At 44.3% G+C, this 144,179-nt stretch overlaps 2 long non-coding RNA genes and 1 pseudogene across 2 annotated transcripts in view; 2 read left to right on the plus strand and 1 right to left on the minus strand.

Annotated features, from left to right (window-relative positions):
* Positions 1–13,732: 13,732 nt before the first annotated feature.
* LOC122444432 lies at positions 13,733–13,963 on the plus strand (annotated as a pseudogene).
* Positions 13,964–46,637: 32,674 nt separating this feature from the next.
* Positions 46,638–110,904, plus strand: LOC122442977. The gene is made up of 5 exons (XR_006269861.1): positions 46,638–46,774; positions 75,842–75,886; positions 78,414–78,564; positions 107,674–107,767; positions 110,337–110,904. It is a non-coding gene; the product is annotated as an uncharacterized LOC122442977 (long non-coding RNA).
* Positions 110,905–138,373: 27,469 nt separating this feature from the next.
* Positions 138,374–144,179, minus strand: part of LOC122442978 — a 25,426-nt gene continuing 19,620 nt past the window's right edge. The window contains exons 2-3 of the long non-coding RNA XR_006269862.1: positions 139,176–139,249; positions 138,374–138,422 (exon numbers count right to left, since the gene is read on the minus strand). This is a non-coding gene — a long non-coding RNA (uncharacterized LOC122442978). The remainder of the gene's footprint in view (positions 138,423–139,175; positions 139,250–144,179) is intronic.

Raw genomic sequence — 144,179 nt, forward strand, 5'->3', positions numbered from 1 at the left:
GAATTGGAAGTCTCACTTTCTCCTTTTTTACTGGAGTATAGTTGGCTGCTTTGCACTGTTGTGTTAATTTCTGCCATACAACAAAGTGAATGGGCCCCACGTACACACACGTACCCTCTTGTTCGGGTCTCCTTCCCGTTTAAGTCCCCACAGCCCTGAGTAGTCTCCTGTTCTGTAGGTTCTCGTTAGTTTATCTACTTCCCACATCACAGCCTCGTCCTGGCGAAGGGGCTTGCATAACGGTGAAGCTATGAGGCATGCCGTGCAAAGGCCACCTAAGACACACAGGTCATAGTGAAGAGTCCTGACTAAACGTGGTCCGCTGGAGAAGAAAATGGCAACCCACTCCAGTATTCTGGCCCGGAAAAGCCCATGAACAGCATGAAAAGGCAGCAGTCCATGGGATCACCAAGAGTTGGACACAACTCAGCAACTGAACAAAAACAAAGTGAATATAAGATCCAGTTTTTAACTTTTATAGAAGTACAATGGAAATATCTAGATTACTGGAAGTTACTGTTTCTTAAACTGCTTCACTGAAGTACTGAAGTGTAACTGTCACACACGTGGGTACAGGCTTTAGTCGAGTCCTTCTCTTTGTGATCCCAAAGACAGTAGCTCGCCAGGCTCCTCTGTCCACGGGATTCTCCAGGCGAGATTTCTCGAGTGGGTAGCCATCTCCTCCTCCAGGGGATCTTCCCGACACAGGGATCAAACCTTTGTCCCCTGTGACTCCTGCATTGCAGGTGTATTCTTTTACCACTGAGCCACCAAGGAGGTCTGTAATTGGCTTATAAACAATGATGTGCTGTGCTGGGCTTAGTTGCTCAGTCGTGTCTGACTCTTTGCGACCCCATGGGCTGTAGTCCACCAGGCTCCTCTGTCCATGCGGATTCTCCAGGCAAGTATACAGGAGTGGGTTACGATGCCCTCCATCAGGGGATATTCCCAACCCAGGGATTGAACTCAGGTCTCCCTCATTGTAGGCAGATTCTTCACCAGCTGAGCCCCCAGGGAAGCCCATACACAATGACAGATTGGAGTAAAACAGTAAAGCTCTATGCCGGGAGCCGTTGTGGGAGATCCCACCCATGACGAGGTCATGAGAAGACATGACACGCAAGGCCGTTCAGGACACAAGGGACCCTCCAGGTTGGCCTCGGCCTCTACCCCACCCTGCATCCTCCCCCTTTTCTGCTGTTGGTCTTGTTCGCCCTGCTGCAGATTCTTGTGTTGCCTGCCAAGAGCTTTCCTGCTCCTCTTTCACTGACTGAGGAACAACTTAAAATCTTAACTAATAAATCTCCTGGACGCTGGTACCCTATGAAGGGGCCAGGGGTGAAAGAAATGCTTCAATTCAAACCCTTTTGCTGGCATTCTGGCTTGTTTGATAAATGTGTGCTCCCACTGCAAAAAATGCTCATGATTATTCTAGACATCCTAAGCACAGTACGCTAACAGAAGAAACCATTAAGCATAGGTCCCTCCACGGGGTGAGAAAGGCTCCACAAATAATAGTCACAAATGTGCCTAATAGAAAATACTTTAGACAGAGATTAGCTGGTGACTTCTTGCAGGTAGTTAACTTTTATACTAAGAGCCTGTTTTGTGCTCTATCTGCTGTTTTTGCAATCCTTTGCATTTCTGTTCGGTAGAAATGTAATCCTATCTAGTTCCCATGAAGATTACACCTAATAGAAAGAAAATAGATTAATCACAAGAAAGACAGGATTGGCTACTGAAGTTGCTTAAAGTTACACCAGGTGCAAGCCATAAAATGTCAACAGGCCTGAAAGCCAAAAGATATACATAGAGATTAACCATAAAAAAGGCCCTAGAAGGCACAGAGCCCTCCGGGGGGTGAGGAAGCCCTATTAGAGAACACAAAAATATTATTCTAAAAGTGGTTATAGTTAAGGATTTAGAAAAATAAGAGTTTAGCCCTAGTGTAAAAACAATAAGATAATTGTTGATTTTGACCAGGAGTGCTAAACAGGAGCTCCCTTCACCAGAGCCGCAGAATCTTTGTGTGCTAAACTTCTTAGATAAATTTCGCTGAGAACTTCTGCAAAAAGACTGACATTTGTGTTAACAAGATTGTATTTCTACTATGTTACAACCTGCTGTATCATGAGACTGCCACTTTTCTGTTTTCAGCTAAGCTCAAGGCCAGAAGATAATGTACAAAAAATCTATGGGAAAGACTCTCATAAACAAAAAGTATGCAGAGCACACCTGGTTTCGTGAAGGACAAGCTGATGTTGTTAAACTGAGTCTGTGTGTTTATCTGCCCTTAGAAATGTACCAACTTAGGGTATAAAAGTGATGGTGAAAAATAAAGCGGAGGCCAGACCCTGCTGCACACGCCCCAGTCTGGTCTCTCTCTCTCTCTCTTTCTCGCCAACGCCGTTCATCCTGAGGGTTCCCCTGGATCCTGCTGGGGCTGGACCCTGGCAGCTCTATTTCATCAGCTGTGCCAGGCGCGTCCCACAGAACAGAGTGACTCAGAGATGGAGGAGGGAAGATTATTTCTAAACTTGTGTTTGGGAAAACCGGGACTGATGGTACTATTAGCTCCACACACACCTCCTCACTCACTCTCATCTCCATGACCTAACGCAGGTGGAATCTAAGATACCATGTTGCAGTAGAGAAAAGTACATAAAAAACAGAACCATAGGAATTTGTTTCAAACAGTAAATGCGCAAGCACAAGACAAAATGTCTCACAAAAGGAAGGGCAGTGGCAATTAGAGGAAGCAAAAATACTGAGTCCAGGGACTTCCCTGGTGGCCCAGGGCTAAGACTCCATGCTCCCGGTGCAGGGGTGTGGGTTCCACCCCTGGTCGGGGAATTAGATCCCACATGCCACATGCTGCAAAGAAGATGAATCCCAAAAAAATAATCCACAACTTAACAGTAGGATCATTGAAGGGACAGAGGAGACAATCGAAAGAGCTCACGATGACCAGAGCTGGAACAATCTGAACGACATAATATGGGAGTTATTGTTGTTCAGTCGTTCAGTCTGGATCTGTATCCAACTCTTTGCAACCCCATGGACTGCAGCATGCCAGGTTTCCCTGTCCTTCACCATCTCGTGTCCATTGAGTCGGTGATGCCATCCAACCACCTTGTCCTATTGTCATTTCCCCTTCTCCTCCTGCCTTCAATCTTTCTCAACATCAGTCTTTTCAGTGAGTCCATTCTTTGCATCAGGTAGCCAAAGAATTGGAGTTTCAGCTTCAGCATCAGTCCTTCCAATGAACACTCAGGACTGATCTCCTTTAGGATGGACTGGTTGGATCTCCTTGCAGTCCAAGGGACTCTCAACAGTCTTCTCCAACACCATAGTTCAAAAGCATCAATTTTTTGTCATTCAGTTTACTTTGTAGTCCAAGTCTCACATCCATACATGACCACTGGAAAAACCATAGCTTTGACTAGACAGACCTTTGTTGGCAAAGTAATGTTTCTGCTTTTTAATATGCTGTCTAACTTGGTAATAGCTTTTCTTCCCAGGACAAAGCATCTTTTAATTTTCATGGCTGCAGTCACCATCTGCAGTGATTTTGGAGCCCAAAAATTAGTCTCTCACTGTTTCCACTGTCTCCCCATCTATTTGCCATGAAGTGATGGGACCAGATGGCATCTTAGTTTTCTGAATGTTGAGCTTTAAGCCAACTTTTTCACTCTCCTCCTTCACTTTCATCAAGAGGCTCTTTAGCTCTTCTTTGCTTTCTGCCATAAGGGTGGTGTCATCTGCATATCTGAGGTTATTGGTATTTCTTCCTGCAATCTTGATTCTAGTTTGTGCTTCTTCCAGCCCAGCATTTTGCATGATGTACTCTGCATAGAAGTTAAATAAGCAGGGTGACAACATACAGCCTTGACATACTCCTTTTCCTATTTGGAACCAGTCTGTTGTTCCATGTCCAGTTCTAACTGTTGCTTCCTGACCTGCATACAGATTTCTCAAGAGGCACGTCAGGTGGTCTGGTGTCCCCATCTCTTTAAGAATTTTCTACAGTTTGCTGTGATCCACACAGTCACAGGCTTTGGCGTAGTCAATAAAGCAGAAATAGATGTTTTTCTGGAACTCTCTTGCCTTTTTATGATCCAGTGGATGTTGGCAATTTGATCTCTGGTTCCTCTGCCTTTTCTAAATCCATCTTGAACATCTGGAAGTTCACAGTTCATGTACTGTTGAAGCCTGGCTTGGAGAATTTTGAGCATTACTTTACTAGCGTGTGAGATGACTGCAAATGTGTGATAGTTTGAACATTCCTTGGCATTGTGTTTCTTTGGGATTGGAATGAAAACTGACCTTTTCCAGTCCTGTGTCCACTGCTGAGTTTTTCCAATTTGCTGGCATATTGAGTGCAGCACTTTCACAGCATCATCTTTTAGGATTTGAAATAGCTCAACTGGAATTTCATCACCTCCACTAGCTTTGTTCATATAACAAAGTATTATACAAATATTACAGAACTATACGTATTAGAGAACCGTGAATCTATAAGTATTAGAGAACTATGAATCAGAAGTACAATGTTACATCACCTCACACATCAGAAAGGTCAGCATAGAAAATCTCAACAGTAAGTGCTGGAGAGGGGATGGAGGGAAAGGACCCTCCCTGCTGTTGGTGGGGATGAAAGTCAGGAAGCCCATGAAAGCGAAGAGGACGAAGCGTCATGAAAACTGAGTGGAGAAGCACCACAGGACCTGGCAACCCCGTTCCTGGGCACAGGTCCAGAGAAAAGACAGTGCGCCCCAGTGTTCCCGGCAGCACCGTGGGCAAGAGCCCAGACACGGGCGAAGCCTACGTGGTGGGGACAGACGGACAGGTAAGCAGGGTGGGGAATAGGCACAGAGCAGCATCGCTCCACGTCCGGCAGCAAGGGCGGAAGTAGAGACAATCACACTAACTGAAGTAAGACGAATGAAGACAAGTGTCATAGGGCGGATGCTAAAAATGGGGACAAATGAGCTTCCTGACCAAACAGAAACGGCCTTATAACATAGCAAAGCGCATTCTGGTTACCAAAAGTGAAAGGGGGCGGGCAAAGGAAATGAGAAGGCGGAGATGAACATACACACACGACTCTGTGTAAAATAATCAGCAAGAACCCACAATAGGATGAGGACCCCTAATCAACATTGCATAATAAACTACATGGGAAGAAAACCCAAAAAAGAGCATGTGCATGGCCATGCACGAGTGAGTCATGTCGCTCTACTCCTGAAACAAACACACACTCTCTACAACACTGTAAGTCAGCTCTACACCAACACAAAACACAAATTACAAGAAGAGAATGCTGACTCTCTTCCCTTCGGGCCTTAGTGACTTGGGCTGCTGCCACATCCCTGAAGCCTTGGGTCCCTTGGATGGACTGTCTTGGGGCTGAGGGAGGTGGGGAGGATGCGCCAGCCAATGAGCCCTGCCCCGTGGACCTGGTGGGCCTGTTCCCCTCTGCACCGGCCCACAGCCTCCAGATCCCGGCGGGTCCTCCTGCAGTGAAACCACACCTACTGCGCCCAAAGGACGTGGCGCCTCTGGGCTGGAGGAGCTTTGGAAAGCCCCCTGGGCTCCACGTCTCCAGGTGATGGGGCTCCCACCTCCAGCTTCCTTCCTTAGGGTCACCCCAACTACGATGAAAGCACCCTCCACAGCGTGGTGTTGCAGGAATCGGGATGTGTCCAGGGGGCAGGGGTAAGGAAGGAAGGAGGAATGGGACGGAAGCCTTGGGTGTTTCTTTTGGCGCATTCCACTCTAATTGACGATCAGGAACAGGACTTTCCCCAAGGCTCTGGTTCCCCCAGTGACCAGGGTAGGGGCACTAAAAACATGCTGCCACCTTGTGGCCATTTCCCATAACAACAACTTTGAAGCCTTTGCTCACGGGCACTTACTATTCACTAGGCCTGCGGGCTGGAAGTAAAAAACACCTGCCCTCAAGAAATGTCCCAGAGGAGGTCAACAGAAAAATATTAAAAACAGAGCAGGCATTCAAGAAGCCAATTTGAATGAGTAAGTTTAACTCACACTGTTTTAAAAAATCACATGTAAAGATGTCAACATCGTTAAATGTGAAAGAAATGCAAATCAAAACTTCAAGGAGGTATCACCTCACACCAGCCAGAATGGCCATAGACGGAAACTCTACAAGCAATAAATGCTGCAGAGAGTGTAGAGCAAAGAGAAGCCTCCTACACTGATGCTGGGAATGGAAATTGGGAGCAGCCACTGTGGAGGACCCCGGGCAGGTTCCTCAGCAATGAAAGTGAGAAGGAAATCCAGATGCTCCCTAACACCATGCACAAAAATAAACTCCAACTAGATTCAAGATCTAAATAAAAGGACAGATACTATGAAACTCTCGAGGAAAAGAGCACACGCCTTGACATCAAATGCAGCAAGTTCTTTTTTGATCCACCTCGTAGAATCATGAAAATAAAACAAAAATAAACAAATGGGACCTAATAAACATTAAAAGCATCTGCACAGCAAAGGAAACCATCAGTGAAAGAAAAAGACAACCCTCAGAACAGGAAAAAATTCTTGCAAACAAAGATACCTATAGGGAATTTCTCTTCAACACATACAAACCACTAGTACAGCTCAATTAAAAAAAAAAAAAAAAAAAAAAAAACCCAATAAAAAATCAGCCAAAGAATAAATGCACATTTCTCCAAAGAAGTTATAGAGATGGCCACAGAGCACATAAAACGATGCTCAGCACCACTAGTTCTTAGAGAAAGGCAAATCGAATGTACAATGAGGTGTCACCTCACACTGATCAGAATGGCCACATCGAAAACCCTACAACAATAAAGTCTGCAGAGGGTGTGGAGAAAAGGGGGAGTGTTGGGGGGAATGTCAGTCAGTACACCCACTAGGGAGAACATTACGGAGGTTCTCAAAAAACAAAACATAGACGTACCCAGTGATCCAGCAATCCCATAACTAGGCGGAGACGCAGAGGAAAGCAAAATTTAAAAAGACGCCTGCACCCAGCGATCAGGGCAGCCCTAGGTACAATAACCAAGACACGGAAGCAACTTAAGTGTACAAGGATCGATGAATGAGGCAGAAAATGGGGTGCATGCACACAACGCAATGTTACTCAAACGTAAAGAAGGATGAAATAATGCCATTTCCAGTTATCAGGAAGAAACTAGAGAGAATCATAGTAAGTGAAGTGAGATAGAGAATGCCGAATATAGGATATTACTGCCTGTGGAATCTAAACGTGGATACAAATAAACTTTACAAAACAGAAACAGCCTCCTAGACTTAGAAAAGAAACTCATGGTTACCAAAAAAGAAAGGCGGAGGGACAGGGAGTAATTAGCTGGTTCAGATCCATATATACACCTTAAAACAGATGCTAAAGGGCTCATAATAGTCACTAGTCCGAGAGGTCTGTAAATGACACCTGTCCTCAAGAAATGTCCTGGGGTAAATCATCGGAAAAAAATTCCAAACAGGGCCAACTTTCAAGAAGCCAGATTGAAGAGGCAAACTGTTCTCACAAGATGTAAAATAATAATATAAGCACATGGAAATATAGTCCACATCAGTAATTATTAAATCAATGCCAAACAAAACTATGAGGTATCACCTCACACTGGTCACCACTGCCATCATCGAAAAGATCTACAAAGAATAATTACTGCAGAGAATGTACAGCAAATAAAATCCTCCCACAGTCTTGGTGGGAATGTAAATGGTGAAGCCACGATGGAAAACAGCCTGGAGGTTCCTAGAAACACTAAAATTAGAGATATCATATGATTCTGCAATCCCATTCCTCGCTTAGGTCCAGAGAAAATCACCATTCAGAATGACACGTGCACCTTGATTTTCAGGGCAGCATATCACAACAGCCAAGACTCAGAATCCACCAACACGTCCACTGACAGAAAAATGAAGACTGTGGTACATCTATACACTGGAATGCTACCCAGCCATAAGACCAAACGAAATAATGATATTGGCAGCAGCTTGGATATACCGAGAAATTATCATACTATAAATACTTTTCAGAGAGAAAAGGACATCCTAAGATATCATGTACAGGTGGAATCTATCAGCTCAGACCAATGAACTAATTTACAAAGCAGATACAGACTCACAGACTGAGAAAATCAAATTATGATTATCAAAGGAAAGAAAGGAGAAAGAAAAGAAAGTGACGTCATGCAGTCGTGTCCGACTCTTTGCGACCCCATGGACTGTAGCTCACCAGGCTCCTCCATCCGTGGGACTTTCCAGGCAAGAGTACTGGAGTGGGCTGCCATTTCCTTCTCCAGGGGACCTTCCTGATCCAGGGGTCGAACCCGGGTATCCTGCATTGCAGACAGATGCTTTACTGTCTGAGCCACCAGGAAAGCCGTATCAAAGGAAAGCGACAGATAAAATAAGAGTTTGGAAAGAAAATACACACACTAATATATATCAAGTTGAAAAAGAAAAAGGACCCACTGAATAGAACTGGGGACTCTACTGAACAAACTGTACTAACCCATATGAGGGAAAAACAGAAAAAGAACAGATGTCCATCTATGTATAACTGAGTCAAGTTCATGTACACCCAAAACAAACAAAACATTGGAAATCAACTCTACCCCAATATAAAATAACAGCAAATTACAGATGAACTTACATGAGCTCTGTCTAGAGGAGACCAGCCAGCGGGGAGCCTATGAGTCAGACCCACGATCTGCCAGGAGAGTGATCTGACACCGCCAAAGGCTCTCCTTCCCTCAGCGGGGCACAGGGCAGCAGCTCACTCAAAGGCGCCGGACCCCGTGTGCGTGCGGCAACACAGAGAAGAAAGGACCGCGGGCCAGTCAGGGCTGCACCCTCAGTCAGACGCTGGAGATTCAGAAGCAACGAGAGGCTCTGAGGTGAAGAGCGCCTGTGGGGTCTGTGGGTACAGGATCGGACCCACGTGGAGGGGCTGAGACCCACACAACCCCAGACCCTGCACCCGGGGTCACACATCCACAGGGTGACCCCCCAGACCCTGCACCCGGGGTCACACGTCCGCAGTCTCCAGGGTGACCCCCTCCCAGACCCTGCACCCGGGGTCACACGTCCGCAGTCTCCAGGGTGGACCCCTCCCAGACCCTGCACCCGGGGTCACACGTCCGCAGTCTCCAGGGTGGACCCCTCCCAGACCCTGCACCCGGGGTCACACGTCCGCAGTCTCCAGGGTGGACCCCTCCCAGACCCTGCACCCGGGGTCACACGTCCGCAGTCTCCAGGGTGACCCCCTCCCAGACCCTGCACCCGGGGTCACACGTCCGCAGTCTCCAGGGTGGACCCCTCCCAGACCCTGCACCCGGGGTCACACGTCCGCAGTCTCCAGGGTGGACCCCTCCCAGACCCTGCACCCGGGGTCACACGTCCGCAGTCTCCAGGGTGACCCCCTCCCAGACCCTGCACCCGGGGTCACACGTCCGCAGTCTCCAGGGTGGACCCCTCCCAGACCCTGCACCCGGGGTCACACGTCCGCAGTCTCCAGGGTGGACCCCTCCCAGACCCTGCACCCGGGGTCACACGTCCGCAGTCTCCAGGGTGACCCCCTCCCAGACCCTGCACCCGGGGTCACACGTCCGCAGTCTCCAGGGTGGACCCCTCCCAGACCCTGCACCCGGGGTCACACGTCCACAGTCTCCAGGGTGGACCCCTCCCAGACCCTGCACCCGGGGTCACACGTCCACAGTCTCCAGGGTGACCCCCTCCCAGACCCTGCACCTGGGGTCACATGTCCACAGTCTCCAGGGTGACCCCTCCCAGATCCTGCACCTTTGGTGGGAAGACCCTTGGTGAGGACACCAGGTCCCTGCTGGTTGGGCCCCTACGGTGGAAAGGAGTGAGTTCCTGTAACCTCCTGGCTTGGCAGATAGAAGTGTCAGTCTCCTCCCCCACTTGTCCCAGAGAAGTCCTCCTCTTTCCCCTCGGTTCTCTGTGATATTAACTGTTCTCACAGCTGTCGTGGTAATGTTGAACACACTACCTCGGTGCTGGGGTCCCAGGCTCTTTTGTCCCGCTGAGGTGCTGTGAAAACACACCGGAAGCTGGGCTGGAGACGAGGGGCCGGTCTGGTCTCTGCTGAGCACGGACGCTCTGCTGGAAGGAGATCACAGCAGCTCCCTCACCTGCTGCCCATTGGCTTTTTGCCTGATCCATGTGCCCTGCAATCAACTGCCCAGATAAACCTGCTCCCTTCTTGCGAGGCTCGTGCTGGTAAATTGGAATAATTACCAGGTAGTTCACCTGAGGAGCCTCCAGGAGCCCCAGGCATGGGGAACTCGCAGGGGTAAAAAGGGGATAGACACAGGCCTGTATAAAATGATACTGTAAAGCATTAATTCTTAAACACAAGTGAAGCTCACATGTATCCTTCCTTTTTCTTAGTTTTGTGTTTATGGTCTCCCTCTGCACATGATTCTGACCCAGGCAGACGGGGTGAGACTTACACAGCCCCCAGATCCCCCCACCTGGGGCCACACGTCCCCTTGGTCAAGACACCATGGTTGTGTTCAGCAGGACCCCAATATGTAAACAAGCCAGGTCCATCTAGTCAAGGCTATGGTTTGTCCAGTAGTCATGTATGGAGGTGAGAGTTGGACCATATTGAACACGGAAGAACTGATGCTTTCAAACTGTGGTGCTGGAGAAGACTCTTGAGAGACCTTGGACAGCAAGGAGATCAAACCAGTCAATCCTAAAGAAAACCAACCCTAAATATTCATTGGAAGGACTGAGGCTGAAGCTGAAGCTCCAATACTTTGGCCACCTGATGGGAAAAGCTGACTCATTGGAAAAGCCCCTGATGCTGGGAAAGATTGAGGGCAGGAGAAGGGGATGGCAGAGGATGAGATGCTTGGATGGCATCACTGACTCAACAGATGTGAACTTGAGCAAACACTGGAGATAGAGGAGGACAGGGAAGCCTGGTGAGCTGCAGTCCATGGGGTCACAGAGAGTTGGTCACGACTGAGAGACTGAACAGCGCCAGGCAGCCTCCCTGAGGTGTCTCGATGAGTCCCAGCGGAGGTGAACTTGTCGAGGGAAAGCCTAAGAGCCCTACCTCAGCACTGACCCCCGGGAGGGCCGTGGAAGCCCACTCAGAGAAAAGCACGGTTACCCAGAGAAACGCACCTCAGCTCCAGACCCCAGACATCTGAGCGCTGACATTCAGACGCAGGCACAGAGTTTTCCGTGACAGAGGCCAGGCCGGGTCTCTACCCAGGTCTCCGCGTCCTGCCGCACAGAGAACCCGGTCAGGTGTAAATGTTCTCATCGTAGAAGCACGGGCCTCATCTAAACATAATCGGTGTAGACAGGACCTGGAGAGGTCTGAATCGACCATGTAGACAGAACGTGGTCAGGTTCAAAGCAGCTTAGGGCTGCGCTCCCAGGAGGCACAGGTCACACCCCCGGGTCTCATCGCTGGACGGGGGCTCACCCGCATGTGGGAACTAGGATCTACCCTTGTTGAAGAAGAGAGCACCCCTGGGCTCCACACTTCACCCACGTCAGGAAACGGAACAAAAGCTTCCTCACTAACATCTCAAGGGGCAGAACAGAGCAGTGAGCAGGTTCTGTGGCCACGTGGTTCTCGGGGCCAGGGAGAGCCAGGAACCTCGAGCGCAGCCCGGGGTCCCGCAGTGACAGACCGGAAGTGGCCTGGCTGCAGCGTCCCAGGCTTCCAGCAGGAGGCGCTGCCCCAGACGCCCGGGAGGGACCGTCCTGCGGGGTCCCGTGGAGACAGCGGGTCCGTCCATCCTGATGGTCAGTTAGGGGGTGGAGCACGCTCCTGCTTCCCCACAGGGTGTGGGGGTAGGGTGGCTGACACCTCCTAGGCTCCCGCTCAGGTGACTTCGTGCCAGGGCTGACGCCCGTATGCACGCCCCACACTGCATCCGAGCGGGAATGCGGGAAGAGGTGGGACATAGACGCCACCAGAGCAGAGAACCACCGGGAGCTCCCGCCTGCACCCGCCTGCCCGCCTCGGGCCCCAAGCCCCTCCGCCCCCGCACACCAGTGCGCTGCACACCTACGCACACCCTGCACCCTACCAGCACATGTCAGCAAACAGTCACACACACACACACGCATAGCCCACACACGGGCAATAAAATGAATATCCTAAAGCATCTGTTCGTAAATACAGGTGAAGCTCACAAACACTCTTCCCGTCTTCTGAGCTTTGATGGATTGCAAAATAAAAAAGTTTACAAAGTAGGTAATGGTGAATGACTCTTGGATCATGGGACTTTCTGAAGCTATTCCACAAATATGACAAGACATGAGAGATGAATGTAGATATTCCATGTGTCCTAGAAGAACAGACAAGCAGACCACGGTCCATCCACACAATGAATGTTGACCAGCCTGACAGTAAGGCAGTTCTGACACAGCCTAGAGCGTGGATGAAGCCTGAAGGCATTATGCTCAGTGACATAAGCCAGACACGGAAGAATAAAAGTTTGAGTCCACTCATACAAGGTCCCAGAGCAGTCGGCTCCAAAGACACAGAAAGCAGGATCGTAGGTGCCAGCGGCTGAGGGAGGGGAACGGGGACTGGGTGTCTCCCAGGGACTGTCGGTTTTGCAAGACAGAAGTAGCGACTGAGCAACAAGAATGCACACGAGCATGCACAGCAGCGGCATTTACAACAGCTGAGACATGGAAGTAACCAAAGTGTGCATGGACAGATGAATGAATAAAAAAGTCATCTATGCATCGAATGGAACGTGATTCAGCCATGAAAAAATAATGTCATTTACAGGGATAATCTACAACAATCAAAGATTAATCTAGAGCAATCATAGTGAGTGTAATATTTCAGAAACTGATATCAATGAGCTATTTTATAAAAGCGAAATACGCACACAGTCTTAGGAAACACACATGGTTTGAGAAGGGGAGCTCTGGGTGGAAGGGATAAATTAGGAGGTGGGGATTAATTCATACAAACAAATGCATGTAGGATATAGAGTCGAACGGACCTGCTTTAGAAAGGGTGGTGTACTCCACAACCTATAATAACGTGTCTGTGAAAAAAACAAAGATGAATCAGTATGCGTATGGGGACAACTGATGAAGGCTCTTCACACCTACAAACACAACATTGTGAGTCAGCTATCCTCCTAAAGAAGTAAACATTAAGTTTAAATTTAAAAAAACACAAGGATTAATGAGACACAGGTTGCTGGCATCTGCCAGAAGAAAGCACGTACTAGGGGTAAACTTAAGGCTCTGGTTATTCTAGTAACAGGAGGAGGGCAGGAAGGAATCCTGTCTCCTTGTGAGCACTCACGGTGCTGATGAGATGGAAATGCTAAGAATCCCTGTGGAGAGGAGTATGGAACTGCCTTTTAAAATTTTTGGTAAGACAAACCTTGATGCCAGCCCAGGTCACAGGAGGACTTACAGCAAGCCCTGCTCGGCGCTCCCTCATCGTCAACACCAACAAGGGCAGAGGGCGCCCAAACAGCAGCTCCGCCTGAGGCCGGCAGACAGCCGCGCTGAGGGACCCGGCAGTCACGGCTCTGCCTCGGCAGGCGGTTAACGAGGCTCCCCCGTAGAGCAAAGGGCCCCTTAACTCCAAATTCATTTGCACAGAGAAGAGGAAAGAATCAGACATAAACTATAAACTACATCAAGTATCTTTATTTTTAAATTTAAATATAAAAAGTGAAGGATAGTGCTCGCTTCGGCAGCACATATACTAAAATTAAAACGATACACAGAGGATTAACGTGGCCCTGAGCAAGCTGCTGCTGCTAAGTCTCTTCAGTCGTGTCTGAGTCTGTGCGACCCCATAGACGGCAGCCCACCAGGCTCCCCCATCCCTGGGGTTCTCCAGGCAAGAACATTGGAGTGGGTGGCCCTGAGCAAGAGTGACGCGAAAGTTTGTGAAGCATTCCACGTTTTTTTTAGAAAAAAAAGTGAAGGATAAAAGCAGTAAAAATGACACTTTAAGTGAATAAACTACAAACTAAATCAACTATATATTCTGACTTCTATATAAAAAAGAGGGGGAGGATGGAAGCAACACAAATTACTGTTAAGTGAGCAGCCCTTGGCTATGTGGGCCCCACCCAAATTCTCCAGTAAATTCCACGGCTAGAAGGCTGCAGACACCGTCTGGGAACCAGAGCTGCTCTTTCCATCACACCAGGAGGAGCCTTCTTTGTCACCGGGCCACGGAGAGAACCCAAGTCTGTGCCTTCAGGCACCACTTCTGCCAAGCTCCAAGCAGAAGGCTCAACCTAAGTTCTGGTCTTCATTTTCTCCTGCAGGTTAATGGTGGTAAAAATGAGACAAAGGAAGCGCCTAGAATTCGAGCACCTCCCCTTTCTGCAGCGGTTTTATTTTCCTCTCTTTCTGTGAGTGACTTTTGAATTGAAAGAGAAAGGGCGCATTTCCACAGTTCTCCTCACCGGGATTTGGGGCTTAAGAGGTACTGTCATGGGGCAGTTGTTGACCTCTTATCACTACTGGCTGCTCCTCATCCTCATCTTCTTGGGTGGGTTTGGGGTTCTCTTCCGAACAAAGGCAGGTGACCTGGGGACAGTGCCTGGAATTTCTTTCTTATTGGGAACACCCACAACACCTAACAAGATACGATAAGGGCAAGGCTTTGCATAAATTTAAAATGTTTATCCTCCAGTACCCTCTTTGCCTTTTGCTGCTTGATTCTTTTCTCCATTTCAAAATCAAAGCCAAAATCAAAGGCATTGGGGGTGGCTTCTCTGGCTAGTTTCTTAGGGAAAACGTGCCCACTGTAAAGAACTCCGGAATCCAGTTTCCGCGCTTTAAATTTGTAGAGCCCTGCTTCTACAGGATTACATTTCTTGGATTTTGCATTGGTTTCCAACACCTCCACCACCTCTTGCTACATTTTTATTCTCTTCTCTGACTCTTGCTTCTCAGTAATTTTTCGGATCTTCTGTATATGGGAAAAAGGACCTGAAAAATAGGTATGCATTTATACGTGACTGAATTAAGTTCCTGTGCATCTTATACAAACACAACATTGGAAATCAACTGTATTCCAGTATAAGATCAAAATGAAATTGCACAGAAAGAAAAAGAAAGGTGCATGAAGAAATGCTGCCACCTTGTGGCCACTTTCCATAACAACAGGTGGAAAGCTGTGCTGATGGGGACTTAATATTCAGAAGGCCCGTGGGGTTGAGTTAAATAACTCCTGCCTTCAAGGACTGTTCTAGGAGTGTTCATCAAAATACAGGGCAGACATTCAAAAGTAAATTGCTAGATGTTTCACTCATACCCTTAAAAAAAAACACAGGAAATGCTGTCAACCTTGCTAAATATTCAGTTCAGTTCAGTCGCTCAGTCGTGTCCGACTCTTTGTGACCCCATGAACTACAGCACGCCAGGCCTCCCTGTCCATCACCAACTCCCGGAGTTTACTCAAAGTCATGTCCATCAAGTCGGTGATGCCATCCAACCATCTCATCTTCTGTCGTCCCCTTCTCCTCCTGCCCCCTACCCCTCCCAGCATCAGGGTCTTTTCCACTGAGGTAACTCTTCGTGTGAGGTGTCCAAAGTACTGGAGTTTCAGCTTCAGCATCAGTCCTTCAATGAACACCCAGGACTGATCTCCCTTAGGATGGACTGGTTGGATCTCCTTGCAGTCCAAGGGACTCTCAAGAGTCTTCTCCAACACCACAATTCAAAAGCATCAATTCCTCACTGATCAGCTTTCTTCAGTCCAACTCTCACATCCATACATGACCACTGGAAAAACCATAGCCTTGACGAGATGGACCTTTGTTGGCAAATTAATGTCTCTGCTTTTTAATATGCCATCTAGGTTGGTCATAACTTTCCTTCCAAGGAGTAAGCGTCTTTTAATTGCATGGCTGCAATCACCATCTGCAGTGATTTTGGAACCCAGAAAAATAAAGTCTGACACTGTTTCCACTGTTTCCCCATCTATTTACCATGAAGTGATGGGACCAGATGCCATGATCTTAGTTTTCTGAATGTTGAGCTTTAAGCCAACTTTTTCACTCTCCTCTTTCACTTTCAACAAGAGGCTTTTTAGTTCCTCTTCACTCTCTGCCATAAGGGTGGTGTCATCTGCATATCTGAGGTTATTGATATTTCTCCCAGCAATCTTGATTCCAGCTTGTGCTTCTTCCAGCCCAGCGTTTCTCACGATGTACTCTGCATATAAGTTAAATAAGCAGGGTGACAATATACAGCCTTGAAGTACTCCTTTTCCTATTTGGAACCAGTCTGTTGTTCCATGTCCAGTTCTAACTGTTGCTTCCTGACCTGCATACAGGTTTCTCAAGAGGCAGGTCAGGTGGTCTGGTATTCCCATCTCCTTCACACTGGTCAGAATGGCCACTGTCAAACACTCTACAAAGAAGCAAGGCTGGAGAGCATGTGGAGAAACGAGAACCCTCCTCCATCGACGCTGGAATGCCAACTGGGAACAGCCACCATGGAGACAGTGTGTGTGCGTGCTAAGTCATTTCAGTCGCGTCCAACTCTTTTCGACCCCGTGAACTGTAGCCTGCCAGGCTCCTCTGTCCATGGGATTCTCCAGGCAAGAGTGCTGGAGTGGGTTGCCAAGCCCTCCTCCAGGGGATCTTGCCCATCAAGGGATCGAACCCACATCTCTTATGTTTCCTGCATTGGCAGGTGGGTTCTTTACCACTGGCACCACCTGGGAAGCCCATGGAGACAGCGTGGAAGTTGCTTAAACAATGGAAATGGGAACAAAATTACAATATTCCTGTCGACTTAAAAAATATTCACAACCTAAAAGTTGAGAGTTATGTTTTTTGTTTTTTTTTTTCATTTATTTTTATTAGTTGGAGGCTAATTACTTTACAATATTGTAGTGGTTTTTGCCATACACTGACATGAATCAGCCATGGATTTACACGTATTTCCCATCCCAATCCCCCCCTCCCACCTCCCTCTCCACCCGATCCCTCTGGGTCTTCCCAGTGCACCAGGCCCGAGCACTTGTCTCATGCATCCCACCTGGGCTGGTGATCTGTTTCACCCTAGATAATATACATGTTTCGATGTTGTTCTCTCGAAACATCCCACCCTCGCCTTCTCCCACAGAGTCCATTATGTTTTATTTGGTGGAAATCTTTAGGACTTCGAGCCCAGGAGATAGCATCTTAAGTAACCCTGAGAGAACTGCTTCCAGGAGGGGAGGGGAGGAGCCAGGTTACATAGAACTTTGTAACAGGGGGCAGGTAGTCTGAATATCAAAAGATTACTGTTAAAGAAACCAGATATCCTGAGCCAAGGAATTTCGTGCTCTTCTGTGTATGGGAAGATGCACGAGTCCTGGCTCACTGAAATCATTCCTTTCGTATGCACCTCCCCTGTATGGGCCAGCATCCTGTTTTCACATCCTCAGCTTCCTCTTCTCAGAGTTCACCTTAGGGTGTCTGCAGTCTGCTGGCTGCTAGAGAGCAGACTTTCTTCTCCTTCCTGAGTTCCCTGAGGGCTCACCGGCTCACACTGGAGAGTTGCAATTGCAGATGACTATGAGTTCTTGCCTGGAGAATCCCAGGGATGGGGGAGCCTGGTGGCCTGCCGTCTATGGGGTCACACAGAGTCGGACACGACTGAAGTGACTTAGCAGCAGCAGCAGCAGCATGACATCTGTGTCTGCTTTATTGACTATGCCAAAGTCTTTGACTGTGTGGATCAGAACAAACTGTGGAAAATTCTGAAAGAGACAGGAATACCAGACCACCTGACCTGCCTCTTGAGAAACCTATATGCACACCCTGTGGACCTCATTTAACCTTGACAGCGTTCTCGGGGACCCTCTGCGGATGCAGCTGCTCTAGGGGGTTGGGGTGTCAATATACACACACATTTCAGAGAGACATACTTTCAGTCCACAGCAGCTTTATACGTTTTAACACAAGGAGTGGCATGTGCTACTTTTCTGCACCAGCCTTTTTCACCTCCTGTGTATTTCCTGGAGGCCAGGGAACTTTAGAAAGAATACAACTTCATCATCAAAAAAGTCTACAGATAATAACTGCTGGAGAGGTGTGGAGAAAAGGCTAGCCTCCCACACTGATGGCGGGACCGTGAACTGGTGCAGCCACGGCGGAGAACAGTAAGGAGGGTCCTGAAAAACTAAAAGTGGACCTACCTAGGATCCTGCAGTCCCATTCCTGGGCATATACCTGGAAAAGAGGAAAACACTCATTTGAAAAGATGCATGGATCCCAATGTTCGTAGCAGTACTATTCACAACAGCCAAGAAATGGAAGCGACCTACATGTCCATCAACAGATGCATGGGTAATGAGGTATATACACAGTGGGATGTCACTCAGCCATAGAAGGGATGAAGTACTGCCAGATGAACGGGTAATGTGGTTTATATACACAGTGGGATGTCACTCAGCCATAGAAAGGATGAAGCATTGCCATTTGCAGCAACATGGATGGACCTAGAGATTTCCATACTAAGTAAAACCAGAGAGAGAAATACAAATAGCACATGGTATTGCTTATGTGTGGAGTCTCTAAGAGAGGATACAAATGAACTTATCACAGAAATAGGCTCACAGACATGGAGAAAAACACTTGTGGTTACCAAAAGGGAACAAGGAGGAGGGAGGAATAAACTAAGAGATTGGGACTGACATGCACACTATATATGAAATGGATAAACAAGGACCTGCTGTATAGCACAGGGAACTATATTCAGTACCTTACATTAAACCATTATGAGAAAGTATGAAAAAGAAAAATAAAATAAGCCAAAAGGACATAATTAACCTTAGTAGCATTTTCACAGCAAAGGAAACCCTAAATGAAAAAAAAAAAAAAAACACTCAGAATAGAAAAAAAGTTCCAAAACAAAGATCCCCACAAAGATTTCATCTCCAAAACATACAAACAACTCAAGCAGCTCAGTATCAAAAATAAAGCAAAAATATTCACTAGGAAATGGGCCAAAGATCTCAAGGAACATTTTTTCATGAAGAAGGTCATATACATGAAGACCATATACATGGTCATTAAGCACTTAAAAAGATGCTCGGCATCACTAGTTTTTAGAAAAAGGCAAATCAAAAGTCCGGTGCGCTCTCACCTCACCAGTCAGAAAGGCCGTCTCAGAGAATCTCCAACAATACATGTTGCAGGGGTTGCAGAGAGAAGGGAACTCCCCTGCCCTCTTGGTGGGAGTGTAAATCTGTGCATCCATTAGGCAAAGAGTTGGAAGTTTCTTTTAAAAAACTAATCCTAAAAGTACCACAGGATCCAGAAATCCCACCTTGGGTGTGGATATGGAGGAAACCAAAGTTGGAAAAGACGCGGGCAGCCCTGTGATCACAGCTGCACTAGGTATCGTAAACAAGACACGGTAGCAATCTAAGGGCAGAACACAGAGGAACAGATAAGGATGGGGTACCTGGACGTAATACAGTATTATTCAGCCAGTAAAAAGGGTCAGATGATGACACTTCCAGCCACAGAGTGGAAGGTAAAGGTGTCATTCTAAATGAAGTAAGGGAGACAGGGCAAGACAAGAATCATATGGTATCACTTCTAGGTGGAATCTAAAACTGGAGACAGATGCACTTCTTTACCAATGAGGAAAGGCCTCACAGACTTATGGTTCCCAAGGAGGGAAAGAGGAGGGAAGGGAGAAGCGAGCTGGTTCAGATTAACATACACACACTACTCTTTACAAAATCATCCACAAGGGACCCCGTGCATAGCACAAGGAACCCTCCTCAACGCTCCATGTAACTTATAGGGAACGAGAACCTGGAAAAGAACATGATGTGTCCAGCTATACATGAGTCAAGTGCTTGGAAAGACACCCCCCAAACTCATTACTGTGCTCAGTTGCTCAGTCATGTCTGACTCTTTGCACCCCTTGGACTGTATCCTCCCAGTCTCCTCTGTCCATGGGATTTTCTAGGAAAGAATACTGGAGTGGGTTGCCATTTCCTCCTTCAGGGATCTTCCTGACGCAGGGATCGGACCTACATCTCTCGTATGTTCTGCATTGCAGGCAGATTCTTTACTGCTGAGCCATACCAGGGAAGACCCACTCATCATTAAATCAATGCTGATCAAATCTACACTGAGGAATCCCCTCCCACCAGTCAGGATGGCCATCATCAGAAAGATCTCAAAGAAGAAATGCTGCAGAGGACGTAGGGAAAACGGAATCCTCCTGCACTCTGAGTGGGGTGCACAAGGGTGCAGCCAAGATGGAAAACAGCACGGAGGTTCCTGATGAAAGGAAACAGAGGAGCCAGGGGGTCCTGCAGCCCCACTTCTGGGCTCAGAGCTGGAGAACATCACAATTTGAAATGACATGTGCACCCCTGTTTTCAGGGAAGTGTCAGGAAGCATTTAAGAGGAGGCTTCCTGTGTGCTGTTTTGGATCTGTCATGAATCCTCTGTTCCTTATTAAGTCCTGAATATTCAGGAATTAAGAGGAGTGGCATGCTGCTCCCAGGGCTGAGGAATGCACGTATTTCCTTCGTTAGTTTCTCCATACAGTGATAAATAACTATTTACGACCCTCTTTCTTTTATGAACCATACGGTAAAAGTGATTGTTTACTACTCTCTCTCTCTTTGGTATGGATTGCCTTATGTTTCCTTGATAATTTGTAAGTATGGACTTTTGATTTTTATCTTTGCTGAAAAAAGCTACCTTGTAAGACAGTATATGTACCCACACTGTGTTGAATAAAACACCTTTGCTCCATCAGAGCTTGGGTCCCCATGTCTTTCTTTCCTTCTCTCTCTCTCTCTCAGGCTAATTCTTTGGAGCTCGGAGGCCGGCTGAGCTCACTTTCTTGCCCGGGCTTCTAAAACCGTCTGGAGAAGGCGCACTGTGCCTTCATCCCCTTGAGAGGGCGCCCGGTGCCTACATGAAGCAGTGGAAGGTCTGTGTCAAGAGCTTTATTGGTTTTCTGCGTAAACCAAGGACTATCAGCCTCTTTCTCTCTTTTACTTTCTTATCATTGACTCCAGACCACCAGGTTCCGGCCCATTAGAGGACCTCAACAGGGAAGCACTGTTTACAATAGCCAAGACATAGGGTCCACCAAAATGTCCAGCAACAGGAACATGAAGACTGAGTGGTCCATCTATACACTGGAATACTCCTCAGGCCCTGGGAATAAAATCAGGATTGGAGAATGTGGGCCTCTGACCAGTAGCTGGTTGGAAGAAGGGAGACCAGCCATGAGGGTGGGGTTCCCTGAAGTATGCAGACCCCAGATTCCTGATGGGCTTCATCCCCAGTGGGGACGTAGGCAGGGCCTGAGCCCCTGTGATGCAGCCACAGTGGCACTGGGTGGGCTCAGATGTCTCTGAGGGCGTCTCAAACTCTGACACCGTGTTTCACAAAGGAACAAAAGAATGAAGCTGAGCTCCTGAGCATCAATCCTTCCGGCTCCGAGTTGCTTCCAACAGTACCACCATCACCTGCGTGGAGTTGGCTGTGACCTGCCTGTCCAGCCCTCACCCCGACCCCAGCCTCTCCTCTTCCTCCTGGTGATGATTCCAGTGACATTTCCAGCCTGGACCCCTCTCCCAGGCCAGATGCGCCTGTCCATCCACTGCCTCCCCGTCTCACCCTGGGAGCTAACAGACCCTTGGAGGACTGTGGTCCTGCTGCTCCCCACGCCCAGGAGGCAGCCCCACCTTCCCCGGCTGCTGAGCCCAGACACCCGGTATAACCGAGCAGGAGCCCATGGGGCCTTCCCAGGACAGACTCCGTCCCGGATCCTCTGCTGCAGCTCCTCTCTGAAGTACGGAGGTAACGGCTTCTGATGCACACTCCCTGGGTTGTTTTACAGATGCCAAACCCCCCCGAATGGAAGATGTTAACTACTTGATGAGCATGAACACATAGTCCTCTGATGAGCATCTCTGGCGGGTATGGGGTTTGATTCTAAATGCTATTTTGCCCTCCTACAGTCTTGTTGGGGCTTCTCCTTTGCCTTTGGACATGGCGTATCTTTTTTTGGTGGGATCCAACTTTCTCCTGCTGGTGGCGGTTCGGTAGCGAGTTGCAATTTTGGAGTTCTCGCAAGAGAAGATGAGTGCACGTCCTACTTCACCATCTTGATGTTGTTGTTTGGCCTATTGTTTGCCAAAGAGACTTGTTCTATTCTTCCAAGACAATAAATTCTTTTTTTTTTTTTTTAATCTTTTGTTTGAAAAAAATCAGTGTTTCTGGTATAGTGAAGGACAGGGAAACCTGGCATGCTGCAGTCCACGGGGCTGTAAAGAGTCAGATGTGACTGAGTGACTGACAACAACAAAGGATTATCTGCTTCCTTCCTTTCTCCCTGCCTGCCTGCCATGTATGCATAGATATCTGTATCTCTGAGAGGTAATTCACAATGTTTATCTCCTTCTTTCCTCATTTACTGAGGCTCCAACACTTTGCCCACCTGATGAGAAAAACTGACTCATTGGGAAAGACCCTGATGCTGAGAAAGATGGAAGGCAGGAGGAGAAGGGGAGGACAGAGGATGAGATGGTTGGATGGCATCACCGACTCAATGGACATGAGTTTGAGTAAGTTTCAGGAGTTGGTGATGGACAGGGAGGCTCGGTGTGCTGCAGTCCATGGGGTCTCAAAGAGTCAGACACGGCTGAGCAATTGAACCGAACTGAACTTTCTCATATACACAGAAATCTCAGCACTCTGATTGAAAATCTATGGCAAAAACAAAAAAAGAGTAGAGATACTCCATAGATACGTAATAACCCAATTAGGGGGCTATACACAGACAACAATCCCTACACTGTATTTTGTCTCTACCGCATGATGTTAAAGAAAAGGAAAGAAAAGCAGTGCCTAGAAGCTGAGCAGGCTTGGGTCCTACTGCTGGGTTGGGGCGGGGCTGACACACCCTGGCCCCGGTGCCCTTCACTGACCTGTTTTTGTTTGTTTGTTTGTTTTAGTTCTACCAGTTTGTTGCTGCCACCCATCTCCCTCCACCCTCACACATGCATGCTCAGTCATGTAACCCCATGGACTGCAGCCCGCCAGGCTCCTCTGTCCATGGACTTTTCCAGGCAAGAATACCAGAGCGGGTTGCCATTTCCTTCTCCATTCACTGACCCTTTTTAAAGATCCACTGTCTGCTATGTTCTGGTTGCAACCAGAGTCCCATGTGGCATCAAAGCCTGGAGGAGACTGAAGGCAAGATTCAGCTAGCTTCAACCTCTCCTGGTGCTGGGGTTCCCAGCTCGAGCCTCTGACCTGAGAGAGCAGCCTCCTGGCCCCTCAGCACACTCAGCAGGGTGCAGTGGCTCTGGAAGGGACTAATCTGGACAGGGTGTTTCTATGATGCTTTGAGGGGGGAAAGTAGTGAGACTCAAGCCGTGAAGTGTTTGCTCAGGCACATTCCACTCTATTTCACAGTGGTAGAAAGCATAATTTCCCTAAGGCTTCCGCAGGAAACAGGTTATTTATTTATTTATTTATTTTTTAAGATTTTAAAGTCACTCACTCATGTCCGACTCTTTGCAACCCCATGAACTATACAGTCCATAGAATTCTCTAGGCCAGAATACTAGAGTGGGTAGCCTTTCCCTTACCCAGAAGAGCTTTCCAACTCAGGGATTGAAACCAGGTCTCCTGCATTGCAGGTGGATTCTTTACCAGCTGAGCCACAGGGGAAGCCCAAGAAGACTGGAGTGGGTAGCTTATCCCTTTTCCAGTGAATCTTCCCGACCCAGGAATCGAGCCAGGGTCTCTGCATTGCAGGTGGATTCTTTACCAACTGAGCTACCAGGGAACCGGAGGTGGGCATGAAAAAGTGCTGCCATCTCGTGGACATTCTCTGTAACTACAACATGACCACTTGTGCTCACTCAGTTCAGTTCAATTCAGTCGCTCAGTCGTGTCCAACTCTTTGCCACCCCATGGACTGCAGCACACCAGGCTTCCCTGTCCATCACCAACTCCCGGAGCTTACTCAAATTCATGTCCATCGCATCGGTGATGCCATCCAACCATCTCATCCTCTGTTTCCCCCTTCTGCCCTCAGTCTTTCCCAGCATCATGGTCTTTTCCAGTGAGTTGGTTCTTCACATCAGGTGGCCACAGTATTGGAGTTTCAGCTTTAGCAGCAGTCCTTCCCATGAATATTCAGGACTGGTTCTCTTTAGGATTGACTAGTTGGATGTCCTTGCAGTCCAAGGGACTATCAAGAGTCTTCTCCAACACCACAGCTCAAAAGCATCAATTCTTTGGCGCTCAGCTTTCTTTATAGTCCAACGCTCACTTCCATACATGACCACTGGAAAAACCACAGCCTTGACTAGATGGACCTTTGTTGACAAAGTAATGTCTCTGCTTTTTAATATGCTGTCTAGGTTGGTCATAGCTTTTCTTCCAAAGAGGAAGCCTCTTTTAATTTCATGGCTGCAGTCACCATCTGCAGTGATTTTGGAGCCCAAGGAAATAAAGTCTGTCACTGTTTCCATTGCTTCCCCATCTATTTTCCATGAAGTGATGGGACCAGATGCCATGATCTTAGTTTTCTGAATGTTGAGTTTCAAGCCAGTTTTTTCACTCTCCTCTTTCACTTTCATCAAGAGGCTCTTTAGTTCTTCTTCACTTTCTGCCATAAGGGTGGTGTCATCTGCATATCTGAGGTTATTGATATTTCTTCCAGCAAACTTGATTCCAGCTTGTGCTTCATCCAGCCTGGCATTTCACATCATGTACTCTGCATATAAGTTAAATAAGCAGGGTGACAATATACAGCCTTGACATATTCCTTTCCTAATTTAGAACCAGTCTGTTGTTCCATGTCCAGTTCTAACTGTTGCTTCCTGACCTGCATACAGATTTCTCAGGAGGCAGGTCACGTGGTCTGGTATTTCCATATCGTTAAGAATTTTCCACAATTTGCTGTGATCCACACAGTCAAAGGCTTTGATGTAGTCAATAAAGCAGAAGTAGATGTTTTTCTGGAACTCTCTTGCTTTTTCAGTGATCTGGCAGATGTTGGCAATCTGATCTCTGATTCCGCTGCCTTTTCTAAACCAGCTTGAACATCTGGAAGTTCATGGTCCATGTACTGTTGAAGCCTGGCTTGGAGAATTTTGAGCATTACTGTCAGCATCCCTAATTGCTGTAGGAATGTCACCAAATGACAGTGAGATATCAGAAGGCAGCAGTCACACGGACATTGTCACAAGCCTGCGAACAGTACGGGGAGAGGGGCCTGGAGACTAAAGAAGCCCCTCTGCTATCTGTGGCCGCAGCCAGTGTAATGGACAGTCCCCAAATGACTGAAAAAACTATGAAAGGGAACCAAGTCTACGGTGTGCATTCCCACACGGGGGCCTACATATATTCCAAGAAAACCATCGATGAAAGGCATGTGCACTCCAAGGAACACTACTACAACCCTACACCCCATAGCCAAGACACATAACCTGCACCATCTCCACCAATAATTTAAAGCTCAACAAGATGTGGCACCTTTATACAGCGGACTGTTTCTCACTCCCAGAAAGCGGCCACTGAAATGAGGGAATTATGACACTGGTAACCACAGGGATGGTCCTTGGAGAATCATACACTAAGAGTAGTCAGTCAGGCAGATGAAGACTATAGTATGTGATGTACCTTCCAGGCAAAGTAAAAATGACATAGAAGGCAACAAATTTACAATCCAAAAAGAGATTCTGAGAATTCAAAGTCAGACAAAGGATTCCAGAAGAAAAAAAAAAAAAGTGAAGGACCTAGAATGATTAGGATTTCCAGACTAACATAAACATAGAAACCTGTATCTGTAATAGATAACCCACAAGGATTATCCTCTTCCTTTCTTCCTTCCTTGCACATATACACAAAAATCTGTATCTCTCCCTATACATGGAAGTGTGTATCTCTAAGAGATAATCTACAACAATTATTGTTTCTCTGTTGTATATACCGAAAAGTGTATCGAAGATAAAGCATTTCCAAGGACCTGATGCTCAGCACTCTGTTCAACCTTCTGTGGCAAAAATTCCAAGAAAAGGATATCCCATGGATAGATAATAGCTGAATCGGGTGGCCGTACACTGAGCCCAACTTTGCAGATCCGCTGTACTCCAGCATGACGTCGGCATAATGTGAAGGACGGAAAAGCTGCCCCTACGCTGTTACCTCTGCTATCCCGTCCCTGGAGTCTGGGCAGGCTTGGGTGCCTTGGCTGCCCTGGGGTGGTGTCGACATGCCAGGCCGGTGCCCTTAGTTGAGCTCCCTCTTAAACCTGTACTGTCTGGTCACCTCTCGGGGACCAGAGTGCCTGACGCACCCAGAGGATGGTGCTCTGACCCTCTGGCCTCAAGGACCTTTGGGGGAAAGTCACCTCTCCTGAGCTCCCAGTTCAAGCCTCCTTCCTGCCAGTGCATCCTTCTAGGCACCTGAGCACCCTCAGGTGGGTGCTGTGGCCCGGGTTGGAATGTGCCTGCAAACAAGGTGTGAAACTTTAGGGGAGGAAATAGTGAGACAAAGCCCAGACACACTCCACTCCATTTCGCAGCCAGAAGCTGACTTTCCCTAAGGCTCTGGTTGCCGAGTAACCAAAGCTGGACGTGAAGAACTGCTGCTGACGTGTGGACATTTCCTGTAACTACAACGTTACCACCAAAGCTTCCTTCAGTTTAGGAGCTCGGTCGATTCTGTGACCCCATGGACTGCAGCATGCCAAGACATCCCCCTTGGGTGGCAGCTACCGGGGCACCCTGGGCTGCAGGCCTTTGGGACACACCAGAAAGTAACCCTGGCCAGAGTCCCTCAACTGTTCCCACAGCCACTAGCCTGTTCGCAGAGGGTTTGAGGAGAAAGAAATGAGAAAACCCTAGAGGAAGCCTTAGAGGAAGCAGTTAGTACCAGATATCTGTGCATTACCAAAGTAAGCCGAATGAACCAAAACCTAGCCAGCCGGAAAGTCACATTAGCATGACTTTCCAGTCCCATTAAACCAGTGACCTTTCTCCAAAGTGCCTGGTAGACAGAGTCTCCCTTCACAAGGAGAACACCCCTAATTGGAGTCAAAGGCCCCAGATGGAAGTCAAAGTTCCCCAGATTGGACAAGGTCACAAAGGCCCCTGTGGGACCCTGATGTCAAGCTGTTCTGGGGAAAAGGCTATTTGAGCATTTAATTTACAAAGGAAAGAAGTATCTATCACAAAGTTAATCAACTTCTTCCCCACCGTCAAGTTATCCAGGGCTTCTGTAGGGGAAATTAGAATTGGATGTCTCATGTTCAAGGGAGCCTGCGGGCCTGCTCATTATCAGAGTGTTCCTCACCTTCGTACAGTGCTTCTGACTGCCAGATTACTTAATTGTAAGCAATTGCTCTTCTGATCTTAACAAATCTAATATGCACCCCAAAGATCTTTCTTTCTGGATAGGTGAAATATTTCCCATGTTTATAAGCTTCATAACACCAAAACACACAAGACACAAAGTCCAACAAAAATAGCACAGATAGATTCATTACAGCATCAATGTATACAGATGAATTGATTTTCTCATCAGGTAAATAAGTTACCCTACAAAACAAATGAACTAATTCCAACTAGACTACCCACCCCCACAAGAACTAGCTCCCCAATGACCTGGTTCCAAGTTAGCCAATTCCCAAATCAGGTAAACAAATTTACCCTACAAAACAAATGAGCTAATTCCAACTAGGGTGGGCTTGCCCCAAAAGAACTAGTTCCCAAATGAGCCAGTTCAGGGTAGAGTCCAACAACACCTCGCCTCTCCAACAGGGTACCCCAAACAAATTGACTTCTCCCCTAAAGGAAAAGCATAAATTGATAAGAGAAAATGTTCCCAGTGTGCACACTGGAGTGACTTACCCTCCAAAACTCAGCCCATGTGCTCCTAACACAAAAGGGCACACAGAACAAGCAAACTAGTTGAATCAGCTATTGGATTGGGTAGACTTACTCTACAAATTAAATCGAGTCCATCAACTCTAGGAAGTTTGTCAGTTCCTTGTCTCAACTGCCAAGCACTGGGGGCAGCCAGTGCCACTACAGTGAATCTTGAAGAAAATACCCTCAGGACAAATGGTCCCAGTATTCCCTGATTAGGGCCAGCTAGCCACCAGCAGCAAGGCACCTGCCTGGCTGCACCAAATTGTTACTGAGTCCAGGCTTCCTCTTCTCATCACACAGCAGGCCAGTGAATCTGAGAGATGAGGGGATGAAGAAAGGAAGAGACTTTACTCAAAGCCAACTGACCAAGATGATGGCAGGCTAGTGTCTCAAAATAACCATCTTGTCAAGGCCTGGTTGCCAGGTTCTTTTATGGATCAGAGATGCATGGGGGGCAGGGGGGAGTAAGGAAACAAAGTAAAACTATTCAATCCTTGCAAATGTCCCCTAGACTGGGGGGTGGGGGGGCAAGCCTTAGGCAGAGGAATGTGTTAGTTTCACTTCCTTACAGCCTTCACAGGTGGGCAGCTCAGGCTACCTTCCTCAGGCAGACCATTATGTAAGTTTATAATAACAAAAAAGGGTTAAAGTCTCAGGGTTAAAGGTTAAAGGGTTAAAGAAGCAGGTCCAGTGTAAATTTAAAGTTAACCCTTCTCCATTATACTCTGTCCAGGTTGGTGATAGTGAAGTGAAGTTGCTCAGTTGTTTCTGACTCTTTGTGACCCTGCGGACTGTAGCCTACCAGGCTCCTCCATCCATGGGATTCTCCAGGCAAGAGTACTGGAGTGGGTTGCCATTTCCTTCTCCAGGGGATCTTCCCAACCCAGGGATCGAACCCAGGTCTCCCGCATTGGAGGCAGATGCTTTAACCTCTGAGCCACCAGGGAAGCATAGATTGGTGATAGTCCTTTGAATTATGTCTTTTTCACAATGTATAATTCTCTGGTTGCAGGGCAGGTGGCATCTGATCTTTATCCAAAGATAGATTAGTGAGATAAGTTTTAGAAACAAACTTAGAGTGTCCCTTGATAGCTCAAGTAAACTTTTTAACAATAAAACACAAGAGCAAGCGACTACCTGGGAAGTGAGTTTTGGCAAACACAAACCTTAATTAACAAAACTGTAATTTAATATTTAATGAAACAGAAAAAAATTTTTTCATTGTGGGTGCATTAATCTCGAAGCCTGAGAAGGCTTTATTCCATGAAATAAAAATGAGGTTTGTCAGGGGGCCAGGAAAGCCAAGTGTCCCTGACTGTTTGATTTCAACAATAGATATTCACTTAGCCGAATATCTGTTAGGGGAGGGAGGGAGGGAATAACTGTTAGGGGAGGCACAATGACGGAAATTGCCCACCCTGGCCAGGCACCATCTAACCATATAGCCATCTGCATGAATTGTTTTACGACAGGAGGTCCTGGTAAGGAACATGGAACTAATAAGCCACCACCAACCGGAAGAGCTCAGGAATGGTCAAAAGGTAACACCACGCATCTAACCACCTCCCAGAATCCTCCTCGCTGACATCCATCTTGGCTGAGTGATGACTGCACAGCCAAGAAGGACTCTGAGTCAGAATGTTTGGCCAAAGACAGTGAGGAAACTAATCCCATCACCATAAAACCCGCGACGGCAGGCCGCCTGGCAGAGCAGTCCTCCTGGGTTCCCTGACCCTGCTGCTCTCCTCCCAGATGCCCCTTGCCAATAAAGTCTCTTGCTTTGTCAGCACTTGTGTCTCCTGAGACAATTCACTTCCGAATGTTAGACAAGAGCCTCATTTGGGCCCTGGAAAGGGTCGGTTCACCTTCCTGCAACAAAACCATGGAAGATTTCAAAGGCAGACATCTTAATAAAACTTGTACCATGGATGAAATTCTTTTCTCGGATTCCACTTTCCACAAAACTTCTTTTTACTTTCTGTATCTTTTCCCATTCAGAAACAGTCACCTGTAAGCCAAGCTTACATCTCCTGTGCCTCACTTCCCCCATTTTTTGTTTTTTTGTTTTTTGCTCTAAATCCAAGGCAAGGAAGGCTGTGTATTTCAAGGACATGATAAGAGTTAACCTCAAGGGTTTTTTTTTTGCATGTGTGTGTGTGTGTGTGTGTTTGTTTTTAGGCAAGTTTTTAACAAGCTACCTGGTCTTACTTGCATACTCAAAAATAAGTGATTTTGTAATTTCAAAAGAAATTTTGTCTTAGCCAATTTTCTCCAGAGTCTAAAGAGTATTGTGGCCACACTCTTGTTTCTCTTTCAGCGTTCTTCATATTGATATTACCTTTTAGAAGTAGAGATACTTCATATATAATATGTACATAGACATGAAGAGGCAGACTAGAGTTCTCATTGTTGTTGTTCAGTCTCTCAGTCGTGTCCAGCTCTTTGCGACCCCATGGACTGCAGCACACCAGGCTTCCCTGTTCTTCACCATCTCCTGGAGCTTGTCCATTAGGTTGGTGATGTCATCCAACCATCTCATCCTCTATTGTCCCGTTCACCTCCTGCCTTCAATCTTTCCCAGCATCAGGGTCTTTTCAAATGAGTCAATTCTTCACATCAGGTGGCCAAAGTATTGGTTTCAGCTTCAACATCAGTCCTTCCAATGAATATTCAGAACTGATTCCCTTTAGGATTGACTAGTTGGATCTCATTGCAGTCCAAGGGTCTCTCAAGAGTCTTTTCCAACACCACAGTTCAAAAGCATCAATCCTTCAACACTCTTCACTTTCTTTATGGTCCAACTCTCACATCCATACATGACTAGACAGACCTTTGTTGGCAAAGTAATGGCTCTGCTTTTTAATATGCTGTCTAAGCTGGTCATAGATTTTCTTCCAAGAAGTAAGTGTCTTTTAATTTCATGGCTGTGATCACCAACTACAGTGATTTTGGAGCCTAAGAAAATAAAGTTTGTTGCTGTTTCCATTGTTTCCCTATCTATATGCCATGAAGTGATGGGATAAGATGCCATAATCTTCATTTCTTGAATGTTGAGTTTTAAGCCAGCTTTTTCACTCTCCTCTTTCACTTTCATCAAAATGCTCTTTAATCTTTGCTTTCTGCCATAAGGGTGTTGTCATCTGCATATCTAAGGTTATTGATATTTATCCCAACAATCTTGATTCCAGCTTGTGCTTCATCCAGCCCTGCATTTCGCATCATGTACTCTGCATATAAGGGCTTTCCTAATAGCTCAGTTGGTAAAGAATCTACCTGCAATGCAGGAGATCCCAGTTCAATTCCTGGGTGGAGAAGATCCCCTGGAAAACAGATAGGCTACCCACTCCAGTATTCTTGGGCTTTCCTTGTGGTTCAGCTGGTAAAGAATCCATCTGCAATATGGAAGACCAGGGTTACTCTGCATATAAGTTAAATAAGTAAGGTGACAATATACAGTCTTTGTTACCAAGTCCAAGCTCACCCTGTTTGCCACACAATAGGCCAATGAATCCAAGAGATGAAATATTGAGGCCAGAAACAGACTTTAATTGGGGAGCTGGCAGACCAAGAAGATGGCAGCCTAGCACCTCAAAATAACCATCTTATTGGGGCCTGGATGCCAGGTTCTTTTATAGGTCAGAGAGAAAGTAGCAATGAGGAGCTAAAGTCAAAAGCAGAATAGAGAGGGAGACACTGTGGGGAAGTAAAATAGAAGGGTCTTCAGTCTAGTAAAACATCTCCAAGGGAATGAATGTCCAGCCTTCAGAAGGGGTGTGTTAATCTCTTCTATTCATAGGTGGGCAGGGACAAACTATCTCTGCAAGAGCTGAACAAAGGCACTTTAGTTTACAGTCAAGTAGAGGGGCAGGATCCTCCAGGCAAGCCATTGAGTATGATTATAATAATAAAAGCAAGTCAAAGAAACAGTTTCCAACATGGAGTTAGAATTGACTTCCTCCCTGCAACACGCTGACATACTCCTTTCCCAATTTTGAACCATTCCGATGTTCCATGTTTGATTCTAACTGTTGCTTCTTGACCTGCATAAAGGTTTCCCAGGAGGCAGGTAAGGTGGTCTGGCACATTTCCTGCCTCCTTCAAGAGATCTCATGGCTTCACTTACAAGCTTAGTTATGAATTAGGAATCACTATATAAACTTACCAGTTTATAAGCAGCTGGTGTATATTAAAATTGCACATTCAGATGACCTAGGCCAGCTATCTGTAAGTTTGGCTGAGGAATATTTTAGTCATTTACATTAAAAGCGTCACTTTTCAAGATTTTGGATAATTTTTATTATCATTATTCTAAATTCTTTTTCAGGTAGATTCCCTATCTCCTCCTCTTTTGTTTGGCTTGGTGGGCATTTTTCATGTTCCTTTACCTGCTGGGTATTTCTCTGCCTTTTCATCTTGTTTAGATTGCTGTGTTTGGGGTGGCCTTTCTGTATTCTGGTGGTCTGTGGTTTCTTTTTATTGTGGAGGTTTCTTCCAGTGGGTGGGATTGGACGATTGGCTTGTCAAGGTTTCCTGGTTAGGGAAGCTTGTGTCGGTGTTCTGGTGCGTGGAACTGGATTTATTCTCTTTGGAGTGTAATGCAGTGTCCAGTAGTGAGTTTTGAGATGGGTCTCTGTGTTTGGTGTGATTTTGAGCAGCCTGTATGTTGACGCTAAGGGCTATGTTCCTGCGTTGCTAGAGAATTTGCATGGTATGTCTTGCTGTGGAACTTATTGGCTCTTGGGTGGTGGTTGGTTTCAGTGTAGGTATGGAGGCTTTTGGATGATCTCTTATCACTTAATGTTCCCTGTAGTCAGGAGTTCTCTGGTGTTCTCAGGTTTTGGACTTAAGTCTCCTGCCTCTGGATTTCAGTCTTATTCTTCCAGTAGCCTCAAGACTTCTCCAACTATACAGTAGAATAATGGAGGCAGAAGATAGGACAAGTGAGGTAGAAGATAAAATGGTGGAAATAAATGAAGCAGAGAGGAAAAAAGAAAAAAAGAATCAAAAGAAATGAGGACAACCTCAGGGACCTCTGGGACAATGTGAAACGCCCCAACATTCAAACATAGGAGTCCCAGAAGAAGAAAACAAAAAGAAAGGCCATGAGAAAATACTCGAGGAGATAATAGCTGAAAACTTCCCCCAAATGGGGAAGGAAATAGTTACACAAGCCCAAAAACTCAGAGAGTACCAAACAGGATAAACCCAAGGTGAAACACCCCAAGAAACATATTAATCAAATTAACAAAGATCAAACACAAAGAACAAATATTAAAAGCAGCAAGGGAGAAACAACAAAAAACACACAAAGGGATTCCCATAAGGATAACAGCTGATCTATCAATAGAAACTCTTCAGACCAGAAGGGAATGGCAGGACATACTTAAAGAAATGAAAGAGAATAACCTACAACTTAGATTACTGTACCCAGCAAGGATCTCATTCAGATATGAAGGAGAACTCAAAAGCTTTACAGACAAGCAAAAGCTGAGAGAATTCAGCATGGCCAAACGAGCTCTTCAACAAATGCTAAAGGATCTTCTCTAGACAGGAAACAGAAGGGTTGTATAAACGCAAACCCAAAACAACAAAATAAATGGCAATGCGACCATACCTATCAATAATTACCTTAAATGAAAATGGGTTGAATGCCCCAACCAAAAGACAAAGACTGGCTGAATGGATACAAAAACAAGACCCCTATATATGCTGTCTACAAGAGACCCACCTCAAAACAAGGGACGCATACAGACTGAAAGTGAAGGGCTGGAAAAAAATATTTCACGCAAATGGAGACCAAAAGAAAGCAGGAGTTGCAACACTCATATCAGATAAAATAGACTTTAAAATAAAGGCTGTGAAAAGAGACAAAGAAGGACACTACATAATGATCAAAGGATCTATCCAAGAAGAAGATATAACAATTATAAATATATATGCACCATACATAGGAGCACTGCAATATGTAAGGCAAATGCTAACGAGTATGAAGGGGAAATCAACAATAACACAATAATAGTGGGAGACTTTAATACCCCAGTCACACCTATGGATAGATCAACTAAACAGAAAATTAACAAGGAAACACAAGCTTTAAATGACAAAATGGACCAGCTAGACCTAATTGATAAATATAGGACATTTCACCCCAAAACAATCAATTTCACCTTTTTCTCAAGTACACACGGAACCTTCTCCAGAATAGATCACATCCTGAGCCATAAATCTAGCCTTGGGAAATTCAAAAAAATTGAAATCTTTCCAGTCATCTTTTCTGAACATAATGCAGTAAGATTAGATCTCAATCACAGGAAAAAAAAAAAACTATTAAAAATTCTAACATATGGAGGCTAAATAACACGCTTCTGAATAACCAACAAATCATAGAATAAATCAAAAAAGAAATCAAAATATGCATAGAAACAAATGAAAATGAAAACACAACAACCCAAAACCTATGGGACACTGTAAAAGCAGTGCTAAGGGGAAGGTTCATAGCATTATAGGCTTGCCTCAAGAAACAAGAAAAAAGTCAAATAAATAACCTAACTCTGCACCTAAAGCAACTATAGAAGGAAGAAATGAAGAACCCCAGGGTTAGTAGAAGGAAAGAAATCCTAAAAATTAGGGGAGAAATAAATGCAAAAGAAACAAAAGAGACCATAGCAAAAATCAACAAAGCTAATAGCTGATTTTTTGAAAAGATAAAATTGACAAACCGTTAGCAAGACTCATTAAGAAACAAAGGGAGAAGAACCAGATTAACAAAATTAGAAATGAAAATGGAGAGATCATAACAGACAACACTGAAATACAAAGGATCATAAGAGACTACTACCAGCAGCTCTATGCCAATAAAATGGACAACTTGGAAGAAATGGACAAATTCTTAGAAAAGTATAACCTTCCAAAACTGAACCAGGAAGAAATAGAAGATCTCAACAGACCCATCACAAGCAAGGAAATTGAAACTGTAGTCAGAAATCTTCCAGCAAACAAAAGCCCAGGACCAGATGGCTTCACAGCTGAATTCTACCAAAAATTTAGAGAAGAGCTAACACCTATCTTACTCAAACTCTTCCAGAAAATTGCAGAAGAAGATAAACTTCCAAATTCATTCTATGAGGCCACCATCACCCTAATTCCAAAACCAGACAAAGATGTCACACAAAAAAAGAAAATTACAGGCCAATGTCACTGATGAACATAGATGCAAAAATCCTTAATAAAATTCTAGCAAACAGAATCCAACAACATATTAAAAAGATCATACATCATGACCAAGTGGGCTTTATCCCAGGAATGCAAGGATTCTTTAATATCCACAAATCAATCAATGTAATACACCACGTTAACAAATTGAAAGATAAAAACCATATGATTATCTCAATAGATGCAGAAAAAGCCTTTGACAAAATTCAACATCCATTTAAGATGAAAACTCTCCAGAAAGCAGGAACAGAAGGAACATACCTCAACATAATAAAATCTATATATGACAAACCCACAGCAAACTTTATCCTCAATGGTGAAAAATTGAAAGTATTTCCCCTAAAATCAAGAACAAGCCAAGGGTGTCCACTCTCACCACTACTATTCAACATAGTTTTGGAAGTTTTGGCCACAGCAATCAGAGCAGAAAAAGAAATAAAAGGAATCCAGATAGGAAAAGAAGTGAAACACTCACTGTTTGCAGATGACATGATCCTCTACATAGAAAACCCTAAAGACTCTACCAGAAAATTACTAGAGCTAATCAATGAATATAGTAAAGTTGCAGGATATAAAATTAACACACAGAAATCCCTTGCATTCCTATACACTAACAATGAGAAAACAGAAAGAGAAATTAAGGAAACAATACCATTCACCATTGCAACAAAAAGGATAAAATACTTAGGAGTATATCTACATAAAGAAACAAAAGACCTATACATAGAAAACTATAAAACACTGATGAAAGAAATCAAAGAGGACACAAACAGATGGAGAAACATACCGTGTTCATGGATTGGAAGAATCAATATTGTCAAAATGACTATACTACCCAAAGCAATCTATAGATTCAGTGCAATCCCTATCAAGCTACCAACGGTATTCTTCACAGAACTAGAACAAATAATTTCACAATTTGTATGGAAATACAAAAAACCTTGAATAGCCAAAGCAATCTTGAGAAAGAAGAATGGAACTGGAGGAATCAACCTGCCTGACTTCAGGCTCTACTACAAAGCCACAGTCATCAAGACAGTATGGTACTGGCACAAAGACAGAAATATAGATCAATGGAACAGAATAGAAAGCCCAGAGATAAATCCACGTACCTATGCACACCTTATCTTCAACAAAGGAGGCAAGAATATACAAAGCAAAAAAGATAAACTCTTTAAAAAGTGGTGCTGGGGAAACTGGTTAACCACTTGTAAAAGAATGAAACTAGAACACTTTCTAACACCATACACAAAAATAAACTCAAAATGGATTAAAGATCTAAATGTAAGACCAGAAACTATAAAAACTCCTAGAGGAGAACATAGGCAAAACACTCTCCGACATGAATCACAGCAGGATCCTCTATAACCCACCTCCCAGAATATTGGAAATAAAAGCAAAAATAAACAAATGGGACCTAATGAAACTTAAAAGCTTTTGCACAACAAAGGAAACTATAAGCAAGGTGAAAAGACAGCCTTCAGAATGGGAGAAAATAATAGCAAATGAAGAAACGGACAAAGGATTAATCTCAAAAATATACAAGCAACTCCTGCAGCTCAATTCCAGAAAAATAAATGACCCAATCAAAAAATAGGCCAAAGATCTAAACAGACATTTCTCCAAAGAAGACATACAGATGACTAACAAACACATGAAAAGATGCTCAACATCACTCATCATCAGAGAAATGCAAATCAAAACCTCAATGAGGTACCATTACACGCCAGTCAGGATGGCTGCTATCCAAAAGTCTATAAGCAATAAATGCTGGAGAGGGTGTGAAGAAAAGGGAACCCTCTTACACTGTTGGTGGGGATGCAAACTAGTACAGCCACTATGGAGATCAGTGTGGAGATTCCTTTAAAAACTGGAAATAGAACTGTCATATGACCCAGCAATCCCACTCCTGGGCATACATACCAAGGAAACCAGATCTGAAAGAGACACGTGTACCCCAAAGTTCATTGCAGCACTATTTATAATAGCCAGGACATGGAAGCAACCTAGATGCCCATCAGCAGACGAATGGATAAGGAAGCTGTGGTACATATACACCATGGAATATTACTCAGCCATTAAAAAGAATACATTTGAATCAGTTCTAATGAGATGGATGAAACTGGAGCGCATTATACAGAGTGAAGTAAGCCAGAAAGATAAACAGCAATATAGTATACTAATGCATATATATGGAATTTAGAAAGGTGGTTAACGATAACCCTATATGCAAGACAGAAAAAGAGACACAGATGTATAGAACAGACTTTTGGACTCTATGGGAGAAGGCGAGGGTGGGATGATCTGAGAGAACAGCATCGAAACATGTATATTATCAAGTGTGAAACAGATCTCCAGTCCAGGTTGGATGCATGAGACAAGTGCTCGGGGCTGGTGCACTGGGATGACCCAGAGGGATGGGATGGGGAGGGAGGTGGTGGGGGGAGGTTCAGGATGGGGAACACATGTAAATCCATGGCTGATTCATGTCAATGTATGGCAAAAACCACTACAATATTGTAAAGTAATTAGCCTCCAACTAATAAAAATAATTTTTCCTTGGCTGCAGGTCCTTGAGGCCTGTATTTGTATTCTGGTTTAGACATTTGCAAGACAAAGACACTGTTTACTTGTTTAAAGAACAGTTCTGTTGCCTAAAGTTATTAAAACGAGGGACAAGATTTTTAATCAAACTGAAATTTACTTTAGGAAGTTCTATGTTCTTTAACTTCAGAGTTAAATTATTATTCCTTCAAAGCTTGTATAAGGTATTCAGCACAGACTTTTTTGAATTTATAAATTGAGCCAAAGAAAAACTCCTATTTTTATTATTGCTGAGCAGATATTTCTGTGTGAATTTTTCTGGCCCCTTAAATATATAACTTAAAACTAGGGAAACAAAACACACTTGCTTGGGTTTTACTGTTGGGGACCAGTAGGCAGCCTCTCTTGGCTCATTAACTTTAGGTAGTGTAGTAATGTCAAATCTTGTTTTAATCACATAAATGTCCATTCTATTTATCCCATACCAAATAAACATACAAAGATTTTTTTTTTATTTGCTGAGAATCTTTTTTTTTTTTTTACTTTACCTCCTTTCAATAATAGCTAGATTTTCCTTCCAAATTCTTCCTGTTGATATTTTTAACTGTCCTTATTAGCATCTGTAAGAGACATTGAGGGGAACAGCACAATGACACTTCCTTAAACCAGTTTCTCTCCTTCTCAGGTTAATTAGATTTTTGCCTTATCAGTCAGTTCAGTTCAGTCACACTCGCCTGTCTGACTTTTTGCAACCCCATGGACAGCAGCAGACCGGGTTTCCCTGTCCATCACCAACCTCCAGAGCTTGCTCAAACTCATTTCCATCAAGTCGGTGATGCCATCCAACCATCTCATCCTCTGTCGTCCCCTTCTCTGGCCTTCAATCCTTCCCAGCATCAGGGTCTTCTCTACTGAGTCAGCTCCTCACATCAGGTGGTCAAAGTATTGGAGCTTCAGCTTCAGCATCAGTCCTTCCAATGAATATTCAGGACTGATTTCCTTTAGAATGAACTGGTTTGATCTCCTTGCAGTCCAAGGGACTCTGAAGAGTCTTCTCCAACACCACAGTTCAAAAGCATTAATTCTTTGGTGTTCAGCTTTCTTTATGATCCAACTCTCACATCCATACATGACTATGGGAAAAATCATAGCTTTGACTATACAGACCTTTGACAGCAAACTATGTTTCTGCTTTTTAATATGCTGTCTAGGTTGGTCATAGCTTTTCTTCCATAGAGGAAGCCTCTTTTAATTTCATGGCTGCAGTCACCATCTGCAGTGATTTTGGAGCCCAAGGAAATAAAGTCTGTCACTGTTTCCATTGCTTCCCCATCTATTTTACATGAAGTGATGGGACTGGATGATCTTGGTTTTATGCATGTTGAGTTTTTTAAGTTACTTTTAATTAAAACTGTTATATATGTTAACATTCATGGGTGTTCCAGTCTTTTTTTTTTTTTTTTTTTTTTAAGTATTTATTATTATTTGCATCCAGTCTTTGTTGCAGCTTGTGGGATTTTCATTATGTCACGTGGAATCTTTTGTTGGGGTGCACGGACTCTTTACTTGTTACACACAGGCTCAGTTGCTCCGTGAAATGTGGGATCTTACTTCCCTGACCAGAGATCAAACCTGTGTCCCCTGCATTACAAGGCAGAGTCTTAACCACCAGGCTGCTAGGGAAGTCCCTGAATGTTGAATTTTAAGCCAGCTTTTTCACTCTCCTCTTTCACTTTCATCAAGAAGCTCTTTAGTAACTCTGCTTTCTGCCATAAGGGTGGTGTCATGTGTATATCTGAGGTTATTGATATTTCTCCCAGCAATCTTGATTCCAGCTTGTGCTTCATCCAGACCAGCATTTCGCATGATGTACTCTGCATGTAAGTTAAATAAGCAGGGTGATAATATACAGCCTTGACGTAGTCCTCTCCCAATTTTGCATCAGTCCGTTGTTCCATGTCTGGTTCTACCTGTTCCTTCTTGACCTGCAAACAGGTTTCTCAGGAGGCAGGGGAGGTGGTCTGGTATTCCCATCTCTTTAAGAATTTTCCTTAAAGAATTTGGGTTTCCCTGGTGACTCAGCTGGTAAAGAATCTGCCTGCAATATGGGAGACGTGGGTTCAGTCACTGGGTTTGGGAAGATCCCCTGAAGAAGGGAAAGGCTCTCCACTCCAGTATTCTAGCCTGGAGAATTCCATGGACTGTATAGTCCATGGGGTCAAAAAGAGATGGACACGACTAAATGACTTTCACTTTCACTTAAGTATTTTCCACAGTTTGTTGTGATCCACACAGTCAAAGGCTGTAGCATAGTCAATGAAGCAGAAGTAAAATGGAAATATATTGTTTTCTATGATCCAGATGATGTTGGCAATTTGATTTCTGGTTCCTCTGCCTTTTCTAAACCCACCTTGAACTTCTGGAAGTTCTTGGTTCAAGTACTGTTGAAGCTTAGCTTGGAAAATTTTGAGCATCACATTGCTAGCATGTGAGATGAATGCAACTGTGCCATAAATTGCACATTCTTTGGCATTGCCTTTCTTTGGGATTGGAGTGAAAATTGACCTTTTCCAGTTCTGTGGCTGTGAGGATCACAACAAACTGTGGACAATTTTTAAAGAGATGGGAATACCAGACCACCTCACCTGCCTTCTGAGAAACCTGTTTGCACATCATGAAGCAACAGTCAGAACCAGACATGGAACAACGAACTGGTTTAAAATTGGGAAAGGAGTACATCAAGGCTGTATATTGTCACCCTGCTTATTTAACTTAAATGCATAGTACATCAAGCGAAATGCCAAATGAAGCACAAGCTGGAATCAAGATTGCCAGGAGACATACCAATAACCTCAGATGCACAGATGACACCACACTTATGGCAGAAAGTGAAGAGGAACTGAAGAGCCTCTTGATGAAAGTGAAAGAGGAGAGTGAAAAAGCTGGCTTAAAACTCAGCATTAAAAAAATGAAGATCATGGCATCTGGTCCCATCACTTCATGTAAAATAGATGGGGAAACAATGGAAACAGTGGCAGACCTTAATTTCTTGGGCTCCAAAATCACTGCAGATGGTGAATGCAGCCATGGTATTAAAAGACACTTGCTCCTTGGAAGAAAATCTATGACCAACCCAGACAGCATATTAAAAGGCAGAGACATTTCTTTGTCAACAAAGGTCCATCTAGCAAAGCTATGGTTTTTCCAATAGTCATGTATGGATGTGAGAGTTGGACTGTGAAGAAAGCTGAGCACCAAAAAATTGATGCTTTGGAAATGTGGTGTTGGAGAAGACTCTTGAGAGTCCCTTGCACTACAAGGAGATCCAACCAGTCCATCCTAAAGGAAATCAGTCCTGAATATCCATTGGAAGGACTGATGCTGAAGCTGAAGCTCCAATACTGTGGCCACCTGATTTGAAGGGCTGACTCATTGGAAAAGACCCTGATGCTGGGGAAAATTGAAGGTGGGAGGAGAAGAAGACAAGAGAGGATGAGATGGTTGGATGGCATCACCCATTCAATAGATATGAGTTTGAGCAAACTCTGGGAGATAGTGAAGTACACTGAAGTCTGGCAGGCTGCAGTCCATGGGGTTGCAAAGAGTCATTCCTGACTGATCAACTGCACAGTAACAACAAATTTAACAAGCCATGAGTGACCTCCTACTGGTCTCTAACATTAACAGCTAAATTAATCTGTTCTATTTGCCCCAGTTTCATCTAGTTAAGAGTCTAGAAAACTTTACATTGAGATATCTGACCAACTATCTTGGGACAGTTAGGCCAAAGGGCGTGACTTCCTCAGCTTTTCCTGACTCTGGGGATAGGATATCCTTTTACATAAAAGTAGGTGAAATAGACAATGAACAACTGCACCAACAACAAAAGCCTTCTAAACTCTCTCCTAAGATCCTTATGAAACAAAAATTAAAGGTATAGAATCTGGTGGAATTTAAAGTATAAAAATTGGTATATTTAAATAGGCTTTATATAAGGTGATTACTGCTCTTATTTAATTATATAGTGGGAAAGACAAGGCATACAGATCACCCCTAAGGAAATATTAACTAAAGGTGCTGAGGATACTAATAGTTAACCTGAGTCATACAAAATAAGTAAACTAGGAATTAAAATGCAAGGGTTAATTAAAAAAAAAAATAGTGTTTTTGCTTTGGTTTCATTTATAAACTCAGAAAAGTCTTTGCGGGTCCACCTCAGCTTCTAAGACCCTTCATGGGAATTCTGCACCAGTTCTTGTCTGTGTCTGCAGAACTCCAGCTGAGATGAGCGGGCTTCCAGTTCCCAGTCTCCTGCCTGCTGCCCCTCTCCCGCCTGGCCATGGTCACACAGCTGTGACCCAGAGGACAGAAGTGTGTCTGCTCCAGGGCCCGCCCCAGAACCCCTCAATCCCGTGGGGTTTCATTGGTGCTGGGAGCTCATTTGTTCTAACGAGGTAGTCTTCAGGACTGGGGGGTTGGGGGGGGGCGGCCCAAAATTACTAAGCCGGGATTAAAGGCTTGAAACTTCCAGCCCCACCTGCCTCCCTGGGGGAGGAAAGAGGCTGGAGACTGAGTTCATGGTGGATCGTGGCTGTGCCTATGTGATGAAGCCTCCATTGAAACCCACAAAACTGTGAGGTTCAGAGAGCTTCCAGGAGTGTGGGCACAGCCCCAGATCCACAGGGTGGAAGCTCCCGAACACTCCCAGCCCTCGCCTCTGTGCCTCATCATCTGACTGCTGGTCTGTATCCTTTAACCTCATCCTTCTCTGTATTAGATAACAAACCAGCAAACCTAAGTTCCCTGAGTTCCATAGTCACAGAAACCGCTACTTGAGAAAACAAGCACTCACTCGCAGATTTGGAGAATCAGGTTCATTACGCAGGTGCCGGTGGGCCCAGAGGAGTTAACACTCCAAGCTCTGAGCCCCAAACAAAGGGGTTACAGAGTTTCTGTAGACAGACTGTAGTGGGCAGCACTAGCTGTTAATAGGCTGACTTAAACTAAGGGGTTTCGCTTGAGGGAACAGTGGTCAAGACGGGGAGGGGGATGCCTGGCCTGGACAGGCATGATTTGCAGGGGCTGGGTGATTGCAAAGAGCAGGACAAGGGTGAGTGATATAAACTCCAGTTCCTAGTATTGCAAGTCCCCACTTTCTGAGACTACGTGACCTACATGATCTAGACTTTGCAAGGGGCAAGCCGAGTTACAGAGGCAGAAGGAGAAGGAGGTTATGTAAAATTTTAACTTTTCCTCTTCACCGTGAGCAAATTGCTGAACCCAGGGAAGGGAGCCCAGGTTAGTCCGAAGCGGGAGAGGTGTGGGTTGGTGTGTGGAGTTGGGCATCTATGGGACCTAGCCCTTAACTGCAGTGTCCCTCTCTTCATCCTGATTGTAATCCTCCAAAAAAAAATGACCCTAGTCTTTATTTAAAAGGAGATGTTTGCTCATGAGGATGGTAAGGTGGAGAATTCCGACAACACCAAGTGCTGGCAAGTCTGGGGCCGAAGTGGGCTGGGGGCGGTGACTGGAATTCTCCTGTTGATTTTGGGAGTGCAGACAGAACAATTCATCAGGAACACCATCTGCAGTCTCATAAATTAAGCATGTAAGTACGATCTGATCCAGCAAATCCACGAGGTATTTATCCCTAGTACATGATAACTTGCATCTACAAGACTTGTACAACAAGTGTCCTTGGCAGCTTTATTCGAAACAGTGCCTGTGGAGAGACACCCCAACAGCAGGTAACTAGAGAAACAAACCTGTTACATCCACGCAGTGGAATGCAGTTGCTGCTGTACAGTCGCTCAGTCGTGTCAGACTCTTTGTGACCCCATTGACTGTAGCCTGCCAGGCTCCTCTGTCCATAGGATTTCCCAGGCAAGAATACTAGAGTGGGTTGCCATGCTTTCCTCTGCTCCTCAGCATTTTAAAAAGAACAATGTTGATAAATCTGAAAGAAACAAGATACCTAGACTCTCTATTCCCATGTATGTGAAGTTCTTGAACAGGCAAAAATAATCTTCAGTGAAGCCTAAAATGGGACGTGACGCCTGGGAGGAGCCCTGAGGTCATTTGGCTGATGGAGATATTGGCTGGGCTGCCAGTAACAGGAGCGTCTGTGTTTTTCTAAACTTATCTCACTACACATTTAAAATGAGCCCATTCCTTGATAGTATGCAAATTGTCCCTTAAGGGAGTTCTTTTTTTTTTTTTCCCCAAGGGAGTTGGCTATGAAAGTAAAGAGGAGGCAGAATCTGAAGTGAGTTTTAATGTGATCAAGAAACACTATGAATGTTGAAGTCCATCATTCCTTCGGGTTTTTTCAGAGTCTCAAGGCTCTTCCTCTATCTTCTTTAATTAAACTTACTTGTGGGGGGCAGCAATACTTAATATAAAATATAAATAATTTCATGTTTAGTTATACTATTTTCAATTTTTTTCACTTTGGTTTACTTGTGTGTATAGAAACAGTGTGTTTTGTATTATAGTTCCAAATGCATGGTATTGTAGCTTTGCTGGGTTTTGCGAGCTTGCCTGGGTAGAATGCAACAACCAGAGCCATACTGTCACAGGTATTAACGACATCTAAGGCTCCGGATGTGAAGTTCTGTGCCGGGAGCCACTCTCAGGCCCTCAGATTCTCCCCCATAAGGTGTCAGTCTTACTGGCAAGCCCTCAGTACAAATAAATTCAGCTTTCCTCCTACATCCAAAATCAAACCTTTAACTAGCTTTTATCACTTTTTACCTTTTTTGATTTCACTTCATTGTCCCCAAACTTAATCTGAATTATTCAACAAGCAGACAACAAAGAAGCTAGTCTCAAAAACAAAGAGCCCCGTTCTTTCTAGCTCCTGGTCCCTTATGGGTCAACTCCAGCCAAGATTTGAAAGCATTTGTGGAAAAGCTATGACTCGGTGTGTGCTCACTAGATTGTTGTTTTTCTATTTCCTCCCCAAATAAAACTTAAACAAGACCACTGTGTTGAAGAAGGTGAATAAAATGAACACACTGATTTGCAATGGGAGTATGGTACCACTTTCTAAAATTTCTGAAACATTTCTTTCCTTTATTTGTACTACTATTGATTACTTGTATCACATATTTATTGCTTGTAGCACTATGATTTGCAACCCAGGAGGTTCTGAGGGATTCTGGATTCCTATTTCACTTCTGCTGAAACTGGCCTCCTGTCAGTCCACTTCCCCAGTCTGCTCCCTTCTCCCTCCATGAAGCCTGATTCTAGAACGTGGCCCAGCCCTTCTCCCTAAACCCACACTAACGGAGTCTCTTCCCTATACAAGGTTCATCCCTGTCCTTCTTGCAGGCCACAAAGTGGAAGTACAGGGCTTGTGAGCTGAGCTCTTGGATTTCAGCTGCCACAAGTCCCTGTGTAGTCAACAACCAGCACATCCGTTCAGGCCAGACCTGTGCCCTCTACTCCCATCTAACGTGGGGACTTATGTCTTATCTCCTTTGTAGCCCCCTCAGTCTGGCAGTTTCTTCTTCCTCTGAACTCCTATGAGTCAGGTTGCTTACTTATGTGACACTCTAAATAGCATTTTAAACTTTGCTTGTATGATTTTTAAGGCCACTTTTGTCCCTGAGATTCTGATCCTCGAAAATGCTGTCACTTTAAAATAAGAGATTAAGTCCAGCTATCTTAGGTCATTCAGAACTCCTCAGAGGCCTTGCGCCAAGTTGCTAAAGAAGGCAGGCAGGAGACAGTCTGGTCCCTCCCGGAGCCTGTTAACAGTGAGGCTGGGTCTCAACCTCACAATGCAACATCTCCTGGTGGCTCTAGTCCCTTGATCACAGCCATGTCTAACACCTCCTTGGGGGCTCAGAGGCCTAGTTTGGGGTGAGACGGTTGAGCCTGGATAGGACCCTCAGCTGGGTCTGCACAGACCTGGAGACCTTGTGATGTTTGGAGGCCTGGAGCCTAGTTGTGGCAGCGCACAAGGACAGCTAGACACCTTTTTCCAGTCGGGATTCCGGTCCCCCTCCAGCTGCCTACTCTCCCAGGTTCCCCACACCCCCAGGTTACCCACACCTCACGTCCCCGCCACTACACCCGTCGTTCCCATGTACATTCCCCACACGCCTCAAATGCCCGGTGTCCAAGCCCTCCACGCCCCGCATCCGCTTGTCCACGCCCCCCACGCCCTGTGTCCCCACATACACGACCCCACACCCTGTGTCCCCTCGTCCACGCCCCTCACGCCCTGTGTCCCCACATAACACGACCCGACGCCCTGCTTTCCCTCGTCCATGTACCCCACGCCCTGATTCCCCAGGTACACGCCCCAAACGACCTGCGTCCCTTCGTCCACGCCCCCCACGCCCTCCATCCCCCGGGCCACATCCCCACGCCCTTGGTTCCCTCATCTACGCCCCCCACGCCCAATGTCCATGCCCCCCACGCCCTCAGACCCCTCGTCCACGCCCCCAACGCCCAGTGTCCCCACGTTCACGCCCTCCAAGCCCTATGTCCCCCACGTCCAAGCCCCCCACGCCCTTGGTCCCCTCATCCATGCCCCCCACGTCCTCCATCCCCCGGGCCACACCCCCACGCCCTTGGTTCTGTCATGCACGCCCCGCTCGCCCAATGTCCACGCCCCCAACGCCTGGTGTCCGCACGTTCACGCCCCCCACGCCCTGCGTCCCTGGGCCACACCCCCCACGCCCTTGGTCCCCTCGTCCATGCCCCCCACGCACGATGTCCACGCCCCCCACGCCCTCCATCCGCTGGGTCACACCCTCACGCCCTTGGTTCTCTCGTGTACACACACCCCCGCCCTGCGTTCTCACACCCACGCCCCCGTGGCCTGCATTCCCACGTCCACGCAGCGCAAGTCAGCAGTCTGCCTCCTCTTTCCAGCCAGTCTTTGGGCTTCGCTGAGGTGTTTTGGCCCTGGGGAAGGAAATGGCAACCCTCTCCAATATTCTTGCCTGGAAAATCCCAGGGACTGAGGAGCCTGGTGCGCTACAGTCCATGGGGTTGCAAAGAGTCGGACACAACTGAGAGACTGAGGTGATTTGGAAGCTTGTCGTCCTCTCTCGTCGTTCAGCTGTGAGTAACCCGTTTCCGTGCTTCGCCTGTTTGTTTTGCGCTGAACAGAACTAACTCGGTGATTAATTTGGTGATGGATTTGGAGGCAGGCTGGAAAGGAGGCGGTACAGGGGACTGGGACCGAGAGGCCCAGCCTGAGCCTCGGGTCCATCCGCTCGGGCCGCCGCCCAGGTCCCCACCAGGCACCCTGGCCTCCTGTGCTCCATCTCGTTTTGTGGCAGAAAAGCGGTTTGGGGGTTCGGGTAGGAGGACGTCTCTGGGTGTGTAGCCTCGTTAAAGAGACGCTCCAGTGCCAGGTTGCCGGGTGGTCCTGACCAGGGCCGGGCTGGAGGCAGGCTGGAGGGGTTTGGAGACAACTAGGGAAAGTCCGGCAGCTGCGGGGCTTCCTGGGTGGCTCATTTAAAAAAAGAAAAAAAAGCATCTGCCAATGCAGGAGAGACAAGAGACACAGGTTCCACCCCTGGGTCGTGAAGATCCCCTGGAGAAGAAACCGGGAACCCACCCCAGTATCCTTGCCTGGAGAACCCCCATGGACAGAAGAGCCTGGCGGGCTACAGTCCATGGGGTCGCAAAGAGCTGGACACGACTGAGAGGCCCTGGCACTGGCGTTTGGCCTCCTGTGTTCACGTCTGTGTCTGACTGTGTTAACTGCTGAGAATTGGCTGCTGGGTTATTGGTGATAAAAGAATGGCCCCAGATTTTGGTTCTGTGCAAGAAACAGTTATCCAAAATGGCAATAAACTGAATATGCCACTCCACTCTGAAAGACGTAAAGCTTAGGCAGGCAGTCCAGGGCCCTTTAAGGAGGAGGTGAACATTCTGGCTCCTGCTTTCCTTAAGCTCTACACACAATGCCTCCTGTCCCAGAACTGGCCTCTTTAGGAGCTAGTGATCACACAGCCTAATGTCTTACTCATGGAAATGGTTTTCTTAGGCTCCATATTAATAATTATAATTGTAACAAATCTTGCCTGGGAACCTGTTTCTCAAGACTTGTACCCATGATTACACAACAGTATATCTTGGCAAGATAAAATGCTGTGCCAAAGTTATCTCAGGATGTATGCCTTGGGAAAGGGTCTGGTGAAACTTACAACCTTGAGGTATTCTTCTTATCTATTCTCAGCATCCAGTTGAAAAGTATATAGTGCCCTGCCTAACTAGTGGGGGCAGATACTCTCCTACCCCCTTCTGATGTCTGTGTCAGAAACTTTCTGTCGCTTTCACTTTAAATAAAAATCTGCACAAAGCTCTGAGTGACTGAGACCCGACTTTGGTTCTGGAGTTAAATCATCTCCTTCGGAGATCCAGCGGCACCAAACACTTTAAGCCATCAACTCTAGGAAAATTATACAAATTAAGAAAATACACTTTAGCCTGTGTGAGGTTGTCTAGAGTACAGAAGTGTGTGGATGAAAGGGCTGATGTGGTGAACTTCTTTTGTAAATCTTTGTATTTGTGGATAACTGTTGAAATTGAACAGTTGAAGTAATACAGAGATCCTGTATGCCTTTTACCCAATTTCCCTCGTAATAACACCCATGAAAAACTGCAGTTAAGCATAGTAGCTAGCATATTGACCCTGATATAGTCACACGCTGTCGCTTTAGTTGTGTCTGATTCTTTGTGACCCCATGGACTGCGGCCCACCAGGCTCGTCTGTCTGTGGGGTTCTCCAGACAAGAATACTGGAGTGGGTTGCCACGCCCTTCTCCAGCGGATCTTCCTGACACAGGGATCACACCTGTGTCTCTCATGTCTCCTGCACTGGCAGGCAGGTTCCTTACCACTAGCGCCACCGTACAGTCACATACAGAACATTTCAGTGCCCACAAAGACCTTGTTCCTTGCCTGCCTTTTAATAGTTACACTTGCTTTCCTTCTGTCCCTCATGCTACCTCATTCATCCTTATCTCCATTTCTGTCATTTCCCCATTTCACAGATGCTGTTTAAAGGCAATCATACGGTATGTAACCTTTGGCTTTTTTCACTCAGAATAATTCTTTGAAGATTCATACGGATTGAGGGCTTCAGTAGTCTTTTTGTTTTCATTGCCAAGTACTGTATCATTGTATGGATGTATTACAGTTGATCTGCCTGATGAATGACATCTGTGGTGTTTCCTGTTTTGTGTTATAGTAAGTAAGCTTCTCTAAGAAAAACAAGATTTGGTATTGGGGTCTGAGCTTCTTGGTGACCACAGCAAGGACCCTTCCATTTCATTGCTATGAGCACTGGAAGCAAAGCTTTGCAAGGTTCCCCCTTGTGATTCCCTTACACACACACACACACACACACACACACACACTCCTTTAGACTCCAACACACACACCATCCTTTAGACTCCACACACAGGCACACACTCCTTTAGACTCCAACACACACCATCCTTTAGACTCCAACAGCCTGGAAGTGAATTCTTCAGTTACAATACAACTTTTCAACCAGATGTATGTTGTAAACAGGAAGGTGAAATGCTTTTTTACAGTCTCCTGTGTTATATCAGAATAAGCCTGTGCCAAGAAGATGTAAAGTCCCACAGGGAAGGATAGAAACCAAGCAAAATGCTTGGTCCTAGTGAAAAAGAGAATGACTTGCTGTCAGTTGAACCCACCTGGGCACCCAATTGGGCCAGAAAGTTACCCACACTCAGGTGGAGCATCATCTGTTAAAGCAAGTTCCTCTTGGGGGTGTGAATGTGAGGTGTGAGGGGATGAATCTGAGTCTACTCTTCTGCAACCTTGAATTTATTTGGAAGAACAGTATGCCAACTTACAGAGATGACCCCAAGGGAATAGAAAACATTTTTTTCAATCTTTTTTTTCCTCTTGTAACCTGCAACCTGACCTGGGCGGATGTTCAAAGTGTATGAAACAGCCTTCTCACTTCAGAAGAACGTAGAATAGGGCAGGATAAAGCTCAGCAGGAGGCAGATGGATTTCTTACAGAAACCCCTGGTGACCCAGCTCAAGCGTAGCTGTGTGAACAGCAGATGCCAGTGGTGGGATCTGAATGCTGGGATCTGAATGCTGGGAATAATCTGAACCGTGAATGTTCTTGAGATTGCCTCTTGCAGGGCTGTGAGGAGGGAGCAAAACAAAGACGCCTTAATGAAGTATAGACGGTAAGACAGACTGAATGAGGAGCCTTCAGAATTCTGGGCAGGGTCTGTCAAGCCTACTGGCAGTACAGACCATGAGGACCAGGGAATTGTTAAATGGTCCCTATGATGCACATTGGCCAGAACCACTCTGACAAACTGAAGAAGCTGCGAAAGATGGGAGGGGCTTTAAGGATGCCTGTGTGTCAACTTGTTGGAATGGCCTTAAGTTTGTAATCGCAAGGACCAGTTTCAGAAGAAAAGGAAACCATGGAGAATGAAACAGGCTGTTGGGCTGGTGGCTGCCTGAACCCAGGGAAGAGTGGACTAAATTGAGGCCCCCACAGGGGACTCGGTAAAAGGTAGGAGGCCTCAAACCACCACTCGAATAGGGCACCCGATAGTGGGACCACACTAATGTGCATGCTGCAAGCAGGAGGGACCCTGGAATAGTGTTCTGTGCTGAGACTCTTAAAGAAGGCAAGCAGGCAGCATGTCCGGTACCTGACATGACGTGTCAGTTACCTGACACCCGGTAACTGACAATGATCAGGTGACTGACGATGATCAGGTGACTGACGATGACCAGGTGACTGACGATGATCAGGTGACTGACAATGATCAGGTAACTGACGATGACCAGGTAACTGACAATGACCAGGTTACTGACGATGATCAGGTAACTGACGATGATCAGGTGACCAGGTTACTGATGATGACCAGGTAACTGACGATGATCAGGTAACTGACGATGACCAGGTTACTGACGATGATCAGGTAACTGACGATGATCAGGTTACTGACGATGACCAGGTAACTGACGATGACCAGGTAACTGACGATGACCAGGTTACTGACGATGACCAGGTAACTGACGATGATCAGGTAACTGACGATGATCAGGTAACTGACGATGATCAGGTAACTGACAATGACCAGGTTACTGACGATGATCAGGTGACTGACAATGATCAGGTGACTGACGATGATCAGGTGACTGATGATGATCAGGTAACTGACAATGACCAGGTTACTGACGATGATCAGGTAACTGATGATGATCAGGTAACTGACGATGATCAGGTAACTGACGATGACAGTGACCAAGGGTGATGCTGCTGAGTCATCGCTGCCTCCCACATGGAGCCCTGGGAAAGCACTACTTGGGAGTCAGGGAACTTGATTTTAAGTACCCGGCTTTCTAAACTCTCTTTTCAGGCTGTTAGTAGCAAGGGGTGTCAGAGGACCCTAGAGAAAAGCTTTTCTCCAGTAGGGGAAGAGCCGTTGATGGCTTTCTGCCTGTGCCTGACGGTCTCACTTCCCCTCTGAGATGAGACTGACTGAACTAAGTGCCAGGGTACCCTCCGCACCTGGACACTGGGCAGACCCAGCGTCTGCACCCCCAGAGTAGTCCTGCGAGTTGCAGGCTCTAGCGCAGCGGTTCTGGGAGAGAAACCCCAGAGGGTGAGTCTGTGGGGTGGGTGGATGGGGGTGCTGGGAAGAGGGGAGATGGCCACAGCTATACGGCCATAATCTGCCAGGGGCAGGCATCCAGACTTTATGCAGTATCTGTGAAAAGGAGGAAGCAAGGCTGGGGGTGGACTTTTAACAGCCTTCCTCCAGTATGACCCAGTAGGCTCCTGCTGGTCACTTTGTGATTGGCTGTGAACAGCTGAGTGTTTGTACCTGACTGAAGAGCACTTAGTAGGTTGTAGGAGTGCATTGCTGACTCCAACCAGTCCTCTGCTCAAGACTTTGCCCAGGGACTCTTGTTGGGTGACTGTTTTGGACTTGAAGGAGGCCTTTTCTGCACACCCTCGAGTTTTGGATCCCAAGTCGGCTTTTGAGTGGGAAGATGGAGATAAAGGAGTTAGACCATAGTACTGCTGGACAGCACTTCCTCGGGGACTTTCACGTTCACAATAACTTGGAGAAGCCCTGGCCAGACTTGGGGGACCTTGAACTAAACAGGGAGACTCTGCTTCAGGACGCGGACGATGCTCTGATCACCAGTGAGACAGAGGACACCTGAGACCAGGGTACAGGTTTGACTTCAGACTTCTTGACTGAACGAGGATGTAAGGTATCTAGGAAGAAGGCAGACTCTCAGCCCTCTATTAAATATTTGGGGTTTTGAACACAAGGACAGAGAGTTGCCCACTGACTGGAGCTGGAGGGTGGAGGTGGAGCTCTAACCAGGATTGCAGTTGCCACCAGAAGACACTGGGGGGTCCTAGGAGTGACCGGACTCTGCCACATCTGGACCTTTGGACTCACAGAAAACCCTTCTAGGGACGCTTTTAAAGGAGACAGGGGACCTCTAGGCTGGAATCTGGAAAATGAATATCTAGAAGACAGGCTCCATCCCTGCTGGACAGGCCCCCAGGAGAACTGGAATGGGAAATGGAAGCCACGTTGCAGGAGAACCTCGACCAACGTTGCCCAAACCCTGCTTCCAGCCCTGCCCCTGACACTGGCTGCTTCCAGAGCAGAACAGCCCTGACAGATCTCAGGTTGCTTTTCAGAAACTGCCGAGAGGGAAAAAAAAAAAAAAAAGCTGTGAGAAAGAAACCAAGGTGAGTGGGTGCGCTGCAGTGGTGGCTTTGTTCAAGTCAGACCCTTCAGAAGGCAATGCAATGACTTGCTAGGTTTTAAGGAGGATGTGTTCTTTTGGGAGTCCTTTGTTTCTAACCTCCTGGGCTTGGAAGGACTTCTGCTTTGGTATAAATAGAGAATGATGAGGATTTCTGCTACTTTGGTAAAGAGGGTAATCGCTCTGGCAATGGCTCTGTCTTATAAAACCTGTTTCTGTACCAGATCGTGGTGACCCCTTGAATGTGCTGGTCAACTTTCTGACCACAGCTAACTTCACTGACTTCAGATGTAACCTATCAACTGGTCTGATCACCTGTCCTTTCCTTTCCCTGGATAAAACCCCTAAACATCCTGAATGTTAGCCATGGCTGGCACTCTGGGTGCCCCTTGAGGGTGCGTCTTTGCAGTTTCAGTTCCCAGCCTTGGGTCTGCGGCTGCCTTGACAGTTAGTGCGCAGGAGGTGTGTGTTGTCGGGGTCAGTGTTAACGTAAGACCAGAACTACGAAAATACGCTCAGACAGGTGCTGAGCAGTTTGACTCTTCGAGCCCTTGTTGGGTCTACTCCCCTTACAGAGGGAAGTAGCCAGAGCTGTCCTCACCCCTCTCCCCCAGACTCAGGCATGATCACAAGATGGTGGGGGTACTGAACCCAGAGCCTGTGGGCTATACCCATTCTACCCGCTGTCCCTAATCAAGGCTGCACGGGCTTGCATGTCCTCCAAGCAGTTCAGAGCCTAATCAGTAAGCTGTTTATCTGAGTTGTCCTCAGTGTGGGCTGAGCTGGTTGAGATGGGATAGGACCACCAACCCCTCACCTGCATTTGCATATGCACTGGTGACCTTGTGAACACGCATCGGCCTGGAGCCCAGGCATGCCTGTGCACAAGGACGGTTAGGCACCTTTTTAATCCCAGTGCCCATGTGGCCCTGGTCACCACCCTGTCAGTTCCTCGGCCCTGTGCCTCCTGGGAGGCAGACCTGAGATGTGTTCTCCAGTCTCCTCGCATGGCTGCCTCAGCAGGAAGCCCCTTTGCTGGCCACCATCTTAGCGTCTTGGCTGGCTGTGCATCAGACAGAACAGACCTGGTCCACTAACAGGGATAGTAGTTCACTTGTAACATATTGTCTAGGAGGGGCCTGCATGCTCCACCCCCAGACAGCCACTTATGGGCAACCCAGTGCAGCTGGGCTCAGCATCCTCAGAGACCTGGCCTTGCCAGTCAGTCCTGAAGACCACGTAACTCGTTATCAGAAGTGGTCAATCTTCCAGTTCGGAACTTGGAGCCATCCCTCCTGGCTGGAGCGCTTCCTGAGTTGGGGCGGAAGGTCAGGGAGGCCCAGGGCAGCAGGAATTCTGTGTGACCAGGATCCAGGGGGTGTGGACAGACATCAGGAGTGCTTTTCCAGACTCAGCTGTCCAGAGACAGTGGGATCTGAACTTGAAGGATAAGGGCCGAGTCCCCCGACCGCTGTTGAGGGGCCAGGGGCTGAGGGGTGGCCCTGCACTGAGGGTGGGTGCTCCTCAGGGGACCCTGGGTCAGTGAGCAGACATCTCTCCCGGGCAGCTGCTGCCCACACAGGGGGCTTCCCATGGACGCAGGCGCCCTCTGCTCTGTGCTCTGCAGATGCTGTTTCTTACTGATCGCAGGTCCATGGCAAGCCTGCATTTGCTCACTCTGTCATATTTTAGTTACTCTTGGGGTGTTTCAGGCTTTCATTATTTGATTTGTAACCCGTGATCTTACTGTTCTGACTCGGAAAACCCAGGTGCTGCTTAGCATTTTTTTAGCAGTGAGGTATTACCGTGTGTGTACTGTTCAGACGTCAGTCTGTCCACATAACAGACCGAAGTGCGGTGTCAGCGAGCTTTATCTGCACTGGACTCCAGCCAGCTCACATGACTCATGTTGTGGGATCAAGTCCCGGTGACAGAAGTGAACCCCAGTCCTCTCCCAGGCCTGCCTGTCACTCACCTCGGGGGAGCCTGTGGAGTTCTGCAAGCAGCTCTGGGGAGTCCAGGGATACTGTGGGGCCCCCTGCACCGTGGAGAAGGGACAGTCTGGGCCAGTGTGACGGTGACAAGCGGGCTGGCGCAGAGGAGCGTCACAACCTCTCACGGACCAGACTCCAGTCAGGCTCCTCTGAGTGGCTCCTGGCGAGGTCCTGATTCCTCAGGCTTCAGGGTCTGTCTCTTTATTGTCCAATTTTAGCAAGATTCCCATTGAGTCAGATCAGCCAGAGCCCCCCAGGCTCAACATCTGACCAGACTGCTTGTGCCCCTCCTCCCGATGATGAGGGCTAATCCCCTCCCTGCCTGCCCTCAGCACAAATCCTGTATGGGGTTTAGTGGGGTCTTTCTGCTACAGTCTGAGTGTGTATCTCCCCAAAACTGAAGTCGAATCCAAACACCCAGGGTGGTGGTGTTGGCCATTGTGGGGTGACGAGGTCATGAGGGTGGAGCCCCCCATGAAGGGGAGCCAAGTGCCCCCAGCCCTTCGGCCACTTGCAGACACAGGAGGTGGCACGGTGTGTGAACTGGGAAGGGGCCTCACCAGACATCGAGTCTGCAGGGTACTGATCCTGAACATCTGTCCTCCAGACCCTGAGGACTCAGCTCGTGGTCCTGCTGTTACAGGAGCTCGACAGACACCCCCACCCCTGCTCTTTCCTCTCACCAACTTCCTGTCAGTGACCCCACCCTGCTCCTGGCTGTCGCCCCCAGAGTGGGAGATGAGCCTGACCTTGCCCCCACGTCAGAATCCACAGCAGGAAGGAACCCCTCTTACCTGGGTCTTGTACTTCCTGACAAGCATTGGGGGTGGACGACGGGACCCAAGGATGGCGGGGCAGCGTCTGCACGTGTCTGCTCTCAGACCCGTGGCCCCTGACTTCACAGAGGAGAGTGTGGAGCTGAGATTTGCTGCGCTGTGTCCATGCTCATCTCCCTTTTCACGTGTAATGACTGTTAAAATATAGTAAACCTGTTACATTTTGACATACCATTTCCTGTCTTATGAGAACTGCTTTCCAAAACCAATTGTTCACTGATCATTCCTCTGCTTCAATCTGTTGATGTCTTCTACTGTATTGATTTCAGTTACATTAACTTCACCTTTGGTGGGTTTTTAATATTTTCTAGCTGTTTAAAACTTCTGTCTTCTTACTCAGTTGATGCATTCTTCTCCTTAGTTCTTCAGTCAGCTTTATGATCGTCATCCTCAGGTAGATTCCCTGTCTTCAGGTTACTTCTAAGAAGAAGAACTGATTTCTTAATTTGCAACATGTTCTTCTGTCTCCTCCCGTTGCCTGAATTGCTGCACTTTGTGTCTGTGATGTTTGGTTCAGTTTCCCGAACCTGGACGAGTGGCCCCTGTAGGAGACACCGAACAGAAGCACACTCCCCTCTTGTGAGCTCTGTGGTTCCCCCTGAGGGCTGCACAGGCCCTGTGCAGGGCATTCACAGGCTCTGGGTGAATGCTCTGGGTGGGCTGGGAGGCGTGGCTGGCCTGCCCACCCGTTTGGTTGCCAGGCCCTGCCTTGCACAGAGGCTTCTGGATTCTGGCTGGAGGGGGCGGTCCTGAGAGGGTGGCTGCAGAATTACAGGGGCCCCCAGGGCTGCAGGCTAGTGTTGGCTCACAGGTGAGGCGAGTGGGGGTCCAGGTAACCCCGGGGCTGTTCCCCACCCACCAGGTCCTGGAGCGAGTGCAGACCCACTGGCAGGAAGAGCCCGTCCTGGGGTCCGGCTGAGGGCCTCAGTTCGGTGGCAGGTGTCAGACTGCTGATGGGTGAAGTACAGGCATCCCGGAGCTTCTGTTGGCCTGCTGGTGAGTGGGCAGGGTCCTGTCTCAGCTGGCCGTAGTTGTCCTGGGGCTGGTGTCTGCCCACTGCTAGGTTAGGATGGCTTCAAGGCTAGAGCAGGGCTTGGTCTGGGGTCTCTGGCTGCAGGGCTCTGGGTGTCTATGGGCTAGGGACTGTGCACTGCATGTGGATGAGGCCAGGTCCTGGGGCCTGTGGTGGGCAGGGCCATGTCCAAGGTCATCTGTGGGCTTGGGGGGAGGGGGGAGCTTAAAGCAGCCTGTCTGGTGGGTGGGGCTGGTCCCTGCCCAGTTGGTTGTGGAGCCTGAGGATACCTGTCATGGTGCCCACAGGCTGTTGGATAGGGGCAGGGCTGAGTCCTGAGGCTGACCTGCTAGAGGGAGGATCCCACAGGGGTGCTGGCCGGCATGTGTCCTTGTGGTACTGTGAGATCCCAGATGTCTGCTGCCAGTGGCTATGAGCCCAGGACAGCCAGCCTCCTGGAGGTAAGCCCCACTGGACTTCAGAACCAAATTGTCTAGGGTCTTATATTCTTGTTACAAGACCCCATTCTCAGGAGCCTGATAGGGGACCCAGAACTCTTGCTCCTTGGGGAGAACCTCTGCAGTTGTAACTATTCTCCCATATGGGGGCTACCCACTCTGGGTTCAGTTCAGTTCAACCTCTCAGTCCTATCTGACTCTTTGCGATGCCATAGGCCTCCCTGTCCAACACCACCTCCCAGAACTTGCTCAAACTCATGCCCATCGAGTCGGTGATGCCATCCAAACATCTCATCCACTATCGTCCCCTTCTCCTCCTGCCTTCAGTCTTTTCCAGCATCAGGGTCTTTTCCAGTGAGTCAGTTCTTCACATCAGGTGGCCAAAGTATTGAAGTTTCAGCTTCAGCATCAGTTCTTCCAATGAATATTCAGGACTGATCTCCTTTAGGATGGACTGGTTCGATCTTGCAGTCCAAGGGACTCTCAAGAGTCTTCTCCAGCACCACTGTTCAAAAACATCAATTCTTTGGCACTCAGCTTTCTTTATAGTCCAACTCTCACATCCATACATGACCACTGAAAAACCATAGCTTTGACTAGACCGACCTTTGTTGGCGAAGTAATGTCTCTGCTTTTTAATATGCTGTGTAGATTGGTCATAGCTTTTCTTCCAAGGAGCAAGTGTCTTTTAATTTTCATGGTTGCAGTCACCATCTGCAGTGATTTTGGAGCCCCCAAAAATAAAATCTGCCACTGTTTCCATTGTTTCCCTATCTGCCATGATCTTCGTTTTTTGAATGTTGAGTTTTAAGCCAGCTTTTCTACTCTCCTCTTTCACTTTCATCAAAAGGCTCTTTAGATCTTCTTTGCTTTCTGCCATAAGGGTGGTGTCATCTGCATATGTGAGGTTATTGATACTTCTCCCGGCAATCTTGATTCTAGCTTGTGCTTCCTCCAGCCTGGCATTTCGCATGATGTACTCTGAAGCAGAAGTAGATGCTTTTCTGGAATTTTCTTGCTTTTCCTATGATCCAGCAGATGTTGGTAATTTGATCTCTGGTTCCACTGCCTTTTCTAAAACCAGCTTGAACATCTGAAAGTTCTTGGTTTATGTACTGTTGAAGCCTGGCTTGGAAAATGTTGAGCATTACTTTGCTAACATGTGAGACGCATGCAGTTGTGTAGTAGTTTGAACATTCTTTGGCATTGCCTTTGTTTGGGATTGGAATGAAAACTGACCTTTTCCGGTCCTGTGGCCACTGCTGAGTTTTCCAAATTTGCTGGCATGTTGGGGGCAGCACTTTCACAGCATCATCTTTTAGGATTTGAAATAGCTCAACTAGAATTCCGTCACCTCCACTAACTTTGTTCATAGTGATGCTTCCTAAGGCCCACGTGACTTCACATTCCAGGATGTCTGGCTCTAGGTGAGTGATCACACCATCATGGTTATCTGGTTCATGAAGATCTTTTTTGTATATTTCTTCTGTGTATTCTTGCCACCTCCTCTTAATATCTTCTGCTTCTGTTAGGCCTATACCATTTCTATCCTTTATTGTGCCCATCTTTGCATGAAATATTCCCTTGGTATCTCTAATTTTCTGAAGAGATCTTCTATTGTTTTCCTCTGTTTCTTTGCATTGATCACTTAGGAAGGCTTTCTTCTCTCTCCTTGATGTTCTTTGGGTTAGTGATACCATATAGTATTTGTCTTTCTCTGACTTGTTTCTCTAAGCGTAATATTCTCTAGATCCATACATGTTGCTGCAGATGGCATTATTTCATTTTATTTTAGTCTTTTTTCCCACTGTGTGTATGTACCATATCTTCTTTATCCATTCTTCTGTTAATGGACACTTAGGTGCCCTCCACATCTTGGCTATATTGTAAATAGTGCAGCTATGGATGATATCATGGTGCACATATGTTTTCAGATTAGTGTTTGTATGTGTTTTTTGTTTTTTTTTGTTTGTTTGTTTGTTTTCCCAAATGAGCCCAGGAGTAGAAGTGCTGGATCATGTGGTAGTTGCATTTTTGGCTTTTTAAGGAACCTCCATGCTGGTTTACATAGTGGCTACACCATTTTACATTCTCATGAAAAGAGTACAAGAATTCCCTATTCTCTGCATCTTCCCTAACATTTATTATTTGTATGCTTTTTGATGGTGGCCATTCTGACTGATTTGGGATAATACCTCATTGTAGTTTTGATTTGCATTTCTCCGTTAATTACCAATGCTGAGCCTCTCTGCATGTGCCTCTTTGCCATCTGTGTGTCTTCTTTGGAAAAAAAGTCTATTGGAGTTTTCTGCTCATTTTTTTGACTGGATTTTTTTTTTTTTTTTGGTATGCAGTTGTACCAAAACTGTTGGTACATTTTAGATATTAACCTCTTGCTGATCATGCCATTTGCAAATAGTACTTTCCATTCAGCATTTTTTGTTGTTGTTGATGGCTTTTGCGCAAAAGCTTTTATGTGTAATTTAGTCTCATTTTTTAATTTGTCTTGTTTAATTTCTTTTGCATTAAGCGACTGAATCAAGAAATGGTGCCACCATTTATGTCAGAGGTTCCTATGTTCTTTATATGAGTTCTATGTTTTTATGTCTTACATTTAGATTTTAAAATAATTTTAATAATTTGAGTTTAGAATGTTCTGTTACTTCACATAGTAAAATAATCTTTTATAAGTGGCCTTCCAGCTTTCCCAGAACCACTTGTTGAAGAGATGGTCTTTTCTCCATTGTATAGTCTTGCTTCCTTTGTAGATTAATTGACTGTAAGTATGTCGGTTTATTCTTGGGCTCTATACTCTGTGGCATTGCTGTATGTCTATTTTCCTACCAGTAAAACACTGGTTTGATTACCCAGTTTCATAGTATAGACAGAAGTCTGGGAGTATCATACTTCCAGCTTTGCTCTCTTTTTTAAGATTGCTTTGGGAATTGGAGTGTTTTATAGCTCTCTGTCAGTTTTGGATTATTTCTAGTTCTGTGGATAATATTCTCATAGTTTGATAGGGATTGACTTAAATGTATAGATTGATTTAGGTATTAGGCCATTTTAATATTCTTCCAATCCAAGAGTGTGGGGTATCTTTCCATTTCTTTTAATCGTCTTCTATATCTTTTAACAATGCTTTATATTGTTCTTAGAATATAGTCTTTTCAGTGCCTTAGTTAAGTTTATTCATAGGGTTTTTTTCCTTAATGTGACTTTAAACGGGATTGGTGGTGGTGGTTTTCTTTTTAACTTTCTCATTCTGATATTTCATTATTAGTATATAGGAATGCAACCTATTTCTGAATATTAACAAGCTTGCTGAATTCATTAGTTCTCATAGTTTTTAGGTGGAGACTTTAGTGTTGCAGGAAGGGGGACCCCTTCCAGGGCCTGAAATTGGGCTCTTGTCTAACACTTGGAAATGAATGAGACACATATGCTGACAAAGCATGAGATTTTATTGGGAAAGGGTGCCTGGATGGAGAGCAGGAGGGTCAGGGAACCCAGGAGAACAGCTCTGTCACATGGCTCGCAGTCTCGGGGTTTTATGGTGATGGGATTAGTTTCTGGGTTGTCCTTAGCCAATCATTCTGACTCAGGGTCCTTCCTGGTGGTGCACGCCTTGTTCAGCCAAGATGGATGCCTGAGAGGATTCTGGGAAGTGGTCGGACATGTGGTGTCTCCTTTTGACCTTTCCCGAACTCTTCTGATTGGTGGTGGCTTATTAGTTCCCTGTTCCTTAGCAGGCCCTCCTGTCGTAAAACAACTCATGCAAATGGTTACTATGGTGCCTGGCCAGGGTGGACGGTTTCAGTCAGTGTGCTTCCCCTAACATTAGGATTCTTGATACAGTGTCATCTGGACATTTGCACCTCTGCTTCCAGCTGGATACCGTTTGTTTCTTACTGTATCTGATTTGCTCTATTATCCACAGGGCTTCTAATACTCTGTTGAATAGAGCTGGTGAGAGTAGGCATTCTTGTCTTGTTCCTGAATTTAGCAGAAAGGCTTTTAGCTTTTCATCATTGATTATTATGTTGGCTGTGGGTTTGCTTTAGTAACTTTTTATTTATGTTGAGACGTGTTCCCTCTATACCCACTTTGTTGAGAGGTTTTAGCCTAGATGGATGGTTAATTTTATCAAAAGCTATTCTGTTCTGCATCTATTGAAATGAAATTAGGTGTCAGTCTTTCTTTTTGTTAGTGTAGTTACCACACTGTGTTTTTGTTTTCGTTTTGCATATGTTGAACCATCCCTGCAACCCTGGAATGAATCCAGTTTGAGAGTGGTATTTGATCCTTTTTGTGGTGACGCAAGGGCTAAAGAGCAGATAAAACCAAGGAGGGTCTTGGAATACAGGAATGGAAAAACCAGACCCTTCTCGTCCTTCCCTCCCCCATGTTGTAACTATTAATGGATTCAGGTCCTCCTGAGCAGTATAACGTGTCTCCCCTCCTACCCCATGGAGAGAAGGTATTTGCCTTACTCTTCCCCATCCAGTACACATGCCTCATCCAATCAGCAAATGATCCGCAAGACCCCTATCCCATTCCTTGTACCCTGGGTATAAAAGTGTACTAAGGAGCCCTGATCAACGTCAGTTCTCCCTTGAGCTGGCCCGCTGTTCTAACAGCATCTCCCATTCTAACAAACTTTATTTCCCTCTCATTCTGTCTCATGTCTGGAAATTCTTTTCCAACCCACTCCCAGATCACGACATTTTTGGTGGCCCCTACGGGGAACTTGGGGTCTCTTCCCCCACTTCCTCGCCTCTCCTTTTTCATAGGGACCCTCTGCGAACAGGCAAGTGCTGTGGAAGCAACTGAGGAGCTCTGGCCAGGGTCACCCTCTGCTGTGTTTCAAAGGCCCCACTGCTCACTGAGCCCCAGTAGCTGCCGCCTGGTGGGGTCTCTCCTTTGTCTTCTCTCCACCCAAGGACTAGGCCAACCAATACTGTGTGGGCACGGGTCAGGCACTTAAAAGCCATCAGGGCACCTGCCACTGAAGACTCCCTTGTGAGGATGAGGGGGACACGGAATGGATCAGGCCACAAGGGCATCCGCCCCCAGCAAGACAGCTTCTGTGCATGTGTCAGGCACTTAGTGAAAGAAAGTGAAAGTGAAGGCGCTCAGTTGTGTCCGACTCTTTGCAACCCCATGGACTGTAGCCTACCAGGCTCCTCCGCCCATGGAATTTTCCAGGCAGGAGTACTGGAGTGGGTTGCCATTTCCTTCTCCAGGGGATCTTTCCAACCCAAGGATTTAACCCAGTCAGGTCTCCTGCGTTGTAGGCAGACACTCTTCCATCTGAGCCACCTGGGAAACCCAGGCACATAGTGGTTAAAGCAAAACAGAGACCATTGTCCCCTGGCCACCGCCTCCCCAATAGGATTTTAAGGCGGATTCCTCAGCCTTCTTCCCTGTCACTTTCACTTCTTTCCCTTTTGCTCCAGATTGATATACATGAGCCTAGGTGTTGCCTCTGAGCCATCCCAAGAGTGCCTTCCTTGTTTCAGGGAATCACCAAACAGTGAGTCACCCGGTTGCTCCCAGGAATCTCTGTCTTTCTCTGCCCAGGTAAGATGGTGCCTTAGCTGCACGGTTCTCGGGGGTCACCTCACTGTCCGGTGTGACTGTTGAGATGGTGGAGATTTTGTGCCTCAGTTGCAGGGAGATGTCACTGAGACAAATGGAATTCCTTTCTGCCAGTCGGTGACTCTCAGTACCCCATTCTACGGCATATAGGCTAAGGATGGGTTCTGATACATCTCGGGAGCCTCTCTCAGGCTCACCCCTTGGCTGCATTCTTAGGAACTGGAAAAATTTGACCCTGCAAAAGGCCTGGCCCCAGTTCAAACTAGGGACAAAAAAAAAAAAAAAAATCCTCTGAACAGCACACTAGCTTTTGCCAAAAGCAGGAAAAGGACTCAGAATTTCCTCACGTTCAGTCCTTATTATTATTTATAATAATATTAATTAGTTAAATATTATTATATATTAATGGGGTTCTCAAGGCAAGAATACTGAAGTGGTTTGCCATTCCCTTCTCCAGCATATTAAAAAGCAGAGACATTACTTTGCCAACAAAGGTCTGTCTAGTCAAAGCTATGGTTTTTCAGTAGTCATGTATGGATGTGAGAGTTGCACTGTAAAGAAAGCTGAGTGCCAAAGAATTGATGTTTTTGAACCATGGTGTTGGAGAAGACTCTTGAGAGTCCCTTGGACTGCAAGGAGATCCAACCAGTCCATCCTAAAGGAGATCAGTCCTGGGTGTTCATTGGAAGGACTGATGCTGAAGCTGAAACTTCAATACTTTGGCCACCTCATGCGAAGAGTTGACTCACTGGAAAAGACCCTGATGCTGGGAAAGATTGAAGGCAGGAGGAGAAGGGGATGACAGCAGATGAGATGGTTGGATGGCATCACCGACTCAATGGACATGAGTTTGAGTAAACTCCAGGAGTTGGTGATGGACAGGGAAGTCTGGCATGCTGCAGTCCACAGGGTCACAAAGAGTCAGACCTGACTGAGTGACTGAACTGAATTTAACTGAAATATTGTTATATTGTTATATCGTTACAAGTTTGTCAGCAAGGAAAGTACCTGGAGTGAAGAAACTCCAAAAAACAAACAAAAAAAAAGGTAAATGAGATATGAGCTTTTGGATAAACTCTATTACAAATAATTATACTTTAAAAATGTCTGTCTAAACAGTCTCTCTAGATTTTGGTAACCTGAATTTCTAGGGTTGTGCTAAACTAAGTGATGGAAGTTTATTGAATAGCTAGATCATTTCCAAATAAAATAAGATTCTGAAACATTCATTACTGAACACTAACTTCCTCTTACAGAGAAACTAGTGATTTTGGACTATTAACGAATAATGTTCGATGCCATGCTGAGATGCTCTCTAGAATTTTTTTTTTAGAAACTATCAGTGGTATTTATGTTCATCAATCTACAGAATGCTAATGTAAAGGTCAATTCTTAGTTGCTTAAAGAAAGTAGGATGTGTGTTTTCAGTAAAGAAGGTATAAGGAATGAAATTACATTTTATGAAGGGAAAAAGAAGTAGGTCTGACTTACAGGCGGCTGTTTCAGGATGGGAGAACAAAGGAATGGGTACAAAAAGTGATACGAATGTTTTAGGGAAAGTGGACCTCAAGGGAAGAGTTTTGTGCATAAATACAGGTTTTCTTGAGATGTTGAACTGCGTTTGATAATGGATTTTAAGTTTCTTTACCTCTGAAGTGATCTGTTCTATGTTTACCTTTGAAATCTTTTGTTAACTTTGGCTTAGTGAGTAACTGTTGTTTCACAGTGACTTATATGATCCTATCTGACTGTTATAAACCCTTTTGATATTTATTGAAAATACTTCCTAAATCATTTGACTTCTAGCTAACTTTGGGATGCTTCAGAGGGCCCCTGAAACATCCCAAAGAGAGATATCAGACTACCTGAGTTCATTTGACATGTTAAATTACATGGGAAGTATTGTTGGAGGAGTGATGAATCTTCTCAGGTTATATTGTATGGTTGATGTTACTAATATAGATTATCCTAGAAATTATGTGAATTCATGAAAATCTGATATGTCCTGGTAAAATGTCAGTTACAATCCTAGTTATCATGTTAAAGTGTTAAAAGTCACAGTGATGTCCAGGTTCCTTTGTCAATCACAATTTAATCAAATTTTAAACATGCCTTCTATGGTTTCACTCTGATGACTTTGCAAGAATACTGCTACTTCAAAATTTATGGAAAAGATTTTTCTAAGATTAACTGATAAACCAATTTTGTTTGTTATCTGGTAAACTGGTACCAGACTGGGATTTAGTCTGTCTCTATGTTAAGAGAACAAATGCAGAATGCAGCTTTCCATAACAGATTATTAATTTCTTTGCCTTATAAGTGATTTATATTTGTTTTTAAAATATTTTGTTACTTTGGTAAAGAAGCATTATTTAAGATTATGGTACATGTAGACAAAGCTCATTTTGCTTCTACAAAAAATAAGCCCTTGTGCTATCCTGATGTCCTTAAAACATGGCAACAGTCTACTCCTAAATTGAGGAATTAAAAAGGGGTGAACAATAGCTGCAAATAAAAAAGCCAGGGCTATGGGAAATCCAAGATGGCTGCTTGGATTTTCCCGGCTCCTTGACAAACCTCATTTTTATTTGATGGATTAAAGCCTTCCCTGGATACAAGATTAATTCCCTCACAATGACAAAAAATTATATTTCACTTAATATTAACTTCTGCTGCTACTACTGCTAAGTTGCTTCAGTCGTGTCCGACTCTGTGTGACCCCATAGACGGCAGCCCACCAGGCTCCACCGTCCCTGGGATTCTCCAGGCAAGAACACTGGAGTGGTTTGCCATTTCCTTCCCCAATGCATGAAAGTGAAAAGTGAAAGTAAAGTCGCTCAGTCGTGTCCGACTCTTCATGACCTCATGGACTTCAGCCTACCAGGCTCCTCCATCCATGGGATTTTCCAGGCAAGAGTGCTGGAGTGGGTTGCTATTGCTTTCTCTGATATTAAGTTCTAGTTTTGTTAATTAAGGTCTTTGTTTACTAAGACTCACTTCTGAGGCAGTTCCTTGTTGTTATGTTATATTGCTAAAAGATTTAATTAATAAGTTATTAAAAAGGACACTATAAGTTTGTTTCTAAAGCTTATCTCAATAACCAATCTTTGGATCAAGGTCAGATGTTCTATGAGGTACAACCAGGAGATTAATACCTGACTATAATCATTTAACTAAGTCAGATGACCTGGGGGTATACCGGACTATACCTAATGAAAGTCCTTGACTTAAATTCTTGCTTGTGACCTTACTAATAACTGCTGGTTATATTATTTGCTATGTCGCTTCTTTCAGAAGATTGCTTCTTACATTACTAAATGTGTGACTGAGCCTGTGATAAAACGCTGATATGCAGTTCTATATGACATCAGTGATTGTAATAATGTAACTCTAGATATGGGAAGAAGCAATAAGAGGGAACATTTTCCTGGACCAAAAGGCTGGTAAGACAGGTATGGTCCAGAGACTTTTGCTACAGGAAAGGTCAGGTCCAATAAACCACACTGAGTGGCCTATCAATGACCTCTTCCCTAGACCTGGGAATGAGCCTTCCCAGCACCGCGGGACAAAATGGCCATGAAATGCCCCCAAAGCGTGGTCAACTATGTGGCTATGAAGGGACCCTGCTGACTGGAAGTTGGCACTTGCCAGCTGCCTCTGCAAAGATTACATCATGACCACTGCAAGCTGCTGAACTTCAACACCCCCGGAAGGAGTTCAGGGTGGAGATCAGAAATAAGGCACTCTGTGCTCACTGGTCATAGCAAACACCCTCTTCCAACAGCACAAGAAAAGACTCTGCACGTGGACATCACCAGATGGTCAACACTGATTTCAGACTGATTATATTCTTTGCAGCCAAAGATGGAGAAGCTCTATAAAGCCAGCAAAAACAAGACCAGGAGCTGACTGTGGCTCGGATCATGAACTCCTTATTGCCAAATTCAGACTGAAATTGAAGAAAGTAGGGATAACCACTAGACCATTCAAGTATGACCTAAGTCAAATCCCTTATGATTATACAGTGGAAGTGAGAAATAGATTTAAAGGACTAGATCTGATAGACAGAGTGCCTGATGAACTATGGACAGAGGTTTGTGACACTGTATAGGAGACAGGGAACAAGACCATCCCCAAGAAAAAGAAATTCAAAAAAGCAAAATGGCTTTCTGAGGAGGCCTTACAAATACCTGTGAAAAGAAGAGAAGCCAAACGCACAGGAGAAAAAAATATATATACCCATTTGAATGCAGAGTTCCAAAGAATAGCAAGGAGAGATAAGAAAACCTTCCTCAGTGATCAATGCAAAGAAATAGAGGAAAACAATAAAATGGGAAAGACTAGAGATCTCTTCAAGAAAATCAGAGATATCAAGGGAACATTTCATGCAAAGATGGGCTCAATAAAGGACAGAAATGGTAGGGACCTAACAGAAGCAGAAGAGATTAAGAAGAGGTGGCAAGAATACACAGAAGAACTGTACAAAAAAGATCTTCACGACCCAGATAATCACGATGGTGTGATCACTTACCTAGAGCCAGACATCCTGGAATGTGAAGTCAAGTGGGCCTTAGGAAGCATCACTGTGAACAAAACTAGTGGAGGTGATGGAATTCCAGTTGAGCTATTTCAAATCCTAAAAGATGATGCTGTGAAAGTGCTGCCCCCAATATGCCAGCAAATTTGGAAACCTCAGCAGTTGCCACAGGACCGGAAAAGGTCAGTTTTCATTCCAATCCCAAACAAAGGCAATGCCAAAGAATGCTCAAACTACCGCACAATTGCACTCATCTCACATGCTAGCAAAGTAATGCTCAAAATTCTCCAAGCCGGGCTTCAACAATACATGAACCGTAAACTTGCAGATGTTCAAGCTGGTTTTAGAAAAGGCAGTGGAACAAGAGATCAAATTGCCAGCATTCATTGGATCATCGCAAAGGCAAGAGCATTCCAGAAAAACATCTATTTCTTCTTTATTGACTATGCCAAAGCCTTTGGCTATGCGGATCACAATAAACTGTGGAAAATTCTGAAAGAAATGGGAATACCAGACCACTTAACCTGCCTCTTGAGAAAACTGTATGCAGGTCAAGAAGCAACAGTTAGAATTGGATATGGAACAACAGACTGGTTCCACATTGGGAAAGGAGTACATCAAGGCTGTATATTGTCACCCTGCTTATTTAACTTATATGCAGAGTACATCATGAGAAATGCACAAGCACAAGCTAGAGTCAAGAGTACTGGGAGAAATATCAATAACCTCAGATATGCAGATGACACCACCCTTATGGCAGAAAGTGAAGAAGAACTAAAGAGCCTCTTGATGAAAGTGAAAAAGGAGAGTGAAAACGTTGGCTTAAAGCTCAACATTCAGAAAACAATGATCATGGCATCCATTCCCATCACTTCATGGCAAATAGATGGAGAAACAGTGGAAACAGTGGCAGACTTTATTTTGGGGGGCTTCAAAATCACTGCAGATGTTGATTGCAGTCATGAAGTTAAAAGATGCTTACTCCTTGGAAGAAAAGTTATGACCAACCTAGACAGCATATTAAAAAGCAGAGACATTACTTTGCCAACAAAGTTCCATCTAGTCAAAGTTATGGTTTTTCCAGTAGTCATGTATGGATGTCAGAGTTGAACTATAAAGAAAGCTGAGTGCTGAAGAATTGATGCTTTTGAACTGTGGTGTTGGAGAAGACTCTTGAGAGTCCCTTGGAATGCAGGGAGATCCAACTAGTCCATCCTAAAGGAAATCAGTCCTGAATACATTGGCAGGACTGATTTTGAAGCTGAAACTCTAATACTTTGGCCACCTGATTTGAAGGGCTGATTTGAAAAGACCCTGACTGCTGGAAAAGATTGAAGGCAGGAGGAGAAGGGGATGACAGAGGATGAGGTGGCTGGATGGCATCACCGACTCAATGGACATGAGTTTGAATAAACTCCGGGAGTTGGTGATGGACAGGGAGACCTGGCATGCTGCAGTCTGTGGGGTTGCAAAGAGTCAGACACGGCTGAGTGACTAAACTGAATTGAACTGTGCTCTGGGAAAAACCCAGAAGAACTGGTCTTCAGATAGTCAGATGTTTTCGGGTAAAGATTTTATGAGCCCCAATTCTTGCATCTTCTCATACCTAGAGAAACACTAACATCATGAACCAGTGTCTGATCCTGGTTCTCCTGGCTAGCCCCTGAGGAGCTTTTCTACTTCTATTAACCTCTGGGCCACGGACCTTTAACTTTCTTGTTAAGTTTGTTTCTTCTAGAATACAACAAATCTCCAAGTGGTAGTACAACAAGAATATTCCGACCGATACCAGACGATGCTGAAACAAGTCACCTTATCATTCCATGGACTCTCATCTCCCTCCGTAAATGCACTCTGACAGAAAGCAGGCAAAGGGAACCCAGGGCCCCACAATGCCCCTGTTATAGCCTGAAAAGTCAGAGTGGTCATCACCCCTTTTCCTTTGATACTGGGTCCCCAAATGCCTGAGACGGGAAATAAGTAGATAGTTAGACATGAGCAGGGTATCAACAAGGGCCAAAGAATTGGCCCTAAAGTTAAAGAGGGAGTATTGTGGTGACCCAAGGACAAAAACCAAGCAGATAAAACCAAGGAGGATCTTGGAATGCAGGAACAGAAAAACCAGACTCTTATCGTCCTTCCCTCCCCCATATTATAGCTATTAACGGATTTCAGGTCCTCCTGAGCAGTATAACCTGTCTCCCCTCCTACCCCACAAGGAGAAGGTCTTTGCTTTACTCTTCCCCACACAGTATACATACATGCCTCATCCAATCAGCAGATGACCTCAAGACCCCTATCCCATTCCTTGTACCCTGGGTATAAAAGTGTACTAAGGAGCCCTGTTCAACATCAGTTCTCATTTGAGCTGGCATCTCCCGTCATGCCAGATTCTAACAGCATCTCCCATTCTAATAAACTTTATTTCCCTCTCATGTCTGGAAATTCTTTTCCAACCTGCGCCTGGACCATGACACTATTTGTGTATTATTGGATTTGGTTTGCTAATATTTTGTTGAGGATTTTTGCATGTATGTTTGTCAGAGGTGTTGGCCTGTAATTTTCTTATTTTGTTGTGTATTTGTCTGGTTTTGGTGTCAGGATGATGGTGGCTTCATGAAATGACTTTGGGAGTATTCCCTCTTTAGTTACTTGGAAGAGTTTCAGAAGGATAGATAGAAATCCTTGTGTGCCTGGTAAAATTCCCCTGTGAACTAGACTGGGTTAGACTTTTCTTTGCTGAGAGTTTTTTGTTTTGTTTTTTTAATTACAGATTGAGATACTCTTCTGGTGGTCAGATCAATGTCTAATTCTGCTTGACTCAGTCTTTACAATCTGTAGGTTTCTAGAAATTTTTTCATTTTCTAAGTTGTCCAATTTGTTGACCTGTTCAAAGAATATGATTTTTTTTTTCCAGATTTTCATGGTACCTGTTACGTATCCTTTCATTTCTCATTTTATTTGGCTCCTTTCTCTTTTTTGTGAATCTGGGTAAAAACTGATAATTTTAACTTTTAAAATAGTGCGTGGTTTCTTTGATCTCTTATTTTCTCTGTGATCTTCATTTCCTTCTGTTCATGTTGTGCTGTTTTTTCTTTTGCTAATTCTTTTATTTGGTAGGTTAAGTTGTTCGAGTTTTTTTTTTTTTTTTTTTTTCATTTCTTGAAGGTCTATATTGCTATGAATTTCTGTCTTAGAACTAATTTGGCAGAGTCCAGTAAATTATACAGAGTTGTGTTTTCATTTTCATTTGTCTGAGGTATTACAGTTCTGTTTTGATCTCACTGTTGACACATTGATTCTGTTCGGAAGCATGTTTAGTCTCCAGATGTTTGTTGTTTTCCAGTGTGTTTCTTCAGTTGATGTAACAGTCAGAAAAATGCTTAACATAAGTTCATCTCCTTATATTTGTTGAGGCTTATTTCTTGACATAGTAGATGATCTGTCCTAGAAAATATTCCATGTGCACTTAAAAACACCTGAAATTCTGCTTTGTTAGATGGTATGACCTGTGGATATCAAGTAAGTCCAACTGATATATTGTATCATTTAAGACTATGATTGACTTAATTTTTTTTACTATCTTATCTGGTTTTTTTTAATGTCACTGGCCTGTTAGGCTCCTCCTGTTATCAATCTCTGTCTTCATGTCTATTAATATTTGCTTTATGTATGTTGTTGATGTTTAGTTTCTAAGTGTGCCTGACTCTTTGCAACCCCATGGACTGTAGCCTGCTGGGCTCCTCTGTCCATGGGATTTCCCAGGCAAGAATACTGGAATGGGTTGCCATTTCCTTCTCCAGGGGATCTTCTCAACTCAGGGATTGAACCGACATCTCCTGCATTGGCAGACAGATTCTTTAGCACCTAGCCACTAGGGAAGCCCTTTCATATATGTTAGGTGATCTTATATTAGATGTGTCTATGTTAACAAACGTTCTCTTCTTGCACTGATCCTTCAACCATTATATGATGCTCTTTTCCCCTTTTTTCCCTTTGATTTAAAGTCTGTTTTGTCTGATAGGAGTATTGCTACTCCTGCTTTCTTGCATGAAATCTTTTTCTATCTTCTAAGTTTCTGTCTCTGTGTATCTTTCACCATGAAATGAGTCTCTTATAGGCAGCCTATTGAAGGGTCTTGTTTTTTTAATTCAGTCAGACACCCTATGTCTTTTTGCTTTTCAAAACTATTTTTAGCCACTAAAGAGCATATACTTATTTACTGACAGTAATTCAGTGTACATAAAATGACTAAATTCCACAACTCTTGCTAGTTGTAAGTAACAGCAGAATGTGTTGAATAATGTTGATTCCAATTGTGAATGTGTTGATGCGTATTTTAAATAGGGTTGGCTTACCTGTAAATAAAATATTGCTACTGAAGGTAAAAGAACATTATTAACCCAGGCTTCCTGCATTTCAGGTGGATTCTTTACCATCTGAGTCACCAGGGAAGCCCAAAGAATATAAAACAGTATCAAAGTTTGGGCTTCCCAGGTGGTGCTAGTGGTAAGGAACCCACCTGCCAATTCAGGAGACCTAAGAGATATGGGTCTGATCCCTGGGTCGGGAAGATCCCCTGGAGAAGGGAATGGCAACCCATTTCAGTATTCTTGGCTGGAGAATCCCATGGACGGAGGAGCCTGGTGGGCTACAGTCCATAGGGTCACAAAGAGTTGGACATGACTGAAGCGATTTAACACACAATATCAAAGTTAAAACATATAATTATTTGGGTATTTGGGGGCAGTTTTTCTTTTTAATTTAATTTTTTTATATTCAGATATAGTTTATTATCAATGTTATATTAGTTTAGGTATACAGCAAAGCAGTTCAGGTATACATCTACATATATCCATCTTTTTCAGATTTGTTCCTCATATAGATAATTACAGAATATTGAGTTGAGTTCCCTGTGCTATACAGTAAGTCCTTGTTGATTATCTCTTTCATATACAGTAGTATATGTGTATGTTAATCTCAAACTCCTAATTTATCCCTCCCCTGCGTGCCTTGCCCATTTGGGAACCACTAGTTTGTTTCCAAAAATCTGTGGAAAATCCCATGGGCAGAGGAGCCTGACGGGTTACAGTCCATGGGGTTGCAAAGAGTCAGACACAACTTAGCAACTAAACAACAAAAACAATTACAACCTTATTTACTCCTAAATGATATTTTTAGAGGAAGTAAGAAGCTATATTTCAGTTAATTTTCTAAACATACAGTGGATTTTGACAACAATTAATTATTCATTTAAGTGGGCAGTAAGTTTTCTAGTTGCCATTGGACAAAAATCAAAGCATATTTCAAAATACACATTAATCTGTGTTTAAAGGACTGCCCTTTTAAGGAAATTTAACATTTTATTTATCTTAACAGTATGTCAGAAGTGTTTATTTTAAAGCTGTGATTTCTAAATATTTATACATAATTACATACACACATATATGCAGAGAAGGAGATTAGATAGTTAATAAATAGATGATAGATGATAAATAGAGACAGAGGCAGAGACAGAGGCATAGATAATAAAGATGATAGGTGATAAATAGATCAGAGACAGAGGCAGAGACAGAGGAGGAGGAGAGAGCGAGGGCGGGGTTGGGGGACAGGAAGAGAGGGAGCTGGCAGCCCCAAGGCTTGGCTGTGCTGTAAGCTGCAGAGGGCAGTACCTCAGTGATCTGTAAAGCTCCTGTATTCTCAATTTTAAGTAGTAAACTCACTTTATAGCTGTTTCCAACTCTTCTGCTGTATTTCCTTAGACACACATTTTTAGGCTACAATGGACTTACTAATGAACTAAATCACATTTCAGCTCACACCTGCCGCCAGCCTGAAACACGCTAGCCCATGCACACGTTGAGAGCCATCGACCTCCCCCCCACCCCCCCGCTTTGACTACACCCTTCTGTCAGTGGGGAATCCCCAGACACACCTTCTGTCCTCAGAATATCCCAGGAATGCTCTTATGTCAGTGGGAAATCCCCTGAAAACAGGCTTCTGACCACGGAAGGACCCGGGAATCCCCTATTGCCAGTGAGAATCCCCCAGACATGACTTACTGCCCTCATTAACCCTGAGAAATCCCCTTGTATCAGTGGGGTATCCCATGGACATCACTTTCTGTCCTCAGAATATCCCGGGAAATCCCATATTGTCAGTAGGGAATTTCCCAGACACCATATTCTGTCCTCAGACTATCCCAGGAAACCCACTTCTGTCATTGGGGAATCCCCTGCACACCAACTACTGTCCTCAGAATATCCCGGGAAACCCCCTTCTGTCAGTGGGAAATCCCCAGAAAACCACCTTCTGTCCTCAGAATATCCCGGGAAATCCCTGGAAAACCACCTTCTGTCCTCAGAATATCCCGGGAAACCCCCTTCTGTCAGTGGGAAATCCCTGGAAAACCACCTTCTGTCCTCAGAATAACCAGGGAAACCCCCTTCTGTCAGTGGCGAATCCCCTGAACACCACCTACTGTCCTCAGAATACCCCAGGAACTGCACTTCTGTCTCTGGGAAATCCCCCGGAAACCACATTCTATCCTCAGAATATGCCGGGAAACCCCCTTCTTATCAGTGCGAAATCCCCAGAAACCCCCTTCTGTCAGTGGGGATTCCCATGGACATCACCATCTGTCCTCAGAATATCCAGCAAAACCTCCTTCTGTCAAAGTGGAATCCTGCAGACATGAGCTTCTGTCCTCAGACTATCCCAGGAACACCCTTCTGTCAGTGGGAAATCCCCTAGACACCATCTTCTGACCACAGAATATCCTGGGAATCCCCTTCTGCCAGTGGGGATACCCAGACACGACATTCTGGAAACATTTCCAACATACCCCGGAAACCCCCTTCTGTCACTGGCCAATCCTCCGGAAACCATCTTCTGTCCTCAGAATATCCTGGGAAATCCCCGTCTGTCAGTGGGGGATCCCCCGGACACCACCTTCGGTCCGCAGAATATCCCAGGAAACCCCCTTCTCTCAGTGGGGAATCACCTGGACATCACCTTCTGTCCTGAAAATATCCAAGGAAACCCCTTCTGTTGATGGAGAATCCCGGGGAAACCACCTTCTGCCCTCAGAATGTCCCAGGAAACCCCTTCTATCAGTGGGGAGTCGTCTGGACACCATCTTCTCTGCTCAGATTCCCAAAGATATCCTTTCTGTCAGTGGGGAATCCCCCAGACACCACCTTCTGTCCTCAGAATATCCCCAGAAACCCCGTTCTGTCAGTGAGGAATCCCCTGGACAACACCTTCTGTCCTCAGAATATCACAGGAAATCAACCATTCTGTCAGTAGGGAATTCCCTGGACACCACATTCTGTCCTCAGAATATCCCGGGAAACCCCCTTCTGCCAGTGGGAAATCCCCTGGAAACCACCTTCTGCCCTCAGTAACCCTGGAAAATCCTTTCTGTCAGTGGGGAATCCCCTGCAAACCACCTTCTCTGCTCAGAATATTCCAGGAAACCCCCTTCTGTCAGTGGGGAACCCTCTGGACACCGCCATCTGCTGGTCGGGTATCCATCGGAAACCCCTTTGTCTGTAAGGAATCCCTGGAAACATTCTTTCATGGGGAATATCCCCAAAACCCCCTTGTACTCCTCAGGAATCCCCAGGAATCCTTATTCTGACCCTCAGGAATAGCCCGGAATAGCCCTTCTTACACTCAGAATCCTCTGTAAATCCCTTTCTATTGGTGAGCAATCTCCCAGAAACCACCTTATATCTGGTGGGAATCCCTGGTAACCCTCTTCTGCCTCTCAGGAGTCCCCGTAAACCCCTTTCTCTCTGTCAGGATTTCCTTGGAGTCCTCTGACTCTGTTAGAATTCCCCGGAAACAACCCTCTATGTGTCTGAATGCCCTCAGAAATCTCTCTGTCGAATTCACATTAGGAGTTAAGATACTTACGTTTCTCTTGGCCCTTTCTCACAGAAATAGTTGAACACATACTTTTAGAAAGTGATAATTTGTAGTTTGATACAGAACTATGAAAGCGAAGAGATTATGAGTTAAATCTAAGTTGATTTAAATGTTTTGCAGGGGAAATATTTTGATGTTGTTCACTATTACCTCATGAGTTCATTGATCGGGGTGGGGACTTGGAAAACTAAGAGGGATTATCGTTCTTTTATAGTATATTTGTAAATTACCTTTCCCTTACGGGCAGGAGATCCCACAAAGGATTAAGAAAGGATATATACACCCTCCTTAGAAGGCTCTCTGTTGTAACACATTGAATTCACAAGTTAAGTCCAAACTGATTTCCACTAAGAAACTCAGATTTCCCTCAAAAGCAAAGGATATTCTACTGTCAGGGAATGTTTGACGGGAGGATTCCTAAGTGCTGTCTCTCATGAGTCCTTTGTCCCTTTTCAAGTGGAACAGCACGCTGCTCCCAGGGACTGAGGTCATTGTGTGAGGCAGGCTTGGGTCTCCTTTAGTAAACATTCTCTTTAGGACAAAACTGCTTAGTCTCGTTCCCCTTTCTTGAGATATGGATTGTATCCTGACCTTGTGACTAACATTACCCCTTGTTCCCTTGGTAACGGTTTCTGTACTTTTGGTTTTCTGATCTCTATCATTCCCGAAAGAAGTTTCTTGTACCACAGCCTATATATACTCATAGAGAAATCATTAAAGCACCTTTGCTCCATCAGAGCTTAGGTCCCTGGGTCTTTTTTTTGTCTTTCTCTCTCTTTCTCTCTTTTACTTTCTTATCATCAACTCCGTACCACCAGGTTCCGGTCCATTAAAGGACCCCAACATTCTACTGTGAATGTATGGGTTTAAAGTGGGGATGTATAAGATATTCCTGTTTTGTGCATTCAAGAAATCTGGAGAAATAAACATTCCTTCAGTTTGACATTTTTTCAAACTTATTAAAAATGTTTTTTGAAAGTGGTAATTTGTGTCTTTTTACTTGTAGGTAAAGGAATGAGAGAAGTTTATGAAACAGTTGCTAAAACTCCAGGTTTGTATACCAGAACAGTTACAGATTTAAATCAAATAAGGTGATCTGTTCTCTACTATGCTCTGTGCAACCAAATAAACAAATTTCTGATTGCTTTACCCCATGAAAAAGTTAATGTTTCAGTTATTTAAAACACCAAGCCCACACATGTTCCTGTTTCTCTTATAACTGTGTTTTAGTAATGGAATAAGAATGCTTTACTTAAAATGAAAACCTCTATTGTTGTCCTACGCTGTTTTATTAAAAGGAGCCTTGGAAACTTTGCAGGCAGAAGTGGACATCAGATGTTGACCCAGAATGTGGTATACTGGAGAGCCTGTAATCAGGGTTGTGTGTCTTTTCCTCCACACGAGGAAGCTACAGTAAACAACATATCATGACAGCATCAGCTGTGCATTCCAGCCATTCAAATGTGGGGCTATAGCCTTCTCCAAATGTCTCAAGCATCAGACACCCTCTGCCTCAAATACATTAATTCTCATTTTCTGTTCTGTGTGATACCTTGCTTAATGCACGCTGTAGCAAATGGGAAAGGTGCAGGTTTATTTCCTAATGAAGATGCTCATTACTCCAAATCACCTGGCCTGTTGTATCTGTTATAAATTTACAGAATATTTAAACAGGACAGTGTGTCCCCAAATTATAATGTAAGCCAAACTTTAAAAAAATAGAATGGAAAACACTTAGATAAGTTGTGTTTTCTGGTGTTTTCTTTATTCACGTGTTCACACTGGTTTCTTAGACATAAACTTTGTTCCAGGATCAAATGCATAGAGAGTTTATGAAATGATATAGTTCAGTCACAGTTGCTGGGCTTTGCATTTAATTCTTAGATGAGGCAAAAAGTTCCAACATGGTTAAAGGAATTCATGAATTGTACATCATGAAGTACGTACTTTAAAATTTTTAAATTAAGACCTACCATAAACTTTTTTCTGGACTATTCTATGTAAATGTTATTTAAAAATCAAACACAGAAATCAGTGCTCTATCCAGGCAAGGCTTTCTTCAATGGAAGGAAATACAATGGGTGGTGGTGGTGGTGTGTTTGTTTTGTTTTCTTTGCTCCTTTTGTCGTGGGCAGTGCAAAGTCTGCAGGCTCTTTTTTTAAATTCATTTTTAACTGAAGGATAATTGCTTTACAATAATGCATTGGTTTCTACCAAATATCAATATGAATCAGCCGCAGAGCTGCAGACTCTGCCTCAGTGTGCCCATCCTCTCTGAAGGGAAGCACTGATGAAATGGGCTTCTGTGTTTAGGGGCAGTCTCGCACCTCCACTGTGGTGGTTACCTTACGCTGCAAACCACCAGCAACAGGTCAGAGAACAGGGACCCAAGAAGATCATCCGTGTCCCCAGTGGTCACAGCGGAGCACAGCTAAGCCACCCCGCAGACCTGCCGCTGCTCCCGCTGCCCAGCCCGGCTGGCCCACCTGACCCGCCAGTGATAGGACCTCGACAGGCAGACGTCCCCGAGGGCTGGAAAGAAAAGCACGACCAGGGACACTGTGCTTTGTCCTCGTCACGTTGTGGCCATAAGTGCATTTGCTAACAAACACACTTAAGGAGACAAGCAACTTTCTTTCTACCCAGGAAGTCCACAAATACATTCTGACCAGTTCCACTCACAGTGGATCTGGTCCAGTTAAACAATTTACACATATCATGAGACAATTTAAACCAGAGAGAAATTGAGTGCATTCACTGATGTAGATTTAACATCAATTTCCCTGTAAAATGTTATAGCAGTATTATAAAAATAGCAAGATTTTATGTATATTTGTTAGCAGAAATGTGAAAAGGTTTAATTTTTTTGTGACCAGTGAAAAGAGAAAATAGCTCAATAATATTTGTAAGAAATCCTGTCCCAGATGAATTGTAATGTTTCAAGAAGACTTTTTTGCCTTTTGTTTTTGACATCGTTTAGTCTGGCTTTCTTACCAGTTCTGGACTGTTTCTTATACGGGGGATTAGAGTAGAGCAGAAGAGCTAGAAGAAAGGTTGGCTTTACTTACAAAATAGAGGCCTTGGGAAATAAAGCAGCTTTGTTTCTATTAGCTGGGTCTGTGCAGACAGAGTGGTGCTGTGAAACGCAGGCTTTCTGAGGGCAGAAGAGCCCCGGCAGGCGTCGGTTCCTCTGAGCCTCCCAAGCCTTCCCCCATAAGTGGGCTTGGATATTGAGTGAAGTAGCTGCAGTGATTTTCCAGGTCAGCCTGACTGATGATCTTACCTCGTGTCCTCAGTCCCAGTTCACCATGCACACAGGCCCTGGTGGATCCGGTAACACAGGTGCACTGGGGTCCACCCCAGCGACAGAGGCGTGTCTGCATCTCACAGTAAGCTGCCTGCTCTGGGCTTGGCTCACCTCTTATAAACCTGCTTTGAGGGGACACGGAGACAGGTCATCTTTGTTGTCACTGTCGTGATGTCTTACCAAGCAATACTAAACCTTCTGTGTATTAAAATCTCTAGGTGTAATTGTTCAGTGTGTGCTAACATTTGTCTGTTTCCCCCCCACCCCACAGTTCCTTCAGATGCGTTTTTCATTCATTCAGTGTGGAAGGGATGTTACAAATATTTAAGGAAAAGACAGCCTGTGATCCTAAGTCTCTACTGGTTCAACAAGCAGCAAAGTGAGCTCGATCTTAATCAAGGCCTCCCGGGGGGGAGCTGAAGGTGAGCGGCGCCCAGGGGTCTCCCTCACCAGACCCTCCCTCCCTCAGTCTTCTGGCCAAGGGGGCGCCAACACTGGGCCAGGTGCTGACTGACTATAAAATATTCAGATTTCTTAGGTTCACCCAAGTCCTTTGGACAATATTTCTTTTCATGGAGTTTGGATTTTTTTCCCAAAGGAAATGTTCTCCAGTGTGACTTTGATGCAGTTAGGTTTGGATTTGGGGAAGAGGTTGGATCAAGGGTTATTCAGATTCAGTCCCAGTGGACAGAAGTCCCCCTTCCATGTACAATCTGACTGGGAAGGAGAATAGAGGAGGAAGGGGAAGTCCTGCTCCCAGAGGACCAGCCAGGACCTGGTGTCCTGTGGGGTGCTGTAATTTAATTATAAAAATCTCCTGAATATGCATCTCATCTCTACTGAGAGCTTGTACAAGCAGGGTGCAGAGTTTTACAGGTCAAACTGGATGCTAGGAACACAGAGTTGCTGATAGTGGAGAGGAAAAGCAGCCCAGTCAACTCGTTAGGTGGTCCTCCTTGTCCATGGGTCCTTCTCGTCTTCAGGGTCTTCCCATCCTTCGGTCCTTCCCATCCGTGGTTCCTCTCCATCCCCAGGTCCTATAAAGCCTGTGGGTTCCCTTCCATCCTGTGCAATTGGCCAGTGGACACTCTTCCTGCAGTGTTAGAGGTTTGCTTCTCTGATGGGAGGAAGTGGGAATTAACTGCTGGAGTTCCTGAAATGAACAGTGTGACTTTCCCTTGAGCCTGTCTCTGCACAGATGTTTGGGTTCATTATCGTTATTATTTAATATCTGCTCTCTTCTTTGTTTGTTTACTTATTTATTTGGTTCCTACCCTGGGTAGAGTGCTGATGGACATTGAGTATTCTCAAGGCCAAAGGGTCTGGGATTCAAAAACAGCTGATCTCAACAAACGCCCAAGGGGTGGTCATCCAAAAAGAATTTAAAACAGGGTCAAGTTACACGGAGCTGCATCAAGGGGTAACATGACTCCTGTTGCAGAGTCACGCAGAGTCTAACAAAACTCACCCTCGAAAAGAAATCACATGAAAAGAGGTCAGTTCCACTAAATATGAGAAATGCAAATCGAAACCACAGGAAGGAATCACCTCACAGCACTCAGAATGGCCACTGTCAGAAACTTGACAAACACAAACTGCTAGACAAGGCGTGGAGAAGAGGGAATATTCCTCCCCCGATGCTGGCAACAGACATTGATGAGAGACACTGTGAAGGATCCTGAGAGGCTTATTAAAACAAAGAAAATGGGAAGGTGGTTAGAACACTCTCCAACACCACACACGAAATGAACTCTAAATCATAGGTATCTAAAGGGCAGGTGGATTCTATCCCCTCTCTAACACCATACATGAAATGAACTCCAAATCATAAGTATCTAAAGGTCAAGAGGGATTCTATAAAAGTCTTAAGGAAAACATAGGCAGGAAATGTGAGGATATAAACTACAAGGTCTTTTTGGGTTTGGATGACTTCATCGTGAGGTCTTTTGGAATCCATCTCCTACACAATGAGAAATAAACCCAAACCAGGAAAACATTACCTACTTCAATTTCAAAGCAGGTGTCCAAAAAAGTAAACCTTCAGGATTGAAGAAGGCAACCTGGAATGTAAAGAAATATTTGCAAACCAAGATACACACAAGCAGCTCATCTGCAAAACCAACAGAAAGCTCACAATTCAGTAATATTTCAATAAAGTGGATTCCGTAAAAGTATTACATCCCTATGCTATATCACAACACACACCTAGTTGTGTTAATCAACTGTACCTCAATTACAAAAAAAAATATGGGATGTATAGCTACAAACACAAAACTAGAAGAAAAAAGGAACAAAAGGAAAATGGGAAATGTTATACAATACAAAAAGCAATTGTGAAATTACTTTGGATGAGATTATTAAAAATCACACAAAATAGATGGACCGTTTGAATCTTTGCTTCAGAAACAGCTAAGTAGTCCAGAGAAGACAATGAATCTACCAGCAAGATAAATAAGGACAAGAAAGCCTTATTTAATGGGAAAGTCACATTTTACCAAGCCCACGTTCTGATAATGAGTACCATCATAAGATACATAAAAATTTTGATGATATTTTCAAAAACAGTTCAAAGGTGTTAACTCTGAAGATGTATTTCCCATATTTTTATCTGTGCCCCAAGCTTCCAGGCTGCACTATAGAAAATCTGGGCCTCAAATGTCCATGCTGAAATAGGGAGAAGTTCCTATTTCTGGCTGGCAACTCTGTGCCCCAAGTTCCCAGGTTGACACAGGCAAAAGTTCCTATTTAAGGCTGGCAACTCTGAACCCGAAGTTCCTGTTCTGAAATAGCGAAAAGTTCTTATTTCAGGCCAGCAACACTGCGCCCCAAGTTCCTGGGCTGAAATGAGGAAAAGTTCCTGTCATTTCAGGTTGGCAACTGTGCACCCCAAGTTCCTGGGCTGAAATAGGGAAAAGTTCCTATCTCAGCCGGGAAATTCTGCACCACAGGTTCCCGGGCTGAAATAGGGAGAAGTTAGTATGTCAGGTCGGCAGCTCTGCGGGCTGAAAGGTGAACAAAAGTCCTTTTCACATTATACTATTCCTGAGAATTCTTTCAAGAGAATTTATTTACATATTCTCACCTAAGGCAAGGTTGTCAGAAACACAAAGAAAACTGCCAAAGGAAATCACACTTAATTTCCATCTAAAACAAGATAAATGGAGTTATCTATTAAACAGAAAGAGACTCACAAATCCAGAAACTAAGGATGCCTGTGCGGATTTGGTTGTGGGTGTTGCCAGATTGAAATAGAAATTAAGAAATAAAATTCACTATGTACAATGTAAGAAAAATAATAGGATATCGTATGCAGCAGAGAGAACTATAGCCGAGATTTTTGCAATATGTTTAAATGGTATATATTCCATGAAAATATTGACTCACTCTCTTGTATCCCAAAGCAAATAGAGTAATGTGAATCAACTGTACCTCAATTGAAAAAGAAAGAGTGGATGGATGGCTGCAAACACCAGAAATAATTAAGAATGAAGTTTCACAAAATAAAAATGGGAAAAGTTTAGGAATAGAAACTCCCATCAAGAAATTATTTTGGACGGGGGTACTAAAAGTCTCCGTTGGTTCTTCCACTAGAAAGAACAGTATGAAGGATCTTTAGAAAATGAAACGTGGACGTGTATGAGGAAACAGCAATCACGTGCCTGGACATACAGTCAGGGAAAAGAAGCATTTTCGAAGACAAGGGTACCCATGCCACCCGTGCCGGACCGGTTTCCAAAGAAGGTACGCTGCTGCAAAACTAAGGGTACAAGGACAAGGAAACGAATAAAGAAAATGGGTTCTATATACACAATGGTATATGAGTCAGCCACAAGGAAGAATGCACAGGCAAGAAGGTAGAGATGACCATAGCAAGTGCAGTAAGAGAGACATGGAGTGAAAAATGGAATATGATGTCACTTGTAGGTGGACTCTAAAAATGGATACATAGGAGCTCTTTGAGCCAAGATAAACAGCTCACAGACTTAGGAAAAGCTTGTCTCACTGTTAGCAGAGAAGAAAGGTTTGGGCACTTAGAAATAAGCTAATTCTTTAACGTGCACATTCCTATTTAGAAAATAAGCCACAAGGACCTACTGGATAACACTAGGAATGATACTCCAGTTTTTGTCATAATCTATACAGGAACAGTCCCTGAAATACAGCATATGTACATCAATGTGTGAGTGAATCAAGTGACTATGAATTAAAAAAATAAAAAAAAATCCACTGCCTTGTAATTCACCTATATACTCAAGTTCAAATAACTGGATAAACACAATAAATATAGAAACATATACTGATTCTATTCCCCTCATCCCATGGTTACCTTGACTAATCTCTTGGTAATTCTGGATTATCTTGGCAATCTCTGGAGACTGGGCAGGCTTGGGTCCCAAGGCTGGATTGTTTTGGGGCTCAGGGTCCTGGGAGGATGTGGTAGGTAGTGTGACCCCACGATGTTTGTGGAGTGCCTCTTGCCCTCTGCAGGAGCCCTCAATCTCTAGGTACTGGTGATGTAAATTAAGAGATTTGAATTAATGTAGACACACATATATGTATCCAATAGATGACCAAAATGAGCTACTGAATAGCAGGTGGAAGTTTACTGAACACGCTGTAATCACCCCGATGGGAACAGGAACTTGAAAGAGAATAGATAAACATATCAAGTTCCTATACACTTGAAACACACATTAAATCAGAAATCACTTCTATTCCAATAAATAATCACACAGAAATGACAGGGGGTGGGGGGAATCTTGTGGGATGAGTAATTCTGCCTTGTGGCCATTTTCTGTAACAACAGCTTGGAAAGCTGTACTGATGGGCATTGAATATTCTCAAGGCCAAAGGGTCTGAAAGTCAAAAACAGCTGATCTCAACAAACGTCCAAGGGGTGGTCATCAGAAAAGAACTTAAAACAGGGTCGAGTTACACGTAGCTGCATCACGGGGTAACATGACTCCTGTTGCAGAGTCATGCAGAGTCTAACATAACTCACCCTTGGAAAGAAATCACATGAAAAGAAGTCAGTTCCACTAAATATGAGAAATGCGAGTTGAAACCACAGGAAGGAATCACCTCACAGCACTCAGAATGGCCATTGTCAGAAACCTGACAAACACTAACTGATAGAGAAGGCATGGAGAAGAGGGAATACTCCTCCCCCGATGCTGGCAATAGACATTGATAAGAGACACTGTGAAGGATCCTGAGAGGCTTATTAAAACAAAGAAAATGGGAATGAGGTTAGAACACTCTCCAACACCACACGCGAAATGAACTCCAAATCATAGGTATCTAAAGGTCAGGAGGGTTTCTTAAGGGAAACATAGGCAGGAAATGTGAGGATATCAACTACAAGGTCTTTTTGGGTTTGGATGACTTCATTGAGAGGTCTTTTGGAATCCATCTCCTAGCTCGATGAGAATTAAACCCAAACCAGGAAAATGCAACCTACTTCAATTTCAAAGCAGGTGTCCAAAAAAGTAAACCTTCAGGAATGAAGAAGGCAACCTGTAATGCAAAGAAATATCTGCAAATCAAGATACACACAAGCAATTCATCTCTAAAACCAACAAAAGCTCACAATTCGTTAATATTTCAATAAAGTGGATTCCGTAAAAATATTGCAAAAAATCCCCTATGCTGTATCACAACACACATAGTTGTGTTAATCAACTGTACTTCAACTACAAAAAATATGGGGTATATAGCTATAAACACAAAAGAAAATAGAAGAAAAAAAGAACAAAATGAAAATGGGGAATGTTATACAATAGAAGAAACAATTGAGAAATTACTTTGGATGAGATTATTAAAAATCATACAAAGTAGATGGACCATTTCAAGCTCTGCTTCAAAAAGAATTAACTAGTCAAAAGAGGCCAATGAATCTACCAGCAAGATAAATAAGGACAAGAAAGCCACGGGAAAGTCACATTTTACCAAGCCCACACTCAGATAATGAGTGCCATCATAAGATACATAAAAATTTTGATGATTTTTTCAAAAGCAATTCAAAAGTTGTTAACTCTGAAGATGTATTTCCCTAATGTTTATCTGCATGCCAAGGTTCTGGGCTGAACTATGGAAATGCTGGGCCCCAAATTTCCAGGCAGAAATAGGGAAAATTTCCTATTTCAGGCAGAGAACTCTGCACCCCCGGTTCCCGGGCTGAAATAGGGGGATAAGTTCCTATTTCATGTGGAGAACTGGGCTCCCCTAGGTTCCTAGGCTGAAATAGGGGTGAAGTTCCTAATTGAGGCAGGGAACTGGGTACCCCAGCTTCCCGGGCTGAAATAGGGAGACAAGTTCCTATTTTAGGCAGGGAATGCAGCGCCCCAGGTTTCTGGGTTGAAATAGGGGGGTAAGTTCCTATTTCATGTGGAGAACTGGGCTCCCCTAGGTTCCTGGGCTGAAAGAGGGGGGAAAGTTCCTAACTGAGGCAGGGAACTCAGCGCCCAGCTTCCCGGGCTGAAATGGGGGGAAAGTTCCTATCTCAGGTGGGGAACTGGGCGCCCCAGTTTCCCGGGCTGAAATAGGGGTACACATTCCTATTTGAGGTGGGGAACACAGCACCCCAGGTTGGGGATAAGTTCCTATTTCATATGGGGAACTGGGCTTACCTGGGTTCCTAGGCTGAAATATGGGGGAAAGTTCCTAATTAAGGTGGGGAACTCAGCAACCCAGTTTCCCAGGCTGAAATAGGGAGGGAAGTTCCTACTTCAGGCAAGGAACTGAGCTCCACTAGGTTCCTGGGCTGAATTAGGGGGACAAGTTCCTATTTCAGGCAGGGAATGCAGCACCCCAGGTTTCTTGGCTGAAATACTAGAATAAGTTCCCATTTCATGGGGGGAACTGGGCTCCCCTAGGTTCCTGGGCTGAAATATGGTGGAAAGTTCCTATCTCAGGTGGGGAACTCAGTGCCCCAGGTTCCCAGGCTGAAATAGGAAAGATTGTACTTTCAGGCCAGCAACTCTGCACCCCATGTTCCCAGGCTGAAATAGGGAAATCAAATCCCACCTGTCAGACTGGCCATCCTCACAAATCTACAAACAATAAATGCAGGAGTCAGTCAGCAGGTGAGGTAACCCCACTACATGTTCAGTAGAAATGGACATATATTTCCTTTCTGTAGTGATGGAAATACAGATTAAAACCACAGTGCTATATTTGTTCACATTCACTAAACGGTTATAATCAAGATCAAAATATTAACAGCAATGTAGAAAATCAGAAACATTACACTTTGCTTGTGGATATGGAAAATAGTACAGGCTATATGTATAATAGTTTGGCATTTCCTAAGATAAAAATATACATACTGTTTACTTCACCAACTCTACTCTTGGATATACATGTCAATGAACTGAAAACAGCTGTTCAAATAACAAATGGCACACAAATATTCATAGCAACATTATACACAATAGCCCAAAGGTAGAACCCATTCAACTGTCCATCAGTGGTGAATGAATATGCAAAATAGGGTACACGCAAAAACTTCAGCAGTATTCTGCTGTACAAGAAATACAGTGAAATGGTGTAGCCACTCTGCAAGACATGACAGAAACTCCTCAAAAACTAGCAAATGGAATTAACATACAATATGTCAATTCCAATTCAGGTTATGTACCTAAAAGGTTTGAAAAAATGGGCTGAAAAAAACAAACTCATATTTCTACGCTCGTATTCTGGCTAACAAATGGAAGGAATCCAAGTGTCCATGGACAGACAATTCCATAAACAAACTGTGGTACACACACAATGGAATATGATTCAGCCTTTAAAAGTAAGTAATTCTGACAATGCTACAATCTGAAAGAACCTTATAGTCATTATGTTAAGTGAAACAAACAAGACCAAAAAAGGACAAACATTCTGTGATTCCACTAGCATGAGATAGTGGAATCATCTCAATAGTGGAATCACCTCAGAGCAAGTCAAATTCAAAGATAGAAAAAGCAGAAAGTGATTCCCAGCGGCTGAAAAGAGTTGATGTTTCATGGACGCAGTTTCACTTGGGGAAACCAACTTCCTATGACATCTCCAAAAATTGTTATATAAATAATTGGAAACCGTATGGAATCAAATGAAAGTAGAAAGAAACCTTACAACTTACACCAAATTCACTCAAACTTCTCAACAGATAAAATGCAAAGCTGTGTCTACAGTACCTCAGTTTTGCTTATGAATTTTAACAAAAAAAAACTAAAGTCTATCCAAAAAAGGATATAAAATTTATAACATGATCTTTAAAAAATTAAAAATGTAAACTCTATAAAAGACCTTATTCATAAAACCTGAACACAAGCCTCAAACAGATAAATACATTTACAAAATACATATCTGATAAAAAGGGTTGTACTCAAATAATACCAAAAATCTGGAACAAACAACCTCATTAAAGATGGATAAATCTGAACACCTAGCCAAACAAAGCATACAGATAGTAAATTATCAAAGATACTCAAAAATCATACATCATTAGAAATTTAGAAATTAAAACTACAGTGAAGTAGCACTGCATACCTATTAGAAACAGTAAGCTTAAAAAAAAAATAAAGAAACCTGGGGCTTTTCTGGTGGCTCAGTGGTAAAGAATGCATCTGACCATGCAAGAGACTCAAGTTCCATCCCTTATCCGGGAAGATCCCACGTGCCACAGAGTAACTGAGCTAAAAAGATAAATAAGGACAAGAAAGCCATGGGAAAGTCACATTTTATGAAACCCATGCTCTGATAATGAGTACCATCAAAAGACACATAAAAGGTTTGAAACACCTTCTGAAATGCCACCCAGCAAGAGAAAGGCAGCACCCCTGGCATCCCCCACAGCCCAGCAAGACGCCACCCTCCACTGCAGGGGGCACAAGTTCGATGCCTGCTCTGGGACCTAAGATCCTGCATGTCCTGAGGCCAAAAAAGAATAAGTAACTGATTTAGATTTGGAATTTGATTTAAGAGGTATAAGAGAATTTTTTTTTATAAATTCAAAAATTATTTTGAATCATTTAAAATATCTTAACATCCACCATACTCATGTAATTTATTACAAATATTAGGATTATTAAAGTACCTGAAAGGCTGACAGCCCAACTCCAAAGATAGCCAAATCCAATCCATGCCCTTCCTACATGTGTACTTTGCTCTCTGTAACAAGAAGAGGAGCTCATTTATCCTCCACTTCCATCCGGGCTGGTCATGTACCTAACTTTGATCAAGAGAATGTGGCAGAAGTGACATTCTGGGACTTAAGCCCAGGCTTTACAAGAACTGGCAGCTTCTAATTTCTTCCTCATTCAAGGCTCTTTCTTAGAACCTGGCTGCCATACTGTGAGAAAGCAAGTAACATACCCAATTGTAGAATATGTAAAGAACTCTTAAAACTCATTAATAAAAAGACAATGCAATTTTAAAATGGGTAAACTTTTAAAATAATTAAATACATAAAATGAGCAAACCTTTGAATAGATATGTCACCAAAGAAGATCAAGGAAAAGCCAATAGGCACATGAAGATAGGCTCAACATCGTCAGTTATTAGCAAATTAAAACTGCAATGAGATAACATGTCACCCCTGCTAAAATGTAAAGTGGTTATAATAAAAATAAGACAGGTCATCACTAGTGTTGGTGAAATTATGAAGTGGAACCTTTGAACCTACTACCTTGATGGTTTGTTGTATGCATGTAAGGAAAATGTGATGGTGATTGCAGCCATGAAATTAAAAGATGCTTACTCCTTGGAAGGAAAGTTATGACCAACCTAGACAGCATATTTAAAAAGCAGAGACATTACTTTGCCAACAAAGGTCCGTCTAGTCAAGGCTATGGTTTTTCCAGTGGTCATGTATGGATGTGAGAGCTGGACTGTGAAGAAAGCTGAGTGCTGAAAAATTGATGCTTTTGAACTGTGGTGTTGGAGAAGAATCTTGAGAGTCCCTTGGACTGCAAGGGGATCCAGCCAGTCCATCCTAAAGGAGATCATCCCTGGGTATTCACTGGAAGGACTGATGTTGAAGTTGAAACTCCAATACTTTGGCCACCTCATGCGAAGAGTTGACTCATTGGAAAAGACCCTGATTCTGGGAGGGATAGGGGGCAGGAGGAGAAGGGGACGACAGAGGATGAGATGGCTGGATGGCATCACCGACTCGATGGACATGGGTTTGGGTGGACTCCAGGAGTTGGTGATGGACAGGGAGGCCTGGCGTGCTGCGATTCATGGGGTCGCAAAGAGTGAGACATGACTGAGTGACTGAACTGAACTGAACTGAGGGGAAATGTGTGCCTCAAAGGCAAACAATAGCACGTCCTTCCATGGTCCAGATGCTAATTCTATGGAAACTATTTTACAGTGCTGTGTTCCTCATAGGTAACAGAAATGCAGATTGGTGTTGTAGGCATGCAAGTGTCTACAGGCAGGCAAATTCTATCCTGTCCAGCAGATATTCGAATGAATTCCCTCCCCCACTGAGGAAGAAGTTCATCTGCCTCCAGTTGCACATTCATCCCCATATTCCAGTTATTTAAGTGTTCTTCTTTGACTTTTCCTTTGAACCAGTTTTAACATCTGTCTGATCCCTCTAGTTCTGAGTAAAATGCAATCTTCAACATGCTCATTTTATTTCTGAATGAGAATCACGATTTTATCTTTTGGGGTAAGTTATCTTTAACATATTGTTTTTAATAGATTTTAGTTTTTGAGAGGAGTTTTAGGTTCACAGTAAAACTGAGCAGAAGGTACAGAAAGTTCTCATACATTCACCCAGGTCTCCCCCACCTGCAGCCTCCTCCACTATCAAGCCTCAGAGTGACACCTTTGTTACAATCAATGAACCCACACTGACACACCGTTATCTTCCAAAGTCTATATAACACATGGTCTGTAACTATCAGTAAGTTTTTGGTCACCTTCATGAAGTCTAAAGATAACCTAAAGATAACCAGCCTACTTGGATAGATCCCCTTGAAGGAGCAAAGTCAACTTTCCCTTTCATAATTTTGCCTTAACACAATTTATTTCTGCTTCAGTGTGCTGTGTGTGCATGTGTGCATGCTCAGTTGCTCAGTCATGTCCGACTCTGTGACCCCCTGGACTGTAGCCTGCCAGGCTCCTCTGTCCATGGGATTTTCCCAAGCAAGAATACTCGAGTGGGTTGCCATTTCCTTCTTCAGGAGATCTTCCTGACCCAGAGATGGAACTCTCATCTCTTTAGTCTCCTGCACTGGAGGCAAATTCTTTACCATGGAGCCATGGGGGAAGCCCCTGTAATAGGAGAGTGTTGGCTTAAAAAAAAAAAAAGCACAATTTAAAAGTTGGGAGTTGGTCTTCCCTGGTGACTCACTGGAAAGGATCTGCCTGCCAACACAGGAGACACAGGTTTGATCCCTGATCCAGGAAGATCCCACACACCATGGAGCAACTAAGCCCATGCTTCACAACTACTGCGCCTATACTCTAGGGCCTGGGACTGCAACTGTTGAGTCCATGTGCTACAGCTGCTAATGACTTTGCACTCTAGAGCCCATGCTCCACAAGGAGAGAAGCCACTGCAATGAGAAGCCCGCCCACTGCAGCTAAACAGTAGTCCCCGCTTGTTACAACTAAAGAAAAGCCCATGAAACAACGAATACCAAGCACGGCCAAAAATAAATTAAAAAGTAAATAAATACAAAAATTGTTTTAAGTTGAGTTATGTTTTCTTCAGTGGAAAAACTGAGGATTTCAGCCCAGGACACAGCATCTCAGGCAACTCTGAGAAACTGCTCCAAAGAGGCAAAATGGGGAGCCAGGAAATATATAGGAATTTTTGCAACAAAGACCAGGTAGTTGGAACATAAAAAGATTGTTGATAATTAAAGAAAACCAGATATCCCAAGTTAAGGAATTTAGCACTTTTCTGCGTATTGGAAGATGTAAGAGTCTGGCTGCTCAGCTATCTGGGGCCAGTATTCTGTGTTTTCTCGTCTTGAATCTTCTTAGGGTACACCATCGGGATGGCTGCAGTGTCTGATGATCTGATGGCAGGCATCCTGCCTCCATCCTGAGTTCCCTCAGGGCTCACTGTTGTGGCAGCTGTAACGTGATGGCTGAATGGCTGCAACATCCTTTGTTTACTAATCTTGTTATCCAGTCCAAGCTCATTCTGCTGACTGCACAATAGGCCAATAAATCCAGGAGATGAGTTGTTGAGGCAAGGAGTACAACTTTATTCGAGAAGTCAGCTGACTTAGAAGATAGCTGACTAATGTCTCAAAACAACTATTTTGTCAGGGATTGGATGCCAAGTTATTTTATGGATCACAGATGGAGGGAGGTGAGGAAACACAGTAAAAAGATTGTTTAATTCTTGCAAATATCTTCTAGATGGCAAACCTCAGGTGGGGGGATATGTTAATTTCTTCCTGCACCTTATAGGTGGACAGGGTTTATGAACGAAGGTACTTTAACAGTCAAAAAGTGGGGGGCAGGGTTCCCTGAAGTAGGCCATTGTTGCTATTCAATCAGGAAGTCTTGTCCAACTCTTTGTGACCCCATGGACTGCAACACTCCAGGCTTCCCTTTCCTTCACTATCTCCCGTAGTTTGCTCAAACTCATGTCCATTGACTCAGTGATGCTATCCAACCATCTCATTCTCTGCCACCCTCTTCTCCTTTTGCCTTCAATCTTTCCCAGCATCAGGATCTTTTCCAGTGAATTGGTTCTTCACATCAGGTGGCCAAAGTGTTGAAGTTTCAGCTTCAGCATCAGTTCTTCCAATGAATATTCAGGGTTGCTTTCCTTTAGGACTGACTGGATTGCTGTCCAAGGGACTCTCAAGAATCTTTTCTGGCACCACAGTTCAAAACATCAATTTTTCAGCACTCAGCCTTCTTTATGGTCCAGCTCTCACATCCATACATACATGACTACTGGAAAAACCATAGCTTTCACTATATGGACCTTTATCAGCAAAGTGATGTCTCAGCTTTTTCATAGGCTGTCTATGTTTATCATAGCTTTCCTTTCAAGGAGCAAGCATCTTTTAATTTCATGACTGTAGTCACTGTCTGCAGTGATGTTGGAGCCCAAGGAAATAAAATCTGTCACTGCTTCCACTTTTTCCTCTTCTATTTGCCATGAAGTGATGGGACTGGATGCCATGATCTTAGTTTTTTGAAGACTGAGTTTTAAGCCAGCTTTTTCACTCTTGTCTTTAACCCTCATCAGGAGACAGGCCAGTGTATATGCTTATAATAAGAAAAATGGCAAAACAAGGGTTAAAGTGAGAGGAACAAATTCAGCATGGAGTCAAAATTAACCCTTTCAGGTTACAATATGACAGCGATATTTTTATAAAACCAGGGGAGAATGTACTTCTTCCAGATCTCTTTAGCATGCTTGCACATATCCCCGTGCTTTATTTCATAAAAGAATTAAACTGAATTAAGCCAAATTGAATTTTGTAATTCACCTAGTTGCTTGTGTCAGAAGCCTATTATTTATTCTAAAATTACCTCTTTCCTTCATTTTGTTATTATTTTTTAGTATTCAACAAATAGCTGTCAAATGCCCACTCTGGGCAGGCACACTACTAGACCCTGGGGAGACAGTGAGGAGCACACAAATGTGTGGATTTGTAACAGCATCATAGATTCCCGGGTGTGCAAGAGTGGGTGGAACAGTGGGGTCTGCAGGAGAGAGAGGGAAGATGCCATGAGAGAGAGAGGTGGGGACCAAATCTGAGGGCCTTGTGTGCTAAGCCAGGAGTTGGAATTTTATCTTGAAAGCCATGGATTACCGCTGAAGTATTTTAAGCAAGAAAGTGATGCAATCTGATTTGAAAATGATACGTTTAGCAGTCACTGGGAGAAGGCTATGGCCAAAGGCACAGGATTAGCAACGTTGAAACCAGCTAATCATCTGTGGCAAATGCTATCCGTGACCTTGTCTTTGTCCGTTTTTATCCATTCCTTATTTTTAAAATTTACTTATTTTTGGTTGCACCAGGTCTTCATTGCTGTACATGGGCTTTCTCTAGTCACGGTGAACAGGGCCTACTTTTAGGCTGCAGTGTGTGGGTTTCTCATTGTGGCGGCTTCTCTTGTGCAGAGCGTGGGCTCTAGGCTCACGGCTCAGTGTATGGGCTCAGTTGCTCTGCAACATGTGGAATCTTCCCAGACCAGGGATCAAACCCCTGTGCCCTACATTGTCAGGCGGGTTCTTATCCATTGTACCACCAGGGGAGTAGGAATAGTGCTAAGTAGCTATGATTTCTATCTTCCCTTGAAACTGTTGTGACGACAGTTCTGGCAGAAGTAGAATTGTGCTGGGAATTCCTGGAGCTGTTTTCCTTTCCTGATAAGATGCTGCTCTCCCTTCTCACCACTTCTCTACCTGCAGTGCGGTTAGGGGGCTCTTGGTCAGTCCTTGCTAACTTCCTTGGGCTGTTGCACCAGCTCCACACTGTTCATTTCAGTTTGGTTAAGACTCTATGTTGGGTTTCTTTTACATGAAGCCAAACACAATCCTTATATGATTGTTACTATAGCAATTCAGGTAATGATGTAAGGAGAGCCTCATCACCACTCTGAACTAAGGCAGGGAAATGAAACTAGAGGTGACAGGATTAACTTAGAAGCTATTAAAGGAAGCAGGATCAATAGGATTTGTGATTAATTGGATGTGGCCTATTGGGAATTATCATCAGAGAGGTGACTTTTCTTCTGAGTTCCAGGACTATGTATCCCATGGTCCTCCTACTGATTTTTTTCCTACCTGGTATCTTTTTTTCTTCCAGTAATTTCTCTTCCCCAATTTAGAACTTTTATGTGTCTTTGTTCAGAGGCATTTGTGTAGTAGACCAAAAAGAGATGTTGCATAAGACAGTCCCCTCTCCTGGCTTTCATTTTGAAAAATCTAGTTTCATTTGGGGTTACACTGGTCACTTTCCAGGGTAAGGAGACTGACCACTCATGGCCTTTCATGCAAGGAACCAAACCCAGTGAGAGGAGATGGAGAGATTTTCTGAAACTAAAACAGGGCGTGTGGGGCTGTGGTCTCCTCAGATGTTCCCTGCTTTGGGGAAAGGTCCCATTTAGCAGTGCAAGCCACCAGCCTATGACTCACCCTCCATTAGAACCTCTCCTGTATTGCCTCTCATATTTAGCCCATCACCTAGACCTTTCTATTTGACCAAAATATCTCTTGCATCTCTTCATTTCTTTCCAATGTCATTGTCAGAATCCTACAACATTATTTCAACCCTGGCTGCTGCAAAATCCAATGTGTCATATGAACATACTCCATAAAATGATCTTTTAAAATTTGGAATATTTTAGGAAGGATATAGATATTGCAATGGCTTCCCTTTGCCCTTTAAACGAAAAAATATGTCCTCCAAAGACTGGCCTCTGTCTAGATCACCAGCCTCATCTCTCTGCTGTCACTCACTGCCCAAACTCCTGCCATGGTGACCTTGAAGGAACTAGAAAGTTCTTTTTTCCCTCAAAGACTTTATCCTAGCCTTTTTATCTCCTCAGTCAGGTCTGCTTAACTGCCAAACCCACCTGCAAACACACACATGTGCACATACACACATACACACACCCTAGCTAACTTATTTTCAACTTCAGATTTCAGCCGAAGTGTTATTTCTTCAGAGAAGCCTTACCTGATCCCACCACACTACCCAGCTAAATCAGGGGCCCTGATTCTAAGGCATGAGTTTCTTTCATAGCACATTTTATGTATATACTTGTGTGATTATCTATGTGTCAGAAGTTCCATGGAGAAGGGACCCTACTCATCACTGTCTCTCCAGGGTCTGATAGTGTGCCTGCCCAGAGTAGATGTTTGACAGCTATTTGTTTAGTACAAAAATAAAAAGAGGAAAAGGAGAAATAAGAGAAGAAACAAGAAAGAAAAGAAGAAATGAAAGAAGAAAAAAGGAGTCTAGAATGAATATCAGGCTTCTGGCAAAAGCTCCTAGGTGGATTGTGAAATTCATTTCAGCTCAATTCCATTTAATTATTTCACGAAGTAAAGCACAAAGATATGTATGTGCATATGTGACAAAGCGATCTGGAAGAGGTACGTTCTCCTCTGCCGCTCTGAGGATTCCCACAGGCCTCTCTGGGGATGAGATTTGCCATCTTAGCATAGCATGTTTTTTAATTAACTAATAAGGTTTTTTTGCCATCTTGATAAAATCTCAAGATAACCTGTTGAGGGGTCATGCTACCCAAAGACAGTCTAGATAGGTGCCCCGGCTGAACACATGCAACCTGCCCTTTCAGAGGTCTGCCTTAACACACAGTTCTTCTGTCCAGGTGGTCTCCATGTTTTAATAGCCTTGCCTGGATTGCTTTTTCCTTTCCTTTGAACGCACTCTTGATTTTATTCAGACTTCAGTGGGTTGTGTAATTTCATCCCAGAAGTCTTTCTGGGTCTCTTTTTCTCTTTTTCTAGAGTTCCTCGAGTTTACTATCTCTTTCTTAGATGGCACTTCTCACCCTTTCTTCTAGTCACTGGCTTACTGGGTCGTGAGTGCCTCGAGGGTAGAGAGACTGTGTTTCACTCGTTTCTCTGTTCTCAGCTCTATGTGTCAGCAGTCAGCGTGTTCTGAAGGAGTGAATCCAGCCCATTTGCAATCGTTGCTCCTCTGTAGCCTAGATGAATGTAGAGAGCTGTCCATGTCTTATATATTTAATAACCTCCTTTCCTCGAGGAGAGGCCAGAAAATGAGACCTGATGCTTCAGCGGGGATCTCTGGAACAGGTAAGAGCTTCAAACTTCCTTTCCCAGAGAGTGTTTTCCAACCCAAGAGGGAAAGAAAACTTTCTCAAATCTCTCTTCCTTTCCTTACCTCATTTATCCAGGCTTGGTGGGAATTCCAAAAGCTAATAATGTAAAGAAAGCACAAAGAGACAGAAACAGAGTTTGCACCATGAACTCCTACATTAGTGAGAAGTGGGCAAGCATTGTGCCTCCTTCATTTGTAGAGGCTTCACAGCCTGTTACAGGCTGCGTGTTTGGCTTTCCTCTCCCCAGTTTTTCAGTTGAGACCCTCACCCCCAGCATGACTGTATTTGGATGGAGTGAGGAAGTAACTAAGGTTAAATGAAGTCATAAGTGTGGGCCCTGATCAAATAGAATTAGTGTCCTCACAAGAAGGGACACCAGAGAGCTCCCTCCTCACCCCCGACTTGGGCAGAGGAAAGGCCATGTGAGGACTCAGCAAGAGGGGAGACCCTTGCAAGCCAGGAAGAGGCTTCTCCCAGATACCCACTGACGGGACTTGCCACCTCCAGAACGGAAGGGAAATAAATTCCTGTTGCTTAAACCACCCAGTCTATGATGCTCTGTCATGGCAGCCCAAGCAGACTAAGACACAGCCCTTGGAATATGCTTTCTCCATAGTGAGTAGTCAGTAAGTATTTGTCCAATGTGCACATGTATAATGATATGTCTATAAAGGAGTTTACAAATAGCTGTGAAGACTGTGGCTATGGGTGATTTTCATTTTTGTTCCTTACATGAGTATAATTTGAATTCTTTTGGGGGTAGGTATATTACACTCTAAAGTTTTTAAAAAGCAATTCAGACGTCAGAGCTAGATGGTTTGAAATGCAGAACAGACCAGGACATAATCGTGGGTCCTGGAGACAATGCTCTGGGCCTTGGAGCAGCAGATACTTCCTGTGTGGGCTGCACACAACGTCTCCTATCAGGGCAAAGGCACCTGTGGGGATGAACTTCCTGAGAGTCTGCTCCGAGGTGCTAGCTAGATGGCACCGATGTGAGCTCTGCAAGAGCGGGGTCAGTGTCTGGCTCTGCTCATCATTATATTCCCAGCACATAGGATAGTGGCACATCGTAGTGAATCTTCATTTGCTGAGTTTTAAAAAAGGCCCATCATTCTCTTGGTTAAATATGAAAAGAGGAATAAATATTTACGGGACAATCAAATGAATGATGCAAAGTCCTCTCAGGCTTAAAATGATTATATTTCTTTTGAAATTTGAGAGTGACTATATCTAACAAGAAGAGTCAAGTTATAAGAGATCTTCATAAACGAAGGAGGGAGGGAGGTGGAGTGTAGAGTCCAGTGTAGCTTTCTAAATGATGGAGCTCCTGCCCCTTGTCCTCTTCAGTAGTTTTTGTCACTGTTAGAAGGGCTGTTCTTATGAGGCCAGGACAGTTGTTTGGAGGTTCTAAGACGGGAATGAATGAACCTGTCTACTCCTGAAGATGCTGACTTGTTGGAACTTGAGCCCAACAGACTTCAAATTTTGATATAACTTGTATGCTAGGGACCTCTTGTGGTAACTCTGTGCACTTCATCTCTCAGTACCTAGAACACACACACATGGCTTTGCAGGTGGCACTAGTGGTAAAGAACCCATCAGCCAATGCAGGAGACATAAGAGACTTGGGTTGGATCCCTGGGTCTGGAAGATCCCCTGGAGGAGGGCATGGCAACCCATTCCAGTATTTTTGCCGCGAGAATCCCATGAACAGAGGAACCTGGTGGGCTGAGGTCCATAGTGTCGCAAGGAGTTGGACACAACTGAGTGACTTAGCACACACACACTAGGAAGTGAAGTCATTACTGTTATTTGGGGAATAAGCACAAACGTTAAGTGTTAAAAATGTAGAAATACAGGTGGTCAGTAGACATCTAATGTTTTTCAATAGTTCTAATAATTAAAGAAATTTAAAGTGTGTGTACATGTAGGTATGTGTATTTAGTACCAAATTTTGAAGAAAATGTTCACTGACAGATGAATGGATAAAGAAGATGTGATACGTATGTACAATGGAATATTACTCATTCATAAAAAAGAATGAAACAATGCCATTTGCTGCAACATGAATGGACCTAGAGATTATCATACTAAGTGAAATAAGTCAGAGAAAGACAAATATCATATGATATCACTTACATGTAAAATCTAAAAAGTTATGTGTGCTGTGCTTAGTCATGTCTGACTCTTTCCAACCCCATAGACTGTAGCCCACCAAGGCTCCTCGATCCATGGGATTCTTCAGGCAAGAATACTGGAGTGGGTTGCCATTCCCTCCTCCAGGGGATCTGCCTGACCCAGGGATTGAACCAGTGTCTCCTGCATTGGCAGGCAGTTTCTTTACCCACTGAGCCACCTAGGAAGCCCCCCAAAATGATACAAATGAAGTTATTTACAAAACAGAAATAGACTCACAGACATAGAAAAAAATTTATGGTTACTTACCAAAGGAGAAAGGAGGAGGGGGAGAGATAAATTAGGAGTTTGGGATTAGCAGCTGCAAACTATTGTATATAAAATAGATAAACAGCAAGGCCCTGCTGTATAGCACAGGGAACTGTATTCAATATCTTATAGTAAACTATAATGGAGGAGAATATGAAAAAATATATATATACACATATATGTAACTGAATCACTTTGCTGTATGCCAGAAACTAACACATTATCCATTTCTTTTACTTCAATAAAAAGTTCAGTGCTGAGAGAGTAAAGCAGAATTACAACTGTAATAGCTCTGTACATATGTATCAATATCCATACACACATATGACGCAGATGAGAGACTGAGGGAGAGATATAGAGAAGTCAATACGGTGTAGAAAGATGAGAGACAGAGGAATAGACAGTCATAGAGACATATTCTTATTACAAAACCTTAAGTTTGGGCTTTAATTTTTTAAACTTATAGTGGTTATATATATATATATTGTTCTAAAACTAGTTTTTTCATTGTATGTTTTGGAGCTACTTCTATAGTATTAATAGCTCAGATTCACTTCAATGAATATAAATGTTTATTTACAGAAAAAGATACCATTTAAAACTGAAAATGTATTATATTCATTGCTCTTAGTTCAGTTTTAGATATATTCTTTTGGGGGGAAATATCTAGTTCCACCAAAGAGGATGTGAGAGGTCTGATGAAGTCACTCATTTCCTCTTTAATGAGAATCTAAGATTATATCTTAGAGAGAGCCGCGCTGCATAATAAGCAGATAAAAAACTTACAAGTAGACTGCTTCTGCACCTCTCTGCTGCGACTTGGAGCCGCCCTCAGCACCTTTTTAGGCTCCTCCGTGAATCTCAAAGGTTAGAGTAGGAAGTTATTTAATACATGAGTTCTTTAAAGCAGAAGTTCGTGTGAATCTAAAGCAGTTTGGTTGCAACTTGCAACAAAAGTTATATCACTTATGCATTTTCAGTGGAAACTAGAGGTAAGAACTCCTCTCAGAAAATTTAGGTACATTTTAAAAATTAAACACATACAGAGTCAAAAACAAACACAGAGTCAAATATTCAAGCAATATAAAAATGTCCTCCTCCCTCAGATCCCCAGTCCTCTGTCCTCTGTCTCAGGAAGGAACTGTTGGCAGTTATTGATGCATTATTCTAGAAGTATTTTATTTATATCAAAATATTGAACACTTTGATACAAATAAAGTATACAAGACATGTACCTGTCCCCCTTAACTAAAACACAAGTGGAAGGGTACTATTTATCTACATACTCTTTGGCATCACGTGATTTAAAAAAAACTAACAGTTTATCTGCTAGATGTTTTATATGTGTGCGTGTGTGTGTGTGTGTGTGTGTGTGTGTGTGTGTTAAAAGGCATAATGGGACTTCAATAGGATTTTATTTGTCTTTTTCCATTTTAAAAATGTATCTATTTTTGGCTGCGCTGGGTCTTCATTGCTACCTGCGGGCTTTCTCTAGTCCTGGGTGCAGGCTTTTCCGCGCTGCTGTCTCCTGCGGCGCACAGGCTCTAGGGCACGTGGACTTCAGCAGTTGTGGTTTGCAGGCTCTAGAACAGCGTGGATTATCTTCCCAGGGACTGAACCATGTCCCCTCTGCATTGGCAGTGGGATTCTTAACCACTGGACCACCAGGGAAGGAACTTCAGTAGAATTTTAAAAGTTAACTGGGGAAATTTTACATTTCTGGCAATATAATATATATCCTGAAAAACACTTCTGCTATAGAATATCTATGAATGCTAAATAAAATGGAATATATATATATATATTTAATGCATTGGCTTAGCAGGTAAAAAGTGAGGGAAATGAAGCAAGCATAGGATTCAGATAGATGAGTGAGTTCTGAAGTTTCCTGACCAGAAACTGAACTACCACCCGCCCAGCAGTGGATGCTCAGAATCCTAACTCCTGGATCACCAGTGAAGTCCGTTGTCCTGTTTAGCTATGAAAACTATGTGCATAAATTACCCGAATGAAGTCACCACTCTATTCACTAAAGACCTAAACACTTTGTGTTTCGTGAGGAGTATTAATCTCACGTGCTAGGCTTTGCTGTGGTTCTCGCTGATGCATGCCTGTTACGAATTCTCTTCTTTTCGACTGTATTTGTTTGGTTTCGGCTGTGCTGGGTCTTCGCTGCTGCGTGGGCGTCTCTCTCGCTGAGGTGAGTGGGGATGCTCTGCTGCGGAGCGCTGGCTCTGGGCGCGCCGGCCTCAGTGGATGCAGCTCCGGGCTCTGCAGCACAGGCTCAATAGCTGCGGGGCGCAGGCTCAGCTGCTCCCCAGCATGTGGGGTCCTCCCAGATCGGGTCAAACCCACGGCTCCTGCGCCGGCAGGCAATTCTGTACCACTCAGCCACCGGGGAGTGCTGTGCTACCTATTCCCGATGTTTATTCTTGATATTAAAAGTCCTTACGGGCTGGGAGGGGTTGAGTGAGGTAGGTGAGGGGGAGGGGAAAGTGCAAACTTCTAGTTTTAAAGTCCGTGAGTCACCAGGAGGAAATGCATAGCACAGCGAACAACAATACTGTAATAACTCTGCATAGCGACAGATGGTAACTGTGCTCACTGTGGAGATCATTCTGTTATATATAGATTATCCTGAGTCACTGTGTCGTGCACCCGGAACTAACATAGTGTCGCAGGTCAATTGTACTTCAATTTTAAAAATAGAGAAAAGAAAAAACATGCAGTCACAGTATTCTAATAGGTTCTGTAGTGAACAATATTTACATTGTTATAATGATGCAAACATATACTGACATGACTATAAGTATGATAAAATTTGGGGAAAGGATGAGGAAAGAGAGGTACAGGTATTAAATCTTCATCTATTGCAACAATATTAATTTAGAAATTGCTTTTTTCTTTTCTTCTCATTATGTCTATATGAGATGATGTTAAGTAAACCTAGGGTGGTAATCCTTTCACAGTATATGTAAATCAAACCATTATGCTGTTTGTCTTAACATTATACAGTGAGGTATGTCAATTATTTCTCAATAAACCTGGGGAAAAACAAAGTACTTTTTTCCTGATATAAAAATAAAAGTACTTATAAAGTAAAAGTTTCTGTTATCCTAGTGCTTTTAAAAAGTTTGATTGTTTGGAAAAAAACAAAATAAGTTCGACTGTTTGGAGGCCAGTATTACCTTAGAGGGAAGTTTTTCTTTCCTCTCTTAATAAGAATATGTAAATCCATTGCACCAACCTGCAACTTCACTTTGTCTAGTCTTCACGTTACTCTCAGAAGTCAGAGACATTTGTGACTTTGAGAGGTTTACGTGGTACTGCATGGTCTCAAAAGCAAGCTTTTCTTAAAAAAGTAATTCTTCACTATATCTTAATAGAAACAGGAAAAACAGCAGTGGGCTTTTAATGAAACTCTTTGAAACTCAGATTGTTCAATGAAATGTAAGCATTTTCAAGAGTTCAAATATTTTCCTAGACTTTCCCAGGGCTATTACTAGAGCTGAGTTTTTTTCAAAAGGGTAAATACAGCCCCTAAAAAAGAGGGGTAGAATGGTTATGGTTAAGGAGGGGGAGGTGGGGGGGGATACCTAAAGAGTTAGGTGTTGGCTAGAATTGGGTCATAAATAACATGGGCGGTCAAAGTGGAATAAGACAACTCTTACGACATCTGTTTTGGGACCAAAAATATTTAAAAAAAAAAAAAAACTTTGCTTTTCAGTTGTATGACATAAGGAAATCAACCTAAAACAATAAAATTATGCTACACATTTTCAAAATTCTCTTTTGGTAGCCAAAAAAAAAAAAAAACTCACAGAGGGGTTGCAGCTAGTCTAACAAATGGGTGATCTATTTTCATTATACAAGTGATACCTTGTTTGGCAGAAACATAAATAGTAGGTAAACCAGAGGATTAGTAGCAAAAATAACTTTGGAGAATTCCCTCAGTCGTGTCCGACTCATTGCGACCCCATGAACTGTGCTACCAGGCTTCCTCTGTCATGGAAATTTTCCAGCAAGAGTACTGGGGTGGGTTGCCATTTCTTCTCCAGGGCGATTTCCCACCCAGGGTTGAACCCGGGTTCTCCCGCACTGACAGAGCAGATGTCCTTACCACTGAGCCACCAGGGAAGCCCTTGGAGATGATACATATGGATTATTATAAAAAATCCTACAAGAAGTCTTTACCTATTGATACAATGAAGGTACTTGTTAAGAAAGACAAAGATGTTTCAACACACATACACAAGGATGTCCAACTTACACCTTTCAGTTTTTTCACAGATGACCCAAAAGGCAGGCCTTCAGCAAAAGAAAAGTTTATTTTGACTGAATGTCACATAGAAAGTGACTATAATAACAGAAGGTTTAAAAATCTAAGCAGCATGACGTGTTGGCACCTAGAGGGCTAGGATGGTGTGGGAGGTGGAGGGAATGGGTATACCTGTGGCTGATTCATGTTGATGTTGCAGAAACCACACAATTGTTGTAAACAACTTCCTCCAATGTAAAATAAGATAAATTAAAAAGAAACATGTGGGCCCGAAATAAATACGGTCTAGCCATAAAGAAACAATATGTGTGTGTGTGTGTGTGTGTGATAGTTGCTCAGTCATGTCCAACTCTTTGTGGCCCCATGGACTGTAGCCCACCATGCTCCTCTGCCCATGGATTTCTCTAGCCGAGAATACTGGAGCAGGTTGCCATTTCTTGCCCCGAGGGATCTTCCCAACCCAGGGATGGAACCGGAGTCTCCTGCATTGGTAGACGTGTTCCTTACCCGCCTGGGAAGTCCTTATTCTGGTAAGGTATGGGGCGTCCCAAGTGGTGCTAGCGGTAAAGAACTTGCCTGCCAATGTAGGAGATGTAAGAAATGCGGGTTCCATCCCTGGGTCGAGAAGATCCCCTGGAAAAGGGAGTGGCTACCCACTCCGGGATTCTTGCCTGGAGAATTCTATGGACAGAGGAGCCTCGTGGGCTACAGTCCACGGGGTCGAAAAGAGTGGGACAGGACTGAAGCGACTTAGCAGGCACGGAGGCAATGGCAACCCACTCCAGTACTCTTGCCTGGAAAATCCCATGGACGGAGGAGCCTGGTAGGCTGCAGTCCATGGAGTTGTGAAGAGTCAGACACGACTGAGCAACTTCCCTTTCACTTTTCACTTTCATGCATTGGAGAAGGAAATGGCAGCCCACTCCAGTGTTCTTGCCTGGAGAATCCCAGGGAAGTTGCAGCCTGTTGAGCTGCCGTCTATGGGGTTGCACAGAGTCGGACACGACTGAAGCGACTTAGCAGCAGCAGGCAATGGTCCAAGATATAGCATGCAATTTTATTTTCCACCTCTAGATGGTGCAAGTGAAAAGTAATTTCTCTTTTTTCAAGATTTAGGTTTACTTTTGCTGCATAATCATAGAAAAGGCATTTCTGACATTTTTTGGTTTTCTTAGTCTGTTTCATATATATATACTCTTTTTTCATATTATTTTCATTATGGTTTATTACAGGATATTGAATAGAATTCCCTGTGCTATAAATAAGACCTTGCTGTTTATCTGCTTAGTTTTTCTTAACACACTTACCTATAATCTACAGAGATCAGTATTGAGAAGGAAACGGCAACCCACTCCAGTACTCTTGCCTGGAGAATCCCATGGACAAAGGAGCCTGGTAGGCTACAGTCCCTGGGGTCGCAAAGAGTCGGACACAACTGAGCGACTAACACAACACACAGAGGTCAGTAAATATGGAAAATAATTTTTACTAAATGTTCTTAACAGCCATATCCTATAAGATTCAATTGAGTTAAATTTTTAAAGCAAAACAGTTATATGGTCTAACCTATATTCCAGGAAAGAAATTTTTCTTGCTTAATTTGACATTAAAATTTAGTAGGATCCTCTTAAACCATAATCCAACATAACAGATTCAGATCTGCTACTGATCAAAATATGATGACAGTTGGCAAGCTTCTTCTGTAAAGGGCCAGAGAGTAAATATCTGAGACTCCATTTGCAGCACAAAGCAGCACTGACAAGATGCGAACAAGTGTGTGTGGCGGTGTTCCTATAAAGCCTTGTTTATAGAAAGGAGATAGGCTGGATTCCTCTGGGCTGTAATTTGCTAATTCCTATTATTTACGGTAAAAGGCTGATTTCATATAAGTCACTATCATTTTAAGACTCCCCACAGACCTGGATGCCTGAGTCTGTTACAGGTTACAGCCTTCTTGAGCTTTGGCCATGATATGAAAAACAGTTGAGTTCACATAAAAATCCAGATTTCCATCTCCTCTTAGAAAGAGAAGTGAGGACCTAGAAACCCCGAGCCCAGGTGATGAGCTGGGGTTGAACCTCCTGTCCCCTCCGTGGACGGATCAGGTGCTCTCCAGCTGCTGCCTGCTCCCACGGGCTGGCGCGTTCATTCACCTTCCATGATGCTGGGCATGGGGACCGAGACCTCCTAGAACTGGACAGTCTCCATCAGTTCTGTCCCCTAACGCTCTTCCCTATGCCCGTCTGCTGACTACCCATTTATCTCCTATTCTGGTCTACATTTTTCTATATTTCAACTCTCATCATTTTCATTTAAACACCTAATCCTAATAACATGATAGCAATGAGAGATTATTTATGACAATTTTGCTGCAAATATGAAAACAAGCGTTATTAGTTAAGAAATCTTCATTTTGATTAACTCTCTTCATATACATCATAAGAATGAAATAGTATTACTGTCTCAGATATAAATCAGGAAACATTCCAATTTTTTAAATCTTTATTTAAAAATGATCATTTTTTAACTTAAAAAGTAATATTTTTATAGTAGTCTCCATTTTTTCCCAAAAAGCTTTTATATACATTAATTAACTTTAATATCCATGGAATTGGAATTAAATAAGTCTGAATAATTTATTGAATTACTCAGATTGTATCATTATCCCATTCATAAATTTTGCTTTGTATTAATCAAGACATGTCTGAATCAATGTTGAGAAATGACTTCCAGATGAATGCCCTCATGAAAAAGACACTTAGCCCTGCAATGTGTGGACTTCTCACATTTTTACATTATTTACTCCTGTATTTTCCTCTTTCTCTTTTTCCCTCTTTCAACATTGAGGAGAAAATGCCAATCTTTTCCTTTCTTCATAGCATTTTCCTAAGTTTATGTTTAGGTTTAAGTTTCCTATGTGCTTGACATCATTAGTTCTTCCTTCTCCTTTCAAAATGAGATGCATGCAGTTTAAAAAAATCTTTTGGTTTTTTAAAGCCCTTTGGTTTTGAGGTAGGTGGATTATTCCTGAGTCTTCATTAGATGCAGCTGTCTTGTCTGGGTCAACATCAGTTGGCTTGTCAATGGTTCATCTCTGGAGTTCTGTGCTGTTCACTTCAGCTCTTGGGAAAAGTGGGTTAACTTTATTATATTTTAAATCTCAGTTTGAATAGGTAAGACATGCACATGAAATCAAAACATATATAAGGGTGTGCATACCTTGAGGAGCCTTGTTCCTTGCCTGTCCTGTCCACACAGTTCCCCCAGGTAACCACTTTTATTAGTCACCTTTGCTTCTTGGATGACCTTTCAATATTTATTTATGTGAACATATACATATTCTTATTATTCCTCTTTCTTGAATAAAAACTAACACAGTATATCCTGGAGATCTTATCAACCTTATCACAGAGCTGTTTCTATTTTACAGAGATTTTACACTGTCCAACTTTTATTTTCCATTCTCAACGCTTGTTTTTTACTCTTTACTTCATTTTTATTATGTATTTGGTTGTGCTGCATGGCTTGCGGGACCTTAGCTATCGCTCCGGGGCCTCAGCAGTGAAAGGGGTTCTAACCATTGGACGCCAGGAAATGCCCTCGGTGCCTGCCTTTCTAATTAGCATGCCCATTTCTTTAGAAGGCCGAAAGTTTTACACAGAGGAAATGATAAAATGCCTTGAGTCACAGATTTAATTGATGCCCTCAGAACCATTTCTCAGTTTAGACATGATCCAATTAAACCTGGGGTGGCAGAGGATGAGATGGTTGCATGGCATCACTGACTCAATGGACATGAATTTGAGCAAGCTCTGGGAGATGGTGACGGACAGGGAAGCCTGGTGTGTTACAGTCCACCAGGTCGCAGAGTCGGACATGACTGAGGGACTGAACAGCTGAACTTCGCTTTCCTGTTCTAAAGTTGTTAGGTTGCCTGATATGATTTTGCATCTTGGTTTTTGATGTTAAATGTATTGGGGTATTTGCACATTGCTGGGGATTCTGGAGGGGCAATGTTTTAATTCCAGAGAGTGGCTCTCTTTTGAATGACTTGTAGGAACTGCAGCAGATTCGAGGAATAAATCATTTTGGAAAGGGGGTCGTTCAAAAGCAGTCGAGACTTCTCTGGTTCCAAGTTATGAAAGCCCAGTTTGAACGTGCATGGTACAAGAAGAAATATTTTGGCTTGTAGATGTAAACTGGAGGCCTGGGGAAAACGAGCTTCAAGGACCAGAGCCTGGAATGCAGCTGGAACTCCCTCTAATATCTCATCCCCGCCTCCATCACTGATAAACCTCATTCTGTCACGTCAGCTTCTTCCATGTGACTGAAACCTAGCTGCCTGCAGCTCCCAGACTCTCATCTCTCATCTCTGACCCTAGACAAGGTATGCCTTACTTGTCTCAGTGCAAGTTCACAAAGATCTGAGGGAATGACTAGCCTTGACTCAGATCTTATATGCTAGCCTGGACCAATTACCCAGTGGCAGAAGGCAGGGTGCCTTGGTTGTGATGGCAGTTTGCAGCAGATGCTCTCAGTGCACATAAGCTTGCCCTGGAGACTCACTGGAGGATGGTTACTGAACTACCTACAGTTCCTCCCACCTCTCTGGTTCCCACCTCCTCCCTCTCTCTGGTTCAGGTGTGTGCTCAGCCTGCAAGTGCAGCAGACCACGGGTGCAGAGAGTGACTGTCCACAGAGCCTCCTTAGACAAACGAACGTTGGCCTTGGGAGTCCAAGTCCAGCACCTCACCTCTTAGTGAGACAGTTCTGAAGTCGGCTTTACCGTTCCTCGGTCCCAGTGGGACTGAGCCCCGTATTCCCACAGAGGTAACCCGTTTGACAATGTACTCTTTCTTTTTTTCCTTTGTCCGCACTGCACAGCATGCAGAACTTCTCTGCAGGGATCAAACCCTTGCCCCCTGCAGTGGAAGCATGCAGTCTTAACCCTGGACCCAGGAAGTCCTTGACAACGCACTCTTTTTTATTTATGTAGGGATATATTTTACTTTGGGCTGTACTGTGTCTCTGTTGCTTTGGGCTTTTCTCTCACTGAGGCAAGTGGAGGCTGCTCTCTAATCACAGTGCCCGGGCTTCTCTTTGGTGACCTCTTGTTGCAGAGCAGAGGCTCTAGGGCTCACAGGCTGCAGAGGCTGTGACACATGGGCTCAGTTGTTGTAGCTCCAGGGCTCTTCGGCACAGGCGAAATCGTTGTGACTCACAGGCTTAGTTGCTCCACAGCATAGTCAAAGATTCCTGCCCTTGCAGAATTTAGAATTTTCTACTTATCGATGTAATGTATGGTTTGGGGAAGAGAAGTAAAGAGAGGTTGTTTTGCTTTTGACTGTCGTAACCTGAGACACAGTCTTAAGTTGGTATTTAATATATGAACGTGAGTTTCAAGTGAAGAAATAATCAAAAAAGGAACACTAAGTAATTCAGGGAAAAGAAAATGCTAAAGAATCCAACTATGTAAATATGTAAATATTACTACTCTATGAAATGCGGGATATCTGAATGCTTGGAGAATATTCCTTCCTACCCACCAGATCCACTGTTTCTTTTTTTCCCTTTAGTTTTATTGAGATATAATAGATACACATCATTGTATAAGTTTAAGGAATACAATATCATGATTGGACCTAAATACATGAGGAAATGATTACCACAAGTTTAGTGAACATCGATCATCTAATATAAAAACAAAATTAGAGAAATAGAAAAAAGCTTTTTTTCCTTGTGATGAGAACTCAGGGTTTACTCTTAACAGCTTTTGTATATAACATACAACAGTGTTAATTGTCCTTATTATGTTGTACCTTATATCCCAATTCTTATAGGAAGTTTGTACCCTTTGACTGCTTTCATTCAATCGTACCTCACCCCATCTCTACCTCTGGTAACCACAGTTTGTTTGTTTGGTTTTGAAGTGTAACTTGACACTATGTTAGCTCTTTTACACAACACAGTGATTCAGTACACAAACAAAAGATGTTGCCTTCCATTCCAGTTCTGCAAGGATCAAGTCTTTACCTGTTGCCATCCCAGAACTGCAAGACATCCTGGATGGAATTCGGCGCTGTGGATATCCAGTCCCCTAGACGGTAAAGATGCATAGCTAAGGAAGAATTTCCGTGATTCCAGATTGTTGCATCTTTCCATCCAGAGATAAGCACTAAAATTATTAACTTATGTTATCTGTTTTTTGTGATTAGCTGTAATTTTTTTTTCCCCTTGAGGTTTGCAGGATCTTAGTTCCTGACCAGAGATCAAAAACCTGCATCCCTGCAGTGAGAACTCAGAGTTTAACCACTGGGCCGCCAGAGAATTCCCACCAGCTGTTATCTTTTAGCAAGACATGTGCTTGGCTATATGTGTTTCTGAACCAAAAAAATTCATCTGTACACTGGCTCCTCCCCTATCACTTTGGAGCAGTTCTTCAGAGCTATCTGAGAGGCTATCTCCTAGCCTGCAGTGAAGATATTCAGGGAATATAACTGAACTCAAAGCCCTCACATTGTGCATTTTTTCCAATCAACAAATACTTCTACACATTTCAAAACGAACCCCACAGGTCTAGTTACCATCCACCAGATGTTCTCTGAATCCAGTCATTCAGGGTTTTTGTGGGTTCTGCTGGTTAAATCCCCAGTCGTGGGTGGTTAGCTGGACCCGCAGCCTCTCCCCTCTCTCTGGTTGGGGAGCAGGGCTGAAGTCCAGCCCTTTACTGTGCTTGCTTCCTCTGGCAACCAGCCCGCATCCTCCCAGTCACCTCATGGGCACAAGCTCAGGTGCGCTTATTACGAATAAAGAAAGATGCATCTCTCAGACCTGCGCTCAGGGATTTATAAGGGTTTTAGAAGCTTTGTGTGAGGAACTGGTGTGAACACCAAATACATATTTCTTATGATATCACGTCATCACAGGATGTGTCTGTGTGTGTGTGTGTGTGTGTGTGTGCGTGCACATGCATATGTGGCAAGGAGGACATAAGGAGGAGAAAAAGAAAGAGGCAGCAATAGAGAAAGGGGGAAAAGGGAGAAAACTGTTCCCTTTCTCTTACTCCAAGTGAGTAGGTGGCATGGGGCCGGGGGAAAAGCAGGGTCTCCGCTGACCAGAGCCTGCGCTACTGAGGGCACTGGCCGAGGGGGTCAGGGGGGCCTGAGTCAGCTGTCCTGGAGGCGGTGCACGGACACCACCCAGGCGGGCTAGGGGGAAGAAGATTCATGTCCTCGAAGGCAGCCCTCGCCCTCCAACGTCCTTCCTTCCTCTCGTAACAAAGGACCCACCCAGTGCTCACAATTAACAGAGGGGCTCTGGAAGCCTGCTGGGCTCAGAGAGAGCTGTGAGTGGTGCATCTTGTTTTCATGAAGCCTCACCTGTGAACAGAGCTGCCCTGGACAGCCCCAAACTAGGAAAAGCAGCAGGAGCTCTGTTTTTCTCTTTTTTGAAGGGAGGAAACCATCAAGTCACTTATTAATGTGGGCACCAGTTCCGATCTGATGCAGAGGAGCCCGGGGAAATCCCCCAGTGTACATTAACACAAGCGGTATGACGATGGCAGTCACGGCATTCCCGCGTGCTCACACACGCCTGCACGTGGGAAACTCCTGACCCTTGGAAATGAGCATCCTGCCTGCAGTGCCTGACTGTGAGGCCTGGAGTCTTCATAGTCAGAACATGACAGCATCTCTCTGGGCCATAATAACTGCCTTACTTTGTGTACAGATTCGTGAGGAATTAGGTGAAACAGCATATAGGTACTGCTAGAGCATGCTTCTATTTAAGGAAAGAAAAAACTTCTCTGGGTTTCAAATAAGTAGACTAACAACATCCAAGGTAGATTGTTACCATTGGTTCTATAGCAATTGTCTTTTTTTCTTGGAATGAAAGTGTGGAAGATGGGAATGCACCTTTCAAGCCAATGGTTAAATGGTGGATGTTTTCTAGTCAAATAACACTTTTCCTTTTCTGACTTGATAGCATTGTTGGTGATGTATGAACTTCATCTGTAGTTATCAAAGATTTAGGACACCCTCCTCCCTCCAATCTTAAGGGAGATCAACCCTGAATATTCACTGGAAGGACTGATGCTAAAGCTGAAGCTCCAGTATTTTGGTCATCTGATGCCAACAGATGACTCATTGGAAAAGTCCCTGATGCTGGGAAAAATTGAGGACAGAAGGAGAAGAGGGCATCAGAGGATGAGATGGCTGGACAGCATCACCGATGCAATGAACATGAACTTGAGCAAACTCCAGGAGATGGTGAGGGACAGGGAGGCCTGGCGTGCTGCAGTCCATGGGGTCGTAAAGAGCCGGACACGACTGGGTGACTGAGCAATAACAATAACCTCCCACCCAAGTTCGTGGATCACGTTCCTGTGGGACAACAATGATGGCTGGTTCTCAGGATCAGGCGGTTTTCCAAAAGTGAGGCCAGGAACATTTGTCTGGCATGTGGCTTAGAGTCAAGCAGGAAATATTTCCTCACCCTTTTCTATGGTTGTTAGTTGTCTTTCTTTGCTATACATCGTTTTTCCCTTTGACCATTTCTCTGTTTTACACGGCATCACAGCATCTCTTCAGTTATGCTGTTAGGAGACCTCTAGAGTTGTAATGTCTTTTTGATGTTGAGTTTGTTGTTGTTTGCTTCTTTTTTATTTGTTTCCAGGTCTAGATGAGGAAGGAGACAGACGGGCCCCTGGGCTGGACAACTGGTGTTTGTCAAATGGAGTAAAACTGAAGTTTTCTTCTCACCCAGATACTCCAAGGATAAAGCTAGAGGCAGAAGCTGGACTCTGCTAAAGTAAAGAGATAAAAATGACCACTCCTGAGACCAAGGAAAACTTCCCTGTTTGCACATGCAGAGGAAGGCTCCTTGGGGGTCAAAAAGGGAGGGGTCACTACCGCTCCCCCATAACAAGTGTGGACATGCACCCACAGGCCTCTGAGGTGGGATCCATCTTAGCAAAAAGATGTGTACATGTACTGGGGGAGTGTCCCAGGGCTGGTCAGGTGTGAAAAAATACATAATTGTTCAAAGGCAAGGACCCAGAAGGACTGTCCTATTGAAATGATTTAAATCACCTCTTTATTACGCTCCTCCTCATCAGAGAGGACGCCACACCCTTTCTTTCCAGACCTATATTTCTGCTTTGCCTCTCACTTAAATAAACTGCTTCACTGTGTGCCCTCCCATACGCTGTGCTGTGTCTCTAATAATAAAACTTTGTACCTGTTTTCACCATTTTTTCTCCTTGAAACATTCTTGCTTTCTAACGGGGGACAGAGCCAAGGCCACTTTGCTTCTAGCCTCTAGCCGATGGTGGACTAATAGCCAGGATTCCTGATTTTCACCCAGGCTACTCAGGTTCAATTCTTGGTCAGGGAATTAAGTCTCTCTTCAGAACCGCTCACTGCTGTCTCACTGAGATCACATTCAATGTTATGTGACCCTTTTGTCTGTTTTGGTTGAGGATATTGAGTTCATTGCCCAAGAAACTGACATGCATAAACTTAAATCACAAGAAGCCCGTACAATTTATTCTTGTTTCTACTCTTCGAGTTTTCATTCTTGGGATTTAAGGCAGTGTGGTCCTACAGGAGTCAGACCTTATCTTAAATCCCTCAGTTTCTTTGTTAAAAATATGAAGAATAAAGATAAAGTTTGAACTAGCATGCCATTATGGAAAAAAGGTTTAACAAAAACAGCTTTCCTTCACCCCATGTCCATTTGATGCTAGTCAAAACACATCACTGGCCATTAAAAAAAAAAAAAATTTTAAAGCCCCAAACAAATGCAATATGCTTGTACACAGATACATAAAGGAATGGGAAAAGAGAAAATGAAAGATTAGAGAAAATGACACTAGCTGTTAGGAAGGGACGGGACCAAATTATAGCTTTCTAACCGAGACTGCATCCTTGCCTGTGGAACCGAGCTCTAGGATCACGTAGCAGGTATTCCTTTCAGTACACACCTTGTTTTTACTGCCCAACACATCAAATGTATCTTCTTCATCCACGCTCAGCTGTTCAGGTTATCTGTTTCATTGATTAGCTGCTCATCAAATGGAGATCTGATTTGCTTAACTGACAAAAGTTATCATTCGCAACAGGTACCAGCGTTTGAAGGCTTGACTAGGGCTAGGGTCTGCTTCCTAAGTGGCTCACACATAAGCCTGGCGAGTCAGTGTGGGCGGCTGGCGGGAGGCCTCAGTTCCCCACCCATGGGGCTGCTTGAGAGTTTTATGATCGGCAGCTGGCTTCCCCCAAAGCCAGTGATTCAGGCCTCAGGTTTGTTTGTTTAATTTGGCGGCTCCAGGTCTTAGTTGCAGCATGTGGGATCTTCGATCTTTGTTGGGGCATGTGGGATCTAGTTCCCTGATAAGGGATCAGACCAGGGCTGCCTGTGTTGGGAATGCAGAGTCTTAGCCATGGACCATGAGGGAAGTGCCAGCGCCTCAGGTTCTGATGCAAAGGAATTCCTGCTAGAGTAGTTCTCCTGACCTGTTTCATCACCTCTCACCCTTTCTTGCCCATGGGAGGAGGCGGGATTTCTGACTGGTGAATTTGGTGGAAGCAACTGAGCATGGTCCATCGTCTTCCTTGGGGTTATTGTTGAGTTCTGCCCCAAGGCCACAGAAGCGGAGTCCAGAACCAAGGTCACCTCTGAAGGTGACTGAGCCCCTTTGTAACCTTGCCCAAAGCCCCCTGATTATCACTAACAAGGTCACACATAAGCCTGGCTGACTCCCAGTTAGGAAAAGATGCCCCTTCCAGTAAACACCCTATCACACCCCAATCAACCAGCTAACACCAACCTTCCAGCTGGAATTGTCTTTGTCTTGAGGCTATAAAAACTGGCTATTAACCCACGAAAACTGTCAATTTTCCCAGGTCTGTCAGGAGGTTGGCCAACAGTGCTCGCAGGGCCCACTCTTTCTTTGATCTTTGTTCTTAATAAACTCACTCCCCTCCACTCCCACTGTGTCTGGAAATTCTTTTCCAACCTATGATTGAACTGCTTCAACAGTGGTTTTACTTTGGAACAAGCAAGTCTCCAGGACATAGGCATTCTGATATGTTTTTGGTCAGACCAGAGTCAAGGCCAGCACTCTGGGAGTCCCTGACTTGTCCTGCTAGGCTGGGACCTGGGTAAGTAAGTTCATCTCACTGGGGTAAATTGATGGCAAACCCACATGGCTGTAGGTCTAAAGTCATGGCTCCCCGTCAGCATTGCCAGTGACAATTTGAGCTCTCTTTGTATGACTCTTCATCTCAGCTAATTCTGAACACTGGAGGGAAAGGCAGAGCCTCTTCAAATCTCAAAATTTGTGGGGAGAGAATACAATTAGAGTAATTCAGCCCGTAATCTGAAGAACTAAATTGCTTCCTGCTGGCTTAATTTTGGCATCTTCAAAACTGAGGATGTTACTGCGTTCAAGTTGTTTTTTCTTTTATTTAGAGCCTAAGAAGGTACTCCCAAGACTTCTTCTAGAGGGGTGTCTGGGTAGGGAGGGCACAGGGCATGGGAAAGGGGGAGTCATTTTTCTTTATCATTCTTGCCTGCAAATTCTCTCCCCTGGTTCAGTCAAATGTCTAATGGCTGCAACAGTGTGAGAAATTTTCCTGGAAGACTTGATTCCAATTTCCATTTTCTGTTCTAATTATGATGATGATGATAATAGTCATGATGGCACTGACTATTTTGAGCACCCGCCATGAGCCAACCAGTATACTGGAAGCGCTACATACACTGTGTCTAATCAGTACATCAACCCTAAGAGGCAGACATTGTCATCTGACACAAAGATTACACAATACGGTCCAAGTTTCACAGAGCAGAGACTAGAGCCCCATTCTGGCAACTCCCAAGCCCAGGCTCTTTCGACTTTTGCACATTTCTCTGAGCTCCTGCTCCATCTCAGCTTTTCGGGACAGGGAGAGCAGTTAAGAAAGAGGACGTTCTTGTTTTTCAAGGCTGACTGACATCTCTAGAGTGGGTTTTTTTTCCCAAATAACCTAGAAACTCAGGAGACATGAAGACTGAGCATGCAGCTCCGAGGAGAGGCCCTTTTACCTTTCTAACACCCGCATCCTACACTGCACTCCCCAAATGCCCTCCCTCCCCACCTCCCCAGCCATGACACTGTTCCTGCACCTAGCTCAGAGCTGCGCTGAGAGGCCATCTGTTCAACCAGGGGTGCCATTATCTTTATGGTCCTTTAAAACGGCCATTTCCTGAAATTGCACTTGATAATGGAAAATGGGTTTCTGTGTCTCTGAGGGACCATATCCACATTGCTATTTTGTCCTCTCATGGCAAAGGGAATTTGAAACAACTCTAATATTGAGATAGAAAAGCAACAATTTCCTTAATAGGTGTGGTAAGCAGAATAATGCTTCCCAGAAGATGTCCATGTCCTTTTCCCTGGAACCTGCAAATATGTTACTTTACATAGCAAAGAGAACTTGCAGATGTATCTAAGGATCATGTAATGTGGGAGATTCCTGTGCGGTACCTGGTGAGTCTAATGTAACCACAAGGGTCCTTTTAAGGAAAAGAAGGCAGAAGAGTCAGAGAAGGAGACACAACATCAAAAGCAGCTGGACTGATGAGATTCATAACTGGAGGCAATGAGCCAAGGAATGCAGGAAGCCTCTAGAACCTAGAAAAACAAGGAGATAGGCACTTCTCTATAGCCCCGAGAAGCAACGAAACCCTGCCAACACCTTGAGTTTAGCCCTGTAAGACCCATTTCAGACTTCTGACCCCCCCGGAACTGTGAGATAATGTTACCGAACTGAACGTGGGTCCGCTCACCCGCCACATGGACACCAGCTCATGGAGGACGGAAGTGCAGTGGTTTCTGCAGGTTTCAAGCAAGGACAGGGAGCTCATGCTTGAGACTCAAACTCCTTAAAACCTTTCGGGGAAGGGTTTTTAAGGCAACATCTGGGATGCAGGTTGCAGCTTGTGGACTTTCTTCTGATGGGCTGGTGGTGTGGTCAGAGGGTAAAGTTTTGGGAATCTTAATCCTCAACCTGGGGGGAGAAGGGGATGACAGAGGATGAGATGGTTGGATGGCATCACCGACTCGATGGACATGAGTTTGAGTAAGCTCCCAGAGTTGGTGATAGGCAAAGAAGCCTGGCATGCTGCAGTCCGTGGGGTCGCAAAGAGTTAGACACGACTCAGCAACTGAACTGAACTGAGTCCTCAGCCCTCTGGTTCCAGCCAGTCTGGGGTCTAAAGCTTGTGGTCAGCATATAGTCGCTATAAGCTATCTGTGTAGGGATCTTCCTGTCTGCAGAACAACTCAAACATATGCCTCAGGTTGTTATATGTATCCCTTGGGGAGGAACTAGAGCGCCTATTCTACTGCTGAACTATTGTTTCTTGACAGCTTTTCCTTTGTTTCTGCATTCCCTCACTTTCCTAATTACTAACTGCTTGAGTCTGTTCTTTGGAATTCGGGAAAGGCCTAGGGGATTAAAGTCTTTTTTTCCCCTACAAACAACATGGGGAACTTCCCTGGAGGTCCGGTGGTTAAGACTCTGAACTTCCAATGCAGGGGGTCCAGGTTTGGTCCCTGGTCAGGGAACTAAAATCCCACATGTGTTGGAATGCAGTCAAAAGAAAAAAATAATTAAAAAAAAAAAAAAGAAAAGAAACTGGGTCACAGGGGCTTTTGAACCTGGGAATGCCCCAAACGGGCCTGCTTACTTTCAGTTCCCTCTTTTCTTTGATACTCCTCAATCCTGAGCGGGCAGGTGGCAAGAAAGAGTAAATAAAGTTTTGGATAGAGAAATTAATTGTAAACACAAGCAGGGGGACTCAGTTCCAATCATGTATGTGTTGCTTTGTGGTAATTTGTTGCAGTAGCAACAGGAAACTAAGACAATAGGATACTCTCCACCTTTCTCTGCTGAATCATTTATACCACTGGCCACTAAATATCCGGGTCAGAAACTCCAAGTCAGCTAGTGACCCTGCCCTTTGAACTCTTCTCAGGACATGGGAGACACCACGGCAAAATACGCCAGGTGTATGTTTTCATTACTGCCTTTTTTCATAACAGCCTTTTGGAAAAACAAGTTTATACAGTGCTTTTTCATGGCAATAAGATAAGAAATCTTTATAGATCAAGACCGTATTGCCAGAGACCACCACCAGCGGCTCCTGCACATCCCCTTACTGGGAGGGATAATAGACACAAATCAGCAACTGTGTAACTAACAACTGTCACGTGGCCAGCTGCTGCTTGTGCTCCTGGAAAACAAGACACACTTTATCACCACCGGGAACCGCCCATAAGCTTCCCAAGTCAGGTATTAAAATAGAGCTCTTACAGTGCTACGGGAACTGGGGTGAAAAGGCCAATGACGCCCAATCAGACTAGGAAGGAAGTTGTGCAGCTAATGCAAGATCCATGGAAGCTGATCCAGTCTGTCAGTGCGGAAGGTCGGTGCCCAGGACTGGGTCCCCATTAGAGAGCAGGACAAGGAGTGTCTTAACTCTGTTTTCAGCCGAACACTTTTGAAACTGCCTTGCTGATTCAAGGCTTCCACTGTTTCAATGCCAGCCAGCAGGATAATGGTTTAATTAACCTTGCTGTTGAAGCTGGTGGGAACCCTAAGCAGTCTTTCATCAGTGGCAACTTTCACCACAAAACAAATTCTATTGATTTCTGCCTGCTTTTCCCATTCTCTGTGGAGAGCTTAACGAGTAAACCACTTCTAGCTGGTTAAAGCAAAGATCCCTCCAGGAAGGCTTCACTGGCTAACACTTCTGGGGTCCAGAAGGCGCTTGGTCCAAATATCTTACATGATCACGGTGCCAGGTGTCAGGTCACTTTTGGAATCCTGTACCCTCTGTGCTCTGGGCAGTCTCCTCCATTCATACAAGGGGAGGCTCCCATTCATTGACTAAGTCTACATCTTTCCTTAATGGCTGTTTCTGCAACCCCGCATTGTAAGGAAGACCATATAGCATTAATAATTTGTATGTGGGAAGATAGCCATATCATATAAGACCAGGCATGGTACACTCCCATGGAATTTTATCCCTGCCACATCACACTAACAGCTCATGAGTGTGGTCAACTCAGATCCCAAGATCTTCTTCAGATAAGCTGAATACTGAGAGAATAGAAATGGGACAGATAATGCATGAGACAAGTGCTCGGGCCTGGTGCACTGGGAAGACCCAGAGGAATCGGGTGGAGAGGGAGGTGGGAGGGGGGATCGGGATGGGGAATACGTGTAAATCTGTGGCTGATTCATATCAATGTATGACAAAACCCACTGAAATGTTGTGAAGTAATTAACCTCCAACTAATAAAAAAATAATAATAATAATAAAAAAAGAAATGGGACAGATAAACATACATGAAAGAAGGAAGTAGCTCTGAAAGCTTGAGAACTAGAGGAAAGAAAAATACACAGAGAAAAGGCCTAGGAAACAGCATGATGATGAGTTCTAGGCCATAGTAAGGGACAGTGCCAAAGGGGAGAAGTTCTAATAAGAAAGTGGGTAATTCTATTTAAGAATTCTACACAGAGAGGACTCCCTGGTGGTCCAGTGGTTAAGAATCTACCTGCCAATGCAGGGAACATGGGTTCAATCCCTGGTCTGGGAAGATTCCTCATGCTGTACCAAGCCCATGAGCCATAACTACTGAGCCTGCAGGCCTGGAGCCCGTGCTCTGCAACATGAGAAGTCACTGCAGTGAGAAGCCTGCACACCACAACTAGAGAGTAGTCCCTGCTCTTTGCAACTAGAGAAAGCCTGCACACAGCAACAAAGACCCAGCATAGCCAAAAATAAATAAAATTGAAAAAGATATATCATCACTATAAAAAAATTCTACTTGGGAAGAACTTCATTTACACGCTTTCATCACTAAGTGTAACTACATTAATAAATGTGTTTTATTATTTAGTTTAATATTTCAATTGGTAAATTCTGAAATTGGCAAAGATGGAGCATAAGATGATTTGGACTGGCTGGCTCTCTGCAGGCTTAATGAACTGCTTTTGCAAACAGGACTTGGGTACAGAGAGCTCCAAAGTATTGAAAAGTAGCAAGCAGTACTCAGCAGGAAAAGGGAGTGAAAGAAGATGTGAAGCACCAGCTCTGAAAGTGACCACCCTATGCTACCTAGTCCTTCTTTCCTTGCTCCCTTAGGAGGTCTTGAAGGCTGGGTCAGAGGTGACATCAAGTGGCTATATTTGCAGGTTGGCAATTTAACTTGATGCAATAACACTCAGAGGTTGTAGTTCATTTTAACAGAGGCCCTGAGTGAGTGTAATTTTCTCAAACCATAAAGAAATACACATACAAAGGCCAACAGTTATCTATCAATTGAAAAGAGTTACAGTTAAGTGGGATATAGTTCACAGACTGTACCCAATTAAAAAATATTATGGCTAATGTCCCACTAATTATCAGCAAATTAGTCAGGATTTCACAAAGATTAGACACAAACATAATTTATTACTTTTGAGGTTTGACAACTTTGCTGAATTATGAATCATCAGAGAAGACAGAATGATCTGTTCCTTAACATAAGACAGAAGCAATAGCTTCCTACATTTTGTCAGCCAGCTGAAGAACTGATTCTTGAGGGCTGACACCAGCAAACTGATAAAAAAAAAATACTTATATATAAATATTTTAGGAGAATTGAAAGACAGATATGAAAATCAAAGAAAATGATGGCAAAAGAAACAAACACTATGAAACACTGATATCTTTCAAAGGCTGTTGATTAGCTTCTATGTGCAATTTTCTTTTCAAATGACTTAAGAAAGTAAAAAATTAATAAGACCATGAGAAGAATTTACCATTATTTTCAAAAGCTCTAGTAACTAAACTTTTAATTAAATATAGCAATGATCACTGCAAAAACATGCACGATTTCATACAAATAATATATAGGTATTAGAAATATTTAAAATAATGTATAATCTCACTATCCAGAAAGCATCTGTTAACTTTTTGGTGTGTGGGTTTTCAGACTGTTTCCTATATAGTAATGGCTTTGGGGCAGAGAAAAGAAATGAAGTATCAGAGAAGAAATCAAAGTTTAATATCTTTTGAGGATCTGTTGAGGAATTTTTAAAGGTATGTATAAATATTGACAATTATTTTCAAATAATTGACAAATGTGAACATTGGCACAATAAATAGTAAAAACTAGAAGACAATGAAAACAACCCAGAGAATGAGTAAAAGTAGACAGTCCAACGTGTGTATGTGATTAGTGCTTGTCAAGACATGAGTGGTAGGGTACTCTTTCTACTCCCTTCTGATGTCTATGTCAGAAGCTTTCTCTATCCCTTTTATACTTTAATAAACTCTGTTGCACAAAAGCTCTGAGCGATCAAGCCTTGTCTCTGGCCCTGGATTGAATTCTTCTCCTCTGGAAGCCAAGAATCTTGGCATCTTTTTGAGGTTCAGCAACAACCTTCCATCTTGGGGGCTCTTCCGGGATCCTTCAGGACAAGGTAAGGATGCTTGGAGGTCTAGTTCTTTGTTCTCCTAGCAAACACGTTTTCCGCTGTACATTACTAACTCTACCGTGTGTTGTATGAGTGAATGAAACGCCCTGCATGAAGCAAGCGAGGAGCCCTGCTCTGTGGTTCCGTGGTGACCTCATACGGCTTATGGCAGAAACCTGTCAGGGGTTTATACCGACCTGCCAATGCCAAGAAGCACCCGTCTCCTTTGGGGACCGACCAGAAATGGGCAAAGTGTATGGACCGAACTCTCCTTTCTCGGTCAAACTTTTCAGTCTCTTTGACCATTTCATAACTCCTTGGAAATTAGAAGCACTAACCTAATCCATCGCATCACAGACTTTCAAGGGACTTGTGATCTGTGCTGTCACTGTGTACTGTGACTTAGGTCCCCAACATGGATTGGCAGTCAGGAAGCACCTTGCCTCGCTAAGAATGAAAGCTCGAAAGTTAGATGGAGCTCTAGCTACAAGAGCATCTCTGAGGTTAAAGGTTACTCAGATTGGAACTACATTGGGTTTTTTCGTTCCACCTTTGGTAACGCTGGCTCTTAGTGGACCAGAGGAGGCTCTTATACTGGTGTGGTGACGCTTGGAAGAAACATCTCAGTTTCATGTTCATATCGGTCTTATTGCGGTCAGGAATAGACTCAGGGTTGTGCACAGGCACTCCGGTGACCAATGTTTCCCCCAGTGGTTTAGCCTGGGCGGCATTCTGGAAGGTTACTCTGATTGCACCCCGGGTGGCATCAGAGGCAAGCAAGGTTTTAATGGTGAGGAGCTGGACGTCAGTCAGGGATGCCATCAGGTCTACCCCTGGTGCATCTCCACCCCGTCCTCTCGGTGGTAGAACCGGGCAGGACAAGTAGGTCGCCTGCGTCAGTAAGGGACAGACTAAGTCCGACCAGGGAAGGAAAGCTTTGGTGTAAAGTCTGTCTACACCCCCATCTAGAGCAGGGAGGGTCGCCTCCGGTAGAAAGATGCCGCTGGTCGCTTTTTTTCTCTCTTACAGATGGGAGCTAACAATTCCAGCCTCACTCCTTTGAACTGTATCCTGAAAAACTGGGATAGATTTGATCCCCAGGGCTTAAAGAAGACACACCTGGTCTTCCTATGTGATACTGCATGGCCACAGTATCCATTGGAGGATAGCGAATGGTGGCAGGTTGGAGGGTCTCTTAAGTATAATAACTGTTTTACAATTAGACTGGTTCTATAGAAAACAAGGGAAATGGGTAGAAGTAGCATATGTGTTGCCCTTTTTCTCTCTGCAAAATATGCCAGACTTATGTCCTAAGGGTATAGATTTGGGTGTGAAACCTCCAGCTCCCTCCTGTCCTCCTACTTCGCTAGATGAGATGGAGGACAGGAGACAAAGAGATAAGGAAAAGCAGGTTTCTCCAATCTATCCCTGGGATCATACGCGCAGAGCAGCCAGAGAGACTGAGGAACAGCCACACAAGCTGTTGCCTCTTCATGAAGCATGTACTGGGAAAAATAATCAGTCTATGAGAGTTAATAAGCCTTTTTCTTATCAAGAAATACAAAGAATCAGGGAGGATCTGGGAGACTATTCACAGGACCAAGAAAAATATATTAGAGCTTTTAAAGGTGTTACTCTGCTTTATGACCTTACTTGGAAGGATGTGATGTATATCGTGGGACAAAGGCTGACTCCCAACTCAAAAACTCGAGTTCTGGGAAAAGAGGTTGCTTATGGAGATGAACGGCTTGGTAATGAATCAGTAGGGAAGAGGGAGGACAATATAACCGCCCTCCCCACTGGGAAACAGGTGGTCCCAATTACAGAACCAGACTGGGACTACAACACAGCTAAAGGAAGATGGGATCAGAGTCATTTTGTCAGATGTATTCTTCAAGGTGAGAGTGCCTTGGACTGCAAGGAGGTCCAAGCAGTGCATTTTAAAGGTGATCAGTCCTGGGTGTTCATTGGAAGGACTGATGCTCAAGCTGAAACTCCAGTACTTTGGCCACCTCATGCAAAGAGTTGACTCATTGGAAAAGACCCTGATGCTGGGAGGGACTGGGGGCAGGAGGAGAAGGGGACAACAGAAGATGAGATGGCTGGATGGCATCACCGACTCGATGGGTATGAGTTTCAGTAAACTCCAGGAGTTGGTGATGGACAAGGAAGCCTGGCATGCCGCGATTCATGGGGTCGCAAAGAGTCGGACACGACTGAGCAACTGAACTGAACTGAACTGATTCTTGAAGGACTCAGGCAGGCGCATGCTAAGCCTTTAAACTATGGCAAATTGGCAAACATAGAACAGGAGGAGAAGGAAGCTCCTGGTAAATTCCTAGCTAGACTGAGAGAAGCCCTTCACAGATTCACTGAGATTCATCCCAAAAGTGAAGAGGGAAAAGTGATCTTAAAAGATAGATTTCTCACTCAGTCAGCTCCAGATATCCACCGTAAGCTATTAAAATGGGCATATGGGCCAAATCAGTCTTTAGATAATCTGTTACAAGTGTCTCAGACAGTCTATTATGGTAGAGAATATGAGGAAAAGAAAGAAAGGCAGAAAAAGAAGGAACAGGAAGCCTGCACAATGGCTATGAGAACCTTCTTAAATAGCCTGAGAAAAAATGCCCTGAGGACCAGGTGAAAAGGGATGGGCTTGTTATTACTGTGGAAAGGAGGGGCACCTCAAGCGGGATTGCCCTCAGGCATCCAAGCCACCACCAGCTCCATGTCCAGTCTGCAAAGGACCACACTGGACGAGAGACTGCCCCCAGAGGCGTAGGTTTCAGGGGTCAGACTCTCAAGACAATCAGGACTAAAGGTGCCCGGGGGTCCCCACACAAGTTCCCATCCTAATTACACCTAAAGAACCCCGGGTATTAATAGCTGTGGGGGGCCAATCTATCGATTTCCTTTTAGATACTGGGGCAACTTACTCTGTGCTTACTGAAGCCCCTGGCCCACCTTCTTCCCGATCCGCTTCTATAATGGGACTGTCTGGATGAGCCAAAAGATGGGCCAGATAATCTATGTGAGCCTACTTCTGCTGACTCCAAAAATCCTGAGTCTGCCGTTTGATCCTCAAGACAATGCCTTCCTGTCCTGGGCTCATTCCTACACTGAATTCCACAATCAGTCTAACTGCTGGGTCTGTGGAGCACTCCCCTCTTCATCAGTGAAAGGCTTCCCATGGTAGACATCCCACTTCAAGGAAAAGACTTTCTTCAAATCTGCAAATACCTTCAACAACAATCACATGTGATGCCCCTTAAATTGACGACATCTAACAACCTTAAGGTGGACTGATGTAACTATGGACATAATGTGACTTTTCATTTTTATTTTAACTTGGTTTAATGACTATTTTGCCTTATGTCTGTAACTGGGTAATGGGGTTTTCTAACCATCTAAAAGCTCTTAAGTTAAAAATGGTTGTCCAAGCTGCTACAAGTGCCACAGCCTCCTCCTACTGTTACTTGGGGCCCCTGGATCAGAGACCCTCAAAATGAGGGTTAGGAGAATATGTTGCCTCAACAATTTTGGGACCACATGCCTAAACAGCGGGAAGTAGTTACGGAATGAAAACAACGCCCCTTTCCCTTGGCAACATAACTCTCCTAAAAGAGAAAGGGGAAATGAGAGAGTCATTTGCTAGGCAGGTTGATAAGAAGTCTAGGGGTCCCCAAGGAGAGAGGGGTCTGGAATTCTCAACAAGGAAGAAAAGACAAACTTTTCCCCCTCTACATTCCTCAGGATTATATAACAATAATGTATCCTGCCTGAGGACGGTCTCTGGATTAAACCTTCTGGTTAATCCCGTTATCTTCAAATGTAAATTATGGGAGTAGGTCTGGTGAGGTCTTTACAACCTCCAGACATTCTTTGGATTCATTGGAGGGTATAAAACTCCATTGCTAATACTAGCAAGTGAGTACTCTTTCTACCCTCTTCTGATGTCTATGTCACAAGCGTTCTCTATCCCTTTTATACTTTAATAAACTCTATTGCACAAAAGCTCTGAAAAAAAAAAAGACATGAGTGGTAATCAGTTTGTAAGTAACAAAATTAATATAGTAATCTTAACCAGTAGTAAAATGAAAAAGGAAGTGGAGGGAGAGAAATAGAATAAAATTGGAAGTATCTGTAATTGCAGTAATCTGTAATCTGTAAAAAAGTAATTCTGAAGCTTTTGTTTCAAGTGTGTCTGAGTGGGTATGTGTATGTACATGTGCTTAGTTATTGCAAATAATGCACTTTTGCTCTGAGGTGAGGTTTAAAAAAAAAATGTATGAATGCCACAGTAGTAGACTGAAATCTAATAGACTGTGTCCTCAGAAAGTAAAGTAAAGAATGCGTGGAGAAAGGATTCCCCTGCCAGGTGATAATATGGTCCAGTCCAAAGGGGAATAATAAAGGAGAAAATCATTGCACCCAATGAGAACCTTACGCTCCAATGCCACGTTTATTCTGCCTGGCTAATGGAGACAGATTAGCCTGCTGGATACACCATCAATACCTTAGAGGTCATCACTGTCCCCCTCATAAAAGAACGGCCTCCTTCAGAACGCTTCTGACTCGTCAGTGCCTTCTTCAGGAGCAGCTGAAATATTATGCTTCTTCTGCCTGGTTTGCCTACGCCTGGCAGCCCTGACTGAAAATCCCCTTAGCCTTAGGGGACTGGACAGGCCACCACCACCCACCCCCGGGCCAAACCTGGAACCGTGGTTCTCAATTAAATTAACTACACCGCAGCCAGCGGTCTGGAACATAACCCACTGCGATACCACAATGCCAAGGGAACAGCACGATGGGCTGTCCTGATGAACTGCAAAAATACTGCCATCAAACCCCACAACAGACTTGCTACAGGGCAGAGATCAGGGTGACTCCTGGAGACCTCAGGCCGTTACCTCTAGTCAAATGTCAGCCCTGCCAATTACTCCTGATTGATGACCCAGGACACTGTCTGGAGTCCTCTAGGGAGAGCTAGCCACGGGGCAGCTGTCGTCCTGACAGCACCGTGTGGGGACCACATTGAGAGGGCCGGTGTCGGGACTCACGTGAGATGTGAGAAGTACAAGACGGCAGAGCTCACACACACAACTGGGCAATTCATCACTGCGCTGCAGGGGCGCTCAGGCTTGGTCTAGAATTTAAGTCATTTTTTGAAAAAGAAATGGCAAATGCAGAATCACTGTCATTGTAAATTTTCCTCTTTCCATGAGATCACAGAGGGTAAAAACAAGCCTCAGCAAGAGTCCATGCTTGTTATTAGGCTTCAGGGGATACAAAAGGACAGAGAATGCATTCAGCTGGGGACATCATACATGAGTCCAAATATCTGCAGAACAAATCATGCAACATGGACTATATTTGCATGGTGATTTTCCACCCACATCTTCTTCCTATCACTTGATAGCTGCCACAAGAGAGGCCAGGGTGACTGCCTCTCACTCGACAAATGCTCTGTTTCTCCTCAACTTCTACCTGTCTCTCAGTCCTCCACGGCCCCTCCAACTCTGAGGAGTAATCTGGAGTCAGAGGCATCGGGTTCTTTTTTCCTTTTTTTTAATCAAAGGAGTTCAAGAGAATTTGAATGTAGAGAGGCAAACAAATTTTAAGCAAATATATTTCCATCAACACTGCTACACATTGTCTTTCCTTCCTTCAGTTCAGTTCAGTTGCTCAGTCATGTCCGATTCTTTGCGACTCCATGGACTGTAGCACACCAGGCCTCCCTGTCCATCACCAACTCCCAGAGCTTACTCAAACTCATGTCCATTGTGTAGGTGATGCTATCCAACCATCTTATCCTCTGTCATACCCTTCTCCTTCTGCCTTCATTCTTTCCCAGCATCAGGGTCTTTTCCAATGAGTCACTTCTTCACATCAATGGCCAAAGTATTGGAGTTTCAGCTTCAACATCAGTCCTTCCAATGAATATTCAGGCCTGATCTCCTTTAGGATGGACTGGTTGGATCTCCTTGCTGCCCAAGGGACTCTCAAGAGTCTTCTCCAACACCACAGTTCAAAAGCATCAGTTCTTCAGTGCTCAGCTTTCTTTGTGATCCAACTCTCACATCCATACATGAGCAATGGAAAAACCATAGATAGCTTTGACTAGACAGACCTTTGTTGGCAAAGTAATGTCTCTACTTTTTAATATGCTGTCTAGGTTAGTCATAACTTTTCTTCCAAGGAGCAAGCATCTTTTAATTTCATGGCTGCAGTCACCATCTGCAGTGATTTTAGAGCCCAAAAAAATAAGGTATCTCACTGTTTCCATTGTTTCCCCATCTATTTGCCATGAAGAAATGGGACAGGTTGCCATGCTCTTAGCTTTTTGAATGCTGAGTTTTAAGCTAGCTTTTCACTCTCCTCTTTCACTTTCATCAAGAGGCTCTTTAGTTCTTCTTCACTTTCTGCCATAAGGGTGGTGTCATCTGCGTATCTGAACTAATTGGTATTTCTCCTGGCAATCTTGATTCCAGCTTGTGCTTCATCCAGCCCAGCGTTTCTCATGATGTACTCTGCATATAAGTTAAATAAGCGGGGTGACAATATACAGCCTTGACATACTCCTTTCCAGATTAGGAACCAGTCTGTTGTTCCATGTCCAGTTCTAACTGTTGCTTCTTGACTTGCATACAGATTTCTCAGGAGGAAAGTCAGGTGGTCTGATATTCCCATCTCTTGAAGAATTTTCCAGTTTGTTATAATCCACATAGTCAAAGGCTTTGGCATAGTCAATGAAGCAGAAGTAGATATTTTTCTGGAACTTTCTTGCTTTTTTGATGATCCATCGGACGTTGGCAATTTGATCTCTGGTTCCTCTGCCTTTTCTAAATGCAGCTTGAACATCTGGAAGTTCACGGTTCATATACTGCTGAAGCCTGGCTTGGAGAATTTTGAGCCTTACTTTGTTAGCATGTGAGATGAGTGCAATTATGCAGTAGTTTGAACATTCTTTGGCATTGCCTTTCTTTGGTATTGGAATGAAAACTGACCTTTTCTAGTCAGGTGGCCACTGCTGAGTTTTCCAAATTTGCTGGCATATTGAGTGCAGCACTTTCACAGCATCATCTTTTAGGATTTGAAATAGCTCAACTGGAATTCCATCACCTCCACTAGCTTTGTCATAGTGATGCTTCCTAAGACTCACTTGACTTTGCATTCCAGGATGTCTGGCTATAGGTGAGTGATCACACCATCGTGATTATCTGGGTCATGAAGATCTTTTTTGTATAGTTCTTCTGTGTATTCTTGCCACCTCTTCTTAATGTCTTCTGCTTCTGTTAGGTCCATACCATTTCTGTCCTTTATTGTGCCCATCGTTGCATGAAATTCTCCCTTGGGATCTCTAATTTTCTTGAAGAGATCTCTAGTCTTTCCTATTCTACTGTTTTCCTCTCTCCTCCTGTCTCTCATCTCTTTACACATACTGAACTCCTTTCTTGGAAGCACTGTAAGAAAAAATCCAGAGATTTGCCACTGACTATGTTCTAATTCTGGCTGGATCTCTATCTGGTACTTTATGGTTTAGAGAATTTGAAAGGTCAGGGAAATTCCTAAACTGGACTGAAACCAGATGCTTAAGTACTTTGTTCTTAGGGTGACAAGAGCATTTGTCAATAAAGACTGATTGAATTCCTATGTACTGCAAGGCTTTGCATGTAGGGGACGTACAATTTTTCTATTTCAGTGACGATTTTAGTCAAGTGACAATCAAACCCTCATAACTTCTGAGACAATATTTCTTCTCTCACATCTGATGAAATGGTCTGTCCTCAGCTTCATGTGAGCCTCTTCTCCAAAGCAGGGTTGGCAAGCTTCAGAGACCACCACTGGCACACCTCTCACACATCATGCTAATATGAGAGCCCAGAATGGGAGCCCCAGGGCTCCCAGCCCCATGCAGGTGAACGCTGGGCCCTGAGAGCCTGCAGGCAGCTGAATTGCACACACAGCATCTTGTCTGCAAAAGCTTCTGAGTGCTCTGAAAACGCGTGGGTCTTATGAGCCTCTACATTGTAAAAGGATCATTGCTGAGGTCAAATGACTTCCCTGGTTATCACTCGGGCAACTCAGCAGCTACACCAGAAATAGAATCCTGCCCAGTGCTCCTGACTGCCTGGTGGGCGCTTAAAACACTTCCAACCCTTCGGGCAGGAGAAAGAAGTCACCCATGCAGTCCTTGCCCTGAAATACTACAGAAGCTCACCTGGCCTCTGAGGTTGCGATGGTTCTTGCAACTTGGGGTGTGCCAGCATCCCCCCAAAACCCAGCTCAGTTCTGAGAGCAACCTGAGAAAGTTGCGCCTTCTGAGTAGCTGGCAGTGCAGGCTGGAACATCTGTTCTGTTGGAGTGCAGAGCCGTGTTCCAGAGGTAATGGATACTCGTGGTAGGGGCGGGGCTCCCCAACCACGCACTCAGGCTGCAGGAAGATGAAGCGGGCTGCCCCACAGTTCTGCCCACTTGCTGAATGATTCATGGAACAGAGGCGCTGGCCTCAGAGGGTGGCCACCCTGTTGTTGGCTGGAGCAGAGGTACCAAGCAGCAGGTACAGTAAAGGCTAAGATGCTGCAGTAAGACTCCTATGTTCAAATCCCAGCTCTCAGGCTTGTTCCTGCTTCCTACCAGTGGGACTGCAGGCAATTTACTACTACTGTTTGCCTGAGTTTATTCATCTGCAAAATGTGGACGATAATTGCACCAACCTGATAGGTTCTGCCTGACCTGCCTCTTGAGAAACCTGTATGCAGGTCAGGAAGCAACAGTTAGAACTGGACATGGACCAACAGACTGGTTCCAACTAGGAAAAGGAGTACGTCAGGGCTGTATATTGTCACCCTGCTTATTTAACTTATATGCAGAGTACATCATGTGAAATGCTGGGCTGGAAGAAGCACAAGCTGGAATCAAGATTGCCAGGAGAAATATCAATAACCTCAGATATGCAGATGACATACCCTTATGGCAGAAAGTGAAGAGGAACTAAAAACCTCTTGAAAGTAAAAGAAGAGAGTGAAAAAGTTGGCTTAAAGCTTAATATTCAGAAAACTAAGATCATGGCATCTGGTCCATCACCTCATGGGAAATAGATGGGGAGACAGTGGAAACAGTGTCAGACTTTATTTTGGGGGGCTCCCAAATCACTGCAGATGGTGACTGCAGCCGTGCAATTAAAGACGCTTACTCCTTGGAAGGAAAGTTAGGACCAACCTAGATAGCATATTAAAAAGCAGAGACATTACTTTGCCAACAAAGGTCCATCTGGTCAAGGCTATGGTTTTTCCAGTGGTCATGTATGGCTGTGAGAGTTGGACTGTGAAGAAAGCTGAGTGCCGAAATATTGATGCTTTTGAACTATGGTGTTGGAGAAGACTCTTGAGAGTCCCTTGGACTGCAAGGAGATCCAACCAGTCCATCCTAAGGGAGATCAGTCTTGGGTGTTCATTGGAAGGACTGATGCTGAAGCTGAAACTCCAGTACTTTGGCCATTGATGTGAATAACTGACTCATTGGAAAAGACCCTGAAGCTGGGAGGGATTGAGGGCAGGAGGAGAAGGGGACGAAAGAGGGTGAGATGGCTGAATGGCATCACCGACTCGATGGGCATGAGTTTGAGTAAACTTCGGGAGTTGGTGATGGACAGGGAGGCCTGGTGTGCTGCGATTCATGGGTTTGCAAAGAGTCGGACATGACTGAGCAACTGAAATGAACTGAACTGAACTGATAGGTTCTGCTGCTAGAATTAAATGGCTAAATGAGTAAGGTACTGAGTACCTGGTATGTAATAAGTACAACTATTCACTATCATGTATTTACTCAAAAGGCTATTTGGTGGCCATTAAAAATGATAACAGGGACTCCCAGGTGGTGCCAGTGATAAAGAATCCACCTGCCAATGCAGGAGATGCAAGAGATGGGGGTTCCATCTCTGGGTCAGGGGTGATCTCCTGGAAGAGGAAATGGCTAACCACTCTGGTATTCTTGCCTGGAAAATTCCATGGACAGAGGAGCCTGGTGGGCTATAGTCCCTAGGGTCGCAGAGTCAGATATGACTGAGCACACACACACACACGAATGACAGTTATAAATTGTGATGTGCTGGTAAATCTTTGACTACCTGTTCTCTGGGGGAAAACTCTAATTTATAATGTGTGCTGATTTCCACGGTTTGGATATTTCCATCATGAATGATTTCAAGAACACAGAATTTGGAAGAAGTACTCTTGGTTAGTTTTCAAGACCTGGTATACCACTGGTTAGAAAGCCCAAGTAATAAAATGAAAGATGCTATGACATATTATGTGCAAAAATAAGAATAAATATGAAAGACAAAATCATTATCAACTATGTGAAAACTGAATGTGTTCAAAGAAAAAAAATGCAAAGAAATATACAGAACACTGACCAAGAATAAAAATGGCATATGTAGTTAACTCTTCTGTGCATCTATTTTTGTTTTCCTTAAAGTACCTATGTTAATTTAGAGTGGAAAAGCAACCAGAGTTCTAGGGAGATCAGCTAAGATAGTTATGTAGAAAGACCCTAAGCTCACCTCCTCTCAAGGGTACACCAAAATTACAATGATTTACTGAATATCTACCAATGAAAAAGACCAGAACCTATCAGAAAAGATCTTCTACAACTAAAGATATAAGGAAGAAACCATAATGAGACCAGTAGGAGGGCTGGAGTGGCAGTAGAGTCAAGACCCATATGGTGGGCCACCCACAAACAAGAGAATAATTACTATCGCAGAGGTTCTCCCCAAAGAACAAGGGGGCTAAGTCCCACATCACTCCCAGCCTGGGAGTCCTGTGCCAGGGAGATGAGCTCCCAGAGGGCCAGAGGGGCTTACTTTGCAGAGAGCCAGAGAGCTGTGGAAAACAGAGACTCCACTCTTAAACAGCACACACAAAACCTCACATGCTTTGGGACCCTGTACACAAGCAGTAACGTGAAAAGATCCTGCGCCCGACCCAGCCCTTGGTCCTGGAAGGCCTCCTAGAGAGGTGGAAGGCAACTGGAGCTTACCCCGGGGACACAGTTACATGGTGGCAGCCATTTGGGAGCTCTTTCCACCACACGGCAACATTCAATGCCAAAGAATGCTCAAACTACCTCACAACTGCACTCATCTCACACCCTAGCAAAGTAATGCTCACAATTCTCCAAACCAGGCTTCAACAATACATGAACCGAGAAATTCCAGACGTTCAAGCTGGATTTAGAAAAGGCAGAGGAACCAGAGATCAAATTGCCAACATCCATTGGATCATCAAAAAAGCAAGAAAGTTCCAGAAAAACATCTACTTCTGCTTTATTGACTACGCCAAAGCCTTTGACTATGTGGATCACAATAAACTGTGGAAAATTCTTCAAGAGATGGGAATACCAGACCACCTGACTTTCCTCCTGAGAAATCTGTATCCAGGTCAAGAAGCAACAGTTAGAAGTGGACATGGAGCAACAGACTGGTTCCAAATTGGGAAAGGAGTACGTTAAGGCTGTATATTGTCACCCTGCTTCTTTAGCTTATATGCAGAGTACATCATGAGAAACGCTGGGCTGGATAAAGCACAAGCTGGAATCAAGATTCCCAGGAGAAATATCAATAAGCTCAGATATGCAGATGACACTACCCTGATGGCAGAGAGTGAAGAGGAACTAAAAAGCCTCTTGATGAAAGTGAAAGAGGAGAGTGAAAAAGTTGACTTAAAACTCAACATTCAGAAAATAAGATTATGGCATCCAATCCCATCACTTCATGGTAAATAGATGGGGAAACAATGAAAACAGTGAGACTTTATTTTGGGGGGCTTCAAAATCACTGCAGATGGTAACTGCAGCCATGAAATTAAAAGATGCTTGCTCCTTGGAAGAAAAGCTATGACCAATCTAGACAGCATATTAAAAATCAGAGACATTATTTTCCCAATAAAGGTCCATCTAATCAAAGCTATGGTTTTTCCAGTAGTCATGTATGGATATGAGAGCTGGACTATAAAGAAAGCTGAGTGCCAAAGAATTGATGCTTTTGAACTGTGGTGTTGGAGAAGACTCTTGAGAGCCCCTTGGACTGCAAGGAGATCCAACCAGTCCATCCTAAAGGAGATCAGTCCTGGGTGTTCATTGGAATGACTGATGCTGAAGCTGAAACTCCAATACTTTGGCCACCTCAGGCAAGGAATTGACTCACTGGAAAAGACCCTGATGCTGGGAAAGATTGAGGGCAGGAGGAGAAGTGGATGACAGAGGATGAGATGGTTGGATGGCATCACCGACTTGATGGACATGAGTTTGAGTAAGCTCCAGGAGTTGGTGATGGACAGGGAGGCCTGGCGTGCTGCACTTCATGGAGTCACAAAGAGCCGGACATGACTGAGCGACTGAATTGAACTTCCGCCACGCTTACACCAGGAGTGGTAAGTGCCATTTCGGAATCCTCCATCTACCTTATCAGCCTCAGGACCCAGCTCCGCCTACCAGTCTGCTGGCCCCAATTCTGGGATGCAGCCAGAGTCCCCAGGACCCAGCTCCACTCAACAGTGGGAAGGCACCAGCCCAGGAGTCCCCATTCCCACCCACCAGCAAGCCTGGTCTAGCCTGGGGACCAGCCTCGCCTACCAGTGAGTAGATGCTAGACTCAGGAAAACCTCCACCCCACAGTCTGCAGACACAGTCTCTGTATCACAGGCCAGTCCCAGCCTGTGAGCTGCTGGGCCCTGGCTCCAGGCACCAGGGAGCCTGCTCCAGCCTCAGGACTGGTCTTACCCACCAGTGGGAGGACACTGCCCCAGGAGAACCTCAGCCCTGCCACCTATGGATCCAGCCCACCCACCAGCTGGGCCCTAGCAGGCCAACACAACCTTAGGACACCGCAGACCCCATAGCCAGCCGTGGCCCAACACCAGCTCTGGGCCCTGCAGCTACACCCTAGGACCTGCCTCTGCCTGCAGTGGGCTGGCAAGAGCCCCAGGACCTAGCTTTATCGGCCAGTAAGCCAGTAGCCCCAGGCTCTCCACAAAGCTACAATTATCAAATTGTAGTGGTATTGGCCCAAAAACAGACATACAGATAAATGGAACCGAAAAGAGAACTGAGGAATGAGCATATGCACTGTGGTCAATCTATGACCAAGGAGGCAAGAATACACAATGCAGGAAATATAGTCTCTTTAATAAGTGGTGCTGGAAAAACTGGACAGCCACATGTAAAAAAAAGAATTAGAACATTTCTTACACTATATCAAAAATCAACTTGAAATGGATTAAAAAAAAACTAAATTTGAGACCAGAAAGCATAAAACTCATAGAAAAAAACATAGGCAGAACACTCTTTGACACAAATCATAGCAATATTTTTGGCTCTATCTTCTAAGGCAAAGGAAACAAAAGCAAAAATAAATAAGTGAGACCTAATTAAACTGAAAAAGTTTTTTACAGCAAAGGAAACCACTTGCAAAAATATAACTGATAAGGGGCTAGTATCCAAAATATATAAACTGCTCATTCAACTCAATATCAAAAGGCACAAACAACCCACCTGAAAAGTGGGCAGACGATACAAAAGGGTAATTTTTCAGTGAGGACATACAGATGGTCATCAGGCAGATGAAAAGATGTTCAATACTGTCAATTGTCAGAGAAATACAAATCACAACCACAATAAGATATCACCTCATACCTGTCAGAGTGTCTATCATCAAAAAAAACACAAATAACAAATATCGGTGAGGATGTGAAAAAATGGGAACAGTTGTACGCTGTTGGGGCAATCTAAATTGGTGCAGCCACTGTGGAGAACAACATGGAGTTTCCTCAAGATATTAAAAATAGAACTACTATGTGATCTATGAGCAATTCCATAGCTGGGTATATATCTAAAGAAAACGACACTAGTTCAAAGAGATGCACATACCCCAGTGTTCACAATAGCATTATTTATAAGTGCCAAGATGTGGAAGCAACCTAAGTGTCCACCAGCAGATGAACAGATAAAGAAGTTGCGATATACATATACACAATGGAATACCACTCAGTCATAAAAAGGAAGGAAATTTTGTCATTTGTCCCAACATGGAGGGACCTGGAGGATATCATATTTAATGCAATATGTCAGAGAAAGATATACACTGTACGTTATGCATTCCACTTATAAGTGGAATCTAAAAAATAAACTAGTCAATACAACAAAAACAGACAGACTCATAGGTATAGAGAACAAATTAGTGTTTACAGTGGGGAGAGGGATGGCTGAAGGGGCAAGATGGGGTATGGGACTAAGAGGTATAAACTACTATATACAAAATAAATGAGCTACAATATCACCAATATTTTATAATAACTACAAATGTATATAATTTATTAAAATTTTGAATCACTATATGGTACACCCGAAATCAACATAATATTATAAATCAACTATGTTTCAATTTTTAAAATATCTAAAGAAAAGCAAGCAGAGTTAACTAAAACACACACACAGCCTTTATATAATGGAAAATTTCAAATATGCATAACAATAGTATAATTTACTCTACTCATTAACCAACAACTGTCAACATTTTGCCAATCTTCTTTCATTGTAATCAAGTGAAATTTCTTGCATTTCATTTATCTCAGAAGATCACGTTATTTTACTTGAAACACTCCAATGTAATACATAGGACATTTTAAAGAAACACCACTAATCATATCCAACCAAAGTAATAATTCCTCAAAATCATTCCCAGTTGGGAAAGATGTCTTTTACAGTTTGTTTCTTTGAATCATGGTTCAAACATGGCATTGGGTTGTTATTCTCCTAAGTCTCTTTAATTCCACAATAATTATCCTTTCTTTTTATCTCTTTTATGCCACCAATTTAATGAAGAAGCTGACAATTTGTCCTATAGAGTGTCTTACATTATAGATTTAGCCAAATATTTTCTTATGGTCACTTGTACCTCTGATCCCCATATTTTCCATAAGCTGGTAGTTACATCTAGAGAGGGAGTCAGATAAGAACCTTCCTGAGTGATGCTATGGACTTCCTACTATATCACATAATGTTTGCTTCTGCAACTTTTAGTGATGCTACGATTGAGTCATGGACTTAGAAATGTAACACATTTAAAAACTAAATGGGAGAAAACAATTGGAAGAATTCACTTAGGCAGATGATAAGTAAGTACAGGGTCTGGATCAGTCAAGAGAAGGTGTACTTGTGTGTCAAGATTTGCAGACAGAAGGACTTGACCCACGCTTTCTCAGCCTTCTACACTTCTATGATAGTACAACCCACATGAATGAGTTTTGTGACTCCTTTTGATGATACCACTCTCATAAAATTGGGGAGGATATGACAATGTTAATATTGGTTCAGTTAATTCTTTGCAAAACCCTAATGCATTCTCTGGTTTGAGTCCACTACAGAAATGTCAGACACAGATTAAACCAATCTTAGCCAAACATGAGTCAAGGTCCCTACACTCCTTCAGCCTATCGAGGGCTCCTTGCTCACTACAACAGTCAGAACGGCCTCCTACCCAGAATCCTGTCTCCAAGGCATCCTTCACACCCCACCTGCCAGATTCTCAAGTACAAATCAAACCATCTCCCTATCTGTGCTGGTTAGACTTTTCCAGTGGCTTTCCATGGTCTGCTGGAAAAACTTATATAACTCCTTAATTTGTCTCTCAAGGATGTTCCCCACCTTCCTTTTCTTCTGTCTTCTGTAGGCCATGCCTTCACCCAACACTCTAACCACATCCAACCCCACGTTGCTCTCCGGATGCTATGCTCCTTCACAGCTCGGGGTCTTGAGGCAGTTATCCCCCTGCGTAGAATGCCTTTCCTCTGGTCAGCCTGGCAGTTTCCCAACCATCCCTGAGACTCCTGGTGCCAAGCCACCTTGCCCTCCCTGGTCTGCCTTGAAAGCTCCTCTCCTGTCTCTGTTTCCTCACCAGTCACACCATCACTCTGCCCCAGCAGACTTTCCTGGGCCTGGCATGTTGCAGGCACTCAGGAAACACTTGTTGAATGGATTCATTTAAAATAAAGCCCAGGAGGAAGAATGAGGAAAGCACTGGGTGAATCCGCCATTGGCTGAATAGGCACCCTTGGGAGATGAGCTAAGTGCTAACTGACCACGTCTGCACTAGAACACCCCTAGCTTTGGCCTTATTTCTGTCTGCTCAATGGGTTTTATCCCTTTAAGAACTTGGCTTCAAATACAAATGACCCCTCTTTATAGCTGCGTGGTCTTAGGCACTTGCCCGTTTCTTTTCTCGTTGTTAGAGGCTGTGCTGGCTCTTCATTGCAGCTCCCAGCCTTTCTCTAGCTGTCACACACGAGCCCAGCTGCCCGCCCCACCCCCCACACGTGGGCTCTTAGTTCCCCGACCAGGGATCAAACCCACACACCCTGCGTTGGAAGGTGGGTTCTTAACAACTGGACCACCAGAGAAGTCCCTCTTACCAGTTTCATCCTTTATAAACTGGAGGCGACGACAGAATCCATGATAAAGCTTGTTTTGAGGAGTCAGTTAATACACATAATGTGCTTAGAGTGGTACCTGCAGCATAGTAGTAGGAAGTGTGATTGAAATGCTCGTTATTGGCATTTCTGCATAGGTCTTAACATCTCTACTTGACGGTTGGTTCTTCGAAACCATAATTTATATCTGATTGAGTTGTATTTACTCCATAGCATGTGGCATAAACTGCTGCAGGATGAATGAAAACAACCAGGGAGATTGTTCAGGGTGGTCATAAAGAGGATGGACTTTGAGGCCAGGCTTCCTGGGTTTCCATCCCAACTCCTCCACTGACCACTATATGCCCTTCAGCATACAGACTTAAGCCCTTTGTGCCTCTGTTCTCCTTGTCTGTAAAATGATAATAGTTGTGGTCTGTTGTGATGGTTGTGTGAGATCAGAGATCATTTGTGTAAAGCTCCTAGCACAGTGCCTTCACATGGGAACTGCTCAATAGACATAAGTAAATATTATTATTTACTTTCTTTCTTGAGCATATTTGCATTTTTGCATGAACTAAATAGGGAATCTATGCTGGGGCAAATTAGTATTTTGGACCTATCCCAATAATCCATCCTCTTTGGTTATTGTTTTCATTCCAAAGTCTTTGACTATCATGCCAATTCTGCTTATACTTACACAAATAAGGTAGCTGGAATTCTGTCTGTTCACCAGAATGAATGATGTGTATGTCTATCATTGGCTGTGTTCAGTGCAGCCCCTCCCACTAACTCAAAGTTAAAAAAAAAAAAAAGGAACAATGAGACCATTCAAGTCTAAAGATGGAACCAATCCAGGGAACTCAGGACAAATGTGGTTCTTCAGCAGTCTACCTATCAGTCAGGAGTGGGTGAGAATTCCCAAAGCTCTATGACCTAATGGCTAGGGCATCTTGGGCTAAAAACAGGCCCCAATGGAGATTAAACAGGAATTCAGGCATGGCTCCAATTCAGCACTAGGTTTGAGCTGAACTGACCATCCCTCTGGGAGTGCTCCTTAATGAAGAACAAGACCCACTTAGCGAGCAGGATGGCGGACAGTGGCTCGGCATCCTCACAGGCTAAGAGCCCAGGGAAATGGACCCTGGAAGAAACTGACTGGACGTCACCTCACAATGACTTTTGTATCCTACATATGCCATATTTTCCCCAAAAGTTTATCTGGGGATGTTGTGAACATAGCTTCTTTGCTTTATAACCCAAGTTCAAATGTCCTTATCTTGTAACTAAAGGTTAAAAATATTTCTTTATTCTTTGAAAAAAAAAAATTTATTGGATATGCATATTCAGTTGCTGAACTGTGTTTGACTCTTTGTGACTCCATGGACTGTAGCCCGCCAGGTTTCTCTGTCCATGGAGTTTTCCAGGTAAGAATACTGGAGTGGGTTGCAATTTCCTATCCCAGAGGATCTTCCTGACCCAGAGATCCAACCCACGTCTCTTGCATGTCTTGTATTGGCAGGGAGATTCTTTACCACTGTGCCACCTGGGAAGCCCAATTTTGACTGGAGTATAGTTAATTTACAACGTTGGTTAGTTTAAGATGTACAGCAAAGTGAATCAGTTATACATATACATGTATTCATTCTTTTTAAAAGATTATTTTCCCGTATGGGCCATTTCAGAGGAAAATAGCCTTCTTTCTTAAATCTCACTCCTTACTAATGCCCATAGATTACGGATACCAAAAAATTCTTATGATAAGCTATCAGACCATTCTAAAATATCTTCAGGTTGCCAAATGAAGTTCTATGTATCTATATAATTTGTAGTGATCAAGGAGGAAGATGATTTTGAGAACCTGGGGTCTTTCTTATAATAATAACAGCAGATAACATTTATTGAGCACTTCCTATGTGCCAAAAATGTTCCTTCATTATCTCATGCAGCCTCATAGGTGACAGGATTACGTACCAACATCCACCCCATGTTACATATCAGAAAACCAAAGAAGCAGAATTGAAGTAACTTTCCCAGGGTTGTACAGGTAGCAAGTGACCAAACTACATTTCAGAGTAGGAATGTCTGACCTGGGGCTGAACTTCTAAGTGTAGAGTATGTATGGTGGTCAAGTTCAGTAGCTTCAGTGGTGTCCAACCCTTTGTGACCCTATGGACTATAGCTCGCCAGGTTCCTCTGTCATGGGATTTTACAGGCAATAATACTGGAGCAGGTTGCCATTTCCTCCTACAGGGGATCTTCCTAACCCAGGGATCTAACTCACATCTCCTGCATTGCAGGTAGATTCTTTACTGCTGAGCACCAGAGAAGTCCCGATACCTCTCCTCTTTTCCCACCACTTCCATATAACTACAGATCTTCTTTGACTTAAGGTGGGATTATATCCGGTGAAAATATTGCAAGTCAAAAATGCTTTTAATACCCCAACCTATTGAACATCACAGCATTCTCAGAATTCTTAACATTAGCCTGCTGCTGCTGCTGCTGCTAAGTCACTTCAGTCGTGTCCGACTCTGTGCGACCCCATAGACGGCAGCCCACCAAGCTTCCCCGTCCCTGGGATTCTCCAGGCAAGAACACTGGAGTGGGTTGCCATTTCCTTCTCCAATGCATGAAAGTGAAAAGTGAAAGTGAAGTTGCTCAGTTGTGTCCGACTTGTAGCGACCCCATGGTCTGCAGCCTACCAGGCTCCTCCATCCATGGGATTTTCCAGGCAAGAGTACTGGAGTGGGGTGCCATCGCCTTCTCCGAACATTAGCCTACAGTTGGGCAAAATCATATATCATAAATTCTGTTTCATAATAAAGTACTGAATAACCCATATAATTTATTGAATACCATACTAAAGGGAAAAACAGAATGGTTGTATGCACACAGAATGGTTTTAAGTTTATCAATTGCTTACTAGTCATGAGACAGTATCATAACACATATCAGTAGCACAAGAAAAGATCAAAATTCAAAATCAAAGTACAGTTCCTACTTTGAAAGCGCTTCACCTTTACATGATCAAAAAGCTGAACAATCATAAGTCAAACCATCATAATTTGGAGACTGTCTGTATATGCTATGGTATTTATCTCCCTAAATTCATAGGATGAAATTCTAACTCCTAAGATGATGGAATTAGAAGGTTGGGCATTTGAGAGAAGTGATTAGACCATGCAGGTGGGGCCTGCATGACTGGAATTGTGGCTTTATAAAACAGAACCCCCAAAAGAGCTCCCTAGCTCCTTCCAGCACGTGAGGGCACAATGAGAAGTCGGCGGTCTCAGCCAAGAAGACAGCCTCGCTGGAACCTGACCGTGCTGTAACCCTGATCTCAGACCTCCAGCCTCCGGAACTGTGAGCAATATGTTTCTGCTGTTTGTAAACCATTCAGTTGATGGTATTTTGTTATAGCAGCCTGAATAGACCAAGACAGTCTATATGCACAGGGCAATATCACAGGGTTGGAAGCTCACGGTGATCATACCCTAGTTCCCTGGGGTCACAACCTTCTCCCCACTTACCATTCATCCTTTACGTATCATTCAATGAATATCTGAAACTGGGCGTTGACAACGTGTCACACCGAGAACAAGCCCTGGGGATACAGAGGTGATCAATAATTAATGCAGCCCTGCTCTTATGGAGCATACATTTTATATCTGATGTCAACATACATGAGGTAATTAAACACCCGTGTGAAGTTGCAGCTGGGATAAGCGCTCCAAGGCACAAGAATGAGATGCTGTGAAACTGGGTAAAGTGCACTAGTTTGGGAGGTCAGGGAAGCCTTCCCCAACTCAGTGACGGAAGAAGTGATAGCTGAAGAAAGAGGAGAGGGGAAAGTCCCCCAGTGGGAAGCGCAGCATGGGAGGAGGCCCTGCAACATGAAGAGGGTATGACACTCCTGGGACTGGGAACTGACCAGTGGCTGGAGGACGCCCTGCTATGCTAAGGACTTGGTCTTGATCACAAAGGCAGTGAGAGGCCTCTGAATCCCAATTTTGACTCCATTCTTAAAAAGCCAGTCAGAGCCAGCAGTGTCTCTAGCGTCAGCCCGTGTCTGCCTGGTACCTTGATGTCTGGAGCATCACGGAGGCACTCTGTGCAGCACCAGCATCCCTAGAGTTCAACTGAAGTCATGGCGATGGCCAGCTTGGAGCAGGGAGAGCTGGGCCCTGGCAGCCTCCTGCCCTGGCTGTAAACACCCATCCTTTGGCCTGGTAGCGAATGACAATTCCAAGAAAACAAAGGGTCACAAGATAGATAGTAACTATGGAATTTGCCCAGGACAAGGATTACCCACATTTCTTTGCAAGCAAATTGGCCTACAGTAAGGAGTAATTTTAGTGCACTGTGAACAGGATTTCACAGATTATATTCTCTATCTCTGCCTTTTCTGCCAAACAATGCTAAAAATTCTTTCCTTGAGAAATGTGATTATATGTTGTTTTCTGGCACAAAGCTCTCTGCTGGCATTCCATGAGCGTGAAAGAGTAGTGATCATGGTGACTCATTTATTACACTTGCTCTGCTATGCGTGTGCTAAGTCACTCAGTCGTGTCTGACTCTCCGACCCCGTGGACTGCAGCCCGCCAGGCTCCTCTGTCCATGAGGTTCTCCAGGCAAGAGTACTGGAGTGTGTTGCCATGCCCTCCTCCAGGGGATCTTCTTGACCCAGGGATCAAACTCGCATCTCTTGTGTCTCCTGCATGGGCAGGCCAGTTCTTTACCACTGGTGCCAACTGGGAAGCTTACTACTCCTGTTACTTAAACATTATTCACTAAGCTTTGTAAACAATAAAGAGCTACTGTAAAACGACTTCTCTGCCTCACCAGATCGAACCAGGAATTGAACTGGGGTCTCCTGCGTTGCAGGCAGATTCTTTACTTAGCTGGGCTACCAGGGAAGCCCATCTTTGGTCTAGGGAGTGTTATTTACTTATTTATTATCTCTCTTTCTCCGTGAGGGTTCATCATTTTCTGTATCTCAAAGGATGGCACAGGAGACAAAGTAAGAGAAACAGAGGTTTTGGCTTAGAAAGTTCAGACTCTTGCTTAGGGGGGAGGGAGGTGGAAGCCTGGAGGTCTTCTGATCCAACTCCTGCTCAAGGCAGAAGGGCTTTCCACAAGGTGCTGGGCATGCTCAAGCATGCAGTCCTCTGGTTTAGGCCTGAACACCCTCATAGAGACATTGCTGTGTGCTGGTTAATAGCAAAGCTCTGAAATCTGACGCCTTGAGTTCTTCTTGGCCTCCACCTCTTAGTAGCTGTTTGACCCGGGTACCCACAAGGCCTTACTTGGCTCATTTCTAAAATGTCTAATAATAACATACATAGATTGTTAGGATAATCCCTTGAACTGGTTTGAAACGCAGAGTTCAGGTCCCGGGCAAAGTGCACACACCCTAAGTTGTGGCTGAAGGCTCTGACCAAAATGATGACGTGCACAGGGCTAGTGCTAGAATTCTACAACAGGGCCCTAGAGGCCCCTTTGCAATTTAAGCCTGCTTAATGTTCAGCTCTGGCCAACATAGTAAAAGCCAGGTTTACAGGAGGGATTCTGAAGAATAGAAAGAGCAGAACCAGGGGGAGGCAGGACCCAGGCCGTAGCAGGGGCTCCTGGACTCTTCCACGGCACTGACCCTGGACGCCTCAACACCACGTGTCTGTGCCCGAGGCAGACTCTCTTCGACTGGCAGAGCCTGTGCCAGCGGCTTCTTCTCTTGGATCAGCTGGCCCTGCCCAGGTTGAGGGGGCAGCTGGGAAGGTGCTGAGCCAGGAGCCACCCCAGTTTGTCTCCACCACAGAGACCATCTTCCAGGAAGATAGATGAGTCCAGAGTTTGGCTCCAAGCAGCCTTCACAGATGTCCATTTAAATGAGCTATATGCATTGACAATTCTAGACAAAGTTAATGTAATGTGAGGCCTCTTAAACTTGCCTCAAGCAAGAAATCATGAGGGGAGCCTGATTCAGAAAAAATTATTTTCAGAGAATAGTTGTGTATTTCCCTGATCAAATCATTGAAAACTGCTAGCACGTTTGGTGTATGTTCTTTGTAGAGATTTTTTGGGGGGAGTTTAATCAGACAAAGGGTTCTTTGGGGATTGCAGCTTCCTCTGAAAGCACCATTGTCGCCACCAATGGCTGCTGAATCTGAAAAAATAGAGTCTGAATTTCCCAGAGAGCCGTACCTGGACACTAGAACAGGGCTATGGTAATCTGAGGGAGAAAATAAGAATTTCCACACCTTTATCTGAACTGCTGTTTTATCCCTGACAAAAATATGCACGTTGATAAAACCCCAACGATCTGGAACTCAGGTCAGGAAAAGGACAAGCACGTTCTTGGCTTCCAGCCAGCTTATGCATTAAAGAAGTATCATGGCAACATCTTCAAAAGGAATAACCCCACTGTTGTTTGAATTAGCTTGAGCTACACCTGGGGTGTGTTCAGGTATGTGGGCTACCTTCTGAGAAGGGCGTTGGAAGTCAGAGGATTCCAGGTAAAGAGCATCAGAAAAATGAAGAGAAGTTCTGTATGTCAGATTACACGAAGAACCATATGATGTCGAACTAGGAACTGGGAACCATGGAGTTTAGGCAGAAGCTGCCTCCTCAGCCAGGGAGGTCAAGTGGACCAGGCAGACACAGACATGTTTCTCCTGCTCCTGAGGGGCAAGCTGAGCTCCCCAAGTGGTGGTGATGATGGAGAAAGGGACTCTCAATGAATACAAATATATTTATTTCTGACACAGAATCTCTATCATGGAGAAGATTGTCTGTGATTGGAGGAGATGCTGTGATGCATCTAATTTGTGTTGGAGAGATTTCTGAAGCAGAAATGTCAGATTTTAAAGAATTAGAGGAGGTGAGGGAAACTCCTATCAAAAAGCAAGGAGATTCATGTTGATGTATGGCAGAAACCAAGACAATATTATAAAGTAATTATCCCCCAATTTAAAAAAATTTTTTTAAATACATTTAAAAAAAAGTCAAGGAGTGGGGGTGTTGATAACGGGCAAGACTACCCATGTTGGGGTAGGGAGTGGAGGGGGAATCTCTGAAACTTCAGCTCAATTTTGCTGTGAGGCTAAAACCACTGTAAGGAATAAAGTCTACTTTAAAAAACAGAGAGAAGCAAGAAGAGGAACCTGTTTGTTCCTGAGAGGGAGGAGTGTGTAGAAAAGGGAGATGGGGAGAGAGTAAAGCCAGCAAGAAGTAAGAAGGTAGGAGAATGGCACAGAAGCAGACCCGGGGAGGACAGAATGGATTTGAGAGTCAGAACATCTCTTTGTTCCTTCCTTCCATCATCCATCTATACCTATATCTATAAATATTTTAAATGTTTAATTGAAGTATAGTTGATTTACTGTGGCTTCCCTTGTGACTCAGATGGTAAAGAGTCTGCCTGCAGTGCGGGAGACCCAGGTTTGATCACTGGGTCAGGAAGATCCCCTGGAGAAGGAAATGGCAACCCACTCCAGTACTCTTGCCTGCAAAATCCCATGGATGGAGGAGCCTGGCAGGCTACAGTCTGTGATGTTGCAAAGAGTCAGACACGACTGAGTGACTTCACTTTCTTTCTTCCCTCCTTTGATTTACAATAGCATGAAAGTTTCAGAGGTACAGCAAAGCAATCCAGAGAAAAGTCTAATCTGAAAAGATACATGAATCCAATGCTCACAGCAGTGCTATTTAAAATAACCAAGACATGGAAGCAATCTAAATGCTTATCAACAGATGAATGGATAAAGAAGATATGATACATATATATAACGGAATATTACTCAGCCACAGAAAAGAATGAAATAATGCCATTTACAGCAACAAGGATGGCCTTAGAGATGACCATACTAAGTTAAGTAAGCCAGACAGAGAAAGACAAGTATCAACAGGTATTTTTGAGTGCTCAAACCTCTGTGCTAGGTGCCATCAGAGCCACTGAGGACAGGGGCGTTCATACAGCAGACAGAGTGCCTGTCCCATGCAGGCTCACATTCTAGTAGGGAGATGCCAATGGACCAACACACAGACACACAGAACATCAGCCCCTGGGAAGTGCCATGGGGAAACACAAATCCAAGGAAAGCAGCTGGGTGGAGAGAGTGACAAGGCAAGGTTGCACAGGTCTGAGGCAGTGTGAGAATTCACAGGAGCCTAGAGCCTGAGAGAGAGGCCCAAACCCCTCTCAACGTAAAGCACCTGCTCTCTCTTTGAAACTAGCAAATATCTTGGGGAAGACTTTAAACCTGAACACGCTATGAAATTGTTAGGGTTGAAACCAATTTTACCCAGATTTCGCAGAAGCAAGGAAGTCCTACATACACTTGATCATGAGATCCCTCCACAAGGTTCTCACAGGTGTGTGAAACATTCATCTCTGAAACAATCTGCACCAAGGCTTCCAGAGGAGTACTACTGCATTGCATAGTGAAGTGAAAGTGAAGTCGCTCAGGCATGTCTGACTCTGCGACCTAATGTAACCCACCAGGCTCCTCCGTCCATGGGATTCTCCAGGCAAGAAT

This window comes from Cervus canadensis, chromosome 6 (assembly GCF_019320065.1).
Source record: "Cervus canadensis isolate Bull #8, Minnesota chromosome 6, ASM1932006v1, whole genome shotgun sequence".
Classification (NCBI taxonomy): domain Eukaryota; kingdom Metazoa; phylum Chordata; class Mammalia; order Artiodactyla; family Cervidae; genus Cervus; species Cervus canadensis.